The sequence below is a fragment of the Amblyraja radiata genome, chromosome 16, assembly GCF_010909765.2.
Source record: "Amblyraja radiata isolate CabotCenter1 chromosome 16, sAmbRad1.1.pri, whole genome shotgun sequence".
NCBI classification, from domain to species: domain Eukaryota; kingdom Metazoa; phylum Chordata; class Chondrichthyes; order Rajiformes; family Rajidae; genus Amblyraja; species Amblyraja radiata.
This window is the reverse complement of record NC_045971.1, coordinates 16,777,414-16,903,930: the sequence shown is the minus strand read 5'-3', so window position 1 is coordinate 16,903,930 and position 126,517 is coordinate 16,777,414. Positions and strand designations below refer to the sequence as shown.

Below are 126,517 nucleotides of genomic sequence, written 5' to 3'. Positions count from 1 at the left end.
GGGGATCTTATAGAAACTTATAAAATTCTTAAGGGGTTGGACAGGCTAGATGCAGGAAGATTGCTCCCGATGTTGGGGAATTCCAGGACAAGGGGTCACAGCTTAAGAATAAGGGGGAAATCCTTTAAAACCGAGATGAGAAGAACTTTTTTCACACAGAGAGTGGTGAATCTCTGGAACTCTCTGCCACAGAGGGTAGTCGAGGCCAGTTCATTGGCTATATTTAAGAGGGAGTTAGATGTGGCCCTTGTGGCTAAGGGGATCAGAGGGTATGGAGAGAAGGCAGGTACGGGATACTGAGTTGGATGATCAGCCATGATCATATTGAATGGCGGTGCAGGCTCGAAGGGCCGAATGGCCTACTCCTGCACCTAATTTCTATGTTTCTATAGTGGGATATTGTCAGAGGAAATGGTGTCTCAGCTATGCTCCCACGCTGATAGTAACCAGATGTCCAAATGTCAGCACAATCTAATTTTACACAGTCCCACTTCATGCTGGCCTCTTTGTTTCCAATTTTTTTACTTAACTCTTTCTGTCTTTTGACTGTTCTCGAAAATTGGAGATGCTGTTTTATTTTCTGAAATTTTGTTTAATGAACCACTTTCACAGAATGCAACATTTATAAATAGAAGATTATCTGTATTTGAAAGATCACACATGAGAATCAGACAATTTTGTACCCCTCATGCTCTGAGGTGGAATTATAAAGCCAAATCTGAACTACAGCTGACAGCTGCAAGGCTAAGAACATACATTGAAAGAATACAGACACTTGATCTCTGCTTCTCAACGGGATTGCATCTGTCGCAAGAATGCACCATTTTGCACCAGGGCCATGTGATACTATTTGTAATATTTATAAACTCTAAGTAAACCCTAAAAGAATGTAGCTATATATGAAACAAAGCCTCTTTATTTTGATGATGGGAAATTGGAAATTCCGTGATGATAATGTCGTCTGAAAGTTAGAGACAATTTTATATATTAATGTTTGTGCTTCTAACTGTTCTCCTGTTCCTCTTGCCATGGAAGAACTACGGACTGTATACAGTGTTAATATGGTTTGCCAATGTGAAGAGTGTCAGGAATGGTTGGATTCCATTGCTTTGTTTGCCTATTTGATTGCAAGGTGATTTGATTGCAGCACAGGTTGGGAGAGAGTTATTGCAAGACAGGGTGGAGTTTACAATTATACAGGGCATTATCGAGGCCATTCGTGGGGTGTTAAGCACAGTTTTGGTTCCCTTACTTAAGAAAGAATATCCTACAATGGAGGCAATCGAAAACCAGCAGCTAGAGAAATTATCTTCTTTGGCAAATTAAATTATATTCTTTGTATGTTATTGATAGAAATGGGGTCAAGGAAAGAGCGTTCATATCGCGGCTCTGTTTTCACCAATCTTTCCACCACCACGCACAAGAAGTGCAAGACAGACACCATTGTATGCAGATGCCGAGAAGTGTGTTCAGCTCTGGCTGAACAACTTCTAATCTTGTGTGTGAACTCGATAAGAAGAAGATTGATACAAATAAATTACATTAGTTGTATCAATAAGATTACCTCTCCATTAAAGATTGTGGGATATTCTCGTTTACACATAATGTATCCTAAGGACCTAAGGGAACATGACAGGATAGATGTGAAGATGTTTCCACTAACTGGAGAAACTCGAATGAAGAGGTCGTACTTAAAAGATTATGGATTCGCCATTTAAACCTGAGATACTTAGGAATTCCATCTCACAGAGGGTGATGAAACTCTGCAATTCTTTACCCTTGGGGCCTGTGGAATGGCCTATGTCTAAGGTAAAGGGAGAAAGATTTAATAGGAATCTACGGGGTAACTTTTTTTGCACAAAGGGTGGTGGGTGTATAGAAAGAGCTGCCAGATGAGGTAGTTAAGGCAGGGACTATTGCAATGTTTAAGAAAAATTAGACATGGATAGGGCAGGTTTAGAGGGATATGGGCCAAACGCAGGCAGGTGAGTCTAGTGTAGATGGGACATGTTGGTCGGTGTGGACAAGTTGGGCCAAGGGCCTGTTTCCACACTGTATGACTATGTCTAAGAAGTTGTTTTCAATTCCTCTAATCTGAAGCAAGAGACTCTGTGTGTCTACCTATCCTGATTTTATGTACAAATTATTCATATTAAATTAATGTACAGATTCAGCCAGCAGTTATGAAGGCAGCATGTTGGCCTTTATTGCAATAATTAAAATTTAAGGGTAGAAATATGTTTCTTCCACAGATGCTGCCTGCCTGAGTTCTTCCAGCACTTTGATTTATGCTCAAGTTTCAGCAACTGCTGTTTCTTGTAGCTCCATTTGGCTCCAATTAAGTGGGTGTCTGGAGAGATCGAATTTGGGATATTATGTGCAGGTCTGGTCTCCTGATATAATGAAGAATATACTTTGGATTGAGGCTTGCAGCAAAGATTTGTCAGATTGATCTTGTAATGGCAGTTTGTGGTGGAAGGAGACCAGGTCTGAATTCTCTTGAGTTTAGAAGAAAAAGAGGTGATCTCATTAAACCATACACATTTTCAGACTCAAATCCTAAGTCTATTCAAACAAGAGATGAATAAATCTTAAGGATAGACACAAAATGATGGAGTAACTCAGCAGGCTAGGAAGCATTTCTGGAGAAAATGGATAGATGTGGATACCCATCCAATTTCTCCATTTCCAGACCAACATCTGTAGTTCTTTTTTATTACATTAATAAATCCTATGTTATTAAAATAATCAAGAGATGTTGGGTTAGTGCAGGTAAATATTTAGGAGACCCAAACGGACCAGTAGCTAGAGTGTTAATTATTTTAACCATAGCCCCATACTGCCACCCAGTGTTTGAAAATAATTTGAAAATGAATCTTGCCCAACAGCAACTTCTGGTAGTACTAAAAGAAATACTTTTATTTGTGCAGCATCCTCTGTGATTTCAGGATTTCCTGAAGCATTTTATATTAGTGAAATACCTTTGAAGAATAGTGGCCATTATAGTGAAAGAAACATTAATATATAAAAATATTCCAGTTATTTGCAGAAACCTAATGTGATCATGTATTTGGCTAAAGATATCCATTTGATAGAAAATATCAAAGGGAGCTAAACTTTATCCTTGGCAGTATATTCATGACCTTTCGATATTATGATCCTTGTTGCTAATTAATTAAACAGGCCAAATATATGGTGACATTAACTTTTATTATGTCTAATTCCAGCCTCTATATTTTGAAAGCAGAACGCTTCTATGTTCTCCAGGGATGCTGCCTGAACCCGCCAAGTTACTCCAGCATTTTGTGTCTATTTTAGTGGAGTCGAGACGGTAGGTTGATTTCCAAAGAACTTTATTACGAAAGTTAAACGAAAACAACGACAGCTAAATAACAGTGTTGCTACTGCAACAGTGATGAACAGAATGGGTTTGCCCGGAAAAGCGAGCAAAAACCCCTCCCCATGGTCACGTGTCCGAGGTAGCCAGTCGAAGGGTTCGACTACCCCAAGGCACCAGCAGCTGTCGCTACAGGACCCCCCCAGAACCCGAGGTAGGGAACCGTGCAGGGACTCGGACGCAATGACCAGAACGCATGGTCAGCGTAGGCGAGGCGGGCGTAACACGGGGGACCAGCAAAACAAGGCCGGGATCAGGTAACGGGGCGGAAATAACAGGAACTACAGGGTTGGGGGAAACAGGCACACTCGGTGCAGGCGGAACGGCCGGCAGACGACCTCTACGTCGGGGCAAAGCGACCACCACTGGGCTGTCCACGTCCACGTGGGCAGGTTTGAGACGGCCGACGGAGACGAACTCCTCCACGTCCGCAGTGAAAGTGGGGACGCCGGAACGTAGCACCCAGAATGGCCCCTCGTAAACCGCTGCAACGGCGAGCGGTGGGCGTCCCTGTGGATAAAAACATAGGCACATTTTTTGCAAAACCACCAGCAATGCACCGCAGGCGAACCGTGCCGGGAAGTGGGAACAAGGGCCAATGTGCTCACCTGGTCCCGGAGGCTCGCCAGCAACGCCGGGGCGGAATCTGCCTGGCCGCAGGTGGGGGGGGGAGAAAATCCTCGGGCGCACGCAGGGCCGAACCATACACCAGCTTGGCGGAGGAAAATCTTCCTTAGGGGCGGTGCGGATGCCGAGGAGGACCCACGGCAGCTAGTCCACCCAGTCCCGGCCCGTGAGACGAACCTTCAGCGCCGATTTGAGGTGCCGATGGAAATGTTCGACCGGCCTGTTAGCCTGCGAGTGGTAGGCGGTTGTATGATACAACCGGGTGCCGTAGAGCTGGGCCAGGGAAGACCACAAGGCCGAGGTGAACTGGGCTCCCCGGTCGGTGGAAATGTCAGCCGGCACCCTGAACCGGGCAATCCAGTGGGTCGCTAGGGCCCGAGCGCAAGCCACGGCGGAGGTATCTGCGAGCGGGATCGCCTCCGGCCACCGCGTGAAACGGTCCACTATGGTGAGCAGGTGCGTAGCGCTGCGGGACGGCAGCAACGGGCCCACCAGGTCGACATGAACGTGCAGGAACTGGCCCGTGGGAACCTCGAACTCCTGCACCGGAGGATGAACGTGCCGCTGAACTTTGGAGGTCTGGCAAGAAACACAAGCGCGAGCCCAGGCTGCCACCTGTTTGCGGAGCCCGTGCCAAACTAACTTGGCCGGCGCCAGCGTGGAAGTCGCTCGTATGGACGGATGGGCCAGCCCGTGGACAGCGTCGAAAACCCGGCATCGCCAACTGACAGGAACGATGGGGCGGGCCCGACCCAAGGAGACCTTGCACAGGACCATGGAGCTCACAGCCCCGCATGACACTTCAGCCAGCTGAAGACCAGAAACAGCAGTGCGGTAGCCTTCCATGCCTGCATCTGCGCGCTGCGCCGCTGCCAGCTCGGCTTAGTCGACACTGTGGTCGATGGCCGAAATGGAGGGAAAAGTGGGGCGGGACAAGGCGTCGGCAACGATGTTCAGTTTACCCACGATATGTCGGATGACGGTATTAAACTCCGATATATATAGCAATGTTACAAAATTTTGATATTTTAAAAATCAAGCCTGTAATTTATCCCATCAGATAAAGCATAAAAAGAAGTTTAATTTGACATCTAATTCACTTTCATATCTTCAATATTAAAAATGTTATGGCCATTTTCATACTCGGAAATTAGCATCTTGTTCCCTATTGCTTTTTCATTGACAACACAAAAGCTGTGATCGAGAACAGTCAAAAGCCCATAACTTTCTTAAAAATTAAGAGAACTGAAAGAAATTTTCAGTTATTATAGATTGAAGCATTCTGAAACAAATATGAAACAATCTTACTTAGATGACTTGCAATTAAAGCATATAACTAGTTAGTTACCTAATTGTAGCTAATTACAAAATTCAATTACTAGATCTAAACATCTATCCATTTCTTAAGAATAGATTAACATTTTAAAATAGCCTAAGTGTCCAAATAACATTCACACAAGAGTTCACAATATAACATAATTTTTAAATCTCATTGTCATGGGTTTATAGGCCAAATGGAAGGAATTTAATGTTTAATACCTGTAAATTAATGGCCATTTAAATCAGCTTGCGAGTGGGTTTTTCTGGAACGCGACCATTTGGAACGTTGCGGTTGCGGTGATTTTAGACCCCACATCGGCAGCAAAAACACTGCCGGTTCGTTCGGGGGAAAAAATCACCATTTCGCAACTTAAAATGTGAATTAAATGCATCTTAAGAAACACTTTTATACATAAAAATAAACTATTTTCTTTTACCTGTCCCCTACGTAAAATCCGGCCCCGTTGTTGGCGTTGATGGCTTCAGAAGCTGATTTTAAAATCACTCCAGCGATTAACTTGTCGGGCGAATTTTTTTTTAAAACACACAGAAAGGCCGTCGGAACGATTCTTCGGCAAAAACTTGCACTCCAACAAAATATAATCCCAGACCAAGTCGGAGAAAACCGCGTTTTAACCCCGCCCCCCCCCCTCAAACGCGCCAAAATCGCGCACACGGCCAGTGGCAGAATTGCAGCGCCGCTGAAGGTAAGTATTGTAACATACCTAATATATAGGCGAGGTGCCGCTGTTGCCGGGCAGACCACGGATCGGAGATCTTGTCCATGGCTTGTGGTCCGTGAAAGCAGTAAACGCCCGGCACTCGAGAAAATACTGAAAATGCCTTACGGGGTTACGGAAATGGATGAATAAAAGGCCCATGTTCCGCCCCGTTGCGTACTACATGTCAGCCCATTGCATTTAGAAGGAGAGATCTATCTTGCTCCGCTATAGGATCTTTGATCTGCAGTTCTTTGTTATTACATTTTGACTCTTAACCTGAAACACAAACTATATTTCTCTCCACACAAATCTAAACATAATGATTGAAAGATACAGCGTGGAAACAGGCCTTTCGGCCAAGCGAGTCCATGGCGACCACCGATCACCCATTCACACTAGTTCAATGTTATCCCACTTTCTCAACCACTCCCTACACACTAGACAATTTTACAGAGGCCAATGAATCTACAAATCCACACGTTTGGGATGTGGGAGGAAACCCACGTGTTCACATGGAGAATGTGCAAACTCCACGCAGACAGCACCCAAGGTCAGGATTGAATCCATGTCTTTGTCATTGTGAGACAGTGGCTCATTCAGCTGCTGCCACTCTTTCGCCCTGTTTTTCTTTCTGAAGAAGGGTTTCGACCCGGAACGTTGCCTATTTCCTTCGCTCCATAGATGCTGCCTCACCCGCTGAGTTTCTCCAGCATTTTTGTCTACCTTTTCTTTCATTATATTCTCTTCCACAGTTACTAAAATTTGAAAATGTATTTTCCCGGTTTCTATGTTTATTTCACGCCCACAGCTGAATGTATTCTTCCCCTGGGCTAATTTCGAAGACTAAGCAATGGGAGGAACTCGCATTGTCGGTTTGACACACGCTCTCCAAGTTTCCGTAGTTGACCCTCCGCAAAGTAATCACGTTGGTGACCTAGAAAGATGGCGGAAACAAATTCACCGGGCGATGCGGAGTTTGCTAAACGCATAGACCCGAAGAAGGATAACCTGACCAATGAACAACTAAATTTTATGCGGAGAACAGAGCTGGCTCAGTGGCAAAAGCATTTCCAGAAGCGGCGCGGAAGGAACGTGATCACGGGTTTAACAATCGGAGCCATCGTCTTGGGCATTTGTATCCTTGTGTAAAGGTTCAATTCTGGGTTGCAAAGGCAAGAATGCATTTCTGTATTTAGCTTTGACTGCATACAGTTGTTGTTGTTGCCAGTGTTATTTGCTGATGACCAACATCTTTGTATAGAAGACCAAACCAAATTGTGACGTTGCCATTTGTACGGAAAAATCAAATGTGCGCATATGTCCGATTTATTATTACTCAATCCCGCAGCCAGTTGGGTCATGCGGTGAGGTCTGGGTTGATCTGTTTCATACTTCCATTCACCCGCCGTTGGCTCGCAAAGAAAAGTCTATATCAGGTTTAAGGTCATTAGTTTGATTTTACACATATAACGTTCAAGGCCTAACGATGATTGTCTTTTCAGATATTCGGTTATTTTAGTTTTGTATCTTTCAGATGCGTTCAGTTTTGCACGTTTCCTTTTCTGGAATTTGAGTTTTCTCTGAGTTACACCCGTTTCCTTCTTCAGGCATACTTTAACCATCTTCTTTCAGCTTCATCACTATCAAACTCACCTAAGTTTTTGTTTTCCATACTCCCTTTCTGAACAATTTAAAACAAATACAAGATTGGAACAGTGTTTAAACAAAGCTGTGTACATTATTTACAGAAATCTACAGAGATACGTAGCAGCAAGCAACTTTAATTGCATATTGTAAGTGACAAAGAACTAAAGGTGTTCCTATTGTGTCAGGACAACTTTCTGTTTTTTTTGTTTACATGGTGATAGTGCAGGGTCTGCTCAAAATGTTAAAAATGACAAGAAGCAAAATTAGGATATGGTGATGTTTAGGAATCCACAAATATACTGTAGATGAGCCTGATTAAACTTGAGAGGTGAATGTGACTTGGAATAAGGCATGTAAACAATAGGAAATTAATTAATCCAGGTACATTAGAAAGCATGAATTGCAGGCCATAGGCAAATAGGGGAGAATATGCAACAGGGGAGAATTTTAAATTGCAAGTTGGTATATAGTTGATGCACAGAAGGTTCTTGGGGTCCAGGTTAACAGGTCATTGAGAGTGGCAACACAAGTAGATAGAGTAGTAAAGAAGACATATGGTAGGCTTGTCTTCATCAGTTGAGGCATTGAGTATGAAAGTCATGATGCAACTTTGCAGCTTTATAAGACTTTGGATAGGCTGCATTTGGATTATTGTGTGCAGTTCTAGTCACCTCATTACAGGAAGGATGTGGAGGCTTTGGAGTGGGTGCAGAAGAGGTTTACCAGAATGCTGCCTGGATTATAAGGTAAGGACGGATTGTTTTCTCTGGAGAACTGTAGATTGAGGGGTGACCTGATAAAAGTGAATTACATTATGTGAAACATAAATAGGGTAGTCGGAACCTTTTTCCCCAAGGTAGAAATGTCAAAGACTAGAGGGCATAGCTTTAAGATGAGCGTTTGTCGACACTGGGCCTGTACTCTCCGGAGTTTAAAAGAATGAGGGGGGACCTCATTGAAACATACAGAATAGTGAAAGGCTTGGATAGAGTGGGTGTGGAGAGGATGTTTCCATTAGTGGGAGAGTCTATGACTAGAGGTCATAGCCTCAGAATTAAAGGACGTTCTTTTAAGAAGGAGATGAGGAGAAATTAATTTTGTCTGAGGGTGGTGAATCTGTGGAATTATTTGCCACAGAAGGCTGTGGAGGCCAAGTCAGTGGATATTTTTGAGGCAAAGATAGATAGATACTTGATTAGTACAAGATTCAGAGGTTATGGGGAGAAGGCAGGCAAATGGGGTGAGCAGGGAGAGACAGATCAGCCAGGATTGAATGGCGGAGTAGACTTGATGGGCTGCATGGCCTAATTCTTCTCCTGTCACTTATGACCTTATGAGAAAGCAAAGTTTAAAGGACACGAGCGGGCAAGTATTTTACAGAGAGAATGGTGAGTGCCTGGAACGAGCAGCCAGGTTTGATGGTGGAGACAGATGCGATAGTTGCATTTAAGGGGTTTTTCGATAGGCACACGAATATGCAGCGAATGGACGAATGTGGATTATGTGCAGACAATAACCTCTCCTTCAATGTCAACAAAGCAAAGGAGATTGTGATTGATTTCAGAAAGCAAAGCAGTTAACACCCCAGTATACTTTGATGGTGCCAAAGTAGAGATGGTTGAAAGCTTCAAATTCTTAGGAATAAATATCATCAGTAATTTGTCCTGGACCAGCTACATCAAAGCTATGGCCAAGAGAGCACACCAAAGCCTCTACTTCCTTAGAAGGGTTTGGAAGTTCAGCCTGTCTCCAACCCTCACCAACATCTACAGATGTGCCGTAGAAAGCATCTTATTGGGATGTTTCCCAGCCTGGTTTGGGAACAGCTCCATCCAGGACAACAAGAAATTGCAGTGAGTTGTGAATGTAGTCTAGACCATCTCGCAAACCAATCTTGTGTCCATTGGCTCCGTCTACACTTCACGTTGCCTCGGCAAGACCACCCGTATAATCAAGGACCATTCTCACCCGCGTCACCCCCTCTTCTCCCCTCTCCCATCAGGCAAGCGGCACAGATGTTTGAAAAACACATACCTCCAGTTTCAGGAACAATTTCTTCCCAGCTGTTAACAGGCAACTAAACTGTCCTCTCGCCAACTAGAGAACGGTCCTGACTTCCCATCTCCCTCATTGAAGATCTTTAATTGGACTTTATCTTGCACTATATATTGTACCCTTTATCCTTTAACTGTGTTCTGTGGATGGCTTAATTGTAATCATGAAGTCTTTGACTGGATAGTCAAGAGCTTTCACTACCTCAGTACATATGATAAATAATAATAAACTAAACTAAAAAATAATAAGAAGCTGAGGAGATTAGTTTAACTAGTTTAACATCATGTTCGCCGTGGACATTGCGGACTAATATTTAGTGAAAGCAATATTGGGCAGAGAGAAGTTGTATATTTCTCGCAGCTGGACCGCAATCTTCAAGGGTAATTGTTACATCATTGCTCTTTGTGCTTGCAGTGTGTTACAAATCATTTTGAAATGTATCTGACAAATGCTTGGTGCAAATGCTATGTGTGGCATGATTCTTGCTGTGGAGTCTCTTTTACAAAACAGTGCCTCTTGGCGAACTTCCATGTGATTTGGTGTAGATCATGGGTTTTGTCATTGCCAGAACATATCAAGTGATGTCCTCGTCCTCTTCACTTTATTTAGTGTCTACACTGCTTTGAGTTTAGAATTATTATTTTTTTAAATCAATCCATTTCATGTTTAGCTGATTGAAAATCTTATCATTTTGACATTAATAACAAAATTAATCAACTGCAGTATTTACTTTTGTCAAGGATTTCTTTTTAATTAGTGCAAAACTATTCATGTACAGAACTAGGAATAGGATGGTAGTATACTTCAGGATGAAGCAACGAGGTTGGTGGATTGAATGAGCAAGCGGGAGATTAAATTTAAACCAGAAAAATGGAAAATGCTACATTTTGATCAGAAGAACATGAGGCAATGTCAGAAGTGTCAAGGCAGGTTGAAAACAATTTTAAAAAGCTTGTGAGATCCTGGGCTTTTTTATTCCTGAATAAAACAAATGGATTCGTGAACATATAATGGGCTGGATTTTGTTGGTTAATTTGCCCCTACCACTTCCTCTTACTCACCCACTACCCCCTACATGGAAAACATTGTTCCACCCGGTCACCTTTAAATCTTTCTAGAGACTGCCTGTATCGAATCAGTCTCCATTGCTTCAAGCAAAACAAGCCACGTCTATCCAATCTCCTCAAAACCAAAAGGCAATATCCTGGTGAATCTTCTCTGCACTCATTCCATCCTTTGCATTGCGTGGTGACCAGGACTGCACATAATACTCCAAGTGGGGTCTAACTTGAGTTCTGCAAAGTAGCTACATAATTCACCAACTTTTATATTCTATTCCTCAATCCATGAAGATAAGCATATGATATTTGGATAGGTATGTCACTTTCTAATTGTTATTTGAACAATTATTTACATGTTTAAGCTTATATTTATTTTGAAAATATGTTTTATGTTTATAGTAAAGTTGAAATATTTGAATACCAGGAAACATTAAAATGTTGGGCTTTGACTGTTGGCTAAGCTAGGGGGGCATAGTCTTAGTCTGTGGCAGATATTTTTCCACAAGTGCAGCACCGCGGTGCAGCGGTAGAGTTGCTGCCTTACAGCGCCAGAGACCCAGGTTCTATCCTGACTCCGGGTGCTTGTCTGTAGTGTTAGCATGTTCTCCCCGTGACCTGCATGGGTTTTCTCCGAGAACTTTGTTTTCCTCCCACACTCCAGAGATGTACAGGTTTGTAAGTTAAATGGTTTGGTATAAATGTAAAAAATGTCACTAGCGTAGGATTGCTGATAATTGCAGACTCGTTGGGCCGAAAGGCCTGTTTCCACTCTGAATCTCTTAGCTAAAGTAAAAGTCTCATGGGCATACTCCGCCCCACATCACATTTCAGGATATATGCGTGGAAGGCCTTGATGCAAGATTGAGATGAAGCAAGCTTTATCACACTGCTGTTGAAAACTGTCTTGACAAGGAAATTAGGTAGAGTATATTCAAGTTATTTAATCATTCGTTTGTTATGTGACTCCATAGGAAGCTGGCTGCGAAAATCGAATTACACATTGAGGTGAGGCAGTTGGTAATACAGGTGCACAACCTTTTATCCGGAGTTCCGGAAACCGAAAAGCTTCGAAAACCGGACATTTTTTCCAGGATGTCGTCTGCACACCAAAGCTTGCGTTTGGCGCCAAACGTGACCCGAAACGACCCACGGTCAACCCAGGTCTGTACTACCGTAGCGGCTGCCTCCTCCCCGGAGACCGGGGAGACACTTAAACATCTGTAAATCATTGCTTAAATGTTAGTCAGTTAGTTTGGAGGGCTTTTATGTGAGGTGGGGGGGGGGTGAAGGGGGAAAACTTTAATTCTTAGTCCCCTACCTGGTCGGAGAGGCGGGGAGCGGGCAATGCCTTACCGTCCGGCCGCGGGCGGCGCCGGTTGTAACTTCGACCCCGGCAACTCTACCCCTGGCTGTGCGGCGCTCCAAATCCAGCGCAGCCCGTGGCCGGACGACCGCAGCCCCAGCTCCGCGATGTTGGGAGTCGGCGGTCACAGCGCTCCGGAGCTTACTGCACGGCGACCCGGTAAGGCATTGCCCGCTCCCCGCCTCTCCGACCAGGTAGGGGACTAAGAATTAAAGTTTCCCCCTTCAACCCCCCCACCACATAAAATCCCTTCAAATTAACTGACTAACATTTAAGCAATGATTTACAATGATTCCCCGGTCTCCGGGGAGGAGGCAGCCGCTCCAGACTTTTCAAGCCGCCCGCGCTACCTACCTAATCTACGCTAAAAATCTTCCATTCCGAAATCCGAAAAATTCCACAAACCGAGAAGTGTCTGGTCCCAAGGCTTTCGGATAAAAGGTTGTGCACCTGTAGAACAGTAGAGCATGGTGCTTAGTGAAGCACAAATGAAACTCAAATACCAAAGCCATTTAACCTACAGAAGAACCCTGGCGTCTGGCACTGTAAGGCAGTAACTCTACTGCTGCACCACTGTGCCACCCCTTGCAGTAACTTGTGTTTTGTTTTCTATTTCTGGTTAACTAACTAAATAGCTGAGAACTAATATTTGACTTTTTTAAGTCGCAGTGGTATTAAGACAGTAAAGTTTTAGATTCAGAACAATTCTGTTCAGATTTTCTATATTTCCTTAATAATATCTTAGATGGATACACATTTTATTCAGTATCTCAGGAACGATTTTTGGATGATTTGGAAGAAGAAGCAAAAGGTGTTCGAGCAAAAGATGGTTTCAAGACTTCAGCAAACTGAAACTGATCATTCATAGAATTTGTGTACAGCATTTCTCTGTTGTTTTGTGAATGATCAAACTGACCAAATACATGGCTATCAAGTGATTAAGAAATTAAATATGGTGAATCAAGAAGAATTGTATTTCCCCAACGTGACAGAGGCTTTTATTTTCAGTTTGGCCATTTATTTGGCCTTGATTTAGGATTTTTTTTTTGCATGTGATAATCTTTTAGCTAAGATAACTGAGCTACATCTACATTGAAGAAATAGCTGCTGATTGCTTTGATGGACTGTTTTGTTGGATGTCTGCACTGAAAATACTCAGTTTTCATGTGCATATTATATATATGTGACATTTAAAATTGTAGTTATATTTGTGTATATCTGATTTGCTCAATATGACGTGCCTTTTTTAAATACAAACCTACAAAACCATATAACCATATAACAATTACAGCACGGAAACAGGCCATCTCGACCCTTCTAGTCCGTGCCGAACACATAATCTCCCCTAGTCCCATATACCTGCGCTCAGACCATAACCCTCCATTCCTTTCCCATCCATATAACTATCCAATTTATTTTTAAATGATAAAAACGAACCTGCCTCCACCACCTTCACTGAAAGCTCATTCCACACAGCTACCACTCTCTGAGTAAAGAAGTTCCCCCTCATGTTACCCCTAAACTTCAGTCCCTTAATTCTCAAGTCATGTCCCCTTGTTTGAATCTTCCCTACTCTCAGTGGGAAAAGCTTTTCCACGTCAACTCTGTCTATCCCTCATCATTTTAAAAACCTCTATCAAGTCCCCCCTTAACCTTCTGCGCTCCAAAGAATAAAGCCCTAACTTGTTCAACCTTTCTCTGTAACTTAGTTGCTGAAACCCAGGCAACATTCTAGTAAATCTCCTCTGTACTCTCTCTATTTTGTTGACATCCTTCCTATAATTAGGCGACCAAAATTGTACACCATACTCCAGAATTGGCCTCACCAATGCCTTGTACAATTTTAACATTACATCCCAACTTCTATACTCAATGCTCTGATTTATAAAGGCCAGCACACCAAAAGCTTTCTTTACCACCCTATCTACATGAGATTCCACTTTCAGGGAACTGTGCACAGTTATTCCCATATCCCTTTAAGGGAAAGGTTTAATAAAGATTGGAGGTGACACATTTTCAGAGGTCAGTCCTTTAATATTAAAAGGAAATACTGGAAATACTCAGCAAGTCGGGCACATTCAGAGAGAAATGGATTTAGCAATTCATGTCAATTACTTTTAAATCAGAACCTGAAAAAATGCCATTTAAGATGCAGAGAAAAGGGAAGTGGTGAATGGGGTATAGGGAGGAGAAACGACTAGCCTGGTAATCATTGTAACCCTTTCTCTACCCCACATTTACATTTCACTCTTTATAGTTGCATGTTCTTACAATGGTGACTCAGCAATATTTTATTTTTTACAAGTATTACCTGGGAGGACTGGATATACGAGACTGCTGAGGATGTTATTTCTGAAACAGAAGGCAAACCTCAAGTTTAAACATTTTATGAAAACCAGCAGTGATATTAAGTCCATACTATTTCATGTCACTAATCCATAGAAGTTTGCACTTGTTTTGTGTCACTTGTTTTTCCAGATTTCCAAACTTTTTCTGATTTCAAGATATTGGTACAAGAACTTGTTATTAACATTCACGCTTGTGTGGCTTTCCTAAATTTGAATTGTTAAAATGAGTTTGATTTAAAATAAAGATGTGGTTTGGCTTCAGATCCGAAGAGAAACCAAGTTCAGTGTTTTTGTAGTTTTGTAAAAATGGTCTTTATAATCCTGAAATTGTTCGTACACAATTTATGTAAATTCTATTTCCATCATAAAGTGAAATAACGTATCCAGCTTCTCATTTCAAGTGTATACATTTAATGGTTTGAATCATAAGGATTTATACAAGATCAATTTTCTTAAGATAACCAATAATTGTCTGGAAATATACAATTCCTTTAAGATACACATTTACACCAAAGTCAGCGTTACAATTCAGACAGGCAAAATATTTTACAAAAAGAGAAAACGTCTCTGGTGAAATGACACCTTTGTGTTTAATAGAAGCAAATATCAAGTTTATTGTAAAGCAAAAGAAATCTTCCAAAGTTACTTTTATAGCTTATTTTAAAATTAGGGATCCAATTATCAATATAATCTGTATAATTTACTGTTTAAACTTTACACACTATACATATATACAAAGACAACCAGAATGAATAAATTCAATCCCAGCTTGTGACAGCGGAAAAACATTTTAATACAAAAATATAAAAAATGATTTTTATTGGCGGCTTAACATCCAGTGTTCTTATATTATGGAGTTGGCTAAACATTGTTTACAGGGTTAACAAACATTCTCTAAAATTAAGGCAACAATTATTACCCGGTTTATTTTCTTATTTGGTTTAAAATCTGATTTGATCAGATTTCCTTAAAGATTATCAAGAATAGTATTTTTAATGAAAGATTCTGTAGTGAGGGAAAATATTTATTATGATAAAAATATTGTTAAAATCTTTCACATGAGATAAAGTAATCTGATTTAAACAATGCTGATTCCTTAGTGTTTCTAAAAATATATTAGTGCTTGGAAGAAAAAAATTCAAAAGCAATATCTTTTCTGAGCAGTATAGAGAATTTCTGACGAGGATCATCATGCTATCTTCTGAACATCTGCTTCAGGTTCCTGTGTTCATATAAAACAAGATATTTTATATCAGAAAGCTGACTGTTCACTACTTGTATCACAGATCAGCCCATGTCCAAACTAGTTACAACAGTAACTGCTCAAGAAGCTATCAACAAATGCTGATTTCTACAGCTGAAGCCCTTGAGGTATTATCGTCCCAGATCCTAGTTGCAGTTCTTGGTTTCTTGGTATTCCAAAATATTCTAATGGAATTTAAACTGGAGGTGGTGAAGGGAGGGCTTAAGCCAGAAAGGGCTATTGGGAAGAAAGAGCTACTTTAAATTTAGTTGCATCTGGTTGGGTAACTATAGTTGGGTGGAGATTATTCCATGCTTTAATTGTGCGGGGGAAGAACGAATTGCTGTATACTGGGATGCTTTGTAGCTGGGATCACAAATTGGATCGAATGCCCTCGTCTGCTCCTAATTGGTTTGGGTTTGGTGTAGGTCTTGTAGTCTATGTCGAGCTGACCATTTAACATTTTGTAAAAACAGGTCAAACGGTGAGCTTCACGTCTGTCTTGGAGAGGGTTCCACCCCAGAGAATTCAGAAGTTTGGTGACACTCGCTTCTCTCTCATAGGTGTTCGTAACAAATCGAGCGGCCTGTCTTTGGACACGTTCGATGGAAGAAATGTTTTTATTTGTGTATGGGTCCCATGATGCAACAGTGTAGTCCAAATGAGGTCTAACGAGGGCTATATAGCTTCTCCTTGACAGAAGTTGAACAATGATGAAAGTTGCGCCTCAGAAAGTTTAGGACACCTGTTGCTTTCACCGTTGCATGATGAGTCTGTCCATTCCAACGCAGATCATTCTGCAATTTGATGCCAAGATACTTGGTTTGTTTGGATTCTTCAAGGGTGGCACCAAGTATATTGTAAGATGTTTCGCCTGGATTCCTCTTTCTGGTGACACGCATAGTTTCACATTTGGAAGGGTTGAACTGCATGCCCCATTGTTGTGACCACTCAACCATAGCATCGAGATCCTTTTGGAGAGCATCTTCATCATCAGCTGACTTAATTGGACGGTACAGCAAACAATCATCAGCGAAAAGTCTGGTCGTACTTGCGACTTTTTCATGGATGTCATTTATGTAAAGCAAAAATAGGTGTGGGCCAAGTACTGTGCCCTGAGGTGTACCACTCAACACTGGATGCCAATTGGAGCTCTTTCCGTTCACACACACACGCTGAAGACGTTTTGTCAGGAAACTGGAAATCCATCGTTTCGTGTTGGAACGAATACCATAGAAGTCAAGCTTCCGAAGCAGTCTCTGGTGTGGGATGACATCAAATGCTTTAGAAAAGTCCAGCACAACTAAACCCGTGATGACGTTACTATCAAGGTGCTTGGTAAAGTCATTTGTCGTCAGGATAAGCTGAGACTCGCATGATCTATGCCTCCTAAATGCATGTTGGTTGTCAGCAAGAATGTTATGTTTGCTCACGTGTCACATCAGATTACTATCAATTAAATGCTCCAGCAATTTGCAGCAAGTACTTGTTAATGAAACAGGACGATAATTCGCTGGGTTGGTGGTTGAACCCTTCTTAAAGAGAGGAGTGATGTTAGCCTTCCTCCAATCCAGCGGAACATCACCCGAGTCAAGCGATTGTTGGAAAATGAACTGCAAAACGAGCCAGTTCTTCGGCTGCGATCTTGAGGGCTTGATTCTGTATCTGATCTGGTCCAATTGCTTTTGTGGTATTGATGTTGAGCAATAACTTCTTTACACCTTCAACCTCAATTTTAATAGCAGGCATATCAGCATACGGGCTGGGCGGTAGGACTGGAAATGATGAAGGCTCCACATCTTCCCGGGTGAAAACGTGTTGAAATTGGTTTGCAAGAATTCTGCTTTCGCCTGGTTAGAAACGGAAATATTTCTGCTCCATTCACTTTAAATTTACCGTGTAAAGCCATAGCTTCTGAAGGCCAACTGTTTATAACCATTTAGAAGCCATTAGGAAAAGTAACCCCCACCAACAGTGGACTGGGTTTGGCGTTGATCTAGTGAGCTGCAGCTGCCAGTTAAGGAACTCCTTCTGCTGAAGCCTGCAGGAATACAAGATGAACATAACGTTAGCATAGGAATAATTACAGTAAATATAGAATAGTATTATCATTAACTACTATCATCATAACAAAGATGCGAGAAAAGGAAAATATGATAATTCCAATGGAGTATAAGATGTAGCTAAACTAAAAAAATCTCTAAATAGAAATGAGAAAACATTAGCAAAATTCACGACCCGTTTACATATGCTTTAATGCAACATTTGCAAATAAAAACCATTTTGCACTTGACAGTAATTATTATCCAATCTATCGGCGACTACTAGAAACTGGCTTGTTCGCTTCTGGCTGCAATTCCTCCGGGGAGCGGCTTACTTTTGGCCCGTGTCAGTTAGACATCTAATGACATGCCAGATTGCACAGAGCACATTTCCACCAATGCTGAGAGAAATGAGCCACTGGGAGAAATCTATGGCCATCATTATTAACTCCAGAGTTAAAAGCCAGAGCAAAAAGTTCAAAATTACAATTCTAGCAGTGCCATTTTTCATGTCCTGCTTACATCTGCCAACTTCACTTGTTAATAATTAACATTTTGTCAAGTAATTCGCTGGACCTTCCCTCAATGATGAGAGACTTTGTTTTGGATGTGATTTGTGACTTACATATCCACATGTGTTGACTGCCCTTTGATCACCCTGCAGCAATAAATGCTTGAGGCCACCCGCAGCTCAGTGGCCAACAAGTGCCTCACCATGACATTGGGGCTCATAACCATACAGGATGACATTTTGTTTCCCTCGGCTTTAACAACCTCCCTATTTTCCCCAACTGAGCTTCTTGGATGAATTGAGCTGAATGGCCTGTTTCAGTGCTGTATGACCTTATGCCAGCCTTGTAAGCTTCTGTGCTGTAGTTGCCATTAAAGAGAATATTTCAAGAGCAGACTTCCCGGCAGTTGTATCACATTGTTGCAGCACCTGCTGGGTCTAGCCAGCTGCCATATGGGAAGGAACAGATATAGTTTTTATGGTTCATTCACCGTGAAAACCAACCTAATACTTCAATATAAATTACTGAAGTAAGGTAAACTTATAGTCTGCTCACTGTAGGAGCGTATTATAGCTACCTGCTTGTTGTAAAGGTTCGAGACGTTGCAGGCTGTTACGGCGGGATTGGTTAAAATTGCCCTTGGACAAACGCCTTTGTCTTCCGTTCAGGATTGCTGCTGGTGAAACTATACCCGCAGGAGGCACTTTGCCCATCTTTTCATACAGCTGCTCAATCTCCTTTTTCTGCATTGCCTGCAATCTCTGAACTTCTGCCATGTGCCTGTTGGATTAACACAGATATTTCAGCCACTGACATCAAATGCAGGAAATATTTCAGCCACTGACATCAAATGCAGGAAATCAGAAATACAAATTGCAAGATTTTGTCAATATTCAGCAGGTTATGAAGTATTTGGCACATAGGGATTTAAAAAGTAAAAATATTGAAAAAAACAACAAAAATATTAAAAGTTAACTAATGAACTAAAATATGAATAATTTAAGACATTAAAATAAAAGCAAAATAGTTGTAAATTAAATCTTTTTCTATGCCCCCTAATCCTTTGCTGCACAATTTCCACCTTAATCGATTTAGGGTTCCAGATCTTGCAGCAAATCTGTTGTTGCAGGATTCAACAATCATTTTTTCAATGTAACACTGGAATCCAGTAGTGATGAGAACTGACAGACTGAACAAAAAACAAAAGGCTGGAGGAACTTAGTATGTCAGGCAGCATTATCGCAGTCGCTGCCTCAAAAAGGCTGGCAGTATCATCAAAGACCCACACCATCCTGGCCACACACTCATCTCCCTGCGACCTTCAGATAGAAGGTACAGGAGCCTGAAGACTGCAACAACCAGGTTCAGGAATAGCTACTTCCCCACAGCCATCAGGCTATTAAACCTGGCTCGGATAAAACTCTGATTATTAATAACCCATTATCTGTTATTTGCACTTTATCAGTTTATTTATTCATGTGTGTATATATTTATATTATGGTATATGGACACACTTATCTGTTTTGTAGTAACTGCCTACTATGTTCTGTGTGCTGAAGCAAAGCAAGAATTTCATTGTCCTATACAGGGACACATGACAATAAACTCACTTGAACTTGAACATTTATGGAGGGAATGGACAGATGAGGTTTCGGGTTGGAACTCTTCCTCATTCAGCCCGACCTGAAACGACTGTCCATTCCCCTCACAGACATTTGATTTTTGCTCAGGATACCTGCAATTTTGTGCATCTCCAACCGACAGGCCTTGTGAATCTAAATGTATCTTGCACATTCTGCATGCTTGGAGGGCTGGATTCTACTCCAGATCCTGCAACTCAATGCTTGTTGTTCTGAACAGAACTGCTGGCAATAACTCACATCATTGAGTGTGTTGTTTCAGATCTTTCTTTTAAAATCACAAACTGGTAGCTTAATTTTGAGAAATGGATCAGTCCATGTCAAGCATTGGGTCCACTCATCCAATTAAAAAATTGAGGAATTTGCATACGACTCATTTCAAGTTCAGACAAATGGTTACGAATCTAAAATGTTAACTGTCTAAAAATCATATACTCTCTACCCCATTAGATGTGAGCAATCTCATTATGCAGATTTATACTTGTAATTTTATTAGTATTTATCTACTGTTATTGCTGAGCCAATAATCAATGGATTATCTGAAATGTAGGAATCTTGTTGCTTTGGTGTACAATTGTGTCAACTGCATAGTTGTCTTGTTAAATAGCATGAATATGGATATAAAACCAGCATATATAATTGTGAATGCGTTACTGCAAAACGAATGAAGCCATAAATTAAATTTTAAAAGTTGATTTTTCATGTTACCTTCAAATGTTTGGAAGGATATGAAGACAATATTCTAATACTGCTTCTTGACTGGGTTTTGGAAATGTATTAAATTTACAAGCATTTTCTAAATTAAAAGTACTTCTTACCAAATAACAAATATTGGACCAATACTCCTGCCATCCTATGAGAGCTTATAATACAACTTCTTATTACAGCCATGGGAGAATAGCAATTGTGGTGCAATATGTCATTAGTATGTGTAGATAGGACTGGTCTCCCCTAATGGTATTTTTAAGCAAAAAATAATAATAATCAAGGCAATTGCAATATTTGGTGCAATACCTTTCAGCATAGATCTTGACTTATTTTTAACTGAGAAACAGGAAATAAAAAAAATGAAAACATTTTAGTATAAAATTGGAAATCGAATAGAAGAAAGTTTTCAAATAAAAAGATCTTTGAAATATGAATTCTGTTCATCTAGTCCATTAAATCACACGTTTCACAAAATAGCTATAAATAAAAACCAAAAGTGCTCGAAACACTCAGCAAGTCAGGTAACATCCGTAGAAAGTGATAGAGATGTGAAACATTAATTTTGTTGCTCTGCACAGATGTTGGCTGACTTGTTGAGTACTTCTAGTATTTTCTGATTTTATTTTTGATATCCCACATCTGCAGCGGTGTCTGATTTCCAAATTCTGGACATAACTCCATGCTTACTTTTCTCTCAGAGTTTGCAGCTCTTCAAAGATCTCATCGTCATCAGTTTCAGAGTCATCGCTGCTGACGTAGATTGAAGCCCGTGGATGCTGCATCCGTCCAGGCAATAGTACGGAGTAGCTGTGCTCATCTGACAACTTGCAATCGCTGTTTTGGTTTTCATCTCCTGAACTGTTTATGGAGACTGTTCTGTTATGCTCTGGAGAGTGAGTGATGGCAGCAGCAACAGGAATATCTGAAGAAGGCTGCGCCAACTGTATGAGTGAAATTGGCAAAGGGGCACAGCTGTTGCTGACGTCTTGATAACCTCCCGATGCAACACTTGATCCAACCTCCAACAATGAATCCTTGAGCGCAATCGTTGAGTGCAAAATGGTGTAGTTGCCTGGAACTAACTGGTCTTTTGTATGAGGGTCCCCTTGTTTTGTTAGCTGAGAATCCTTTCTAGCCAGATCATGAATTTTCAAACCCTCAAAGTGTCCCATTGGAAGGGACTGAAATGGTATAGGTTGTTGAAATTTTTTGAATTCTGTAGATATTAAAAATATTTGTTAAAGACTTCCAGAATCAAATAATTTTCATACATCTTATAAGAGAACCGCATAAAAAAAAAATTATACAATTTTGTGAGCAATTTATTCATCGATTTTTCTTACTGGATCATAAAATAAGGAAATTCCAATCACAACATTCACAGAAAATGAATTAAAGATATGTACTAAAATAATAAAAGTGAAGTTTCCCCGACACAAAATGTTGTCTTGTCAATTCCCTCCACAAATGCTGCTTGATCCGAGTTTCTCCAGCACTTTGTATTTTAATGAGAAGACTCAACCTTTAAGACATTTGGACAGAAATATCGATAGAAGAGGTTCAGAGGGCTATGGACCAAATACAGGCAAATGAGTTGTGTTTATTCTCTTAATTATTAATTTCTTAGTTATGAGTTACAATTTATTTTTTAAACAGCAATTTAAATACAAAGCTGGTGCTATGTCTGTTAACATCTTGTTATTTGATGAATACACATAACTGTTCTATTAATGCAAGACATAATTTAATTCAATTCAAATTATTACATAGACTATATTATTCAAAAACGAGGTTGAATAAATTTTATCCAAACGTCTCCCAGATGCGATAAATGTTTGTTTCAAAACGCTAATATAACACATTCATTTGTAGGATGTACAAAGTTGAATAAATTTTGGAGTGATATATTTGATATATTTACAAAGCTTTTCAAGTCAAGAATAGAACCCAAAATGGAATGGATTATATTTGGAATAATAGGAGAAGATACCAATTTAAATAAAGACCAAAATGTTTTTTTTAATTATGGGTTAATAATTGGAAAGAAATTGATACTTAAATTTTGGAAAAATATAACCATACCAACTGTTAAAATGTGGATTAGGAATATGATGGACATAGCACGCCTTGAAGAAATGAGACTCCGACTAATAGATAAATATGACCAATTCTTAAGGAGTTGGTCTCCTTTCATCGACTTTTTGGAATCATGCGATGCAGCGGTACCATAAGGATTGCTGATTTCAGTTTATGACGTGGATAGATCTACATCTCCGAATATAGATTTGAAAAATCCTCTTTTAAGGGGCCTTCTCTTCTATTTCTATTTTCCACTTTTTCTTTTTTTTTCTCTTTTTTTTTTTCTCTTTTTTTTTTTTATATACACACTTCATGTTTTTCTACTCTCTACCATCTATTTTTCCACTTTTTCCCCTTTCTATTGTTTTCTTTTTCTTGTCTTTCTTACTTCCTTCTCATAACATAAAACTAGAGGTTGTACATAGAATGGATTACGGTATGACATAGTTGGCACCTAAAATTAGGTGCCACTGTACTGTTTTGTACTGTATTAACTTCTAATAAAATTTAAAAAAAACAAAAAAAAAACATCTTGTTCTCATTTTACAGAAATATTCAGAAAAATGGCAAAACTAATCTTTAGGAGTATGGAAGTGGAACACAGAACTACAACACTCTCTCATATATTGCAATTGGTTTGCATGCTAGTCGAGCTCCACCTAGAATCAGCTGCCTCCTCCACACTCCACGACTAAATCACCTGCTCTTCTAACTCTGTATACATTCGTATAACTACCGAAAGCCCTGGGTCGTAGAATTTATTCATCCAGTGCCCTCCATCCTGCCACTCACCTCATCAAATATTCATGGAGTATAAGACAGAAAGAAGCCATTCAGCACACTGAGTCGTTGTCCGATCCTTGTAGGGTAGCCCAATTAATTCCCATGTTCTCGACTCAGACTTGCAAATTACTTCCCTCAGCCACCTTTGAAAAGTTCTGTTTCCTTTGAAGGAACTAGTTCTAGTTCACAGCTACTCTGCGTTAATACATTGTCCTTAATTTGGAAAGGGTGCTGAAGAGATTCGCCAGAATGTTACCTGGGCTTGAGTTATAGGGAGAGGTTGGATAGGCTGTGACTTTTTTCTTTGTAGCCTGGGAGGCTGCGGGGTCACCGTATTGAGGTGTACAATATCACGAAGGGCATGGATGAAGTAAACGCTCACAATCCTTTTTGCAGGGCAGAGAATTCTAAAACTAGAGGTCCGAGGGTTAAGATGAGTGGAGGGAGATTTAAGAGGGACATCAGGGCTATTCTTTCACTCAGAAGTTTGTATCTAGATGAACCACTAGAAAAAACAGTAGAAGCGGATAGAAATATTATTTTTTTTAAACTTGTACAGAAATATTGATAGAAGGGGTTTAATGGGCTGAGGACCTAATACAGGCCCCATTGGCATAGACATAGCAGACCAGAGATTGTTTCTATGCTGTATTGCTCATCTAAACACCAAACAAGAACCTAACAATTCAGGAAGGAGTTAATGCTTTCATTCTTGCAGTCAATCAAAATGAGTTTAGGAAGCAGAGAACTGTTACATTCAGCATGCCTAACACTAGCGACTGAAAGTAAATAGATAGCCCACTGTAATAAATAAACAAAACAATAACACTTGCAAATTGTGCGGAGCAACATTTTTTCTGCTGGATTTTATTGCTTGGTATTTAAGATGCACCTGGCTTAACTTATCCATGTCAATCAAGATGCTCCAGCAAAACTAGCCCTTTTTTCCTTGCTGGCCCATATTCCTCTAAACCTTTCCCATCCATGCACCAGTCCAAATGTCTGTTAAATGTCACCATTGTACCCACATCAACTGCTTCTCAAGCAGCTCCTTCCATATACCCACCACCCTTTGTAAGACACAGTTGTCCCTCAGGTTCCTTTTAAATCATTCCCCTCTCACCTTAAACCTATGTCCACATACTTTAGACTGTGGTTTTTCATCTTATCCATGTCCCTCATAAATGGACAAGAAGATTACAAGATGTATCACGAGAATTTCTAAATGTTCCACATTCAACCACCTGTATTATGCCTTGGCTGAACATTTTATAGAAAATGTATCTTGAGTGATCATTTAGATTCAAATAATTGTTTTGAAAATAGATTTCAGCATATAGATTAAAAGATGCCATATTTTATTATGCTTATTAAATTATGCTTATTAAATGTATAAGTGATCACTGGAACAAATATGCAACAGGTTTACACAAACATTAGAAATTACGTTATTTATGAATGGATGGAAGAATCAAATGGTTGCCGGTTGAAATAGTTCAATGCAGCAACTTTGTATAATTCTTTAATAGTAGTCATTACTTACCCTCAGTTATAGAAGGCAGTGATGATTTTCCCGACTGTGATGTTAAGGCCTCAGTTACAGTCATTGGTGGTATGTTGTTATTACTTATATCCAATAGCTGTTAAATTTACATTAAAAGTTCAGTTAGGTAGGTATTTTTCATTCTTTTAACCCAATTATTAAAAAATATTTTAAATAGCCCTTGAAACATATTGTTATTTGTTTATGTAGAATGTCTGAAAATTTCCATTTATTGAAATGTCGTTTTTCAACTTGATCCCATTAGTGTGTTGTAAATTAATTAAACTCCAAGAAATTACCGGAGATTTAGAGTTAATATTTCTAATCACAACAATGTACTTGACGGAGGAATTTTCCATTATGGGTGGAGAAATAATTGGCTCACAAGCCTTCTTTGGTTTTGAATACACAAGAAATTTTTCTTTAGTCCTGATGAGAGACTAAAATGCTATGAAATTGCTCTAGAAATTCTACTGCTGGTACCCTCTCCACAGATCTTACCTGACCTGCTATTTCTGTTTTTATTTCAGATTTCTGGGAACTGTAATATTTCAATTTTGTGCTAATAGTACCTGATTTTAATTGTACATTTCAGAAATTTAATTTACAGAAATACAGTATTTTAAATCGAGTGTTCTTAACCTACAAGCCAACTTACTGAGAACTGTCTGCTCTCAAGCTCTGTGGTTGAGCTGCCCACATGATCTGTAACAGACGTTTGAGGCACAGAATGCGAAGTTGATATTCTTCCATGGAAATCAGAGTTTCCATAATTTCCTAGATTGCCGTTCTGCTGTGGTGAAAGAGAAGCTGCAAGATCAAATGTAGGACTGGGATACGAGTGCATAGGAGAGGTTTCTGGTGCGATGGAGTTCCAGTAAGAAGTTGGTATTGGAATTGGCATGGCACGCAGAGGAGGAACTACTTTCTGCCGTGGGATATCTAGATACAATGGACTCAAGCCAGCATTACTATTTGATGATATCAAGTGATTGAATGCAGAGGGTGACGTTCCTGGCAAATGGCTGACGTTTCCAAGTACTGCATGAGAACTATTGCATTCAGAAAATGATCCAAGTTGCTTGTCTAAACATCTGATGCCATTACTTGGTTGTTGTCCAACATATGGTCCTGGAGATAATAGATGAGGTGAGCCGGGCAGGTTAACAGGTGAAAACGAAGGTGAGCCCGGGGATGAGTTGTTCCAGCTGGGTGATCTCAGAGGTGACTGCGAGGAGTTGCTGGGAATGATTGAATGGGCCAGATGACTCATGCACATCAAGGACAGCACGTCGGCCAGTACAAACAAGGGCTGGGTAGTCAGTGGCCAGGCCGTACTCTGTGGCTGCAGAAATGGTGGCTTTTGTGTATCAACATTCCCTGTTCCTATTATTGGAGATTCTCTTTGGGCGGAATGTTGCCTATTTCCCTGCTGATTCAGTGCTTGGTTTAGATACATATTTGAAGTAAAAGCAGCAGCAGGGAGAGATGCTGTAGGCATAAACGGGTCCATTTCACTGGGTACGTTTTCAGAGAACGATGCAGGGTCCTGACTGGAGGGTGCCACAGGGCTAGATGTTGTGGACGATGTGCGGCTGGTTGGAGTTGGTTGGGTTGTTGCTCTGGCTTGGTAGGTCACATTTGATGAAGCTGTTGAAAAAAAAATTAATACCAATTTAACCAATGCGCAATTTGGAACAGAATGATATTCAACATCACCATTATGGTAAATTACTCTTCCTGTGTGATCTGAAAACAGTAACTTCAGAAAAATAACATTGCAGTTACCACTGGGAAAATCAATGTGATGTTTTCAAGCAAGTGTGACTAAGACAATTAGGCAAACAATGATAACAAATATTCTGAAAACACTGGGCAGGGAATAGATAGGCGAGTGTTATAGATGGTCCAATAAAAATAGTTAACATGGGAAGTTTTATCTCCATATATATTCACTACCATTATATTTCTTGGTTTCAGATTCTATAGCCTCTAGTTACATCTCATCTGCATGCAATGGAAGTCATTTATTTCTGGGACCTGGAACTGAATCCAGGCCAATTTGAGAGGATGCATTTTGCTGCCCTTTCTGCAAGTCTGGGACAGCCTCGGGTCTATCATAAATCTTGCCTACACAAGCAAGGGCAGATTAACTATTAAAAAGCATACAGAACAAGCCTCAGGACCCACAAATATTGTTCACCACTACATAATTTAACATTGAAAATGAGATGAGTGGTGCATTTTGGTGGGACTAATATTGCAAGGATAAGATCACATTGAATGGTGGTGCTGGTTCGAAGGGCTAAATGGCCTACTCCTGCACCTATTTTCGATATGCACAATGAATAAACAATCCTCGGAGGTACTGTTGTAGAACAGTATGCATGTCCATGGATTTCTAAAGATGGCAGCACAAGTAGATGAGATGGTTAAGGAAGCTAATGGCATATTTACTTTCATTAGCTGGGCACAGAATACAAGAATGGGGTGATGGCACAAATATACAAATCATTCATTAGGCTACAAATGGATCTCTAACTGTTCTGGTTGCTGAGTGATTGCACTGGAGAAGATGCAGAGATTTACCAGGATATTGGTGGGATGGAGCATTCAGCCCTGACAAGGGTAGACTGGATTTGTTTTCCTTGGAGGGGGGGCCTGACTGAGGTACACAAAACGATGAGGGGCATAGAAAGGCAAACTTACTTTCAGGAACATGGCTGACCAGAAACGTCCTTGTCGGAGATTGTACCACATGGCTATGCGAGTTGCCCACACCTAGCAGGGAACAAACAGATCAAGTTATGGACTTGAATTCAATTACATGTAGAAAGGCTACGAAGAAAGGCTGCCAGAGTTATTCAAGAAAATTTGTTGATCCTGGTTAGACTAACATTGTTCTGCATTTCCTGTTTATTTTAAGTCCAAGAGAGGAATTACTACTTGAAGTGAATTAAGCAAAGTTTTATTTAATAATAGTCAACCTATTTCAACAACATAATTATTGCTAATTTGGATTAGATAAATTAAAAATATACATGCATTTTCTTTTGCTTTAGTCTGTGAATATGTTTCCTGGTATTCCAGCACTACTGACCTTTAAGCTCAGTGTTCCCATGAATTAAATGTGCTATTTTGCTTGTCCAGGTGAAAGAGCATTCATTTAAAACTTTCACAGTAAAAGATAAAGACTAATTATTTGAAGCAGACATTAATGTATATTTTACCTATTCCAACTGAAGACATTGATGAATGTTGCGGTGGCTGGTTTGACTTTTCTGCCCCCTATGAAACACATTCGTTATTACACATTTACAACACAGGTTATGAAAGTAGCAATTGCTATTCATTTGTTCAATTTACAATGTATACATTGTAACACGTGCGTCAATTTTGGTAATGATAATTATTAACTGAATAATTTAGGAACACAATATTAAACTATCAAACGAACAATCAGTAAAAAATAAATTGCCTCGGCAAACTAAAGAGGAACAAGGTGACTAGATTCCCACATTGATCTGTTAATAGATTTCAGACCCTGTTGTCACTATAGCATCTATGGCCTTTAGATGTCAAGTCCTTCATTGACATCTAAAGGCCATAGAGCACAGGGAGGGGAGTTGTTGCAGTGGTTTATCATTTCATGAGGCACGGTGACTCTTACTTGCAAATCGTACGAGCTCGCAGTACTTGGCTGCTTGGTTGCTGCATCTGCATTGTGAATATCCTTCTTCAACACGGCCTCTGCCTTGTGTATGATTTCTTGCAGCTTGCTGATGAAACCATCCTGCTCCGACTGTAGAATGAACTCCTGATTGACCTGAACAATTTACAACATAATCAGCCTATGATGATACAGTGAAGTCTTAACATTTATGGAGAATGGTGTATTAATTGGAGTAACAATAAGCTGCATATTCCTGGGGCAACTATGCTCACTGATAATCTAATTGACAGATATCACAGTTTAAGGGATAAGTTGATGCTTCAGTAGCATAGCCAATACATTTTGTCTTTGTTACAAGAGAATGATAGTAAGTTTTGCAGTGCATTTAAAATATTGATTCCTAATTCAGCACTTTAATTTAGTTGTGATAATTTAGGTCATCTGCTAATGCAAGTACTCTTCATTCCCTGGAGTTCCTGATCACAACACAATGCTGTGAAGAGACACAATGTGGAGGTCCAGGGCAGCAAGGCAGCAAACTGGAAGTGTTGTCTCCAGACACACATCACCTCCACTGTGAAAGGAGGATAACTAGCGCATTGATCATGTGTCCTCTTGGTCACAAGCAGCATTGAAGAAAACACAGGCTGAACAAAAAAAAAGTGTGGCATGGTGGTGCAGTGGTAGAGTTGCTGCCTTACAGCGCTTCCAGCACCGCAGACCTGAGTTCGATCCCGACTACGGATGCTGTCTGTACGGAGTTTTACGTTCTCCCCGTGACCGCGTGGGTTTTCTCTGAAATCGTATAGGTACGTAGGTAAATTGGCTTGGTAAATGTAAAACATTGTCCCTAGTGTGTGTATGATAATGTTAATATGCGGGGATCGCTGGTCAGCATGGACTTGGTGGGACGAAGGGCTGTATCTCTAAACTAAACCAAACACAAGAGTAAAAATCATATTAAAATACATTAAGGAACATAAGTAGGGATTTGCCATCTTTATCATTGTGCATTAATCTTGTATTATAGAGATATTATGTTATTTTACGTAATGCTGGGGGAAAGGCAGAAGCAGAAAACTGCAGCTGGTGAAAATCAGAAACCAAGACAGAAAATGCTAGAGACATCCAGTAGGTGGGGCTGTATCTGCAGAGAAATAACACACTATGTTTCAGGTCAATGACCCAAGTTAATTCATAATAGTTTGAATATTTTCTATTGTGCATTTGTACTACCGGTGAAGACCAAATTCACCCTTACAGAAGAGGACCTCCCTTAGGCTTTACGCACCATAACTGCAGCAATATCTTCTGGGCTGTCACCTTCCAGGTCAAACTTGAAGGTCACCATCTTGTTGTTGTGCGTCTGCAGTTGGCATTCTACAACTCGATCTCCTTTGTCGGAAACCTGCAGTGGGATTGGAAGATGACACAATCAGCGTTCGTCAACAGTTGACGTTCATAGCTGGTGTGATCTGTGCCAACGATGGGCATTTCCTCATCGAAATGCAGGAGAATTCCAGCTGCCAATCGCCACTGATAGGCCATTAGCCCAAGTTCTTTGAAGGCTAGAGCATCAGCTCAAATTCATCAGATAACGTGCAAGGGCCAGAACAGTGCTCCGATTCAACCTCTTGTTGGAGATAGCATGACACACAAAGTTCCAACATGAATCCATCCAACAATCTGGGCATAATAGAAGCAATACCACGAGGAGATGCAAACAAGAGTAGTTTGTCTATGCAATGTCAGCACCAACAGATAAAGCTTACTTCAAATTTGCATTTAAATCCTAGGTCTGGCAAAGGACTCCATTTTGATCATGCAGGTGGCTGCAGCCGACAACAGCAGGGACCCTGGATCAACCACTCGAACTAGATGACTAGAGCCCCTGTACAAAATGGGCCAATGCCACTTTCAGGTTTTAACCACCACAGTAAACCAAGCAGCACTGAATAGAAATCATCTACAACCACTCTCAGTCCTCACTTGAAGCAAGGATCCAAAGATTGACACCAGATAAGTTCCATGGGCAACATTTTAATATCTATGGTATGCCAGTACGCATGATTAATAAACATTCACAATAAAGCATTGCCTTAAAATGTCCAGATATTGTGGGAAGAAATGTATCCATGGTCGACAGACAATTCTATGTCAAATGATTCTCAACCGTCAGTTAAACTATGTAATTGGACAGCAATGTTTACTAAATTATGAAAAACATGCTGAATGACTGTGCAGTGAAGTGAAAGTTGGAGAAAAGATTGGCAACATCTGTATTTCCATGTAATGCGGGCACGGAGCCTGGCTGTATCAGATGGTGCTTACATTCAGGATCCGTAGCCTGGATCTGCCGCGCTTTCGGACGAGTTTACTCGAGATGCGTTTGACTGGCAGATTTGCTGAACCTTCTCCTGCCGATAGGCCTTCATAGCCATCACTCATTCCAGAAGCAGCATCCGAGGCATTGCTGCATAAAGAACAAAAGGGTACAAATGTCAAAGTGAAATAGGTGAAATGGGGCTAGCTGAGATGGGGCATATTGGGTGGCATGGATGAGATGGGCCGAAGGGCCTGTGTCCATGCTGTGTGACTGAGTTGCAAGTTATTCAGACAATAATCATGGGGGATTTTCCCAGGGATTCTTGTTTCCTGGGAACAGCTATCGGGAATGGAATTAATCTCCCTGATTGCTTGCGAGTGTACCAGTGGAAAATAACGATCCCGCGCACTCACAATAAACTCGGCACGGGGAACCAATTTCTATTGACTGCCTTACATGTGATACATTGTAAAACTAAAATATAATGTAACATGTTTTATGGGTCAATTTATGGTCAAGTTGTAAAATGCTAACATTTTTCTATAGATCATGATATTTACCCTTCACCGATAGTTACTGAGTCGTAAGCAAGCCTGGGGTCAGGTCCAAGTAGCTTTAGCTTTTACTCTCATTGTAATTATTTTATCTTCCTCAGAACAGTTTCTTTTTTGGCAAAACTTTATAATATTTTCAATTTTTCGTAATCTCTTTGTCAAATCTGAAATAATCTTTATTGTAAAACCAGCAAGCACAAAGCATTGCATAACATCATGTTATTTGACAAGATTTGACAATAAATTGTTTACGACTGTGCAATAATTTTCTTGTGACACCATAAACAGAATCATCTCTTTGATCAAATGATCCATTCTCCCCGATATGGATTTTTCTGTCCCTTTCAATACAAGCATGTTGTTGTCTTGATAGAATTTGTTAAAGTGAAAGATCAAAGCACATGCATTAAAATGAGACTGAGAGAAAAAACAACTGTAGCCTCATGGGTCACCAACATTGTGGGGTTCAGTTTTTAACTTGTTTGCTTCAACATGTTTAAGATAAGGGCTTCAGTGTACAAATCTTTGAAAGTGGATTGTCATTTGATTTTAGGTTTAAAATAAATCAGGTCGTGAATTACTCGGTTAAGTCAGTGTCATTTACCTGTCACCTGGTGAATTTAGTCCACTGGGAAGAGATGAATGTTGTTTCGAGGGAATGGTTACAGCAATGTTCTGTAATAGAAAGACACAATAGGCAGTCAGAACAATACAACTTTAACAACTAAACTAAAAACATCACGGTGAAGGGGAAAAGATTTAATAGGAATCTGAGGGGTAACTTTTTCACACAAAGGGTGGTGGTTGTATGGAACAAGCTGCCAGAGGAGGTAATTGAGGCCAGGACTATCCCAACTTTTAACAAACAGTTAGACAGGTACATGGATAGGACAAGTTTGGAGGGATATGGACCAAGCGCAGGCAGGTGGGACTAGTGTAGCTGGGACATGTTGGCTGGTCTGGGCAAGTTGGGCTGAAGGGCCTGTTTCCACACTGTATCACTCTATGACTTTATCTCAGCGACCAAAACAACAGGCAGTAACCATGTGGTGTGCAGCATATTACCAATCCCTTGTATAATTCACTTAACTTTCATTCCTTTCAATTATCAGTAAATAAAAAACGAGGTGAGCAGTACAACAGGGGAATGATTAGCTCTCTTTCACTTCATGGTTTTACAGCACAGTGGGTAAGGATGTTGAGTTACTTAACAGATGCTACTAGTTTCTTCAATATTTCAGTTGACTTGTAAAATATTAAAATCTGGTGCTGCAGAGTTCACCCCTATAAGACCATTACTTTAAGGATGTAAGTTATGGAAGTGTGAAGGGAAGAACTGCAGATGCCGGTTTGCAAAAATAGACACAAAAAGCTGGAGAACACAACGGGTCAGGCAGCATCTCTGGAGAAAAAGAAAGATGACGTCGAGACCCTTCATCAGACTGAGAGTCAGGGGAAAGGGGAATGAGAGAAATACAGTGGCTTGCAAAAGTATTCATACCCCTTGAACTTTTCCACATTTTGTCACGTTACAACCACAAACGTAAATGTATTTTATTGGGATTTTATGTGATAGACCAACACAAAGTGGCGCATAATTGTGAAGTGGAAGGAAAATGATACATGGTTTTCAAATTTTTTTACAAATAAAAAACTGAAAAGTGTGGCGTGCAAAAGTATTCAGCCCCCTTTACTCTGATACCCCTAAATAAAATCCAGTGCAACCAATTGCCTTCAGAAGTCACCTAATTAGTAAATAGAGTCCACTTGTGTGTAATCTAATCTCAGTATAAATACAGCTGTTCTGTGAAGGCCTCAGAGGTTTGTTAGAGAACACTAGTGAACAAACAGCATCATGAAGCCCAAGGAACACACCAGACAGGTCAGGGATAAAGTTGTGGAGAAGTTTAAAGCAGGGTTAGGTTATAAAAAAAATATCCCAAGCTTTGAACATCTCACGGAGCACTGTTCAATCCATCATCCGAAAATGGAAAGAGTATGGCACAACTGCAAACCTACCAAGACATGGCCCTCCACCTAAACTGACAGGCCGGGCAAGGAGAGCATTGATCAGAGAAGCAGCCAAGAGGCCCATGGTAACTCTGGAGGAGCTGCAGAGCTCAGGTGGGAGAATCTGTCCACAGGACAACTATTAGTCATGCACTCCACAAATCGGGCGTTTATGGAAGAGTGGCAAGAAGAAAGCCATTGTTGAAAAAAAGCCATAAGAAGTCCCGTTTGCAGTTTGCCACAAGCCATGTGGGGGACACAGCAAACATGTGGAGGAAGGTGCTCTGGTCAGATGAGACCAAAATTGAAGTTTTTGGCCTAAATGCAAAACGCTATGTGTGGTGGAAAACTAACACTGCACATCACCCTGAACACACCATCCCCACTGTGAAACATGGTGGTGGCAGCATCATGCTGTGGGGATGCTTTTCTTCAGCAGGGACAGGGAAGCTGGTCAGAGTTAATGGGAAGATGGATGGAGCCAAATACAGGGCAATCCTGGAAGAAAACCTGTTAGAGTCTGCAAAAGACTTGAGACTGGGGCGGAGGTTCACCTTCCAGCAGGACAACGACCCTAAACACACAGCCAGAGCTACAATGGAATGGTTTAGATCAAAGCATATTCATGTGTTAGAATAGCCCAGTCAAAGTCCAGACCTAAATCCAATTGAGAATCTCTGGCAAGACTTGAAAATTGCTGTTCACAGACACTCTCCATCCAATCTGACTGAGCTTGAGCTATTTTGCAAAGAAGAATGGGCAAAAATTTAAGTCTCTAGATGTGCAAAGCTGGTAGAGACATACCCCAAAAGACTTGCAGCTGTAATTGCAGCGAAAGGTGGTTCTACAAAGTATTGACTCAGGGGGGCTGAATACCTTTGCATGCCACGCTTTTCAGTTTTTTATTTGTAAAAAAATTTGAAAACCATGTATCATTTTCCTTCCACTTCACAATTTTGCACCACTTTGTGTTGGTCTATCACATAAAATCCCAATAAAATACATTTACGTTTGTGGTTGTAACGTGACAAAATGTGGAAAAGTTCAAGGGGTATGAATACTTTTGCAAGCCACTGTAGATGGTACTTATGAAAAATGAATGGAAGATAAGCAAAAAGCAATGATAATCAAGGAAATGTGGGGCACACTATAGGCCATTGTTGGCAGTGGGTTTGGTGACAATGAGTGTTCAGACAGAGAAAATCAACAGGACGATAGTAAAACAAGTACCGTTTACTATTCAGTTTCTCTTTGCTTGAAAAGTCTTAACCTAAACAATAGAATGCAGAGTATTTTCAATCAAGATCTTGCAGTTTGTATGTATATTTTCTACTTGAGGACATTAGCCTTGGGCACTTTACAAAACAATGCACATCACTGTCTTGTACATGGATAGGTGACTGTCCAAAGATCGGTCTGAAGTTGGGTCTCGACCTGAAACATCACCTATCCATGTTCTCCAGGGATTCTGCCTGGCCTGCTGAGTTACTCCAGCATTTCATGTCTTTTTTTTCAGCATCTGCAGTTCCTTGTTTAACTGTCTTTGATAAGGTCTACAATTGTACGCAGCGAAGTTATGGTCAAATGACTTCCCACCAACACAATGTTCACGAATGTTCAGACCTCTGCTGTGGTTGTGTGTGTGTTAAATTCTGTTTCTTTGTTCTTCAGCAGAGGCTCCCTGGGATTATGGAATGGAATGGAATGGAATGCTATTTATTGTCATTCAAACCCAGGTTTGAACGAAATTACATTTACTACAGTTTTTTACATTACAAAAAAACCCAAGACCACACTTAACACAGTTTACATAAACATCCATAACAGTGAGTCTCCAACACCTCCTCACTGTGATGGAAGGCAAAGTCTTATCTCTTCCCTTTGTTCTTCTCCCGCGGTCCAACTGCAGCATCGAGGCGAACTGGGACTCCGATGTTAAAGCCCCCCGCTTGGTAAGATGGTAAGTCCTGTGGCCATTTAGCTACACGCCGGGTGATGTTAGGCCCCAGCTCCGTGTCCTTTAAACCCTGCGGATCAAGCAGACCAACCAGCGGTCCAGCAGTCCAACTGCAGCATCTAGGCGAACTGGGGCTCCGATGTTAGAGCCCCCGGTGACGATGGTAAGTCTCCGTGGCCACTAACCCGCACCGGGCGATGTTAGGCCATGCTCCGTGTCCTTTCAACCCCGCTATTCCAGCGGGAGAAGCTGCCGTTGCGGGAGCTCCGAAAAGCCGTCTCCCACCAGGGACCTGCGAGCTCCCGATGTTCCTGTCCACCAGGCCTGCAGCTGGAGCTTCCGAAGCTCCAAAGCCGGGTCGCAGCCATATACCCTCTTGTACCCTCTTTCCTAACTTCAGGTAACCAACCTCATCAAGTCATTCAATTCCAACCACTTTGTATTTATTAATTTTCTTCAAACCATAGTCTCGGTCTTTACAACTTTAAAAGTCTGCTCGTTTCAAATGGTTTTTTTTCCCATTCTTTATGATTCTATGTACTCCAATTAATTTTTTGTACTAATCTTGAACGTATAAAAACAGTAGAATTCCTTATCTTCATTAGTCTCCTTTGAGTGATTTTTAAGCATTTGAAATAATTAAAAACTTGAAATTATTCAAGCACTAACTTTTCCATTTCAATATCTGAATAAAAAATTATTGATTTATTAAAGTTAACATTGCTTTGGAATGATGTGATTCAGTAACACTGCTGTATTATCATCCACTTTAGTTAGTTGTGTAGTTTATTATCTGATCTCTAATGAGAAACCAAATTGTAAGATTTTAAATTGTTCAATTAATGAAAATTAAGATGTACAAAATGAAAAATATAACTGAAATTTAAATTCATTTGCTTAGAGTTGATGCTCTTAACTTCAACTCTAAGTAAATGAATGTAAACTTCAGTTATATTTTTCATCATGCACATCTTAATTTTCATTCATTGAACAATTTTAAATCTTGTCTGTCCGAACATTTGAGTTAGAATTTGAGAATGGGCCCTTCTGGCTAAAGACAACTACACAGGTTGATTAAAGAAAACCTTTAGACACCACTGTTCTTAAATAAGGAGAAGACACAAGGAACCGTAGATGCAGGTTTACCAAAAAAAGACACAAAGTGCTGGAGTAATTGGGCAGGTCGTACATTACCAGTTTACATTCATACAACTTGACCGAGAAGGTGGAGGGGTTTGTGATTGCCTGGAATTTACTTACTGCAGGAAACTGGAGCCCAGTTCCAGATTTTGGAGCCAGCCGACCGGCCATGTGCAGATTGTCACTGGAATCCCGGAATCCAGAAGAACTCAGATAACCATCAGTCTCACAATCAGCTGAGAAGAAACACAGAGACAACAATGAACCTAATCTGTTCGAAAACTGTCTCGATAACATCAATGTTAATCTTCCTGTTACATTTTAATTGAGAACTCAGTAAAGCATCCAACAAATATTCCGGAGAACCTCACTGACCTGCCTATAAAACAATGATACTGCCAAATCCTTCAAATCTAATCAATCAGTTGATGTGGTTGTCCTAGCATCAGAAACAAAGTTCTGCAAACACTTGAACTTGGATGGGGGAAGCAATTCCTCTTTGGACTTTGGCACGAACGGTGTACAGAAGTACAGACTCCTCACCGCCCTTTCTCTCCCACCATTGGCGCTAATATTGAACGGAGAGTTCGCGCAGTGAATGACACTCTGACGTCTATTGAACTCTAGCGGCCTAAGGTGAATGCATGTAAATGTAATTATTTGGAAATGAGATGGGTAATGGACTGAAAATACAATGACAAAAGAATCCATGATACCCCTTTTATGATGACATGCCGTGCAATGTTATAAGTTTGAATGCAGTTTATCTTTGAATCTGCGATCTACCAGTGATCACCAGATAGATATCAGAAACCTCAGTGAGGAATTTGTCGTCACTGCATCTTTTTAAGGATTAAGGATTGAATTCTGTTCCAGTTTGAGATTTAAAAATCAATGTATTTTGCTTAATTTGTTCCTGTATTTTTACAACAGACTAATGGGGAAAACCCCACAAATAATTTGTTCTCTTGATGAATAGCAAAACAAAATAGAAGAACTCAGCAGGACAGGCAGCATCTGTGGAGAGAATGGACAAACGATGTTTCAGGTCAGGACCTGTCTTCTGCAGAACAGTCCCGACCCAAAACGTTGTCTGTCAACTCCCCTCCAGATGCTGCCTAACCTGCTGAGTGTTGCCAGCCTTTTGTGTTTTTGCTCAAAATTCTCGCATCTCCAGTTTCATGCATCACTTCTGTATTAATAGCTCTCCCATCTGGACAGCCAGAAGGGGGGCTACGTGAGGATGCTGTTCATAGACTACAGTTCAGCCTTCAACACGATAGTCCCCACCAGACTGGCCGGGAAGCTAATGGAATTGGGGCTCAACACCTCCCTGTGTGCCTGGGTCCTGGACTTTCCTCACCGCCAGGCCCCAGGTAGTCAAGATGGGAGGGAATACATCGAAGTCCCTCACCCTGAGCACAGGATCGCCCCAGGGTTGCGTCCTCAGCCCCCTATTGTACTCCCTGTACATACATGACTGTGTGGCTAGGTTCAGCTCCAACTCAATAATTAAGTTTGCTGATGACACTGTGGTGGTGGGCCTGATCTCAGACAACGACGAGAAGGCCTACCGGGAGGAGGTGGCTGGTCTAGCACTCTGGTGCCAGGACAACAGCCTCCTCTTGAACATCAAAAAAACGAAGGAGCTGATCATGGACTTCAGGAGGGCACATCATCCGAGGACGTACACTCCATTGAGGATAAATGGGGATCCTGTGGATAGGGTGAACTGTTTTAAATATCTGGGAGTCCACATCTCCGAGGATATGACATGGGCATCACACGCCTCAGCACTCGTGAGTAAGGCAAGGCAGCGCCTTTACTACCATTCAGAGTGTCTCCGAAGATCCTCCAGTGCTTCTACGCAGCGGCGGTGGAAAGCATCTTGTCCGGGAACATTACCATCTGGTTTGGGAATTGCTCTGCCAAGGACAAGAAGGCTCTGCAGAGAGTAGTGCGTTCGGCCGAACGCACTATGGGAACTTCACTTGCCCCCCTGCAGGAACTATACATCAGGAGGTGCAACTCCAGAGCCAACAATATCATGAGAGACCCCTTCCACCCCTGCAACGGACTGTTCCAGCTGCTGCGGTCAGGCAAACGCCTCCGTTGCCATGCGGTGAGAACGGAGAGGTTGAGAAGGAGTTTCTTCCCAGAGGCCATTCGGACTGTAAACGCCTATCTCACCAGGGACTAACTCTACTGAACGTTTTTCCTTCCATTATTTATTATGTAAAAGAATATGTGTGTTATGATTGTGTTTATAGTTTGTTTGGTTGTTTGTCTTTTGCACAAAAGTCCGCGAGCATTGCCACTTTCATTTCACTGCACATCTCATATGTGTATGTGACAAATAAACTTGACTTGACTTGACTTGACTTTGTTTGTGATTTCCCTGGCTAATACACCATTTCATTAAATCTGTACATCTCTGTGGTTTGGAAACTATTTTCAATGCCAGGAAATTTTTTTAATGCAATGATCCTTTGTTTCCTCCAAGAAGCAGAAGGAAGAGCAGCAGCAATTAAACAGTTTTGCATTCCTTCTTCATTTGGGCAATTTAATAAAGGCAGTGACATAACAGGAAATGAGGGTTGGTGAAACATCATGCAGTGTCTAAAATGATATTAATGCTGGTTGCAAACAAACATCATGTGAACGGGAAAGGTTAGAGAAATGATGTCAATGGGTCACATTATGGTCAGCAGAGATGATACGGCATGTTCTGTGTCTCAGTAAGAGTGAGCTTCATCCTCCAAATCTTTTCTAGATCAGGCCCATAAACTGTTGTCCATTTAGATTCACGAGACCAACCTCGGATTTAACCACAAACTGAGATTATTCCACTGACATCTCAAGGAAAAATCTGGAATTGAAACATTGATTCATCACCATCCAATCTTACATGTGGCTGAAGAGTAGTTTGTATTCCTGTATCGAAACGTCTGATGCTGATCAGCCTCTGGCTCCTCGGGTTCTGGGGGAAAGGGAGAGTTCAGCAACACCTCAGTGGGACGTGTGACGACAAGGGACGGCGTTGGCTGAGTAACTCCAGCTGCACTTTCCGTCGCGTCTGGAGGCAGCTTCAGTTCTTCCAAGAGCTCGCAAATCTTTTGCTTTTTCTCCTGCTCTTTTTTCTTCAGATCGTCCTGCACGCGTTGGTTGCGTTCACGTTTCCTCTTGACCTCAGTCACACGGTCTCTGACGGCCTTTGCAACTAATTTGTAGTCAGCCTCACAAACAAAACCCAAGGTCACCTAGCAAGGAGATACAAGGCATATTCAAGGGTGGGTGAACAATACTTAGCAGGAGTACCTTATTTCACATTTACACTTATCATCATGTGATAGGAGCAGAATTAGGCCATTTGGCCCATCAAGTCTACTCCACTATTCAATCATGGCTGATCTATCTCTCCCTCCTTACCCCATTCTCCTGCCTTCTCCCCATTATCCCTGACACCCGTATTAATCGCTTCTTAATCTTCTCTAACACACCATGAAACAGAAACTGTGGTTGCATCAACTTAACATGAATGCCATAAACCACTTCAAAAGTTCAGCTCCATTGAGTTCTATAAACAGACTACTATACAAGAAGCATTCACAACTGCATTTTGTGTTCTGCACAGGTGACTGCAGATTATTCTTTACCCAGGTCACAGTTTATGCAAATATTTAGTTGCATGATTTAGGTTTGCACCTTTATTGCGTCATGAATGGAGGACGAGAAATGTAAAAGAGCTAAAAACAAATTGCCTGGCCCATCATGGATACCGACTTCCCCGCCAGTGAAGGGATCTACAGGAGGTGCTGCCTCAGAGAGGCAGCTAATATCAACAAAGGCCCACAACACCCAGGCCATGCTCTCATCTCTCTGCTACCATTGGGAGAAAAAGTACAGGGATCTGTAAACCATGACCTCCAGGTTCAAGGATAGCTTCCCCACATCAACCACTGGGTTCTTAAACTGTACTCACCCCAACCACAACCATACCTCAGTTACTGAGACCCACTATGGATTTGCCTTTGGTCGCAGTACAGTCTTCAGTTTTGTACTATTATACTTAACTAGGACTACAGATATCAATTTATGGTATTGATTATTGTATATTTATCTGTGCGTTTTTATGCATTAATGGTCCCGTTAACCTGCTGGAAGTAATAATTTGTTGTTCTGTTGCCAATACAAATTATAATTAAACACTCTTGACTCTTGATCAAATGCGGATGTGTGCGAGCTGAATCTCCCTCAGGAACATAAATTTCAGGTGGCTTTCATAGAATTCAGGTAATGCTACACCTACACATATGGATGTGAAGCTATGATAATGAATGACAGTTGTGAACCCAGGAAGCTCTCAAGATCTAATGCATGGATGACAGAGCTAGGGCAATGAACAGCAGATGTATTGTGGTACTATAATCAAGGAAACGCGCGGCATGCCTCGATGTAAACAAGTAAATTAATTGACCTCACTGGAAATAAAAGGATACTGCACATGGAAATAGAAACTGGAGACTGGGAATTATCCACATTCACTGTTCTTTTCACATAATCACACCCAGTACTTTTTATATACTGGTACTTGCTGCTAACTATAACCATATAACCATATAACAATTACAGCACGGAAACAGGCCATCTCGGCCCTTCTAGTCCGTGCCGAACACTTACTCTCACCTAGTCCCATCTACCTACACTCAGACCATAACCCTCCATTCCTTTCCCGTCCATATAACTATCCAATTTATTTTTAAATGATAAAATCGAACCTGCCTTCACCACTTCCACTGGAAGCTCATTCCACACAGCTACCACTCTTTGAGTAAAGAAGTTCCCCCTCATGTTACCCCTAAATTTCTGTCCTTTAATTCTCAAATCATGTCCTCTTGTTTGAATCTTCCCTACTCTCAATGGAAAAAGCTTATCCGCGTCAACTCTGTCTATCCCTCTCATCATTTTAAAGACCTCTATCAAGTCCCCCCTTAACCTTCGGCGCTCCAAAGAATAAAGACCTAACTTGTTCAACCTTTCTCTGTAACTTAGGTGCTGAAACCCGGGCAACATTCTAGTAAATCTCCTATGTACTCTCTCTATTTTGTTGACATCTTTCCTATAATTTGGCGACCAAAATTGTACACCATACTCCAGAATTGGCCTCACCAATGCCTTGTACAATTTTAACATTACATCCCAACTTCTATACTCAATGCTCTGATTTATAAAGGCCAGCACACCATAAGCTTTCTTTACCACCCTATCTACATGAGATTCCACCTTCACCCTATAAAATAATTATTCCACCCTATAAAATAATTATTCAGAACAGTGGTTTGCATGACCTACTAAGATCAGCAGTAGAGACTCACTCACAACTTTATTTACAGTACTAATAGACACAAAATGCTGGATAACTCAGCGGGACAGGCAGCATCTCTGGAGAGAAGGTAAACGTGATGTCACCCATTCCCTCTCTCCAGAGATGCTGACTGTCCCGCTGAGTAACTCCAGCATTTTGTGTCTTTCTTTGGTGTCAACCAGTTCCATCCTACACTTTATTTACTAACATCTCCAATAAAATAAGACAATGGTTTAGTGACTATTATAAGTGTTGGTGTGGCAACAACACTTAGTCTATTACCTCAATAATTATGCATGAATCATTATATAATATGCACATAATAACTTTGAAAAGTTCCAGGAAATACAGTTTAGTTAAACAGTTCGTGCTTTTAAAGAGAAGGCCAGTGAAGGTCATAAGGAATAGGAGTAGAATTAGGCTATTTGGCCCAAAAAGTCTACTCCGCCATTCAATCATGGCCGATCTATCTCTCTCCCCTAACCCCATTCTCCTGCTTTCTCCCCAAAACCTTTCACACCTGTACTAATCAAGAATCTATCTAACTCTGCCTTAAAAATATCCACTGACTTGGCCTCTATAGCCTTCTGTGGCAAAGAATTCCACAGATTCACCACCCTCTGACTAAATACATTTCCCCTCATCTCCTTCCTAAGAGAACGTCCTTTAATTCTGAGGCTATGAGCTCCAGTCATAGACTCTCCCACTAGTGGAAACATCCTCTCCACGTCCACTCTTTCCATGCCTTTCACTATTCCAAAGTCACTAAGATCTTTAGAACATCCTCCCCGTAAGCATGTACATGTACGTACTGACACCGCTCTTGCCCAATGGCCTGTCCTCCAGCTTCCCCCCGTCACCCTTAGAGGCCCCTTAGGTAATCCCACAGCCCCCCCAGGGAGTGATACTGTTCACTTCGGGAACCACTGGTTTAGACTTAGAGTTCAGTTATTATACTGCAAGTTAAGGTGTCCCCAATGTTAGATAAATTGATTGAAAAGATTGTTAATTAATGTAGTTTATGTTTTTAATTGATAAGCGAGTTGACAGCTTTTTGTCCACCAATAAAAAAAACTGCGCGCACAGATTGGAACAATGACACAGATGCAAGAGAACACTGTCTCTTTCAAGGTCTTTTCCAATTCTTAACACTTCATCATTATCAAGACACAATCTGGCACCCCTGCTCAGTAATACAGGGTGCATTGATCTCACAATCTACAAGTGCATCAAGGAAGCCCACCGTCACTTCCTCAAGGGCAGCCAAGGATGGGTGATGATGCCAACATCAAAGATAAATCAGATCTGGCTTGATCCGAAAGTAATCGTTACTCATCTGTATCTGCTGAAACCCAATCAGATTACCCTGGTTTTGAGATTTTTTAATTGGACTGACGTCCACACCCTTTTGTGAATCAGAGTTCCAAATTTCTAGCGACCTTTGTACAGTAAGAAATTTCTTTGTGATTTCATGCTCAGGTAGCCTAGGTCAACATTTTAAGTCATGCCCTTAGTTTAGTTTAAAGATACAGCGGGGAAACACTGAGTCCGCACCGACCAGCAATCCCCGCGCATTAACACTGTCCTACACACACTAGGGACAATTTACACGTATACCAAGCCAATTAACCTGCAAACCTCTATACCTTTGGAGTGTGGGAGAAAACTGAAGATGTCAGAGCCAACCCATGAGGACACAGAGAGAACGTAAAACTCCGTACAGACAGCACCCGTAGTCAGGATCAAACCCGGGTCTCTGGCGCTGCATCTAAGGCCGCAACTCATGCACTGCGCCACCGTGCCGCCCTTTACTTGGATTCACCCGTCAAAGAAAATTTGAAGCTGGCTAGTGTTGCAGGGATGTGTACTGGGTTGAGGCAAGATATTTAAAATGATTTAGCAGATATCAACATTTAATAAAAAAGAACAGAGAGAATGATGGAATGAGTTTCGATATGGAGAGTACTATGGTCTGAAATAATGAGCAGAGGTGGTACAGCAAGAATTCGATGTTAAGGTGACGGAGGGCCTTTTTGCTTTTATCCTTATCCTTCCGTGATCCCTCCATTGAGAGCACCAACACCTTTCTAGGGAATGGATTCATAGGCACAGATTGCTGGGATCAGCTGGAATTTTGTGCAAGCTTTCATGTTGAAAATGTATATGGTTTTTGCCTTCCTGAATCCAAATGATATTGAAGCCAGATGCAGCAATGTAGCAGACCAGAGCTACGTAAGAATAGAATCTGGGACTTTCTGATCCAGATGGTAAGATAGAAAAAGGCTGCTTAGCTGACAAGAATTAATAGATTAACAACAAGAAGAGGCAAAACATGATTTAAATTCCACTAATGAATACCAATCACCAAGAATTGATTGAGTGAAGATTATTTTTTCTGATTGCCTGTTGAACTGTTATAAAAACAAGCCAGGTTTCAAAACCAGGTTTTCACAACAGGCAAGACGGTTCTCCAGTTACCCCTCAAAGGAAGATCAAGTTGGCTGAATATCCCTAGTGTTAGTGCATATTTAGGTGAGATAATCTTGTGCAAGAGACTGTCTGCATAAAACATGCAAGGAGAAAGTACTGAAGCACGCAACCCAGTGCGTGATCATAATTTTTCCAGATACTAAATCCTTGTATTTTCATGGAGGGTTATGAATAAAACAAAAGAGAAACTGTGGATGGTTAATGGACAGAAATGAGAAAGTAGGAGAAAAGTCATTTTTGGGTATGGAGGCAATGATGATTACCCCAAAGCCAAAGGGATCCCAGCTGTTCACATTCTAATCCAATGGCTTGCTAAGTATACCAAATGCAATATACCAATTTGTTGATGATACAAAACTGGGCTGCAGTGTGCCGAAGGTGTATATCGGCAAACTAAATGAATAAGGACATGAGAGATGGAATATAATGTGGAGAAATATGAGATCATCCACATCAATGGGGAAAAAATTGAAAAGTAGGTTACACATCCCTGCCATCACTCTCGTAAATGTCTACTGAAATCGCATTGCTATTTGCGAGTGCAGCCACTGTGCAAACAGGCCCTTTGACCCAACTCGTCCATGCTGATCAAGATGATACAATAATTATTTACGATGGTCACTTTCAAGCAGAGGAAACCAACGAAACATCAATTGGAAGGAACTGCAGATGGTGGTTTATGCCGAAGATAAGACACAAAATGCTGGAGTAACTCAGGGGGTCCAGCTGGTGAAAAAGAATAGGGAAGAAGGGTTCCGACCCGAAACATCATTTATTATTTTTACTCGAGAGATTCTAGGTCAAGGGTTCCCAACCTGGGGTAAATTTACCCCCTGGGGGTAACATTTGCCTACCCAAGGGGTAAATTTGTTGATTCTGGATTTGTACATGTTTTTTCTCATTGACTGACTGTGTTTGGTTCTGGTATACCGGTATCTGTTCAAAGTTTAATATTTGGGGGAATATTGAATATACCGGTATCTGTTCATCATTAGTTGTTCATAAATAAGTGAAGTAATATTGTTATGTGCTATTAAAGTTGCAAGGGGTAAACGGGACGAAAAAGGTTGGGAACCCGTGTTCTAGGTGAACCACTGAGTTACTCCAGCATATAGTGAAAATGTACAACGCTGTCAGTTCAAGGCAATACCATTGTATGGGCGAAAGTAGCAGTCATTTTACCATTTCCTGGGCCACCTCTTCTGAAACATCCTTGTATAATTCAAAGAGGAACTCTATGGCCTTGTTGTCTTTGTATTTGCCATGGAGTTTCTTGGATTCATCCATGCGGAGCCAGAGCTTCAGGGCAGATTTTGCTCCGTCATCCTCCTCTGCAAGCTCCACGTGGACTCCAGTGTCCTCTTGGAAGAATGAATGTTCGAGAAGGTCCTGAATGGTGTACCTGCTCAAAAATGGAATATGGCACTATGATTAAGCTAATCCGTGAATTTTGTACGGAATATTCCCCCAAATATTAAAATTTGAATATCATTTGCTTTCTCAAAGTTTGGAATAAATCTGGCTGCATGCACAGTGTGAAATATTTCCCACCATCTTCAGATTACATTCGGCAGCCAATATAAATAGCTAATAAAAACTAAAGTTGGAAAAAAATATAACTTATCTAAAGGTAAATTAATACCTGGCAGCTCCACTGAACAAGTCCTCAACTATAATCTTCTATGGACTGTGTCTTTGGTTGCACTACAGACTTCAATGTTGCACTATTTGGTTACCTAGTGTTATGGTTGTAATTTTATTGTGTGATCATATATTTATCTGTGTTACAGCATCCCCCCAGTCTGTTAAGTTGCAGCAAGCAAGAACTTAATTGTTGTGTTGCAGGTTTATATGACAATCAAACACTTTGGACTCTTGAACAATGGATTCAGGATGTGTACACTTTTATGGAGGCCTAACTTATCTTAAGAAAATATGATTTATATAGTGCAATGCCCAGCTTTAAACTTGCACATTTGATCGTTGAACTGGCAGTCCAGTGGGTTACTGGGGGAGTGCCGCTAGTGTAGGGATGTTTTTTAGTTGGATGGACCCTGGCCCTACCTATCCTTTCAGGAGTAATGTAAAAGATGCAAAGCGTCTAGTGTTTAAGATGAACGAGTTATCCCAGGAGCATGGCCAATATTTATCTTATGATGAATGTTCACTATCCAGGCCCAAAAAGCTTATTGCTGGCCTCAGTTTTCTAGTGCAGCAGCAGAAGCTAACTGGGTTCAAAAGGCTTATCGTGAATTAAGATAAGCTTCTGACCGTGATTTTAACGCTATCGAGAGGAACAATACTGACCATGACCACCTTCGGTCGAGTATGACCTTCCAGTTCCCATATACGATGTAAAAAGAATCACCAGGTCAATGGCAACCTTATCCAGATAGTGATAAGGTGCACGTTGACTTAGATAAATCACACTATCCACTAGGCAATGTAGTTGCAAAACATCACATACAGTTGATGCGAACAGGTAGAAAAACAGTATAAATGTTAGTATATAGTGAGGGTGATCAGATGCTACAAAGAACATATACAGAATCTACTCCTCAGCCTCTGTCTTCGAAGGACGACTAGTTTGTCTGCAACTCATTAGTATACTTTTCAGGTAGTGTAAATGTCATATTAGTGTTTTGGAAAATCTTTGTGAATTATAACCTCTGGAAATTACTCCTTGGAATCAAATGTACTTTACTTTCAACATCTATGTGTTTAAACAGCTGGAAGTATCTCCTCCTTGGTTGGGAGGGGGGACCCACAGCTCAAATCAGTGATTGTTGACAGCTAAACCCTTTTAAAAAGAGAGACTGTGATAAGGAAGTAAATCAGTTTTTGAAAAATAGGTTGATACGGTCTAAATGTAGAAATGAAGAATTGCATATGCTGGTTAATACAGGAAAGTACACAAAGTGCTGGAGTAACTCAGCAAGTCAGGCAGCAACCCCTGGAGAACATGGATAGGTGACATTTCTGGTCGAGTATGTAGAGTCTGAAGAAGTGTCTCGACACGAAACGTCACGAGGGATGCCGCCTGACATTCTGATTTACGCCAGCACTTTGTGTCCTTCTGATACATTCTAATGTAGTTTAGTTTAGAGATATAGCGCAGAAACAGGGCCTTCAGTCCACCGAGACCACGATGACCAGCCATCCCTCAAACTAACACTATTTTACACAGGCTAACAACAATTGTTACAATTTTACCAAGCCAATTAAACTACAAACATGTATGTCTTTCGAGTGAGGGAGGAAACCCGAGTACAAGGAGAAAACCCATGCGGTCACAGGCAAAACGTGCGAACTCCATGCAGACAGCACCCGTGGACACGATTGAACCCGGGCCTCTGGGGCCATAAAGCAGCAACTCTACCGTTGCGCCACTGCACAGGTAATCTTTGGACAATTAGGAGGAGGTTTTTCTTACGCATGTGCTTTCAATAAAATAAAGATTGAAGATTCATTATCTATTTATCATTGACAACAGGAGCAGGGGTGCAAATGACTGATGTGCAGGAAGGAACTGCAGATACCGGTGGTGGGGGTGGCTTTGATTTTTAGATTGCACAATATGCAAGTTATTTGCGCTTTGGACTATTTTATGCATTGAATTGCTGCCTCAGCCTCCAATGCGGCTGCAGGAAGGGCAAGCTCCTTACGAGGCAGAGTGCCCCACTCACAATAATAACGCAAGCAGATCAATAGCTGTCCAAAGTCCTTGACTTGGACTGGACCTTCCCCTTTACAAGGGGGTTAACACTGGAGCAAATCTCATGAGCAATGTTATGATGAGCAATGCCAGGGACAACATAAAGATTACCTACAAATGCTCCTTTTGAGGGCACAACTGGTGCAGAAGCAGCAGGGACAGGAATGCCCTTCCCACCCCTGATTATATATCTCTACCATGCTGCCACATTGTTCCCCTGCAATCCCTGCCACCGACCACCAACTCCTATCCCTCGATTGCCGCTGCCGTGCATTTGAACAGCCCCACAACCTGCCTGCTCTCCCGATCTCCACTATCTACATCATCTCTCCCCTCCCTATCTTCTCTGTCCACCGACCTCCTGCTCCAATTGCCTTACCTTCTCCCAAACAAAACTTCCTACCCATTCCTCTCCTAACGGTCTGGCATTCAGACAGCCTCTCCTGATTTGGTCTCACTTGTTAGATCATCACATCAGTTTGGTCTTCGCTGGCAGATGATAACCATGAGATGCTCACAGCTCAGTCAGAGTGAAGCCGAGGGCCCATTATCACAGGCCGTTTAAGCCTATCCATTTAGAGGTGAGGCTGGTCCCCCAACTTCATAAAAGATACACAAAATGCTGGAGTAACTCAGTGGGACAGGCAGCATCTCTGGAGAGAGGGAATGGGTGACATTTCGGGTCAAGGCCCTTCTTCCGACCAACTTCATGCGCTGTGACTGTCCTTTATGGAATACAAATCAATTGAGAGATCACACATTACAATCTAACACTCCCCTGAGTGTGTAATATAGAAAAATGACAACCCCTAACAAAGCAACCCTTTGAAAAACCTTCATATTAAGATCCCAAAATCTGCTTGGATTTATAAATGGTTTATCCTCGAATGTGTATGGTTAACAAGTTACATATCTGTGACAGAAACTGGAACTTTCACATACAATAATGTCTTTCCACTCAAAAGATGTGAGATTGCCCATATGCTGGCTGCCAGGTGAGAACGACGGACATGGTGTAAAGAGCAGAGATGAACACCATCCACTTGTGACATCAACTCGTGCCGTTAAACAAACAACGACCAGATCCTTACCTCTCATCTTTATTTTGGCGGATACATCCTTCAATGATCTCTTTGAGTTCTGGGACTTTTACCTTGTTATAACTGGCTGGTTTAACACCCTACAGAAAAAAAAAAAAAAAAGTACAGGGTAACTATACGAATGCAAGTGTTGCGTTTGACTCTAATTAACTCATTTAGTAATGACTCAGAATTACAAGTGAGTTATGTCCTATCCTGACAATCTTGCATTTCTGGCCCCTAGGGCGTTAAGTCGACGGCAAACAATTATTCCACACTGCAAGTATTTTGTTGCTTCCTGATGCAAATGACTTAGCCTCAAACAGGGAGGTAGATTCTGTGCCGGCCTGGGCCACTGCCAAGGAATTCATTAGAGACCATTCTCCGTGAGGGTTCTATCATTAATATTGCAATGTTAGTTGTTGCTCCTGCCCACCCCCTATCCCAACTGCCCCTGCCAGGTCAAGACCTCCAATCCTCTCCCATGTCAGTAATATCCCAAAGCCCACATCATCCACGTCAACACACCCATGCATCGTCACAGACCTCTCAAACACAATCACCACCTTCTCTCACTCGATCTTCCCCACCTCCCTTTCCCCAATTCAACAATTTTCCTCCACCATCTTTGTTATTGTGGAGGAAAGGCTTTGTGTAATTGTGAGGATTAGAGTGATGCCTTGGTCTTCTGCAATAGAATAGTGGAGCCAGAGGGGCTCACATTCAACTGCTGGGGTCCCATGCACAGCCCTCTTTCATGTACACTTTGTATGCTGCAGCATCTTTAGGCCCAAGTACTTACTCACACATGTTTTTTTCCATGCATTTACGTTATATATAATTCAGCAGGTTATCATCTAAACACACACCAACCTGATGAAGTTGCCAGGAAATAAACTACAAGAGTTGATTTTAAGACCTCACAACCTGCAGGTGTTGCACCTACTCTACTGGCAAAGGTTTTGACAGGTTTTGGACTCTTAATAATGTATATGTTCTACGTTCTTGAAAATGCCAGGTGTGGACTGCGGGCAAGTCTTTGCGCAGCCTCCGTTGAAGCAGTTCGATGGAAATGAGCTCATTGTATAACCTCCAAAATTTTCCAGCAAAGTATTCAAATCAGGGCGGAGTGTGAAATTGAATAACAGTCTTACTGTTTATTGCACTTCAACGTCAGTTTATTCTTGTACAAACTCGTATTGATGGCTTCTCAGAAAATTAAATCAGTCTTAACTACATTTTCTTCAGGCCATATAATGCAAATGCAACTTTCACAAAGGTCAAATACATATAATCAGATTGGCATCTAAACAGTTCAGCATCGTTAACTAAAGTTACTTAGATGTTGGCAGTTTACCAAGACTTGTGAAATATCCCAAAAGAAATATGTCAAACAACAGCTACAAAGATATTGGGGCAAACAACACTTCCCTGCTGGGCTAGTTTAAAAATATGTTCAGATTCACATGACCTCCCCTTCCATCAAAGAGCATGCTGTTCAGTTGAAAAAAAATAGTAGCCAGCAACCTTGAGATAGATTTCGGAGACAAAACAGACTGCAGATGCAAGAATCTGAAACAAACACTGTTGGAACTCAGCGGGTCAAGTAGCACCTGTTGAGACAAAAGGGGCAGGATGATTCCTGCAATAGGACGGCTACAGATGCTGCTTGACCCATCATGTTCTTCCAGGGTTCTGTTTTGTATTTAAGATAGACTTTCACTCATTTCCAAACTGACAACAGACGATACTGTCCTCAGCTGAGCTCCCTGGATGTGTGAGAGTTCCAAATGTTTAGTTTAGTTTAGAGATACATTGCGGAAACTGGCCCTTCAGCCAACCGAGTCCGTGCCGACCAGCGATCCCCGCACCCTAACACTATCCTACACACTCTAGGGACAAATTACAATGACACCAAGCCAATTAATCTACAAACCTGTACATCTTTGGAGTGTTGGAAGAAACCTGAGATCCCGGAGAAAACCCACGCAGATCACGGGGACAATGTACATACTCGTAGTCGGGTTCGAACCTGGGTCCCTGGCGCTGTAAGGCAGCAACTCTACCGCTGCACCACCGTGCCGCCTGTGATTGAGATTTCCACTGATTTTCTTCAGGTGTGTCAGTGTTTGGTGTTTTTAAGTTCTTTAAAATTTCTAAAGATACAGGGTTTGGCTGATACTAAAGGACTATACACTGATTCCAAGATTTTGGCACAAGCCACCAGCTCCCACACATGGAGGCATCAGTATCTGAACCTCAGATATAGGTGAGAAGTCATGCGTACTGAAATCTGTCATCAGCTGCGGCCACCCTGTACCATGTACCTCCCCTTGAAATTGATTTCGGAAATTCAATGGAAATTGAATTTAGGTTGGTGGGATATGAACCCACGCCATCAGGATCACTTCCCCCGGCCTCTAGATCGCAGTCTGGAAACATAGCCACCACACCACCATTTCATCCCACTGTAAAGCCAGTCACTGCCACACCAATTGCCCACTCGCTCGTAGTCCCATCCTCCCGCTGCTGCCGACCCCACGTCTCCGTGGCCAAGCTGGGGAAATTGAAACGGTCGCAAAATAACAACTGCACGCCTGATTTCCTAAATCAAAGCATCCAGATGACTAACTCTGCACTTAGAAACATGGAAAGTAGGTGCAGGAGTAGGTCATTCGGGCCTTCGAACCAGCACCGCTAATCAATGCGATCATGGCTGATCATCCAGAATCAGTACCCTGTTCCTGATTTCACCCCATATCCATTGATTCCGTTGGCCCTAAGAGCTATATCCAACTCTCTCTTGAATACATCCAGTGAATTAATCAAGCTAAACACCAATTCACTGTTATATTAAATATGCTTATTGTAGGGAAATATCACCGAGAGTTACACAAACTTGCAAATAATCTACCTACACCTAGTTAGCAGCAGCTCCAAAGGCCAACTCCATTGGTTACAGTGATCACCAATCTGCCCCAAATCGATCCACATTCACATTCCACCTGCAAACTCCATTCATTTCTCAATACAGCACAGGTAAATAATAACACCAGAGGCTTCAAACGTAAAAATATCTTCAGTGGAGATGCTTTCTAAAAGTTTTCTACGAGTATGGGTGCATAAAAGCTATCAAGATGAGTTCTTCTAACAGATCTGATGACTCTAGTGCAGCACCTGCCCTGTTTAGTGAGCAGCCATGTCTGTCATTCTCTCTTAATGCCGCTGTCCCACTTAGGAAACCTGAACGGAAACCTCTGGAGACTTTGCGCCCCGCCCAAGGTTTCCGTGCGGTTCCCGGAGGTTTTTGTCAGTCTCCCTACCTGCTTCAACTACCTGCAACCTCCGGCAACCACCTGCAACCTCCGAGAACCGCACAGAAACCTTGGGTGGGGCGCAAAGTCTCCAGAGGTTTCCGTTCAGGTTTCCTAAGTGGGACAGGGGCATAAGACATATACTGTGGGTCCTTTGTATTTGACATGAAGACAACGAACCGATGAATCCTTTTTAAAGATGCCTTTTGAAAGATCTTAGATCAAGTGCAAGATAACAATTTTAGACATCAGCAAACTATTAAAGGTATGAGGCAAGAACTGGCACAAGACCTATCTTAATGTTCTCAAATTTGTGTTTAATTTTCTTATGACATCAAAGGCCATGTGGCCCGCTGTCAATGCCAGGTCCTAGAGCATTCCCATCGGTCCCATTCCCCCACCCTCTGCTTTTCATGTAACTCTCAACAATCTCCCCAATTCGCTTGCCACGTGCCTAAACTAGGGATAATTTACAGCAGCCACTTAACCCACGAGCCCACCCACCTTTGGGACGAGAGCAGTAAACAGAAGCAGATGGAGGAAGCCCAAGCAATGACAGAGCAATGTGCAAACAGAGACAGAACCTCGAGGTCGGGATTAAATTCAATACTAACAGCTGCACTACAGTGCTGCTCACTTCCTTGAAAAACCACATACGTCGCCACTTGATAGACTGCCCTCCCTTACTCTTCCTGAAATGCACCATCTTGTTACACTTGCCTCAGAGTCACTTCATCCAGCCTGTTCTTTCAATCAGGATCTCAACGATTATCCAAACTCTTAGACAAAACGCCTTTCCTTTTCCTGAGCACTTCAAAGAGAGCAATTTGCGTTGGTTTAAGAAATGGTTTAATGCACAACTAATTGAGAAACATTTAGCTTCAAGGCATTACCATTTCAGCCACGGGTATATTTCCACAATGTTAACATTTAACTCTTGCACAATACAATGAGGCACTCTGACTTTCAGCGGGCAATGAAACATAACTGATTGTTCAGTCCTAATTCCAACCGGGACAATTAGCAATTTTATTGTGTAAGAATGCCCTTGTAAACCCTTAGTGTGTTCCAACATTGACATTACTGGGTTGGTGATACCAGAGGCTTTCAGTGACCGGGATGTGGGGTGGGGACAAGTCGGTCTGTGGTGATGGAGAGATGCAACTGGGAAATTGACCCCTCATTGAAAAGCAACAAAACGTTCCTGTTGTAAAAAATTAAAATTTGAAGACGGAATCTTTCGACTCGCTGAAAATTGGCCTCATGCTTCATCCATTCCTGGTGCAAGCCTCAGATTATAATGTTGGCCAGGGGTGGACATGAGAACAGGATGGTGAATTCAATCCAGTTTCCGCCAAAATGTGTCGATGCTGGGTTAAATCGAAGATTGACACAAAATGCTGGAGTAACTCAGCGGGACAGGAGAGAAGGAATGGGTGATGTTATGGGTCGAGACCCTTCTTCAGACAGATGTGGGCGCTACGGAGATAAACTGTAGTCGGAGACAGTAAGGCTGGTTGGAGAACTGGGAAGGAGGAGGGGATGGAGAAAGAGGGAAATCAAAGGCTACTTGAAGTTAGAGAAGTCAATGTTCATACCGCTGGGATGTCAACTACCCAAGCAAAATATGAGGTGCTGTGCCTCCAATTTGCTCTGGGCCTCACTCTGACAATGGAAGAGTCCCAGGACAGAAAGGTCAATGTGGGAATGGGAAGGGGAGTTAAAGTGTTGAGTCACCAGGAGATCAGGTCGTTCTAGGTGGACTGAGCGAAGGTGCTCAGAGAAATGATCGCCGAGCTTGCACTTGGTCTCCGCCAAATCTGGTCTGAACACGTGTTGAGGCTGGAGTACTCAACTGGCCTAAAGACAGACAGAGACAGACAGACAGAGACAGACAGAGACAGACAGAGACAGACAGAGACAGACAGAGACAGACACAGACAATCTGACAGACACACACACAGACACACACACACACGGCTTGCTTGGACCCCTTGATACAAGACTTAATCCGACATTACCTCAATGCCAAAGGCAGTCTCAACTCTGGAATTCACCTCTTCATTTTGAACGAAGCAGTACAATAGTACATTTGTGTTCTGACTCTGCTAATATAAGCCAACCATTTCATTCTCGGATTGTTCGTTTTGACCAGGCAGTGGCTTTAATTCTTAATATAATTCTTAATATCAAGAAAACTAAAATATGTTTCTACTCACACTGGTTACTTTGCGATATATCTGGGCTGCGTTATGGCACTCTGAGTATGGGTATTCGGAGGTGGCCATCTCCAATAGGCACATGCCAAATGCATAAACATCAACAGCTTCATCATACTTTTCCTCATACATCTCTGGGGCCATAAATTCGGGAGTACCTAAAACAAGTAAGTTTGAGTTACGCTGTTAAATGCTGTCATGTTTCACGTTTGGGATTTTGATTAAACACAACCATAATTAATCTGATTATTCACACAACATTATAAGGAACTCTTCCCTGTTAATTTTCACCAGAGAGATATTCAAGTAAATAGGTAAAAAAAAAAAAATCAGGTGTCAGAGGTTATGGGAGAAAAGGCAGGAGAATGGGGTTAGGAGGGAGAGATAGATCAGCCATGATTGAATGGCAGAGTAGACTTCATGGACCGAATGGTCTAATTCTACTCCTACTCCATAACACCTGAAAGTGAATATTACAAATATTGAATTAAAGCTAATTAAGGGAGCAATGCTGGTATGTGTTCTGTCCCTGTATTAACTATTATTTCTTAAGCACAAACTCTCTTGCTCTTTCATGACAGTATGTGTGGTGAAAGGCTTACTTTGATGACTTCCACTTTGTCTACAATCAAACGCTCTTGTTCCTATTTCCAGATACTCGCTATTCTCAGTACATCCAGAGATCTCACTATCCCAGTCGATCTGTGTAAGAAAGAACTGCAGATGCTGGTTTAAATCAAAGGTAGACACAAAATGCTGGAGTAACTCAGTGGGTGAGGCAGCATCTCTGGAGAGAAGGAATGGGTGACATTTCGTGTCGAGACCCTTCTTCAGACTGATGTCAGAGGAGTGGGCGGGACAAAGATAGAATGTAGTCGGAGACAGTAAGACTAGTGGGAGAATTGGGAAGGGGAAGGGGATGGAGAGAGAAAGCAAGGGCCATCTGAAGTTATCCCAGTCGATCTGTTGGCCAAATAAATGTGTCCGTGCAGTGCTTCCACTAGACTTTGCTGGTGATTTTCTACAAATATTTCATCAGAGAGACAGTGTTTCTTGCACACTTTCTTTTGAAACAGATTTGGCTTGTAGGCTACCATATGCATTTGTTGACCTATTCAGAGCATTGCGTTAAATAACCTTGAACACTTGGCTCAAGTACAGACTATCGCCAGCTGAATGTTTCATTGTCTCCACATTAAATCCGTTCTAGCCTTTGGCCAATAAAATAGGAGATTACGCTTTAATTCTAAGTGGCTTAATGCAATTTTAGAGTGGGGACAGAAAAGATCAAACGCAAAACATGGGCACCCCGTATTCTGCCCCAGCACGAGCCTTCATCCCAGCTTGGATAAGCTATTGTTAGCTACGTCACTCTGCAATTGATACTAGAATATTTTCCGCGGGTTGTGCATACTTTTTAAGACATAAATTGGATGCCATGGATTTTAAAGTGAGAGCACAAACCTATTCATTCGGGAACTGTGCCAATTTTGTACAGAGGAAATGTTTTTTCTACATCAATGCATGATGAATGCGGGTCACAGCCTGGGACCCTATTAGAACATCAATGCTACTTAGACAGAAATTAAATCTTAGAATGCTTGGACCCTTAAATTCACGCTCGAACCCATTAACTCTGGCACTGCTGGGTGCATGTATTCGTAAAGTCCATGTCTGATAGCTGTTATGTTGGTTGCAATGTTTCTTGCATTTGTTTTAACAGTTGCTCCAAGTTAGGTGGCCATGAAACAGTGCGGCGATCATTCAGAATAATTAAACTGCGTCATTGATGGGTACGGTGGGTTTCCGCTTGGCTGGGGAAGAGAGCCAATCTCAGCTGAACCACCAGTGAGGCAGAAATTGGTGAGGAGCATCCAGGTGGCAGATGAACGATCTTGGAAATGTAGACGCAAGGAACTGGAGATGTTGGAATCTGGAGGGCTGGAATAACTCATTGGGCCAGGTAGCATCTCTGGACATGCATTTGTAAAGTTTCAGGTCGGGACCCTTCTTCAGACTGATGGATCCATGAAATGGGGTTGGAATGAGTGATGGTAATGACTTGGAAGAGAGAGTAGAATGCCGAGGGAAAAGTCATCGCCATGGAACTTCATTACATTTCCAATTACAGGACATTCACCTTCCATCCGCTCTACCAATCACGTATCACTACATTCACTGACAGTGTTCACATTATGTCAACATTGCTTCACCTTTCCACCAGCAAAAGATCCGTGAGGCTCCAGGTAAATATATTGCTTGAGGAGGGCCTACCTAAGGCAAGCTCCAATCTCCACAGGCCCAGGAACATGCTCTCAAGCACCAGCAACACCCTTCAAGTCCCATCCCCTTTCCCCCCCCCCCCCCCCCCCCAATTCAAGCCCTTCCACCTGGAACCCTTCCCAACAAACCTCCTTCCCCATAAGCTTCCCCCCCCACACACCCTTCCCTTCCCCCTCACCTAGGATCAAAGCCCTAGAATAGCCAACCAGGCAATACACTATGCTGTCTTTTCCATGGTTCATTGCATGGAGGGAACCAAACAGAAGTTGTGGACTTTGCCCAAATCAGAATGGTCTCTTTAAATTTAAACATAAATTAATTTGTAATTTGTACCACTCATATCCGTGGTATTGCATGACATGATCTAGTTTCTGAGCAATATTTCATGGAGCCCGCTTGCATGTGAGATAAGGTAGCCTTCAACTGCTTTCTGCCCGGATGCCCTGCTAATTGGATTCACAAAGATGTACATGATCGTAATGCACTTACCTATCACACTCTTTGCAAATGAGGCACTTTTGAGAGTTGCAAGACCAAGGTCTCCGATCTTTACCGAGCCAGTGGGACCAGTGATGAAGATGTTGTCACATTTCAGGTCCCGATGGATAATGGGAGGAGATCGGGTGTGCAAGAATTGAAGACCCTTCAAGATCTGTCTGCTCCACCTCTGCAGAACCTTATTCTTCATTGCTCTGAAACGTTTTAGGTACCTGAAATAATAAAGAAGAAAGTAAGTCCAGCTAACTCTCCTATTGTTGGCAGAGTCGGCTTCTTCACTATTAATGTACTTTATACATTGAATAAAGTCATTGTTTCACCACATAAAGCTGTCAAGCGTTGAGAAAAGTACTTTGAGCATTATAGCATCCAAGGATCTTTTCCCAATTCTACATCACTGCAATGGGTATCGGAATATATAGGTTTGGTCTAACATGACTAGAGGGGATGCCGATGGCTGGGATTCTTGATAAAATGAAAGCACCTGGAAGAAATATTGTTTCATAAAGATCTAAAACATGAACACATCAAAGAGTTCACTGACTGTTATTTTCTTCCCATTTGTAACGGCAATTTTTGCAGGTTTCTGGTGATTTACATATATTTGACTTGGCCCTTTGTGCGATAATGTAATACAACTATTGTGAATCCTAAATTTTGTTCCCAATTAATTCAGTTTGAAGAGAAGAGAATTGGGGTGGCACAGTGGCAAGTTGCTGCCTTACAGTGCCAGATACCCGGGTTCGATCCCGACTACAGGTACTGCCTGTAACTTCTCCCTGTGACTGTGTGGGTTTTCTCCACGTGTTCCAGTTTCCTCCCACACTCCAAAGACATACAGGTTTGTAGGTTAATTGGCTTCGGTAAAATTGTAAATTGTCCCTAGTATGTAGGATAGTGCACAGGGTGATCACTGGCTGGCACGGACTTGGTGGGCCGAAGGGTCTGTTTCTGTACTGTATCTCCACAGACTAAATGCCTAAAGTCTAAAGATATGAAGAAAAGGGAGAAGGGTCAGGGAGGAAGGTGGAGTTATGGTACAGAATCAGCCATGATCTTATTGAAATGCCAAGGTGGCTTTGGAGTAATGTTTGGGGGACGGGTCGGGTGGTGGGGAGGTTTCGTGTTTGCAATCTACTCCTGTTCCTGCTTCTTATTCTTTCCATGTGCTTCTGATTACTGAATGGTTCAGTTTATTATATAAGTGTGGCACAACGACCGGGAGGAGGGAGGAGTGAGAGATTGCAACCTTCACGTGTTCCGCCATGTTTCGACGAATGCAATCAACCTGGCGTGCACAATCAAGTAAGATCAAATAGAACAAGTTGTCCCACAACTTTAGGCTGTGCACGCCATACGCAAGAAGAAGAAGGGAGGAGGGAGCTTCATTCCCGTTGCTAAAAGGGCTCAACTGGTGCATTTCAAATTGATCTGAGAGTTCCCAGCATTGGGGCAAAGGTTTGCCTATGGATCCAGCCACTGACTTGCATTAAATCATTCTGGCCTATAATGCCACTTCGGTTACAAGCCCAGTGAAGTTTCGTACCTATACTCCTCTAATGAATAAAGACAGAGATGGACACAAAAAGCTGGAGTAACTCAGTGGGACAGGCAGCATCTCTGGCGAGAAGGTATGGGTGATGTTTCGGGTCAAGACCCTTCTTCAGACCGCATAATATAGACAATAAAGACCGAATAAAGACAATAGGAATCTGCAAATGGAAGAGCCCATCAGCTGAGTGGAGATAATGCTAAAAAGCAAATCTAAAGAAGGAAGCAGTTTGCTACTTTTACTTTGCAATATCCACTTTTGGTGTTGGTCAGCTGTCATGGCTCTTCCTGCTTTTAGTTAATACTAGACCAAGGGCAGACCCGTTGGGTCTGCTCCCCCAACGCAGCCGTTCCCTACCCGTAGCCCCCACGGGAGACATGGTCCTCCAACTCAAGCGGCTCAGGAATGAGCAGTGCGGCTGGTTTTAAATGGCGTCTTTGAGGCGAGATGCGGGCGCCAGCAGCCGTTATGGTCGCTGGCCAGCAGGAGGCGACAAAATGAGTGAGTGGGGGGGGGGGGGGGGGGGGGAGAAGGATTTAATGAAAAATGTGGACATAAACATAACGAAATCTAATGAGTGGATAGTTGGAATGAAAAGTGAAATGTCTACCGAAATGGCTGCTTCTATGGGTGAGAAGCCGGTTTATTTTTGAAATATTGGGGTGGTGGGGGGGGGAAGAAGAAGGATTTGATTAAAAAGGTGTACTTAAACACAACGAAATGTAATGAGAAGCGGATACTTAGAAAGAAAAGTGAAATCTCTACCGAAATGGAAAAGATCTCGGCGATTGTGCGTCTGGATTCGGCGTGGCAAGGAATCAAAGGAAGAAATGCAGCCGGCAGCCGTACATGTAAATGGATCCATTCCGATTGGACATCTGCGAGCATCGGCCATTCCGATTGGACATCTGCGAGTATTGGGCATTGTGACATCACACGATGGAACGAATCGAAAGGCAGAAAGGCAGCCGGACGGCAGGCGGCAGCCACAGAGTTTTATATAATAATAGATAGATAGATAGATAGATATTACTTCCTGCTGATACAACTATTCACACCATCTAGGGAAACGCACCACTCAGAGAGTTGTGAAGTGTGAACAGAAAATGCCAGAATCACTGACTTGATTTCTCTTTCCACCATTGCCTGACCTGCTGAATTTTTCCAGCATTTTTGGTTGGTATTTTTGATTTGCAGTATCTGCAGTTCTTTTGATTTTCATGCTCTGAGATTTGATTGGGATTAACTTACGTTTTGAGTGTCCCTGATGTCATGAGCTCAGTCACCAGCACAATACACTTGTGGCCTTTCACAGAAGACTTGAAGGAGTCGTAGAATCGCACAATGTTGGGATGCTGTAGACCCTTCAGCATCTCCACCTCCTCACTGAAGCGCTGCCTCTCTGCCTTCGATAACTTCCGAGTCTAATGACAAGAGGGTATATCAATGAAAGTTCATCAATGCATGTTCAACTTGCACAGTAAATGAAGACGGTGAATTTAGTAGGTCCACATTGGATTACTGTCATCCACCACATCCATCAAATTCGTAGACTTCATAAGTTCAAGGAGCAGAAATAGGTATTTCTGTATAGTGTGATTTGATTTGACTGGATAGCCCACAACAAAATCTTTTCACTGCATCTCGCCACTCATTACAATAATAAACCAATAGCATTTTTTAACATCATGAAGACATTATCTATCCTTAGTGCATCTGCAGTTACATCACATATTTTAGCATTAATTATGTTATTCAATTCCAGACGGTTCTCCAATGGTTCTTCATCTATGAAGTAAAAACAATTGGAATTTGCTCTGTAGTACTACCTGTCTGCCCTGTATAATCCTTAATGCATTTGTGACAGGGCAGAAATAGATATGACAATCACTGTTTTTCACCAAAGACAAATTTTATGACTTAATTGCGAGACATTTTGCTATGTCCTTAAGTAAGACGCAAGGTTTAAATGTTCCTGATGCCTTATGTTTGCATTGCAGGGATGTACTTGTGCACACCACACATGTCAAATATCATTTATTGAAGGTACACAAAATTGCTGGGGAAACTCAGCGGGTGCAGCAGCATCTATGGAGCGAAGGAAATAGGCGACGTTTCGGGCCGAAACCCTTCTTCGGCCCGAAACGTCGCCTATTTCCTTCGCTCCATAGATGCTGCTGCACCCGCTGAGTTTCCCCAGCAATTTTGTGTACCTTCGATATTCCAGCATCTGCAGTTCCCTTTTGAACACATCATTTATTGAACGTTGGTCCATGTGGAAATAATAGAGGGGACCAGGCCAGCTGGTTTCACTTTCAGCTTTCCCCGTCACGGACGGACGGTGGATGTGCAGCGATCTCGAGTTTTTTCTTTGATTATGTTTAGTTCAGTTGAGTTCGGCAGCTTCGACCGCCCTGGGCCGCGGAGTTTGAACCAGCCCGTTCGCGGTGCTCGGATGCGGCCGCTGGACTTACCATCACCCGGCGGGGTCCCAACATCGGAAGCCTGGATCGCCTCAACGCAGAGGGAGAACAAGGAGGGAAGTGACAAGGACTTTAAGACTTTTGCTTTCCATCACAGTGAGGAGGTGTCTTGTAGACTCACTGTGGTGGATGTTAAACTGTGTTAACTGTGCGTTTTGTTATTTTATTCTATGTTATGACTGCAAGGTATATAATTTCGTTCAGACTGAAATGTCTGAATGACAATAAAGGATACTTTACTTCATCTTTTTCCATTGTGCAAATGTTCTTCTGAAGTCAGCTACACAGAGAAAATCAGCATTTATTTCGCCCAGTGATAACTGTTGGAATATTGGAGCTTGGGCGAGGCGAGAGAACCTGCTTGAATTTAGATACTCACACGACCAACTCTTGGAATATTTTTTATTTCAGTGTGAATATCAAATCCTCCACTTGTGGAACTGAACCTAAAGGTTTAGGGGTCGTATGTTTGTTGTTAACACGGTTTCTACAGTGGGATAATTAATTATTTCCGCAAAACTTTCTACACGATTGTAACAAACACAACAGTGAAAAGCTGACCTCTTAAAACAAGCTGTGGAATGGGATTCTAGCACGACATCTGGTCCCATTAAACACGTCAAAAGTAAAATTCTTGAACATGGAGTTGGTGATAAGTTCCTGGGCCTTGATTCTCACTCAAACCTGCCCACTCAATATCCATATTCTGTCAGTTTTATTAGGGAAGGTGTATCCATCCACTAGCATAGATGGGGCATCTTGGTTGGCATGGATAAGTGGGCTGAAGGGCCTGTTTACATGCTGTATGACAATGTCTAGAGCACAAGGTTCTAACCTTAGGTGCAAATATCCATGCTGGGCATTTGGGAGAGTGGGGGGGGGGGAAATGGTCAAAGATTAAGGAGTTGTTACTGATATCTTTGTTTTAACCTCTCATCAGAAGAACAGCAAATTCCAGAGTGCAGCACACCCTCAGAACTGGAGCCTCAGCCTAGATTTGTATGCTTCAAGTTTCAAACTCATTGAACTCGGAATCTTCTTGTTCAGAGTAATTATTGTTTAGTTTTGTTTATTGTCACGTGGTAGTGAAAAGGTTTTTGTGCGTGCTATCCAGGAGGGAGGGAGAGGGAGGAGGGGCGGGGGGAGAAGGAGGGGGGGGGGAGAGAAGGACGGAGGGGGGGAGAAGGAGGGGGGGGGAGAAGCGAGGGGGGGGGAAGAGAACGGAGGGGGGGGAGAGAAGGAGGGGGGGAAGAGAAGGAGGGGGCGGAGAAGCAGGAGGCGGGAGAGAGAGGAGGCGGTGGAGAGAGGAGGGGCCGGGAGAGAGGAGGGGGGAGAGAGGAGGGGGGAAGAGACGCGAGGGCGGGACGAGAGGAGGGGGGCGACAGAGAGGAGGGGCGGGAGAGAGGAGGGGGTGATGAGAGGAGGGGGGGAAGAGAGGATCGGGGGGACGAGATGAGGGGGGGAGAGAGGAGGGGGGAGAGAGGAGGGGGGAGAGAGGAGGTGGGGCGGGGGTGAGAGAGGAGGGGCGGAGAGAGGAGGGGGGGGCAGAGAGGAGGGGGGTGAGAGAGGAGGGGGGGCACCCGAGAGAGGAGGGGGGAGAGAGGAGGGGGGGACGAGAGGAGGGGGGGGGAGAGGAGGGGGGGGAGAAGAGCGGGGGGAGAGAGAGGAGGGGGGGGAGAGAGGAGGGGGGGGAGAAGGAGGGGGGGGAGAGAGGAGGGGGGGAGAAGGAGGGGGGAGAGAGGAGGGGGGAGAGAGGAGGGGGGGAGAGGAGGGGGGAGAGGAGGGGGGAGAGGAGGGGGGGAGAGGAGGGGGGGAGAGGAGGGGGGGAGAGGAGGGGGGGAGAGGAGGGGGGAGAGGAGGGGGGAGAGGAGGGGGGGAGAGGAGGGGGGGAGAGGAGGGGGGGAGAGGAGGGGGGGAGAGGAGGGGGGGAGAGGAGGGGGAAGAGGGGAGGGGGGGGGAGAGGAGGGGGGGGGAGAGGAGGGGGGGAGAGGAGAAAGAGGGAGGGGAAGAAAGAGGGAGGGGGAGAAAGAGGGAGGGGGAGAAAGAGGGAGGGGGAGAAGAAGGAGGGGGGAGAAGAAGGAGGGAGGGAAAGAAAAGGGGGGGAGAAGGAGTGGGGGGGGAGAGAGAGGAGGGGGGAGAGAGGAGGGGGGGAGAGAGGAGGGGGGGAGAGAGGAGGGGGGAAGGGGGAGGGGGGAAAGCGAGGGAAGGGAGGGGTAGGATGTGGTAGGGGAGATTTTGTCGACAGGCAGCAGAAAAGACATGATTACAATCAAGCCGTCCACAGTGTACAGAAATAAAGATTGGAGGGATTGTAATAATGAATGATAGCAGATCCCCTCTGGGACTAGCACGCAAAGAGTCGTCTGGCTTTGGTACCATTCACCGTTTACTTTCAAACTGAAGATGCCATGTGGAATTGAGCACAGTAACAAACAATCTCCCTAGGCTTCCTCAGCTGCCAGTTGACACCTCTGTCCATGGTCTCCTTCTCAACCTCCCAACATCAGTCCTTGATATATTTGTGGAGAAGGGCAGCACCGTGGTGCAGCAGTAGAGTTGCTGCCATATAGTGCCAGTGACCTGGGTTCGATCCTGGCTATGGGGTGCTGTCTGTACGGAGATTTTACATTGACCTGCACGGGTTTTCTCCAGGTGCTCCGGTTTCCTCCCACACTCCAAATAGGTACAGGTTTTGTAGGTTAAATGGCTTTGATAAAAATGTTAAAATTGTCCGTAGTGTGTGTGTTTTATAGTGTTAGTGCGCGGGGATCACTGGTTGGTGCGGACTCGATGGGCCGAAGGGCCTGTTTCCGCGCTGCGTCTTTAAATGAAACTAAAATTGGGCAAGCTCCAGCCAGCACCAGACACACAAGAGACATTGACTGAAGTGTACCAAAAGATTCTGCGGATTTGTCAAGCTGCCAGATTCCTTCAGAATCCCAGCGGTCTGCTCAGTGACGAAACCTAGTAACACTGTAACCTCACTGTATGTGTGCTCTGTTAATCTCTCACATCTGTTCAGACCATGGAAGCAATACCAAGTTACTTCATACTTCAAAATACTAATTAAAGAGGCTAAACATTAAAACTGACTTTTATGGAAAAATTCTCCTTATCTTGGAAAGGAGCTAAACTAATTGCTAAATTTGCAAGCTTTCGTGACCTTGTATGTAGATGTGAGAAAGAGCTCAGAGATCGCAGAAAAACTATTTTGAAAGGTAGGCACGAGGAAAAAGATCCCCCAAAAGGCTCCAAGGCAACTTCATCAATCAGTGGTGATGGAATGAACAGACTTGTCAGTTATAAACAGCGCGGAAACAGGCAAATGGAATATTGTAACTTTACTGGGCCAAATGGCACGTGGGTCTTTAAGTTAAACTATGAGATTGGGAGAACATTTTAATGTAACCGCTTCCATTAAGGGAATATAGGTTTAGCAAGCTTAAAATGTTAAATCTGTGGCTTGCCTGATTGTTAAAATACCACAGTTTTAATGGTTTGCAAAGTTAAATTGATTGTTAATGGATGAACACATGTTTAAAAATATCCTCTACAGTGTGAAATTTTTACCATACTCCACACTTGGACAGAATTTAAAAAGTTCCCAGTCAACTGTGGTGCAGCGGTAGAGTTGCTGCCTTACAGCGCCAGAGACCCAGGTTCAATCCTGACTCGGGGTGATGTCTGTCCAGAGTTTGTATGTTCCCCCATGGGTTTTCACCAGGTGATCTGGCTTCCTCCCACATTCCAGGTTTGTAGGTTAATTGGTTAATTGGCTTCTGTAAATTGTCCGTAGTGTGTAGAACTAGTGTACGGGTGATCGTGGTCAGTGCGGGTTTGGCAGGTCGCGTGGCCAGTTTCCACGCTGTATCTCTAAACTAAAAACTAAACTAGGCCACTGGGCTGAATTCCTAAAGGCGGATGGAGTAAGTGCCTGAAAAACAAGTGGGAATCTGAACATATCCATCAGAACCAGTTCTCATTTTGTGACCCTTCAGCGTATCTGCACCTGCAAAATGTTAAAAACCAGACTGTTGTACAGCAGCCAAAAAATAAAGCTGGTCAGAGCAATTACAGGCCAAGCTCCCAACCAATGCCAATGTACATTTATCATCATTTGGCTGGGTACCAGACTGTCATCAATTTCTCCAGCTAATTTAATTGGAAGGGTCCAGCATTGCTTTCCTGTGGCAAGTTTTAAAATAAAATGTCATTTTCTTACATAATATTAGTTTGAACTATTGATTCAGTTGAATCATTACTTTCAAGACCTGCTACCTCATAGCGCCAGAGACCCAGGTTTGATCCTGACCCTGGGTGCTGTCTATGTGGAGTTTACACGTTCTCGTGGGTTTCTTCTGGGTGATCCAGTTTCCTTCCACAGCCCAAAGACATGCAGGTTTGTAGGTTAATTGTCCTCCGCAAATTGCCCCTGGTGTGTAAGGAGTGAATAAGAAAATTGGGATAACAGAACTAATGTGAACAAGCGATCGATGGTTGGTGTGGACTCGGTGAGTCGAAGGGCATGTTTTCAAGCTGTATCTCTAAACTAAACTAAAATGGGGATTAATGTCTGTGAGGAGAGCAAAGAAAAGGAATTGTAAAATTAAGTGTTGAGGACTGGGTGGATCATTGAATGGTTCGGCAGCCTTGAATGGTCACGTTACCCACTGCTGCTCCCATAGTCTTGAGTCACACGGAGGAACGGTAGGACCTTTGGCCACAGGTAGAGAGATCCCTGGAAGATAACAGGACAGGTTGGGGCCAATAAAGGGAAGTATTTTGTGCACCTAAACGAGGTGGAGTGCAGGATTTTTGTTTTTATCGGCCAGAATAGGAGTGGAAGGTTATTGTGAAACAGTACAAGATGCAGGATAGCTCACAGCTCGAGTAGCACAAGTTGATATATTACCAGTAATGCAGTGTCAGGGCTGAAGGAGCTCAGTTCTGAACAGACTGGCTACACTGGGGTTGTTGTCTTTGGAACAAGCCAAGGGGAAATTAAATCAGCTTTAAAAAGTCATGAGTGTGAGCAGGAAGACGCCATTTCCCTCAGCAGGGAGGTCAATAACATGCAAATGTAGTTTTAGGTAATAGGATTAGAAGAAAAAGTTGTTTACCAAAGTGTGGTGGAAATCTAGAACTCAAAGGTGCTCGAAGCAGAAATCCAAACTTCATTTACATAGCAACTGGATAAGGAGTGGGAATAGCCAAAATAATTCTGTATTTGCCCATCAGGGCCATGATGGGATGCAAGGCCTCTTCCTCTGCACATATAGGGGGGTTGCACGAAAGGTCACTGGGTCATAGGTCTCGACGCACAGAGCCGTTAAATCCAACTGGAAGACATCCGTCACTTCCGGTATATGTTATTAATGCGAGAAACGCTTACTTTCCTACCTGTTAAAAGCCGCCAAAATGTTGAATTGTTGCGCTGAAAAAAATTGTGGGAGTCGGGGTAAGTGTGAGAGACATGTACCCAACTTTAGAATTCCAAACGTGAAGCGAAATAAAGGTATAGAGAAGCGAGAACTGAAGGGACTACAGCAGCTAAAGTGCTTGGTAAACATTGAAAATATTGGGGATTATCGCGTTTGCTTACTGCATTTCATCAAGTACGGCATTATTTGTGTTTTTTCTTGATTCCTTTGGTATCTAAAAATTCTCAGAAGTGATCAATCTCGCTGTAAATTTTTCTTCAGATGCGTTTTCACTTTGTATGTAAAAACCCACGAGAACCATGGGCGATTTAAAAAAAACAGCCAGATTTATCACTTCTGAAACTTTTTAGATGCCAAAGGAATCAAGAAAAAACACAAATAATGCCTTACTGTTGATGAAATGCAGTGAGCAAACGGCCAATGTTCGCTAAGCACTCTGGCTGTTGTTGTCTCTTCAGCTCTCGCTTCTATCTAACGTCATTTCTCCTCACGTTTGGAATTGTGAAGTAGGCTAAATGTCTCACACGCTTATCCCGATTTCCATAATTATTTACAGCGCAAAAATTGACAATTTCAGCGGGTTTTAACGGGCCCGCTACGCTGGAAACAATGGTAAGTGCCTACCTGCAGTTCATCGCGTGTAATCCATTTGGAGTAGCGTAGCAACAGTACGGGTCATGGGTCGTGACCCGACTGCCGTGAAACCTCCCTATATCTTAAGCCTACGATAACAATAATTTTATATGAACCAATTCACATGATTCTGTGACATTTTCTAGTGATTTACAGATGTTGATTTTGTCTGGAAATGATGATGTGGGGAATCAGCTTCAGTAATTGTAGATTTTATGCCAGCTCACAAATTATTACATGAACAAACGTCGCACACAGTTTACAGTTGTGTCCGGGCTGGTTACAGAAACACCTCTGTAATTCTGTTGGTAGACAAATATGCTGGAGGAACTCAGCGGGTGAGGCAGCATCTATGGAGAGAAGGAATAGGCGACGTTTCGGGTCGAGACCCTTCTTCAGACAATTCTGTTTGTGCCTTGGTTGCTGATTCCAAGTTGTTAATATAGCCATCAGCAAATATATGTTATCCACTGATTGAAAGTTTCCTGCATTTTAACAGGGACAATGCCTTTAAAGTACTTAATTGGCTGCAAGCTGCTTAGATTGCCACAATTGTGGAAGGCATAATGAATTGCAAACCAACTTTTCTATAATTAGAATGTTCAAGAAGGAACTGCAGATGCTGGAAAATCGAAGATAGACAAAAATGCTGGAGAAACTCAGCGGGTGAGGCAGCATTTATGGAGCGAAGGAAATAGGCAACGTTTCGGGTCAAACCCATTCTTCTGATTGATGTGAGGGTGGGGGGGGGGGGGAAGAAGAAAGGAAGAGGTGGAGTCAGTGGGCTGAGGGAGAGCTGAGAAGGGGAGGAGAAAGTAGGGACTAGCTGAAATTATAGAAATCAATGTTCATACCGCTGGGGTGCAAACTGCCCTAGCGAAATATGAGGTGCTGCTCCTCCAATTTACGGTGGTCCTCACTCTGGCCATGGAGGAGGCCCAGGACAGAAAAGTCGGATTCGGAATGGGAGGGGGAGTTGAAGTGCCGATCCACCGGGAGATCAGGTTGGTTGTTGCGAACCGAGCGGAGGTTCAATAGTTAGATATAAGTTTGGTGGAAAATGAATCGCTTTCTCAATTGAAGGAGTTGTTATAAAAATGTATTCAATATCTGTATTGCACCAAAAATCTATCCATCCCCACCCTCCATCACAATGGAAAGTGAAAGATTGAAATCTACCCCTGAATACACCACTGCAGAATGTCAGCGAGATCCTTCTCTGGAGTCAACAAAAGACTGCAGACGCTGGAATGTTGAGCAAAGGACAAAGTGCTGGATGAACCCAGTGGTTCAGGCAGCATCTGTGGAAGGAATGGACAAACAACGCCTGGGAAGAAGGGTCCCAACAGAAAACATCGTCAGTCCATTCCCTCCACTGGTGCTGCATAACCTGCTGAGTTCCTCCAGCACTTTGTTCTTTGCCCGAGGCCCCACTTTGTGTGGTCCAGCTATTTGTATACATTGTATATGCAAGCAAATAATTTCACTGTACCTAGTCGTATGTGACAATAAAGTATTCCTATCCCTGTTCCTACTTCCAAATATACAATATAGTCATCACTGCATATTGCCCCCTGATTTTGAAGTTTGGATCTGTCGACCACAAAGGCATTAAACTTGAAAAGGGGTTTGCAACATAGAAAATAGGTGCAGGAGGAGGTCATTCGGCCCTTCGAGCCAGCACCGCCATTCATTGTGATCATGGCTGATCATCCCCTATCAATAACCCGTGCCTGCCTTCTCCCCATATCCCTCGACTCCACTAGCCCCTAGAGCTCTATCTAACTCTCTCTTCAATCCATCCAGCGCCTTGGGCTCCACTGCCCTCTGTGGCAGGGAATTTCATAAATTCACACAAAGCTGCTATGATACAGTATCCAAGTGCAAGACACTGAAAATAGAATTCCAAGTATCACACAAGAGCAACAACCCCAAGTGCAATTTCTAAGATGTTGCATGTGTTGGTTATGGATTGAGGCGGAGTTTAGGTTGCACTAGTTAAATAAAGCAAGCCTCAATTGCATGAGATCCCTTCATTCTCTTGTCCCTCACCCACATGTTCAAGTGCCAGCCCTGAACTTAAGCACGTACTCCGTATGGTACACCAGGTGCACAGCATGTCAACAATGCCTTCCTTTTAGTGAGATATCAGCCTAGAGGTTGGGGCCATTTGTACACACATCTTTTAATTCTTAAATCGTGTATGGGGTAGATCATGTTGGCAATGACATTCAGCTAAAATGGTGCATAATAGGAAATTGGCCCAGACAACCATCTGCCCAGCAGTGCTGTGGGCACGGCGATTCCACGAGGCAGCAGTAAACATCTCCCCAAGGCCAGCGTAAAAGAACTGTCAGATCCCAACTTTCAAACCCTGATGTTCCTTCACAGAAACATATTGCTCAGAAATGGTTTGGCAATTTTAAAGTTTGTGCTGTGACATCGACGGGTACACAGCCAGAGTTTTCAATAGCCAGCATTATGAGAAATGAATCAATGGTGCTCTCTTCACTGAAGCTAATATGTGCACGATTCAGTGCTGGGCTGTGTGCGGTGATCACTGACCGCTTGATTAAGATGCACCTTGTCCCATGCTCAGTTCATCAAGAGGACCAAGTTCTATGCAAAGAAACATGATCCGCTGATGCAAATGGAATGTACTTGTCGCATTAGGTTTAATGAGCTTATAAACAGCATGTTACGCAACAAATTCTGACAAGAAACTGGCCCCAAAAGACTAATTCAAAGCATAATTTAACTTTCACAAATGGACTATTTAAGACGTTATTTTATGACACTTTAACATATACATGGTATACATTGATTTTATTTGTTGGAGCTCTGCAACTTGTTAAAAGATTAATTATACATTTCCTCTTCTGACTTTGTTACAGCAATCAGCTGCCCAAAGCCCACAGCTCCCAGAGACTCCACTGAGCCGATGCCTAACAGGGTTGGGCACTGTTTAAGAGAATGCCCAAGCCACAGAAATGTTTTGGGCAAGGGCTCCAAGCTCAGCAGTGAACGCTGATGCTACATTGCCGACCATAAAATCTGGGTCTATGTTTTATGGAAATAAATATAAAAGATAAACAGCCTGGGACTTGAGCACGGACAAATGCTTTCTCGAATATCTGAATGCAATGAGTTAGTTGGTTGATCAGAACCGCAGAGTAAACTACAATTGTACCATTTATTGTTCAAATCACAATGGCAACATTCAAACCCATTGGACTCATGGCCTCTGTATTTATTATTCTAACGAATTACATTTCAATTATCTTCCTGACTATGACTGGCTTCAGCACGTTTAAATTCCTTTTTAGTGGCAGAGCTATGGCTAACTCCCCCCCCCCCCTCCCCCCGAATCCCTCAGTAGTAGGCACAGACTCTGCAACGCCTACTCTGATCTCCCTAGCTTTAGTCTCCAGTCCTGCTCCAACAGGGGCCAATGTGTTTAAGAAGGAACTGCAGATGCTGGAAATCGAAAGTAGACAAAAGTGTTGGAGAAACTCAGCTGGTGCAGCAGCATCTATGGAGCGAAGGAAATGGGCAACGTTTCGGTCCGAAACCCTTCTTCAGCCAATATGACCTGCCTGAGGAGTTGCACTCCATCTCCCACTGAGGTAACTCACTGGCCTCGGGGCTCAATGGTGAATTGAATCCTTTCAGATAACCAGCTTTTCCTGTTTATGTCACAACTGGCCAGTGCTGACGCAATGCCATCTAACCGTGACATTAACGCAGGGCTCTTTTTTTCTCTGCAGACGTTACATGATCTGCTGAGAAATGTTCACTGCCTGACTGTTGTCTCCCCATTGCCAACAACTATCTCCAACTGTGAAATGGAGGCAGAGTTTCACATTCAACATCCCCCCCCACCCACAACACCTTTGTTCCATTCATACTTCCCTTCTTCATCTTTCTCCAACAACAACGACAGTCACCATGTTACACGCATTTCCTTTCTAACCTCCACCACAACTGAAAACACACATTGCTTTCACTTTTCCGGTTCTGTTGATACGTCTCGGACCTGAAACATTAACTCCGTTTCCCTTCCCGCTGATCTCGCCTGATCTGGTGAGTTTCTCCAGCAGTTTCTGCTTTGATTGCTCCTGACAGTTTACTTCCCCTGCCCGTGAGTTTGGAGAGTTTTGTGGAGACTGGAATCACAGTTAGCCATGAATCAGGCTTCACCTTATGACTTTCAAACACTCTTTTCCCTTGAGGCTTTTTGGAGACAACGTTCAGGGCCAATTCATGAAATATTGAGCAGCCTTGCATGACGACAGTCTGCACTGAGATTGGGTCTGTTGTGGACCTCTTGGTTACGATCACAGCTTGCATGCCATCGCATAGCAGACATTCAATGGCGACTGTACTCAGTCCAAGTTGAGAAGGATGCTTCACAGGCTCTCAACAAATGAGGCTATGGACAACTGTTACCGTTGCTCTCTGCATTTCTGGTCAGGTGGACCTGCGTGGTAAATATTATTATCTATTGTGTTCCAGATGGATGGAACCTTCACTGAGGCTGGGGGCAACTTCTCAACCATTGGGAGAAGCAGTTGCGAAGGACCCTGGTGATGATTATGACTGCAAGGTCATGGGAAACTATCTCTGTACTTGCTGGAGTCGGATTTTACAAAGATTGGATCTCTAATACGCCTGGCAGGTCCTCCTCATTGTTTTGTGAGCTGGTCACTTCTTGCCCATTGCATCTCAATCAGACCGATGATATCAATACACAAGTTTCTACATTCTAACAGTGGGGCTACACACACCCATAGTGTTGGGCTTCTCTCCAAGGTCCCACGATTTGCATTGAGGAGTGCAATTTGCATCTACGTGACATGGAAAGGCCATTGAGGTCCTCGTCCAGAGAGAGGTACAACTCTGCTGCTGGGACATTGACAATAACTCAAATCACTGCCAGAAAGGGCCATGTTTTTGCAAATGAATGTCCACCAGCAACTAAGTTCCACTTAATGCAAGAAGTTGCAGGAAATGCATTTGATCCCTTTCAGCAAATACATGCACATGCATATCCACATCCCCCTCACCATGAGCCTGGCTATCAATAGAACTAAATAACCAGCAGATTTCAAGCATCTGCAGTTTTATGCGTTTTCAATGGCATATAACCAAACGCTTTAATGACCACACCAGACCTTCTAAAGCAGGAATCTCACACAAAAGAGTCACATACAAAATGTAAATGATGCATTAATTTGGAATAAGATTCAATTTGTGGACCTCATTGGAAGCTTTACCCCACAGCTAATCTGCAGTATACTTAAACTAAGTGCTTTTGGCACAGGTACCACCTACGCAATTGGAAAAATGACTAATTCCTCAGCTCTGACATTGCTCACCTTGATGAATGTTAAATGGTCTTCTCACACCAAGAGGAAGTGAAAATAGAACAGTATTATTTATTTATCCCAGATTCTTTACTTTCCATTTACGCACGATCTTACAAAGTATTATTTGAAACGTAAATTAATTTTAACATGAACCACTCCAGAATAGTAAACATCCAGCATGAAAGTGATAGCTGATATTTAGCATGCAAATATTATAGTTTACTTCGTGCTAACCATCAATCACCCGTTCACGCCAGTTCTGTTCTGCCACTTTCACATCCACTCCATGCACACCAGGGGCAAATTATACAAAGGAAATTAACCTGAAAACCTGCACGTCTTTGGGAAGTGGGTGGAAATCAGCGCACCCGGAGTAAACCCACTGGGTCACAGGGAAAACGTGCAAACTCCACGCATACAGCACCCGAGGTCAGGATCAAACCCGGATCTCGGGTGCTGTAAGACAGCAATTCTATCAACTGTGCCGCCAATAATTATATTGTACACTATAATTACAATCATAGTTATTTTTTACTTAATATCCATCTTATGCAGACCAATGCTTGTAAACATCGTTAATTCTGATTAATACTCCAGCTGTCTGAATGCTGAAAGATAGTTGGCATCTTTAAGACAGATTTAGATTTACATCTTTCAGGTGGGATCTTGTTAAACTTTAAATTGCAGCACATTGTGCAACCTTTGGGAAGGTGCAGGAAGACAAGAACTGCTCCTCAAACTCACCAGGGACCTCAAAAGTGCAGAGTAAGTTACCATATGGATCTTTACCAGAATACGTCATGGAATATATATAAAAACCTGCTTATGTGGGACCCAGGGGCAATTTTAATCTTGCTGGCTTGGCAGGAAACCGAGTTGGAACGCTGGTTTAACAGAGAGTAACATTACACAGGTTACCAACCACCTCGACACCATGTCCTACAACATAGAACAGTGCAGCACAGGAACGGGCCCTTCAGCCAACAATGTTTGAGCCAAACACAAAGCCAAGATAAACTGATCTCATCTGTCTATACATGATCCATATCCCTCTATTCCCTGGACTTCTACATGGGTCGTATGAAATTTCTTTTTTCGATTCAGGACATATGACAATAAAACACTCTTGACTCTCCCACTCTACAGTTAAAACCCTCCCTGTCATTTTCCTTTGTACTGTTTGTACTCCAGTGTTCAGATTTTCATGTATTCTTCATGGTTGGAAAGCCAGGCAGGAGATGTCAATGCTGTAAATGGAGAAAAAAAACTCCAGAGATTTGGGCCGTCACGGTGGCCCAGCGGTAGAGTTGCAACCTTACAGCGAATGGAGCGCCGGGGACTCAGGTTCGATCCCGACTACGGGTGCTGTCTGTTCAGAGTTTGTACGTTCTCCCTGTGACCTGCGTGGGTTTTCTCGGAGATCTTCGGTTTCCTCCCTCACTCCAAAGACGTACAGGTTTGTAGTTTAATTGGCTTGGTAAATGTAAAAAAATTGTCCCTAGTGGGTGTAGGATAGTGTTAATATGCGGGGATCGCTGGTCGGTGTGGACCCGGTGGGCCGAAGGGCCTGTTTCCGCGCTATATTTCTAAACTAAACTATTAAGCACAACATAATTAAACACGGAATTTCCAAAGTGCCCGCACGGTGCTACTGTGTGACTTTCCATTCTATATCCTTTCGGTCCCTCCCTATGCCATGGTTACAAATTATTTCTGACAAGGTGACTTTATGCAAATTAATGTTGACCAGCGATTAAATTCTATTGCATGTAAGAAATTTTCCAAGAGGCAAGTAATGTACCAACATGGAAATGTACCCTACATGAGGATGCAGAAATGCCAGCACATGTCACTGATTTGTTACATTCACACTCCTCAGTGGTTGGTATTTAATTTTTAAATACAAAAGTTTGACCACAATAAGGAAGTATTTATCTAGAAGATGAACACAAACTTTTCTTGCATTATTCCTGTGCCGTTTTGGGTCGGAACCCTTCTTCCCATTCCCGCACTGACCTTTCTATCCTGGGCCTCCTCCACTGTCAGAGTGAGGCCCAATGCAAATTGGAGGAACACCACCTCATATTTTGCTTGGACAGCTTATAACCCAGCAGTATGAATATTGATTTCCCTAACTTCAAGTAACCCTTGCTTTCCCTCTCTCTCCATCCCCCCCTCATCCTAATACTCCGATTAGTTCCACTGTCCTCCTGATGGAATAATGCTGATTGGATGCCTTGTTGTCACATTCCCCTCAGCTAACAATGTACCATTCTACATTTCCTTGATCATCGTCCCCTTTGATTTGTATTTTCACACCATACCCTTCCATATCTCCACTACTCTGTCTGAAGAAGGGTGTCGACCTGAAACCTCACTATTCCTTCTCTCCGGAGTTGCTGCCTGCCCCTTCGAGTTACTCCAGCATCTCGTTAAAAAGTTATCAGTGTCCCACTGAAGGAAGGAATGTCTTATTTCCTTGATTGCAGAAGATGGGAACCAATTAAGAAGTACAAATTGAATAAAAAGAGACACATTTGAGCATGTGAAAACGAAGGTACAGGATACCTGTGGAAAAGTGATCAAAGCATTGAAAACAATGGGAGGGGAAAACAACTGCACTGGGAAGAACTTCAACTTGTGTTTATTTCCAGATGTAGTCTTTTGATATCTCAGCAGATGAACTTTAATGAAATGCATTTCCAGTAAGTCTCCGATTTGCAGAGTTGCCTGACTGAACAGAGCATCAGATGTGTCTCTAGATTTGGATGAATAGCACCAAATTAAGAGGATTTCACCACATCAAATCCACAGAACATGTTATCAATCGAGGATAGAACTAGGCTATGGAGGGATGGCTATCACTTGAAGCCATCGACCAAAAGATAATAAAACCGGAAAGTGCTGGTAATACCCAACAGATCAGGCAGAATCTGAGGAGGAAGAAGCAGTTAAAACAAGGTTATCGAGCTGAAACACCATTTTCCTTTCCAGCTGCATATTTCTAGCATGCTATGGAGTCGTGTTCTCTTTATATTTCTGATTTTCAGCATCTGCAGTATTTTACTTCTGAATGACCAAAAGGCAATGTTGCGACACACTTCTGCTTGCCACTGAAGGACAAAAGGATAAAAGAACCCAAGGTTGTCAGAAGTGGATAGATGGGAGAGATTGGGCCAGGGTTATTTTTAAACAGAGTTCGTACTTTTTTAAAGAATAGCCTCTGAACAATACGTATTACCACCCTGCAACTAACTGCTTGTTTCTTCACTTGAAATCCATTTCTATTCATCTCCATGATAGTTACGTCATAAAAATCAACAATGTTAATTTAATCACAAAATCAACAAGAAGAACATTTGTGTTTGCAACTTGCAAATGCACTCAACATAGACGTGTGTATCTTTCCAATTTTAGATAGCCTGCTGCTTTAGCATCAATCAAAACGAGCTTCAATTGACACAGACATTTGCAAGGCAAGGGGATTTCAAAGTTAAACGAAATCACATTTGGATGAGACTGGGGCGGTTCTAAATCCCATCTGAAATTACCTTTGGATGCAATGTCTTTAAAGGAGAGAACTGGCAAAGTTGGAGATGATTACTCATAGAGGAAATACTTGCGTTATTTTAGTGCTCCTGCCAGAAGATTATAGGTTACACTTTCCAACGCAAAGTTTCAAAGGCAATATGAATGCTCCTATTTTGTTTTTATTTTATTTATTTTTTTAATTTATTTTATTAGAAGCAATTGTACAAAGAGAAAGTAATCAACATAACAATTATACAATTTTCGTACAGCTTCAATTTTAACATTTTATAAACTAATAACTGAATCGGATAAAAAGAAAAAGGAAAAAAGGGAAAGAAAAAAAAGAAAAAGAAAAGAATTTTGAAAAAGACACAAAAGAGAAAAAAGGAAAACCCCTGAGCTAAAGAAGAAGTAACTGAAGCGGAGATATATCCCACTACCCTTCCCTACGCCCGCTCACCCGACCCTAGCGTCGGTTTTGAATTTGTGTTCAACCATTATGTTGTTGAAGAAATTCAATGAAAGGAGACCATATTTTAGAAAATTGATTAGGTTTGTCAGTCAAGACAAGCCTTATTTTTGCTAAATGTAGTGTCTCGGTCATTTCTGTGATCCACATCTTCACTGTGGGGACTGTTATCTTTTTCCAGAATTTAAGTATAAGTTTTTTCGCTGTGATTAAACCATAGTCAAGGAAGCGTCTTTGGGATATTGTTAAATTAGGGCAGCCCTCTGACATTCCTCCTATTTTGTTTTTAAAAGAAGTTTGTACTTGCATATTTTATTAGTATGAAATGATAATGAGAATGTCATGTTCCAAAGACTGTCAGTGTAACGTATCAGGTGCAAATCTGACAGGCAAACACATAGAGCCAAGGAACAGCACGGCTCCTCGCAAATTTTATCTCTCACGATGCCGCAAGGTAGCATTATTTTTTCCTTTAGGGTGCAAGAAAAAACGGACGCGGAAATTCATTTGGGTAACGTGGAGCCGCAGACAATCGAGTGATTTACTGTCAATGATCAAGCAATTTCTCTCCTTTTGAGTTGATATCAGCAGGAACATAACTCCAGTCCAACTTGAAAAACATAGCAATCGGCACTCAGTTGGATTTCTGGCAACTTTCAAGACTTGGATTGCAATGGTATTTTGATTTTGCAGAGGAGGGCTTGGAAACTCATGCACCACAGAGTCAGCTATCGCTGGTCAAGTCTGCACATTTTGTAACGGTACATGTTGATAAAGCTGGGCTGGATGAATGCAGCTCCGGTAGCATTCAGGAAGTCTGACAACATTAGTACCAGGAATGGAAAGAACTGTAGATGCAGGAAATCTGAAAGTTAAAAAAATGCTGGGAACACTCATCGGGCAAGGCCAGATCCGTGGAAGGAAATCTGGCCTTGTTAATATTTATAGCTCCTAAATCCTTTGTCTGAACAGTTAACACCGTTTCTCTTTCCTAAGCTGCTGTCTGACCAGCTGAGCGTTTCCAGCATTTTGTGATGGCCATCCAGTACAAAGCAGGTGAGTAAACTGGCATCTCACCTACAACAATAAACTCTCACGCCTTCATGACCAACAATTGGTATATGAACCGTCTGCAAGAGGCACTGCAGCAGTTCAAAGTTTTTTGACAACACTTCCTAAACCCTGGATCTCCCTGCTCTGAAACAGTGGGAGTCCCATCATCAAATGGGCTGAAGCAGTTCAAAAAGCAAGCTCCCTTCTTAGTTTAGTTAAGAGACGCAGTGTGGAAACATTCCCTTTGGCCCATCGAGTCTGTGCTGACCACTGATCACCCCGTACACTAGTTCTATCTCACACACTAGGGACAATTTAAGGAAGCCAATTAACCTACAAACCTGCACGCCTTTAGAAATGTGGGAGAAAACCAGAGCACCCGGAGAAAACCCACACGGTCACAGGGAGAATGTACAAACTCCGTACAGACAGCATCCATGGTCAGGATCGAACCCGGGTCTCTGGGGCTATAAGGCAGAAACTCTGCCTCTGCGCTACTGTGCTGCCCAGTCGAGGGTTAATGGCGATGGGCAATAAATGATGATCTTGCCATTCATTCCATTACTGCACCCAATACATAACTGACAAACCCAAGCAACTTGAAAATGATTTATATTTGCTGGTCTATCATTAGCCTTTGTTAACGTGTAAAATACCGTTAAAAAGTTCAATCGTTGTTGCCAATAAGTAATGGAAAATACGTTGGGAGGTACAATAGGCATTTTAGGTGCAAGATTAACAGAATAGTGGAAAAACAAAATAGACACAGTGCTATTTTCCACAAGAAAGCCTTGAACTTCCTTTCCATTCAAATCACAAAAGAGCCAATATTTGATTTGCATTCCATTGTAATCAAAAGCACCTTTGCCATCTTGTGGTGAGATTAATTGGCACTGAATGGACAGGACTGTTATCTGGTGCCTATTGTTTTTCAAGGCAGGTGGAGCAAGTCCAAATAACCAAATAAATACCACGTGTGCATTTTATAGGTTTCCTGCAGTACATCTAGTCAGCCTTTGTTTACTTCTACAGATCCCTGCACTTGATAGCACCCAATAATTTAGAAGTTAGTTTAGGGGCACAAAAACGAGCAGCTATAAGACCTGGAGCCTGCTAGGTAAGATCACTGCTGATCTGATCACTGTCCTCAAATGTGCTTTCATTACCAAAGCCTTTAAATCTTGCAGCCTGAACAAATCTTTAGAGCCTTCAGAGAACAGAGCCACAAATAACTTTTAACAATTCAGAACATAGACACAAAATGCTGGAGTAACTCAGCGGGACAGGCAGCATCTCTAGAGAGAAGGAATGAGTCACCCTTCGTGTCTGAAGACCCGAAACGTCGCTCATCCCTTCTCTCCAGAGATGCTGCCTGTCCCACTGAGTTACTCCAGCATTTTGTGTCTATCTCCGGTGCATGCCAGCATCTGCAGTTCCTTCCTACACATTTTAACAATTCAGCATCCATCAATCACTGAGGTGTGGGAATCCCCAAATTCCCGACACTCCAGGGGAAGATATTCCCTCACATAGCATTGTTAAATGGGTGACTTTTTAAAGGTTGGAAGTTTGGCAGGTAAACGATCTGTTTGCACGGACCCTGTGTGTGTGTCACAAGGGCGCTTGGCATCAGGTTATCCCAAAATGTTGCAGGAAGTGGAATTATTAGAAAACATAGTGACAGCGAAGTTCAATGATTAACAAAAAGGTCCAATCAATTTTTCTCATGATGGGCAGTACAATGGAGTCTGACCTTGGAAGCATAAATGGAGGAAGATTGTAGTGCTTGACTCATACATTAATCTCCCCTAAAACCTCAGTGGCAGGTCGTGAAATGCTCCAACGTTTTACACCCCAAACATCCAAGTGCTCCCTTGCACATTAACAGAGGGAGGAAAGCAACCTGCCAGGTCAGATGTACTGGGAAAGGACTCTTGCGTCATTAACAGTGAATTATTTACATGTGATTTCGCAATCTAATTAGGCCACTACAGTGATTAAGCTGTTACAAGGAGACCTTAGAACTGACATATAAAAGTACTACTATCCTCCTTAAGATTTGGCACCCGAGGTCGAAAGTAAATCAAATGAACATTGGGAGCATGTGTTCCATTTACCACCATGTGACCAGTAACCAACTGGCTTTGATATGTCCGGTTTGCTCACTGGCATGTGGGAGAACAGAGGACACAATACAGGCGATTAAAAACATGGAGGGGCCTGTTTCCATACTGTATGACTCTATGATAATCACCATCATGATATATAGATGAATTGTCTTGTAAAAGATGGCATGTTAGACAAGGAGCAAGCAAAACAAAATGCAACTTGTCTCGTCGATCGACAGACAGACTGCTCGACAAATGATTTCACTCTGTGATATGTGCAGTAATGAAACGATCTATTCATTCATGAGAAACTGTTATTTTTAAGCGACAAAAATTGAACTGAAGTTGCTCAGTCCTTTTCAGAAAAAAACTTTTTAAAAAAGCTAATTGAAATTGTCCCAGTTAAATAACATGGCAAGTTTCTGTACAGAGTACAATGTAAATGGTTGATCTGAATAAGACTTGGAGATTTTTTCACAGAGATGCCCTCTATATATAGAACCCAGTGAATGAATATCTGCATTGTCTTTATTTCCCTCTATTCTAAAGTGTGGTTGCTGATATAACACTGAGTAACGAGATGGGCTTTTCATGGATAAATAACACCAACTCTAGTTAACATCTTTAAAATACACTTATGATTTGCTATTTGTTCTTTAACTAAATTGGTTGTTTCACATCCAGAAACCGGAATACCAGCTGATAGCTCGATGCCACAGTTCTAAGACTAAACCAAGGGCAGTAAATAATAATTTCGTTAAGGTCAAGGAAACCACAAAGCGTGTACTGTTTTAGGACAAACACATTATTTGATATGGAGAATGGAAAGAGTCTACATTTTTTTTAAATTGGGACTGATTTGCTCATATCAGGAGTTTGCTAATTGGATTGACTCAACTGCATATTAGTAAAACACAAAGTGCTGGAGAAACTCAGCAGGCCAGGCAGCATCCGTGGTGTAGATACTGGTGATATAGAACAGTACGGTACAGGAATGGGCCCTTTGGCTCACAATGTTTGTGCCAAACACAACGCCATTAAACTGACCTCATCTACCTGTACGTGATACATTTCCTACCATTCACTGCAATTGCATATACTCATTCAAAAGCCTCTTAAATACTACTATCCTATCTGTCTCCACACACACACACACACACACACACCAATGTATTCCAGGCCCCACTACTCTGTATAAAAAAACTTGCCCCGCACATCTCCTTTAAGCTCTCCCACCTCTCACCTTATAACTAGGACTTCTGGTGTTGGACATTTCCATCCCAAGAAAAAGGTTCTGACTGTCAACGCTATTGAGGCCTCTCATAATTTTATATACTTCTATTAAGTCTCCCCTCAACCCTCAACATTCCAGATAGAAGTCCGAATCTATCCAACCTCTCCTTGTCGCCGAAACCCTTTTTGGGACTCTTTTTAGTAATGTTGTCTACCTATTTAATCCCAAATCCCTGCAAATACTGATTCGGTCATTGTAATAAATAAGTTAATCTCTCTTATTTAACTGAAACCAATTCACCTCAACTTTATAACTATTCCTGTGATAGGGACCAGCACCACCTTTAACTGGATTATCTCGACAGCACTCTTACTTCCTGAACAAGTAACCATCTCCCCCATGGACACAGCAATTGATTTTGCATTGATGGCATTTAGAGTTTTATGTTTTGGATTCTCAAAACTGCTGAAGAAGCACAATGAGAAAATAGGGAACATTAGTTCACTCAGAGTTGAAAATGTGAATCGGTTTATTGTATGCACGTAAAATCATGTGTTTACAATAAAATAATGCATGCTTAATTTATTACTAATGATCTTTTTACTTAAAAATCCTGCTTTATGTAGATACATGTCACTGCTTAACTCTGTCAAGATCACCACACTCAATCCACCACGTAAATTATTAAAGTTGTTGGTCTGTTTCAACTTTCAGAATAATTTTTATAACTGAGCCACGTGGATATATTTTCCAGGGCTCCATATGTGCTGAGCTTGGACGCTGGCCATGGATAGAATAGACACAGCAAACCAGAGCGTGGAACAAACAAGCACTGAAATAACGATACAACTCGGAGACATTCAATCCCAGGCTCCATTTAAACAATAACCAGTGATAGAATAACAAAATAAAGCTTCCTGTATTTACCCTTTCACAACTACCATATCACTCACACCAAGGCTCCTACCAAGTAAATAACTGCACAAAAACTCATCCTGTCAGTAGAGCTAACCAGTCCAGAGAAGAGTTGAGCAAATATTTTGCACATTATATTGTTGCAATTATGTATGTAGTGTTAACAACTTTAGATGAATGCCCACCCACCTTCTGATGGGGGTGACACTAATAAAATATCCTAACCCTTACATGTGTAATGTTATCAGTGCACATCTTGATCAGCCACATATTCATTCTCCCATGTGTCAGAGTTAAGGAGTCATACAGCGTGGAAACAGGTCATTATACGTTCATAAGTTATAGGAGCAGAATTAGGCCATTCGGCCCATCAAGTCAACCGCCATTCAATCATGGCTGCTCTACCTTTCCTTCTCAACCCCATTCTCCTGCCTTCTCCCCTTACTAATCAACCCCTGACACTAATCAAAAATACGCCTATTCAGCCCACCACGTCAGTGGGCATGCATCCATATTAATTCCATCTTCCAGCACCTGGCCTGAAGTCTTCTACTATCCCCGAGAGATTCAAGTGCACATCTACATGCTTCTTAAATGTTCTCTGAAATTCTGCTGCACTCCGCTCTTGATCTGTGCAACATCACCAGTTGCAGGTTATCTCATCATTGTTGGTGCTTATGGTAGACTGCTGTGGACAGACAGACTGGGCTCCTGCCTTCATCGCAACTGCGGCTACCTGCTTTAAACCCTCAGCTGCCTTTGTATAGCCTTTTTGTTGAAAGATGCATCATGGAAACAGTCCGTTCAGCCCACTGAGTCCATGCCAGCCATCGATCACCCACCCACAAAACACAGGAGACAATTAACAGAGGCCAACTAACTACCCTTTAGAGCTGCACATCTTTGGGATGTGGGAGGAAACCCAAGCACCCAGAGAAAACCTATGAAGTCACAGGGAGAGCACACAAACTCCACACAGATAGAACCTGAGGTCAGGATTAAATCCAGGTCTCTGGCGCTGAGAGGCAGCAGGTGTACCAGCTGCACCACTGTACCACCCACTCTGGGATCTCTTAACATGATGAAAGTTTTTGCTTTCAGTCGTGTGAAAATGAAGCTACGTGATGGTAAAAATTCCACTCTTGTTTATTGATCATTTGCCCCTGGAGCTGTGGTACAGCTCCAGGAGGAGGAAGTGGTGTGGAACCTCTTCCCGGGACAACACAGTAATACAGGTGACAGAGCAGCAGCTTCACAGCTCCAGCGACACGGGTTCAATCCTGACTTCATCTACTGTCTGAGCTCAGATTTAACATTCCCCTGGTAACCGTGTGTTATCCCTCTGGGTGCTCTAATGTCCTCCCACTTACATGCAGACCAGGTGATTAATAGCCAGTATGTCGGGCAAATGGTAGTTTTGTAGTTTGTAGTTTGTTTGGTTGTTTGTTTGTCTTTTTGCACAAAGTCCGCGAGCATTGCCACTTTTCATTTCACTGCACATCTCGTATGTGTATGTGACGAATAAACTTGACTTGACTTAACTTGGTAGAATGTAAGGCACATTGAGGGGAATGTAGGGAGAATGCAGTGGAATTGAAGCAGCATTAGTGTAGACAAACAGTCGGCATGAACTCAATGGGCTCTCCAGCCTGTTGCATGCTGTGATTCTACCAGAGCTTCAAGTGTTCCACATAGCTCCCCCTGCAATGTCCATCATCTATGACAATCATCTCACTGAATTCAATGGAATGATTTTCAGAGAAGAATACAAAACACATACACAAATAAGTGAAGGGAATTTCTGAGGCAGAGATGCTTGAATGTGACTACTTAGCATGTTGAGTGGATTAATTTCTGAAGTCAAACAGCAAACATGGATCACTCCAGCAGTTCTCTTTAAGCAAACCTCTCTTTCTTTCTCTCTCTCTTTCCAATACTCTCCTGACATTATTCTGAAGATGGTAAGTGAGTTTGGCCGTGCCAATATTTAGAATCATGTAGTCACAGGGCACAAAGGCCACCCGGCCCAACTCGCCTATGCCCCAGATGCCCCATCTCAGCAAGACCCATTGTCTGTGGGATCTGGCAGCGTATACATGGAATACAATTCTGACCAAACCACGAGTTTGGGGTGTGGGGAAGGGGTGTGAAAGGTTTGTAAATCAGCGCAAGTTTTTTCCTGCTTACCTGCAACTCACACCATGCCACCTCCATCGTGGTCTCTGTGTCCAAACCCTTGTAGACCGTCTTGAAGGAGCCTCTGCCCAGCTCAATGTTGAACTTGAGGAACCTGCCGTCGGGAGAAGTGTCGATCGCTTTCATCTCCAGCTCGTTCTCCTCGGGCTCCACGTCCTTGTGCGGGGCGCGGGGGCTGCCATCCTCGGTGTCCGAGCTGTTGGCCGGGGCTTTGGGCAGCGGCGCGGCGCTGGGGTCGGGGACTGGCCCGTCCACCCCCGAGACGTCCACAGCCGGCTCGGCGGCGGGGGCGGGCGGTTCGCAAAGGTGAGCCCAGGTCGGGTGGCGAAGCAGCAAGCCGTCGGCGCCCAGCTCGATGTCCACCGAGCTCTTCCTGTGGGTTCGGTGCGGGGGCCGGCGACCCTCTCTGCCCGACAGCCGCCGCCGCCGACCACCCATCCTGTTGAGCAGCGAGTCGAGCGCCCCGAAGCCGCTCAGGTCCACTTCTGCCTGGGACATGGTCCCGGACATGAACCAGCGACTCAACTCCCACTGAACCCACTCCCGGAGCGGGGTGAGAGCGGAGCTGCTGTGGAGTAGACTCCTCCCTCCCTCCTCCCCCCAAACAACAACAACAACAACTGTTGCAGGCTGCAGGCAGAGGGGATGGCTCAGGAGCAACACGCCGCTGACATCGTGTGTAGTGGAACCGGGACCTTATACAAACTGGGACCCTGCACTCACTGGCCCCTTACACTCTAGGGCACCCTGCACCAACGCAAAGAGACCCTACGTCCACCGGGATCTTCACCACTTCCAACTGAACTCAAACTGAGTTTCTTGTTCCGTACTCCTGTCAGCCTTTCCCTCTCTCAAACCCTTTGCAAACTTGTTCGCCGGGAGTTTCTCAAGTCACGCCAGACATTGGTCTCAATCAGCCCGTCCGCCGCCTCTTGGCTGTCGCCGTTAGGGAGGTGTCTTGGGGACTGGTCTTGCCAACGCCGCCTCCTCGCCAGACCTGCCCCGTGATCTAGGGGTGGGTGACAAGGGTCGATTAACTCCCTGCAGTCAGAGTGTTTGGGTTCGCCGGAGCCGAGCAGCTTCCGACTGCACGATGTTCCCTTATCAGGCACAACATTCACCACTCCCACGTCATGTTCTCACACACTGGGGTGGGTGGCTGTTCCTCAGAAGCAGAGTTCTCTGGAACCTCGTCCATGTCACAGTGAGGTGGGGTTCGCCGTGCTCATGTTTCCGAGCATGTAAACCCAGTGACTTTATTCCTTCGAGCGTAAGAAGAAGCTAACGGGTGGTCTTATAGAGGTGTATAAAATAATGAGGGGAATAGATAGGGTGAATGCACAGTTTTGTTCCCTCCCAAGGTAGAGGGCATTGACAGGCTTTCCTCCCAATCAAGAACCAAAGGGCATAGACAGGTTTAAGATCACAGAGGAAAACCTGATGTGCAACTTTTTCACTCAGATGGTGGTGGATGTATGGAACGAGGAAGTAGTTGAGGCAGGTGCAATAACAACATTTAAAGGGCATTTGGACAGGTACTTGGATAGGAAAGGATTAGAGGGATATGGGACTAGTGCGTGCAAAAAGCATGGGGCATGATGTCAGCATGAACAGATTGGGTTGAAGAGGCAGTTTCAGTGCGGTGTGACTAATTCACGATTCACAGGCTGATTCTCCGGAAAATTACATTTGCCTTTCAAGGCAGAACTACCTTAAACGGAAAAATACATCAAGCCACGTGTATAGATAAACACATATTTTGTTTCAGATTTCCAGCATCTGCAGTCTTGGTTTTATTCTCAGAACCATGTTTCCGTTTGGTTCTTTCTCCCTTTGGGCTCTTGTTAGCCCGACACTCATACCATTGGAGGCAGATCACCGGCACTAATAAAAGGCCGGGGTTGTGCAAATCACGTTATATTGTGAGAAGATAGCTCCCGTTTTGTTCTGATGAAAGTATCACATGGATCACAGTTTGACTGGCTCATTGGATAGAGTTTTGGGCAGAAATCCACAAAATGTCAAGCAAAATGAAAACTGATAGCAAATCTAATAAAAGTTAACAATGTCATAAATATTTAGCAGGCCAGATGGTATCAGATTTGGATATCCTGAATTGTAATTCGAGTATTTCTCTTGCTATTCTCACAACCCCACTTAATTATTGTGACTGATTGGCTGCCAGAGTTCTCAAGATCTCATTGTCATGGCCAACTTACAAATGTCCTGTGATCTGTGGTCCTTGAAGCATGCCCTGCCCTAGTAGATCAACATCATTGACATGAATGGTTGTCGTGCCAGTTTAAACGGAGGTGGCAAAGACTAAGTTTCATGCATCCACACTGTGCAGTAATTGTGTGAGGATCACATTGATGGTAGTTCAGAGGGGTATCGCAAGAACGGAAAAAAATGAGCAGGAGTAGGCCATAACCCCTCAAGGTTGCTCCACCATTCAATATGACCATGGCTGATCTGCCCCCTGCTTCATCTCTTCTGTGCCAATTCCCCGTTGCCATCAATTCCCCACTCCTTCAAAAAATGGTCTACTTCCTCTCTTTTAAATACCTCCAACAATCCAGCTGTCACAACCCTATGGAACACAGAATTACAGAGATTCACCACTGTGAGAAAGGTCAACATTTCCTGGCTAATTCCCAGGATGAGTGTGTTGTCCACTAAGAGATTAAATAGTTTGGGCCTATATTCTTTGGCATTTAGAGGAATGAGGGGCAACCTTATTAATGATTCGAAGGAGTCTTGACAGGGTAGATATCAGGATGTTTCCACTCATGGAAGAGTCCTGAACAAGGAGGCATGACTATAAGATAAAGGGCTGGTCTAAAACTGAGATAAATAGGTATCCCCTCTCACAGAAGGTGCTGAATCTCCTAAATTCTGTGCCCTGTTGGGGCGATGAAAGCCGGATCATTAGAAGTATTTAATGTGGAGGTGGGTAAATATTTGATAGAATGAGGTACGGAAAGGTATGGAGAAATTGGGCAGAGAGGAGTTGAGGCCAGCATAGACTAGCCATGCTCATACTAAACGTTGATGCAAGCTATTTCCATTCCTACTTTCTTGTCAGCTGTGATCTGTTGAACATACCTGGTCTTATCAATGATATTTTTAGACTTCTAACATTGTAATATTTTTCTTTTGTAATAAACTAAAATTAATTCATGCACCTTCTATTGGCCCTAACCATATTTTAATCTAGTCATATCATAAAGTAACAATAGTGGATCTCGGCAACACTAAACAAATTCCAGAGTGAGCAAATGCTGGAGTGCTGGAGGAACTCAGCAGGTCAGAATGCATCTGGGGAGGGAATATACAGACTACGTTTCAGGTTGGGCTCCTTCTTCACTCAAGAAGGGTTCAAACTGAAGAAGGGTCCCAATGCGAAATGTTGTCTGTCCATTCCCTCCACAGATGCCGCCTGACCCGCTGAGTTCCTCCAGCACTTTCCTGAGCATCTGCAGTTTCTTGTGCCTCCAAACTCCAGAGTGAAGTCGACAGATAAACCAGGAAGCAGAGTGGGTTTCAAGCTCCCTGTGGGACGTGGACCTGTTGCCATTAGAGGATAGTTTGATGCTTGGGCATCGAAATCGTCTCACAACACTGCCAAGCACCATTGACTGACTGGCTTTGTCACATTGCAATCCAACAAAACAGGTCAATCCAAAGAACATCAAAAATACATTAATTTGGAAGCAGTGACACTATTGTCTTGAACAGACAGACAGAGCCACTAATTTCAGTCAATAACATGACTCACTGGTGTTTTTTTTTGGTTGGTGGTGTTTCAGGGAGATTAACGTTTTGGACAGCAACACAGCTCACTGACTCTTTCTAAGGCTTGGATAGAGTGGATGTGGAGAGAATGTTTCCATTAGAGGGAGAGTCTAGGACTGGAGGTCAAGGTCTCAGAATTAAAGGATGTTCCTTCAGGAAGGATATGAGAATTTCTTTAGTCAAAGGCTGGTGAATCTGTGGAGGTTATTTGAGGTTATATGGACTGATAAGTTAGAAAACGACGAGTGGGAATTAACATGTTTCTCATGATGCTAGGATGCAACTAGCGAAGTATCACAGTATCTGTGATCAGACCCCAACTGTTCACCATCTATCTCAACAATTTGGCCAAGGCAACTAACTAATTGTCACATTTCAAAACTTTCTGAAGATAAAAAACTCAGTGCAATAGTGAACAGGAAAGAAAATGTGAAGAGGCTTCAAGGTGACATAGCGGCAGGGTTCGTGAGTGTGCAAGAATATTCTAGATTGATTGTAATGTGGAAAAATGTGGTGTATCCACTTTGGCACAGAACAGAATAGCAGAATATTTTTTAAAGGTAACAGGAAATGTGATGTTTAATGAGAACAGAGGTCCTTGAACACAAGTTACCGAAAGCTAACATGCAGGAGTAATTAGCAAAGCAAAAGATATGTTGGATTTTATTATGGGAAGATTTGAGTACAGGAGTGAAAATGTTAATGTGATCAGCCATGATCATATTGAATGGCGGTGCAGGCTCGAAGGGCCGAATGGCCTACTCCTGCCCCTATTTTCTATGTTTCTATGTTCAATTACAGTTACATAGGATTATGGTGAGATCGCACCTGAAATATTATGTTCAGATTTGGTTTCACTTCAAGAAGGAAGTACAAGCCACAAAGGGAGTGGATTTGGGATTCTGTGTCAGAAGCGATTGAGTAGATCAGGGTTTATTCTCAAGAATTTAGAAGACTGAGAGGTGATCTTATTTTTAAAAAAGAGAAAAAAAATCCAGAGAAACAGAGAAAACAAAACAGTGAAAGGAGTGGTACCATGACAACCACAGGTAGAATCGGCAATATATTACCCAATACATTTTCCAAACATTAAACTATATTGATCTAATGGAGACAAAAGATGCAATGTGCTGGAGTATCTCAGGGCATCAGGCAGCATCTCTGGAGAACGGATAAGCGACATTTCAGCTCAAGACCCTTCATTGTGGTGGGGGAAGAAAGCTGGAAGAGAGATGGGGCAGGACAAAGCCCGGTGAGTGATGGGCAGACACAGGGGAGGGAGGTTTTGGTGTCAGATAAGGATAGAAGAGGTGAAACTTGTGAAGCCTGGGGAAGGAATATCCCCTCTTCCCTCTTTCTCCCCCCCCCCCCCCCACCACCACAATCAGTCTGAAGAAGGGTCCTGACCCAAAACGTCACCTATCCATATTCTCCAATGCTGGAGATACTGCCTCATCCAGCACCTTGTGTCCTTTTTTGAAAACCAGCATCTGTAGTTCCTTATATCTCCTTAATCTAATGGAATATAGAATATAGAAATACAGAGTATAGATCGACTGATTGACCAAATGGTACCTGGCTCTCACTATCAGTAAAATCAATAAACTGATTGTGGGCTTTGGAAGAGGAAGGACCCACAATCCTGTTTATATCAACGGGACAATGGTGGAGAGTCAAAAACTTTAAATTACTGGGGTGCATATTTCCGAAGATCTTTCCTGGACCCACCACACTGATGCAATTATAAATAAAGCACATCAACACCTCTACTTCCTGAGAAGATTAAGGAGATTCGGTATGTCAAAGAGAATTCTCTTGGACTTCTATAGGTGTAGAGAGCATATTGACTGGCTGCGTCATGGCCTGGTTTGGCAACTTGAATGTCCAGGAGCGGAAAAGACTGCAAAGGGTTGTGAATACTGCCCAGTCTGACCTCCCCACCATCGAAGGGATTTATCCGAGTCGCTGCCTCAAAAAGACAGCCAGCATCATCAGAGACCCACACCCTCCTGGCCACACACACATTTCACCCCTGCCATCAGGAAGAAGGTACAGGAGCCTGAAAACTGTAACGTCCAGGTTCAGGAACAGCTTCTTCCCTACAGCCATCAGGCTATTAAACACTACAACCTCAAATAAGCTCTGAACTACAATAGACTATTATTATTATTATTATTATGTTTGTCAATTAATCATACGGGATGCAATAATTACAAATACTATTCCACATGTTGCTCAGTCTTCAATCCGCTTTCTGTAATAATTAAAGATACTCAATGATTTCATCTTCCACCCAAAATAAGTATGAACTCTTGTTATGAGAGTTGTAGACTTTGTTACACTATTATTTCTTGGAGACATGAGAAACTGCAGATGATAGAATCTTGAGCAAAACACAAAGTGCTGGAGTAACTCAGCGGGTCAGGCAACTATTATTATTCCTTTGTTTATTTCAGCACAGTAGTTAATTATAACGTTCACTGCTCCCACTCCCAACAACAAAAGCTTGATATATCGGTAGTTGTTTACTAGTTTTAATAACACTGACTTTGATGTGCTCAATAGCCTCACTGCTCAATTATTTTTCAATAATTTCACATGCTTTTAAAAGGATTCCCCACAATCACAATTGAAATATGATATAAAACGCACGTGAAGACCCTTTAATTGCTGGAGTAAAACAATTAAACAATTAAGGGTTATATGTTGAGCATCATCATTCTATTTAATCTACTTCATTCAATCATAGCAGATGTTTCGATATCATCTAAATTGATAAAGGGATTGAATTGATCATAATCTCTCATAACATAGATACAAATAATATAATATCACAATTGGTGAACTTCAGTGGTTCTGCTTACTGCCTGGGGAAGGAAATGTAGAATTAATTACATCATTGAGGCAAACACTGTTGATATGTGGGGGAGGGGGGGGGGGGTACATTAACGTAAAACTCTTGGACTGAACAACCTGCGCTGTAGTTGTAGATGCAGTTTTGTCACGTATTGACACCACGATCTTGAGATAACAAAGCTATTTAAGAAAAACAACTGATATCATGTTAAATAATTTCACCAAGACTGCATCAAAAATGTTTTAATCAGCATATGTAAAATTCTTAGATTAGTTATTTTCACAAATTTTCACCGATTTATGATCTTTGCACAACATAATTCTAAAGATGTCTGGAATACCTGGGTATTGGTCCATTATTGTCATGTGATCCGAGTTACAGTGAAAAGTTTTTGTTTGTGTGCTATCCAGTCAAATCAGAAACCCCCACGTACAAATACAATCGAGTCCCACACAGGTACAACAGGCTGAGCAAAGATAAAAATACCAGAGAGCGTAATATAGCATTGTATCATGACAGTTCCAGAGAAAAGGTCCAATGTCCACTGTGAGGTAGGTTGGTGAATCGGGACTGTACCCCGAGCTGATGGAAGGACTGTTCAAAAGTCTGATAACAGCGGGGAAGAAACTGTTCTAGAATTTGGTGGCACGTGCTGACAAGGAAGTTATCTGCAGCAGGGACATGGGTGTGGTCTACATCAGTTTAAAACATATTAACTGAGAGTGCCTCATTCTAATCATTCCAGGTTTTCTGATACAATACAATACAATATTTATTGTCATTTGAGCCTCAGTGAGGTTCAAACGAAATTCCGTTTCCACAGCCATACAAAGACAATTTCCTACAGACATACACACAATTTAATTCACACAAACATCCATCACAGTGAACCCACTGTGATGGAAGGCAAAGTCTTTTCTCTCCCCTGTTCTCCATTTCTCCATGATTAATATAAATGTATTATAGGACATTAATGGCACTAGTTTGGGGGAACTGGATGATGTGCTGTTTCTTAAAGACACTATGTTATACTATATGAGACACAATGTACTGTTCTGTTGTACTGCATCTTTTTAAGGGCACAACATTCAATGTCTGTTAAGTAAATAAAGTTTCCTTAACTATCTGGTGAATGACTGTTACCAATTGGAATGTGCTGCTCAGGTTTCGGTCCAGTTAGAAGCAAGCTGCCTTCTCAAACTATACAGATTTCAAAAGATGCAGTATAATACATGAATGCATTGGTCTTAAAAAAATAGCTGATCAAATTCCTGTGGCTTATGGTAAGACAAAAGATTGTATAATTTACATCGATATTATACCATTCTAAACCTGTGAACTTATGAAAATCCAAGTCACCATCTGTATCGAGCCATCAAGAGACTGACGGGGTGGAAGATTGCAACCTTCACGTGGTCCGCCCTGTTTCGACGAATGCAATCAACCTGGCATGCACAATCAAATAGAACAAGTTGTCCTGCAACTTTAGGCTGTGCACGCCACATGCAAGAAGAAGAAGAAGAAGAGACTGACGATGCTGGAATCTTGAGCAAAACAGAAACTGCTGGAGTTAACTGCGGGTCAGGCAGCATCTGTACTGAACACCTGCGCACAGTCCACCTTGGCCTATGCGATCTCCCGGTTGCCAAACATTTTAACTCCACTTCCCATTCCCATACTGACCTGGACCTCATCCACTGTCAGTGAGGCCACACGCAAAATGGAGGAACAGCAACTCACATTTCGCTTGGGTAGCTTATAACCCAACAGTATGAATATTGATTTCTCTAATTTTAAGTAATCCCCCCCACCACACCTCCCACCCCAATGGTCCTGCCAGTTCTACTATTCACATCCATATTTCATTTAGCATTTTTTTTGGAAGACTTTCTGATATCAGGGATTCAAGGATTAGTGCCGGAGAGTGACGTTGTAATAAAAGATCAGCAACATTTAATGAGTGAGAGGAGGCACGAGGGACAAAATGGCCCACTCCTGCTTTTGTTTCCCATGGTTTACCTCTGCGGTTATATGGATTACCGTTTAATATTAAATGAAGATAAAATTACAAACATTGGTGACCTTTCAACATATCCTTTTGCTCCTCACCTCTTGATCATGTGGCTGTTAGTATGTGTGTGAACAGCTGCTCAATCTGTAATGAGCCCGACTGTGGCATGACTTGCTGACTTTTACACAATGGGTGTTGATTTGTTTGCTCGAGTTCTGACGTATCTTTAGGTTTCTAGATTTCATTCAAGCACTTGCAACTTTGTTTTGTCAGGGCAATGCCCATTCTTGCAACACTGAGACTTTGGGCTGGCTTGAACTGTTAGCTAATTTATACCTTAATTAATTAATAATTAGATGGAAAGAAACAGAATAACACAGGGCGGCTGGGGACACAGTACAGAATATACACGTGAGGGTTAACCAAAGCATTTACATGCCCATGGTTGATTCTCTTTGTAGAAATTTTACAGTAATTACATTGTGGACAATCATGGGGCATTTCCCTTCTTTGGCCATTAAACAATTGTGGTAAGTTATACAACAAATAAATGCCACCTTTCCTTTACTGACAAAAGGAAAGACTTCCTCATGTATCACCAGTAGTTCAGTTTAATTTATTATTGTCACATGTAACAAAGTACAGTGAAAAGCTTTTGTTTACATGTTATTCAAAGAAAATGCTATACATGAATACAATTGTGCCTTCCACAGTGCAGACATAAAGGGTACAGCATTAGTGCAGGATATAACATTGAGGTCCAATAACATTTGAGTAAAGATAGTTCAATGGTCTCCAATGAAGTAGTTTGGAGGTCAGGACCACACTCTAGCTGAGAGGGCCGTTCAGTTGCCTGATAACAGCTAGGAAGAAACTGTTCCTGAATCTAGAGGTATCTGTTTACAAACATCTGTACATCTTGCCTGATGGGGAGAGGGGAGAAGAGGGAGTGACCGGTGCGAGACTGGTTCTTGATTATGCTGGCACCCCTGCCGAGGCAGCTTGGAGTGTAGGTGGAGTCAATGGAGAGCAGGCCGGTTTATGCGATGGTCTGAGCTGTGTCCACAACTCTGCAATTTCCTGCGGTCTTGGATGGAGCTGTTCCCAAACCAGGTTGTGATGCATCCCGATAAGATAGTTTTAACGGCGCATCTGTAGAAGTGGGTGTGGGTTGTTGGGGACATGCCAAACTTCCTAAGCCTTTTAATGAAGTAGTTGGAGGGGACAAAAATGGACATTCTGCAGGGAAATGGGAAGAGCATACACAGGCATCATGGACAAGGACCTGTTTCAGTCACCCTCAGTAAATGGTTGAAGATTGGTTCCTTTTAACACTTCTGCTGAAATTAATACTTGTGCGGTTAAGAATTTTGATTGTGCTTGACATAGGAAAGAGAGAAATTAAGTAGATTGGAGACACGGATCTGCAGATACTGGAATCTTGTACAAAAACATACTGTTGGATGAACTCAGCGGGCCAGGTAGCAATGAGATTTATTGACAAATAACTATTCAAATCAATATAACAAATTTAAACATATTAAAAATTAAAAAAACAATAATTTTAATTATACCTTATGCAGTTCCTTAGGATCCATTGCTGAAGAGACTTAAGAGTGATTTCTTAATATTGCACACACCAGGTATCATATGCACATGGTGAAGTGAAGTCTTCATGCAATGGCAGAGGGCTCCAGGGCAGTTGAACTTCCATACATGGACATAGGCAACTTCACGGCAAACAGGATTCAATGAAGTTTGACCGTATACCACACACTATGTCTGATCTTGCTGACTAATTGATACAGAGCTGTGAGCTTCCTATTGGATGAATGAGGTCTTCGACATCTAAGTTCTATTCTGGGAGGAAGGTTGCAGCAACGATGCCATGTTTGAAGTTACCTGCACATAACCTCCTTTATTTGAGATTATCAAAGCCATTCATATGGTTGGGGCAGCAGTTTTTCCATTCACCTTCACTAGTGTAAAGCTGAGGAGCTGGATGCAATTCACACCTGGCCCCGTTCTTCAGCAGCAATTTTACCGAATGTACCGAATAGTGAAAGGGCTGGATGGGATGAATGTTGAGAGGATGTTTCCACTAGTGGGAGAGTCTAGGACCAGAGACCATAGCCTCAGAATAGGACATACCTTTAGAAAGGAGATGAGGAATTTATTTAGTCAGACGGTGGTGAATTTGTGGAATTAATTGCCACAGACAGTTGTGGAAGCAGGGTTTTAAGGTGGAGATTGACAGATTCTTGATCAGTAAAGGTGTCAGGGGTTATGAGGAGATGCAGGAGTATGGGGTTGAGAGGGAAAGATCGATCAGCCACGATTCAATGGCGGAGTATACTTGATGGGCCAAATGGCCTAATTCTGCTCCTAGAACCCATGAATTTGTGAACAATTCACATCTGTCCCAGTTCTTCAGTACGTCTCTGCTCTGCATGAAATACATTATTCAGAAAATGACAGCACTAAAACATAGAACAGTACAGCACAGGAAAAGGCCCTTCGCTGCGCTGAACATGACACCAAATTAATCTAATCTCCCCTGCCAGCACGTAATCCATATCCCTCCATATCCATGTGCTTATCTAAATCATCTTCAACACCACTATCGTATCTGCCTCCACTATTAGTTTGCAGCACTAGTAAAGATATATTGAATAGTTGATGCAAAAAAGGGTGATGCACATCAAGTTTGAGGAACCCATGCTGCAGGGTGAACAACAGAGCACTTTGCCAAGTAGGAACCGATACAAAGCAATCCTAGAATGACCACATGTCATCATACACTGAGTCAGTTTTCTAAATAGGGATACTGATGGGCATCTGGAAAGATTCTCAAAAAGACAGGTGACGACTTTAGTCTAACATATTGGTTGTGATGTTGTTTAAACAACATCTTTACACCCAGGCTGAACAAGCCTCACACTTGCCTTTGCCAATGCAGGGAGTGTGAAGGAAATCAGGCAAGGCCAGGTCACCTCTGGGTTGGGCAGGTGGATCATGGATCAGTACACAGAGGAGGATGGGGAAGGGAATGGAGATTGTCAGCAGGGGGAGGTCTAATCCGGAGGGTTGGAGCTAATGGATTGGTTGTCAGTAAACCAAAAAAGAGTAATTTCATGTAAGGACACAAAGTGCTGGAGTAATCCAGCAGGTCAGACAGCATCTCTGAAAAACATGGAGGGGGGGGGGGGGGGGTATGTTTTGGGTTCAAACACTTCTGATTGTAGGAGGGAGAAGAAAGCTGGAAAGGATGAGAGGCAGGGCAGAACGTGGCAGATAATAGTTAGACACAGGCAAACGGGGGCTTGACAGGGAGATGGTTGGAATGAAGGCCAGAGATTATATCTGAAGATGTGAGACAAATTTGAAGAGTTGTAGATTGTGAATCTAGTGGGAGGAAAGTAGCGGATGGGGGGGGGGCGCGCAGAAAGAGCATGTTGGGGAGTAACAAGTGGGAGTCCAGGTGGGGTACAGGTGAGGGGGGGAGGGGGGAGGAAGGGGAAGGGGGTGGTTCACCTGCTGAGTTACTCCAGCACTGTTCTTTTGTGTATTAACAGGCATCTGCAGTTCCTTGTTTCTACATAATTTCATGTAAGTTTTGACAGTACTGCTTAAAACAAATTATTTTTTGTAGATATATTATTTATAAATATAATAGTTATTAATATCACGTAATAATGTGTTTCCTCAGTGATCTATGATCAGAACTGGTATGGATGGAATGCAGCTCTTACATAAAAGTTAATTAGAATTTGGTTGTAGAGGTGTAAGGATACATTAATTTAAACCGATTTAACAAGTCACATATATTCATGTAGAGGCAAGGAACTGCTGGTTTACCAAGGAAAGACACAAAATTCCAGAGTGACTCAGTATGTCAAGCAGCATCCCTGGATAACATAGATAGGTGACATTTCAAGTCAGGACCCATTTTCAGACTCAGTCCAAGGAAGAGCCCCAACCTGAAATGTTACCTATCCACGTTCTCCAGGGATGCTGCCTGATCCACTGACTTTTGTCTTTCCTACATCTTTCCATGCTCGTTTCAGTTTGGAAGGCTTGTGCCCTTGATGTGCTGTGACCTGCCAGGCTCCCAACCAGCAGCTGAAATGAGATAGTTCTGCTGTGGTGGCAATGTGCCGAATAGCCTATCCTTCCTTGATCCTCCCGCTGGCAACGATATGCCAACTGATGTCAATGTAACAGCAAAGCACTTTGCCAAGTAGGAACAGATGCAAAGCAATCCTGGAATGACCACTTATCAGCATACACCGAGTCATTTTTTTCTAAATAGGGATACTGATGGGTATCTGGAAAGATTCTTAAAAAGACAGGTGACGACTTTAGCCCAACATTTGGGTGATGGTGCTATTGAAACAAAATCTTTAAGCCTAAGTAGTGTCCTTTACATTTGCAGATTAGATATTTGCGTTCGAATGAGAATTCTAACTCCAACCTGTCCTGAGAACTCGCACTTGTCTTACCTCCAGGTTCGCGTGAAAACTCGGGGCTGTAAAGATCTCTTACGCCATCCGTCAATTTGAGGTCGTCCAAAACTCTCCTAGTTCTGTTCTAACTTCCACTATATCCCAGTCCCCTGTTGCCCCTGCACTTGAAGATTTAAATTGGCTCTTGGTTAAACAAAGTTTTAAAGTTCTGACATGTACTTTTAATTGTTCCCTGGCTCAGCCCCCCTCATTATCACTAACATCCTCCAACATTGATCTTTGCACTTCTTCTATTGTAACTCTATGGTTAGCCCCTGAATTCCCCAAACTCTGCCATTCCCTTCCCAAATCCATCTTCCTCTCTTTCCTTTCCTCGTTCAAGTCTCTTCTTAAGCCAAGTTTTTGATGACCTACAGTCATGTGTGTTTTTGCTTTCAAATTTTGTTACAAATGCCCAACCGAAACCGTGGGAATGTTTTGCTCTGTTAAAGACAATATGAAGGCCGGTTGTGCTGATGTTGAGGCCCTGAAAGACAAGTTTGTCACTTTCTTCATGGGATCATGTGGAATCGGAGTGCTCCATTTAGGACTGCATTTAAGCTTCTCTCTCACCCATCTCTCTTATAAGAGAAGCCCCAGGATCTCTCTTTCCCACACTGGTCGATAGCCATGAGCTTCACAAATTCTGCTCTCAGGCAGTCCACAAGCACATCAATGAGGCTGATGAGTTGAAAGTGTTCTTGGTTTTTTTTACTATAAAACTTGCTTCAACATCTGAAGAAATGTCATCCTATTATATAACTCTCATTCCTGTTTGCTACAAGATCCCCTTCATTCCATTTTCAGGAGTGGTTGTAAACTATCAGAATATAATGAGTTTATAAATGACTGACAATGAACCTGTGAAACAAGGTTCATTGATGTTACTTCCTGCATGTCTTTCCCTTTTGCCTTCTCTTCATTCCTGCTGTTCCTCCCCAATTTTTTATTTAACTCACCAACATTGACAAATCATCCAATCTGACTCAATGCAGCACAGATAGAGGAACAAACGGTTTATTTCAAAATAACTTTAAAATAACGAAACCAGAAGTGCAATATAACAAAGCCCTTAAGCAGGTAGAAGGAGTTTACAGGAAGAAAAAAAAGTACTTGAAACAAAATTCCAATATTATTTTAATCATTTTGAATTATTCAGAATTGCTGATTCATTTCTGTGAACTATAACAAACTGACATACTTTCTATTGAGCTCTAATTATTACATATTTCTAACTCTTTGTCATCATGTCAAAAAGCTTTCATTGAAATAAAAGGCAAAGCTTCACTGACGGCACCTTCCCAAGCCTGTACTACTGTCACCCAGAAAGACATCACCACCTGCGAGCTAAACCCGTGGGCACCCTCCACCCTGACCTGGAAATTTATCTCAATTCCTCTTCGTCGCTGGGTCAAAATTCTGAAACTCCGTCGCCAACAGCAACGGGTCAGGACTTTTACTCACAAGGACTGCAAAAATTCAGAAGGGAACTCACCAGCAACTTCACAAGGGCAATGAATGCTGGCCTCGTCAGCTATATCTATATTCCAAGGCCGAATAAACAAATCTCCCCAACCAAAAGAGATTAAAGTCTGACCTACTAAAAGGTACAAACAAACGCAAAATATTTTTACTATAAATTTAACTGACAGCAGGATAAGGAAAAGATCAACTCAGTAATTATCTCAGTACTGATTTTAAATGAAAACAAAGATTAAAGTTCATTGATTCTAAAAGATGGAGCGGCAACTCTGATATTAGAAACAGCTATCAGTGTGCCTCGTCATAAAATAACTGAGAATTGAAATTGATTTCTGAGGACAATAGTCAGAAGAAGGATCTCAATCTGAAATGTCATCTTTTCTCCAGAGATGCTGCCTGACCCACTGAGTTACTCCAGCTTTTTGTGTCTATCTTCGACAATAGTCATAATCTATTTTGATATTTGTAGTATTCTAGCGACCTGAAAAATTCTAGCTCTATTGAATTTGAGTAGGAACTGGACCCAAGATGGAAACTGAAAATCCTAGCACTATTAATTTTAACTTTACACTTAGTATTTTCATGAGGTTTGTGTTCCCTTGCCAGAGGTGTTGATATTTCACATTCATAGAATGTTTGCCCTTTATTCTGACTAATGAACTCTTTAATGTGGCAACAGCAAATAGAGTTCCCAGTATTGACAGCGGGGTTCCCCACTGTCTATTGCTTTAAGACAACGGCAGAAAATAAGAACAGTGCATTCAGAAGAAAGATCTGAGGACTAATGGAGAAATTGGCAAACTAATCTCTGAACATGCATTTTGGAGTTAAACCAAGAGAGTCCTCTCCCCACATGTTATCAATTTAATTTGAATTGTAAGCCAACAGAATCATAATTAAAAGGAAGTAAATAACATTATTGTGGATATGCAATATGCTGTAGACCCTTTTCTAACCACTTAACTCTGAGTCTGTACCGGCTGGCTATGTGCAAACCTTCTGCCTTTTGAGTCTTTCTTTCTCTGCAACACAGAGTAACAGTACAAACAATTGGTAATGTTATATTCAGTACTCGAAGCAATAATTGCTTTAAGCCGAGATGAAGAATTAGAAGGAGACTGCAGTTGCAGGCAGCCAGGCTGTGCGTTACAATCAAGTCAACAGTGTAACAGTGATAGCTGGAGATCTGAAGTTCAACATACTTTCCTTCAGGGACTTGAATTCATTTTCATTAATAATGCTTTTGATTTTCGTACGAGTCTCCAGCAGCTGCCTAGACCAGCATGGATGGCATCAGAAGAACTTGACCCCTTTACTGTCAGCAAGGGTGATAATCTCTGCCTTTCGCTCAGACTGTAGAGTCTGCAGTGCCCGCAGTAGAAGCCATTCTTCCAAACCATGGAACTCTAGCAAGGACAGAACACAGTCACTGCTTTTAAAACACCATTGTTTTGCAAATAATACAATCCTATGGGAATTTACCAGCTGTTCTGAGCATACACCGGGGAAGACAATGCAACAGGAATTCCATGGAAAGTGCATCAAATCTTCAATATTTGATGGAAAACGGTGTGAGACTTTTCCTCATCGTACTGCCCACTGTGTCCCACTTCAGAGCATACATAGAATAACTAACCAATCTCAGTCACTAAATGAGCTGTTGTGTTTATTCTTTATCTCCATCAGATTCTATTCATCACCATGATCTTAAAACTATCGTACATTTTGCTTCACAAAACCTGATTCTATTTTGCAGTACAATAGACTCAAACATTACCTTTCATGAATAGAGAAGGCTGAAAGCATGCTGGTGGATTGATTTTGAGATGTACTGGTGAAAGTTCACTCAACTTGATGATTTGATAAGTAAGTGGAAGAGTTGGGTAAGGCACAAAAAGCTTCTTCACACAATGGGTTAACAGTATGGGCAAAGATCAGCTACGTTATGCAATCCAACGTCATTTACAAAACACAATAGAGAATTGTGTGGAGGAAGATTGTAAAAAAGATACAAGGTTAGGGAGACAAATGTAGAACTAGTCAACTCCAGTCAATGTTGGCACAGATATAATGGGCCAAAGTCTCATCTTGCGCTGCATATTCTAGGTGGCACTAAATTAGGTACTGATTGAGGAATGGCTAGAAGCAATCCTTTGATTTTATTGTAGCAGGGGTTAAGAGTTAAGGCATGGGTTAAGAGTTGAACATAATAGTATGTATGTGTGTGTGTATAATGTGTGTGCATGTATATAGTGTGAGTGAGTGTGCGAGTAAAATCTGAATTCCATATTCAGAAGGAGCTCGTTCTTTGACCAGCATAACAGGAAGTTAGATGTTTACAAGATTTTCTTATCTTTACTTCATTGAAGTGAACCAGCCACATATAACTAATACCTTGTTATCACTGTAAAAACATTCCCAGTAAAATAATAAAGTTTAACACTGGAACTCTACATGAAAGTACAAGTGTATAAACAGAGATTAAAAATAAGAATAAACAAATGAACATGATGACAATAAGTCTCTTGTTTCTATTGCCAAATTTATAGGAGGTAGTTACAAATCCACCTTACCTTCACCTTCAGTGTCATCACCATTGGAGAGTTCATAAAATGTAAATACTGAGTTTGTCAAACCATTCTTTGAAACCTGCAAGATATCAATCAGACACTGACGCACAATGTAGGAAACTTCAAAATGAATGGTGCAATCCATCAATTTAGTCACAGCAAATTAAGATAATTAATTCTAACTTTAGAACCACATTACTGTTGGACTTTCATGAAATATCAGTAAATGAAACACTGATGAAGTCAGCACCTTAACAAAATGTATTAATACTCATTATCATCCAGTTATCAATGAGTATATGTTTGGTAAAGCAGCCCAAACATTCAGGCACATCATTAGGGTCAGGTGACATCAGTGACTAGTGAAAAACAAATATCCTAATTCGAGGAAATGGATGGATCATGTTTGACACAAAGATTGTGGGCCAAAGGGCTTGTTTCCATGCTGTACTGTACTGTTCTGTTATATTGTACATATGTTCTATATGAAAAGTTCTTCTGATTGCTGATTGTGAAATTATGCCATGCACCCCCTGCTTCCTTTAACAGAACCAGTGGTATTTCATTGAATTTTGGAACATCTACACGAGGTCAAACATCTTCTACTTCTTCCATTATCATAGGACAATGGTTCACTTCAATGAAGTAATGCTGGAAGTGATTAAAAGTCTAAGTGATATTAGATATTTTGGACAGGAAACTGTATAAATGCCATGATTATAACAGCTAAATCCTAACGCCCACCTATGAATCAAGATATATTGCTCATTTAATTGAATTATTAAAAAATGCAAAATACAATTGCTTTCAACTATACAAATATTTGTTGTGTCAAAGTTTTGGTAAGTATTAAAATTTTGAAGCAATTTTAGCAGAAAATGAATTGCTGGAAGAACTCAGTGGGTCAGGCAGCATCTGCAGAGGAAAATGGACAGACGGCGTTTTGGTTTCAAGTTCAAGTTCAAGTGAGTTTATTGTCATGTGTCCCTGTATAGGACAATGAAATTATTGCTTTGCTTCAGCACACAGAACATAGTAGGCATATTGCTACAAAACAGATAAATGTGTCCATATACCATAATATAAATATATACACACATGAATAAATAAACTGATAAAGTGCAAATAACAGAAAATGGGTTATTAATAATCAGAGTTTTGTCCGAGCCAGGTTTAATAGCCTGATGGCTGTGGGGAAGTAGCTATTCCTGAACCTGGTTGTTGCAGTCTTCAGGCTCCTGTACCTTCTACCTGAAGGTAGCAGGGAGATGAGTGTGTGGCCAGTATGGTGTGGGTCTTTGATGATACTGCCAGCCTTTTTGAGGCAGCGACTGCGATAAATCCCCTCGATGGAAGGAAGGTCAGAGGCGATGATGGACTGGGCAGTGTTTACTACTTTTTGTAGTCTTTTCCTCTCCAGGGCGCTCAAATTGCCGAACCAAGCCACGATGCAACCGGTCAGCATGCTCTCTACTGTGCACCTGTAGAAGTTAGAGAGATTCTTCCTCGACAAATCGACTCTCCGTAATCTTCGCAGGAAGTAGAGGCGCTGATGAGCTTTCTTGATAATTGCATTAGTGTTCTCGGACCAGGAAAGATCTTCAGAGATGTGCACGCCCAGGAATTTGAAGCTCTTGACCCTTTCAAACATCGACCCGTTGATATAAATGGGGCTGTGAGTCCCCCTCCTACTCCTTCCAAAGTCCACAATCAGTTCCTTGGTTTTGCTGGTGTTGAGGGCCAGGTTATTGTACTGGCACCATATGGACAGTTGCTCGATCTCTCTTCTATACTCTGACTCATCCCCATCAGTGATACGCCCCACAACAGCGGTGTCGTCAGCGAACTTGATGATGGAGTTCGCACTGTGACTGGCTACGCAGTCATGAGTATAGAGTGAGTACAGCAGGGGGCTGAGCGCGCAGCCTTCAGGTGCTCCCGTGCTGATTGTTATCGAAGAAGGCTCCCAAACTGAAAAGCCGTCTGACCATTTCCTTCCACAAATGCTGCCTCATCCGCTAAGTTCCTCCAGTAGCTTTTTTTTTTGCACGACTTAAAAAAAAACATTGGTCCCTCATCAAATTTTGCAATGTGTTTTTATAAACAAGAATGCACTGGATTCAGATATCAATTGGATATAGAATAAATCTCTGTCTCACTGCACCACAATAGTAACTCAATTGAACATCATCCATCTTTGTAACCACTTTACGATGTGTGCAGTAAGAGGCAATTTGACTACAGTTCAGTGACAATTTGACTACAGTACAGGTGATCTAATTACAGTTGGGCTCTTATGTCCTAAAGCATGGATTCTTTAATTGCATCATTCCCGCTTATCCAACTGAAAGATGAAGAAATAAGCCGCTTCCAAGATCTTTGAAATGTATACAAACCACAATTTGTTATATACCAATTGCTTTTTAAGGTACAAAATTTGTATTACTATTCTTTTGTTCCTCGTTTGTTTTCCAACATAGTCTCAAGAACAAAAATGAAAATCTGTTGAGCTTGGCTTTATTCTTAAAGATTGCTGCTGAGAAATATCTACCCTAACCAGGCTGCCAAAATAAATGCTGCAAATAAAAAAGGTCAATGTGATGAATTAATTTTAAAACCCTCCAGATATTTGCCAAGATTTTTACTGCACTGACTGGAAATTGTTACAAGGACATTTGTGGAAAGTAGATAGCAAAGGTCCTTCTTACCCACTGATACACCAGTTTCCCCCATTCTTCTGGTCTCCTCCACATTATGAGACAGCGAGTTTTATTTTTATCAATCCACTCTAAGTTTCCTAAAAGCCAAAACAAATGGAGATAAATTCCTTAAACGTTAACCCACATATTCCCTAATTATAAATTCAGTATCTCAGCAGGAAAAACACAAGTATGTACAAAAAGTGTCCTGATTTTCATCCATCTATCACTCATCATTTGGAAGTTTGAGCATTCAGCATCAGACTATTTCATCATGAAGGCTTACTTAACCAAAACAACCCAAGGGGAATCAGAAAATTAAAAAAAACTGCTGCCGTTGGATATCTGCAAGAGAAATAGAAAATGCTGGAAAAAAAACTCAGGTCAGGGAGATTCTGCCCCAGGGCACTGAGATTGTGATATCTTATTTCCATCTTTACTGAGATCAGCTGTCATAATACAAGCCTTACTTGTATGATCCAGTAACACATGTGATCGGTATACATCCTAAACCAGCAAGGCCAGTGGGCAGCTACGTAGGAGATTTATACATAAAGATTGCAACATAATGCAAAAAGAAACATTTAATCTTGTTCTCTTAAAACATTTTGTGGAAAATATCATGAAAACTGAGACGTTGTCTACTAACCTTTCTTCCGGAGTTCTTCTAATACAACTTGAATAGCTTCAACGGGAAACTTTCCTTTCAATCGAAGTTAGGGAAAATGCTTTGCTTTGAAATTCTTCTTGACTATACCCCATCTACGAAGGCATTTGTTAAACAACGAAGTACTTTTGAAGTCTTAGAATATGGAAAGTATGGCAACCAGCCAACTTGCACACGAGAAATGTAGAAGGGAACAATGACCAGATGTACTGAATAAAGGATGAACGTGGGCTACTTCACCAGGGTCAATATGGAACTCTTCCTTAAAAGATTCAATGGGACCTTTTACATCCTATGCACAACAAATCAAGGCCCTCATTTCCATAGGCCTTTTAGGACAGCATCTCCAGAGTGTAGCAGTACCACAACACAGAGTTAATATAGATTTTTGTGCTTGAGCCATTAGAAGGGAATTTGGATGGGCATAGGCCGGGGGGGGGGGGGGGTGATTCTCAGATGGGTGGACAAGGCCAGAGATGAAAAGAAGATAAAAGGTTGTGATGCAAGGCGAGAAGTGGAATGCGAGGCCAAAGCAAGGGATAAAGATGGAACGGGACAGAAAGGGGGTGAGACGGGTGGACTAGTGGGAGATATGAGTGCATATCTGGTTTGGGTACAGAGAAGAAGGGTAAAATGTGAGGGTAGGGGTTGTATTGTAATCTAAATTGGAGAATTCAATCTCATATTGTTGGGTTTGCTTCCCAAGAAGAATATGAGGCACCGTTTCTGCAGTTTGCATTTGGCCACTCTGGCAATGGAGGAGGTCCAAGAAATAAAGATCAATCTGGGAATGGGAAGAATTAAACAGGCTAGCAACCGGGAGATCCAGCAGGCCTAGGAGGACCAAATGCAAATGTTTGGTGAAACAATCGTCTAATCCACGACTGGTTTTGCTGAGTTACTCCAGCGCTGTGTCTTTTTTTGTAAACCAGCATCTGCAATTTCTCGTGTCTACGGATGATGCATAGTTTTTTTCAGAAAGATGTCACAATGTGGTGACCTAGTAGGTTTCTGTAATATCATAAAATTCCAAACATTTAATGTTGATTGCAGGTGAAATGCAACAAAGCACTAGTTATAAATCAGATTAACAAACTCAGACATAAGGATACTTTGAATCTTCTTGTTGTTGAACAGTGGGCTTTCCTGGGACTCCAATACATCGATGGTGTAAAGCTTGTGATAGCGTAGATAGGAAAGCACCAGTGAACACCATGCTGCCAGCTGCCTGCGCTGTGTGCTTACATTTGGCTGTAGTCTGGCAATAAAGAAAAAAGTACAAAATATTTTAGTTTAGTTTATTGTCACGTGTATCAAGATACAGAGAAAAGCTTTTGTTGCGTGCTAACCAGTCAGCGGAAAGACTATTCACGATTACAATCAAGCCATCCGCAGGAAGGCAAGCTCCGTCCTGGGGACAGAGTTGGATTCTTGAGAGGTGGTCTTGGAGGGGAGGATTCTCCTCAAACTGTGGAGCATCCTGGACAATACAGCTCACCCCCTCCATGACACACTGGACAACCTGAGGAGTGCCTTCAACAACAGACTGGTGCCACCATATGCAGAACAGAACCTTCTTCCCTGTGGCTATCAAACTTTACAACTCCTCCCCCTTCTGTTGTGGGGTAGACTGAGACTGTGACTGACCCTCCCCCCACCTCCTCAATCTTTGCACATCCCCAAAGCCTCACCACTCGTCATTTTATTTTCACGTTTCATGTACTTTGTGTTTTTTTAATGACTTGCCAAATTAATTTCCCTCCTGGGATAAATAGTTCTATCGTATTATATCGTGTAAAGATACACGATACAGGGAATAACGTCTAGTATGGGTAACGTTTAGTTTTGTATGAACATGTTTTTGGTTGATCCGTCATTTGAAATCCAGGCATTTTATTTGGCTTCTTAACGATATATGTATCATAAAACCAATACACTTGCTTGAAGTACTCTGACACTTTGACAATGTGATAAAATAATTGGAAATTCTCATGCGAGTTGACTTCTCAATGGAAGAATTAATCAATATCGGTGTGATTGCAATGCTGAAACATGCATAAGTGGGTACGTTTCAGGTTAATCCTTATCCCTTAAATTTAACCCAGGTTTATGTTGAGACCGATAGTTATCAGATTAATAATCTTTACAGACCAACGCACTGCTTATTAAATGAATGCTAGTTAGCTCATCAGAATTTCCATAGCTTCAATAAAACTAGTTATGAGTTTATTAGGCATGTTGTACCTATAGATGCTTATTTTGAAAGGCCAGAATGATGTTAGTGATATACATGCATTTAACAAACAAATGTATTGGATGAATGCACAGGGTCAAATACATAAACAAGCTAATGTTTGCACAAACTCTTCATCACAGGTTCTCAGTAGTAAAATAGTGTTAGAAAGAGATCCTGTCTGACCTACATAGCAAAATGTATTGATGACAGCAGTGTGGTTAATGTAACCTAAATGGGCAAAGAATGCAAGAGAAGGGAGGTTATGGTACACTTTATAAAACACTGGGTAGGCCATGGCTCTGGTTGCCACACTTTAGGAAGTTCACGACTGCATTGAGTGGATGAAGAGGCGAATCACTAGGACTTTGCACACAGCACGTCAGTAGCAAGAAAAGGCTGGATGGGCAGGATTTGTTTTGCTTGAAACGGAGAAGGCTAAGAGGAGACATGATATAATAGATGCCATTATGAGGGGCTTAGAGAGCCTAGACAGTTGAAAACTTTTTAAATTTTAACAACGGAAGTATCTAAAATGAAAGGATAGAGGTTTTAGATGATGGTGCAAGGTTTAGAGGGAACTTGAAAAAATGTTTCCATCCATAGGATTGTTGAAGTTTGCCTGAAAGGATGTTGTAAGCGGGTACTCTCACAACATTTAAGTAGACAAGTATTTGAACATCAAGGCATAGAAGACTCAGACCAAATGCAGATTGATCGTTGGCATGAACTCAGCAGGCCGAATGGCCTATTTCTGTACTTTATGAAAATCTTTTTATTGCTCCTCTGTTATTTTCCACACAGTAGCCCTTACTATGATTTGCACACAGAATCTTTGATTCATTGCTTTCTGGATATTGATTACAAGAGGACCTACTCTGCAATCACATTCCTGCACACCTCTTCATGCACAGCTGTCTGTCTGACAACTGAAATGTTATTCTCAATTCATCCCAGTGTTAGCTTCATGGTCCTCTGTCCTTGTGCATGCAGTGTGTAATTAAATCCAATTTTCCTGCATAAGCCTTTACATCAGAATCAGTTGTTTGAATCCCAGTACCTTTTCTACCTCATCGAATGATCTTGCCTCAGAGAATTGACTCAATGGAAAAAGACCGAACAACTCTTAATGGTATTTTTTGTTAGGACATAGTAGGTAAAATGTAATTACAACTTTATGGATGAATTGATGCAATCGTTTCTGCAAGACCCTGCCTCTGTCAACAGTCTGGATCATTGTGAAGGGGTGTCAACACCATAGATCTGTTCCTTGCTGCAAGCATGCCGATAAACACACAGAAACATACAGTGTGGAAACAGGCCCTACAGCCCAACTTGCCCATGCCGACCAAGATGCCCCATCTACACTAGTCCCACATTTGGCCCATATTCCTCTAAATCTTTTGTATCCTTGTATCTGTCCAAATGTCTTTTAAATGTCATTATAGTACCAGCCTCAACTACCCCCTCTGGCAGCTCGTTCCATATACCCACTCACTTGCCTCTCACGTTCCTATTAAATCTATCCTCTCTCACCTTAAACCTATGTCCTCTAATTCTTGATTCCACTATTCTGGGTCAAAAACTCTGTGCATCTACCTTATCTATTTCCTTCATGATCTATATGATCACCCCTTATCCTTCTGCACTCCAAGCCGTAAAGTCCTAGCCTGCTCAACTGCTCCCTATAGCTCAGACCCTCAAGTCCTGGCAACATACTCAGAAATCTTCTCGGCACCCTCTCCAGCTTAACAACATCCATCCTAGAGCAGGGTGACCCCGGAGGTACATTAATCTCACCATTTAGGTTGTCACCGAGAGACTGTCTACAAGTAAATTCACAAAAAGATTATTTAAAAGATATTATTGCAAAACCTCTCAGTAACTGAAAAAGTTCTTGGCTCGCCATTACATTGACTCGAATGCTGCATCAGCTTTAATGAATCGGAAAATGTTTGGTGACGTTTTCTGCTAATTTTTTACAGTATTGGTGAAATTCTGTGCAATATCTAGACAGGGGATGTATTTTTTGTTGTAATTGAGCTATATTTAGTAGCCCTACCCTAAGCAGCCGTCATTACTGATGACAGCAAATGGCAAAATTAACATCCATTGACGTTTGTGGTTAACCTTTGGATTTTTGTTTCTTTTTGTCTTTTTGGTTAAGCCATAAAAGTTTTGTTTCCCAATAACTGAGAGACAAACAGCAGGTGGGACTTTGTTATTCACATTCCTCCCCACAGCTCCCCTCTTGTCCCGTTCGAAGAGACTTGCCAAGTGTGGTTAACCAAACACGAGCTGCCTGATACAATGCATTATTGATGGATGTCTGCAGAGTTCTCTGTACGTCTTTCATTTTGCCTCATTTCTTATTTAAAAGAGGAGGAAAATACAAAGGGAAAGCACAGACCAGTGAAAAGGTTTCTATCACTATACCCTGCGGCCTTTGCAATTTCATTTTTTTCTGCAGGACAGTTCTAAGTGAGAGGCTAAACTACCAATGGCAGGTCATTTGGCTGCATAAATGCCTGATTCTGTGCTCATAGTCTTATAAGCAGTTTGGATATTAGATGGAAAGAACGGATTTTCACCTCTTTAACCAACCAATCCTAAGGCCATCAAAAGCCACACTACAGCTGCTTTGGCTGAATTTAGCCAATTCCTACTAAGAATCATGCACTCTTTATGAGGCTCAATCGTTTATTGTGTTGAATGACTGTTTGGGAAAGATGATGCGAGGCTTTGTGGAGTCAGGAGGCGAGTCAATATCCCATTGACATTGTCAACCCCATGTCCTGGAAATATCCGGTATTTGTCCAAATTTTTCCGAGTTGCTTCTTTAAAGATACCTTAGGATACTGTCCTACAAGCAAATACTCTAAAGAAACACAACAGCCTCCTAGTTGCTGGTAGGGTGCATCACGGGGTTGGTGACAAGTACAACTATATGTGCTCTCGCATCCTCCGATTGCCCCTTGCATTGTCTCCAGCTTATAATTACCCTTTCCCTCAAAAAAAACCCATTAAGACTTCTTTTAAAAACACTACATTGGCCTCGCCCATACCTTCAGCTGTGTCAACTCTAAGTTCTGAATTCTCTTACCAAATCCTTTTGTCTCACTCTCTTTCCTCTTCTGAGACACATCTCAAAACGTCACATTGACCACGATTTTATTCATTTGCACCTTGGGAAACAATAGTAGTAGTAGTTATAGGCCCCCCTCGGTCATGACTGACCATGGGTGATGCATCCTGGTCGGATGCAAGCCTGGGCGATGTCATATGGAGGACAGGCTGTTGCCCATGCAGCACGTCCCCCCCCTCTCCATGTCGCTGATCGATCCAAAGAAACAGCAGGACTCTTACAGTTTGGCACCAGCGCCGTCGCAGGAGCTGCCAGAGCGAGGTTGTGGACAACGACGAACTGCCTTAGGTAGGTATGTTGCAAAGCCTACCTGAAGCGTCGTTGAAAATCTGCCGTTGTGGGTGTGCGCGATTTTGGCGCCGTTTAGAGGGGGCGGGTTTAAAACGCGATTTTCTCTAAGCTGTTCCAATCGAAAATGTTCAGCCTAGTTAATTATTAACGAAAAATCGCTGGAAGACCCCGTCGCAAAAGCTATTATTAGTTTTAAAGGCCTTGAATAATAGTTATAGTAGTTTAAAAATCAATCTTTAAACCCGCGACAGCCAGCAACCGCAGGGTCCCATAAAGCAAACCACAGAAGTTAGGTTGTATATTTTTACATTAAAAAGGGCTTTTAAAGAACCCTTTATACAAAGTTTAATATTGCGAGTAGCTCAATTTGGCCCCATTATATCCCGCAGTATTTTTCTCGGCATTTGGGGCACAAATCTACCGCAATGTGAACGTTCTAAACCAGCGCGTTCCACAGGGACCCACTGGAAAGCTGATTTAAAATGGACTTTAATTTGCAGCAATTGAACACTAAATTCCTTCCATTTGGCCTATAAATTAATGTAAATGAGATTTAAAAATCATGTTTTATTGTGAATTATTTGTGAATATTATTTGGACATTTAGGCTATTTAAAAATGTTAATCATTTATTAAGAAATGGATAGATGTTTAGATCTAGTAATTGAAGTCTGAAATTAGCTACAATTAGGTAGCTAACTAATTATATGCTTTAATTTCAGGTCATCCAAGTAAGATTATTTTATATTTGTTTCAGAATGCTTCAATCTATGATAACTGAAAATTTCATTCAGTTCTCTTAATTTTTAAGAAAGTTATGGGCTTTTGACTGTTCACGATCACAGCTTTTTTGTTATGTCCATAGAAAATCAATAGGGAACAAGATGCTCATTTCCCAGTATGAAAATGGCCATAACCTTTTTAATACTTGAGATATGAAAGTGAATTAGGTGTCAAATTAAACTTATTTTTATGCTTTATCTGATGGGATAAATTACAGACTTGATTTTTAAAATCTCAAAATTTTGTAACATTGCTACCTTAGGGGCTCCGACTCCGGATTTTCTTGAGGGTTACTCCTGGAACCTTTTCCATGACTGGATATGGCCACAAGGCAGTGGAGGTTTTAAATCAGAGTTTTCCCTCTCCTAGATGGACTGCCTTCTCAGGCTGACGAGCCCCATCTGCCCAAGACTCGTGGGGGTGGGAGCGTCTACCTTCCCGTGCAATTCTATAGCACCTGCCCACTGCCCAGATACAATATAAATGCTCTAAATGAACACAAACTCCTTTAACCATTGTACAATTCCTTGATCATCGTCTGCTTTGATCCGTCCTTTTCACACCTTACATGCTCTTTTACCCTTCCCTCTAGTTTCCCTCTCCCCTGACTCTCAGTCAAAATGTCACCCATTCCTTTTCTCCAGAGATGCCATTGGATCCGCTGAGTTAATCCAGCATTTTGTGTCTGTCTTCGGTATAAACCAGCATCTGCAGTTCCTTGAGGGTCTCGACCAGGGTTCTTTGCTGGCTCGAAGGGCCGAATGGCCTCCTCCTGCACCTATTTTCTATGACCCGAAACATCACCCATTCCTTCTCTCCAGAGATGCTGCCTGTCCCGCAGAGTTACTCCAGATTTTTGTGTCTAGCTGCAGTTCCTTCCTGCACAAGCTCCTCCATGGCAAAACTTGAGAAGGTGACAGCAGGATCAATCATTATTTGCTCTCCGGCTTCAAGAAATGTTATTGACGGGCAACTATACTTACACCCAGCAATCAGTTTCAGGCTTGAATTCATATAGTAAATTTCACAACCTTAGCACGATGGCAACAGCCCCACACACCCAGTAAGTTTTCAACTGTAATCACTTGCCATGCAAGAAGCAGGGCCTGCAGTTTTGACATTTTCCAAAAGTCAATAGATCATGATTTGATAATTTTTATTACCCAATTGATTGATGTATAAATACTAACCAGGAAACTACCTATAACTACACGTGAGAGAGTGGGTTTGGGGTGTCAGCTCAGACTTTTGGGCTTAAGGTCTTGAGTTGTCCTGGAATCCACAAACCTCAGACTCAAAGGCGAGAGTTAAGAAAAACCACAGAAGGTAATGAGGTTTTATTTCAGTGAGAAGTACAACAAAGAACAATGTGATAAGTAAGGAACAGCTTAAAGGCAATTCTAGAATGAAGGATAGTCAATGAGATGTCATTGTTTTGGCTTCATGTTCGCTTATCTGGTGTAATATGGAGAAAGGGAAAGTGCATACAGTCCAGGATAGTGAATGGCAAGCCCAGGGCAGAAATACTGCTTCCTTTACACAGAATGTGATCACCTGGTGCAAATAATGGATTGCCAGCAAGTGAAGCTGGTGACCCAAATACTCAACTCAATGCTAGATACATCTGCAAGGGTACAACCAAATAGTCAGAAGGACATTCCTTATTTGCACCAGTTTGGTATGCTACGTTGTAGAGTTAGAGTTGGCAGCAAGTTTTACCGCTGTTGCAATACAGCGTTCTAAGATAGGCCACTGGAAATTTAGAAGATGTTTCATAACTCAGTGAGAATGCAAACTTAATACCACTGGAATCAGATAATATTGACATATTAAGATGATGTAGGATAAGCATATTGGAGAAAAGGAGAAAGAGTTATGCAAGGAAAAAATTAAGGATCATAAATATCAGTGTGTCCACCTCTGTGCTGTACGTGCCACACTGTCCGATGTAGGATTAATGATTTCCAATACTAACGTCAGCTTCTGTTAAAGGGCTTATGTATCCTGTCTTTAACCAAGGTTATAACATCTTTACATGCTTCTGCAACTTCTGAAACACAATACAAATTGATTAATCAACATCTCCATCCATCTGCTAACCCAGCCAGAGTGATTAAAGAGTAGAGAGAAACCTGTTCAAAATACCAACACACTAATTCAGTGTGATGGTAAATCATCTGGTCCCGAGCCTGATTTATACATTGGTGGCAGATTTGAATGTAAACTTGACTCATTCCCCGTAACCTTGCACCTTCTTGCTCAATAATGTATACAACTTCGCCCCAATAATATTCAAAGACTGCAGTGGGAGTGGCGGCGCTGTGATACGGCTGCGGCTCGCCTGCAGTCTGTCTGTTTTTACTTTTTTGTGTTGTTTTTTTTGTCTAGTTTAGTCAATCTTTTGGTTATTAGGTGGTGTTATGTGTGTGGGGGGAGGGTGAAACAGGGCTTTCTGTCTCTCCCTTCGGGGGAATGCGACTTTTTTGTCGTATCCCCCTTCTGCGCTGAGGCCTAATGGCGGCCTCCAACCTGCGACCGATCTCGAGGGTCCGGAGGTAGAGCCAGCCAGGACTCACCAACGCAAGGCTGGCTGTCTTCGAGCTGTGGCGACGACCGGGTAGCGGCACGACTCGGCACTCCGGTGAGGGCGGACGGCGCGTGGCTAAGACACTCCCGGCGGGCGGCACGGCTACCGGCTGGAAGGCGCTCCCGTGGGGGCAGCCCGGTGCGGGGCTGAGACGCTGCCGTGTGGGTGGCCTGGCTACCGGCTGGAAGGCGCTCCGGTGAGGGCGGCCTGGGTCCCGGCTGGAAGGTGCTCCCGTGTGGGCGGCCCGGTGCGGGGCTGAGACGCTGCCGTGTGGGCGGCCCGGTGCGGGGCTGAGACGCTGCCGTGTGGGCAGCGCGGTGCGGGGCTGAGACGCTCTCGTGTGGGCGGCCCGGTGCGTGGCTGAGACGCTGCCGTGTGGGCGGCCCGGTGCGGGGCGGAGACGGTGCTCCGGCAGCTGAGGCGGCGGCAACCTGAATCCGGGGCTCGGCTGCGGGCCAGTGGATGACAATGTCGGGAGCTCGCAGGTCACAGGTTGATGCCTGTTTTCCGGAGCACCCGTTGCAACAGCTGCGTCCGCTGGACTGGAGGGCGGCAGCTTCGACCACCCCCGGGCCGCGGAGCTTGAACCGCGGGACTGACTTACCATCGCCCGGTGGGGTATCGCCTCGGCGCAGAGGGAGAAGAGGAGGGAAGAGACAGTAACTCTAAGACTTTTGCCTCCATCACAGTGAGGAGGTGTTTGGTGAACTCACTGTGGTGGATGTTAATTTGTGTTTATTGTGTGTTGTTATTATTACATGTATGGCTGCAGGCAACAGCATTTCGTTCAGACCAAAAGGTCTGAATGACAAATAAAGGATTCAATTCAATTCAATTAATCTACCGTCCTTTCAGGAAAAGAATGCCAAATTATCAGAAAAAAAATTGCCTGTTCTTTCCATTCTAGATTCCTGTACATCACTCATCCTATGACTTTTAACAGCATCCACCTGTCAAGATTCAAATAAGCCATTTTCATTCTTCTAAAGCAAATATAAGCCTGACCTGTCCAATCTATCCTCATTAGGCTGCCTGTTCATTAAGGGATTCTGATCAGTCTGCAAAACCTTCCCTGAACTGCTTACAAAATATGTATTCCCATCCTGAAAGAACAATACAGTACAAAATACTCCTTATACAATCTCACCATTGCCTATAACTGGAGCTTAATCTCCCTGCTTTTGTATTCAGTTCTTATTGCAATAATATTTTGTTAGATTTCCAACTTACTTGCTACATCTGTTTGCTAGTTTTTCTTCCCCCAAATTATTCACAAATCCCTTTGAATGGTATTCTGTGCCAGAGATGATGAATTTTGTAAAAAAAAAACCCAATGGAACAAAAGTAGAAAGAAAATCATGTTCTATCAAATTCATTTGCAGCTCCTCAGATAATAAGACAATCCAGGTCTCACCAGATCTTAAACCGTCACAATATTCAGGTATAGGTTGATTAAGTAAGAAGTAACATTGAATTCACACCAAGTCATTGCCACTGATTACTTTAAACACAGCCCAAGGCACCTCCTCTCCCTGACCCCCTTATCCTATGACTTTTAACAGCATTGCAACGAGTGAAATTCTGCCATCAGCAACCTAGGGATCTCACCTGCACCAACCATGTAAATAGTCTGTGTGACACCCTAAAACATTCTTATTATTTTATAAAAGGCACACAAAGCTGATGTAACTCAGCGGGTCAGGCAGCATCTCTGGAGAAAAAAGGTAGGTGAGGTTTCAGGTCAGAACCCATCTTCAGACTGGAAATGTCAGAAACATGGAGTAATTCTTCATTCATCTCAGTATAGCTACAAGAGTCAAGAAGCGCAACACCATACAGATCGATGTATAAACAAGGTACTATAGAAGTCTGAAGAAGGGTCCCAACCCAAGACATCACCACGTTCTCCAGAGATGCTGCCTGACCCACTGAGTTACTCCAGCACTTTGTCTCCTTCACACAGATCAACAGAACATGATTGTGTTCAAAAGGGAACTGCAGATGCTGGAATATCGAAGGTACACAAAATTGCTGGGGGAACTCAGCGGGTGCAGCAGCATCTATGGAGCGAAGGAAATTTCCTTCGCTCCATAGATGCTGCTGCACCCGCTGAGTTCCCCCAGCAATTTTGTGTACCAACAGAACATGATTGATCGTTCTACCCGACACATTCACACTTAGAAATTAAATGACCACTACTCAGATGATACGTGGAACTGCACAACAAAAGACACAAAGTGCTGGAGTAACTCAGTGGATCAAGCAGCATCTCTGGAGAACATGGAAAAGTGATGTTTCGGGTCGGGTCCATCAGAAGAGATGCTTCCTGACCCGCAGAGTTACACCATCTCTCTGTGTCTTGTTTTTAACCAGTACCCATGTTTTCCTACTGCTATGTGATCCAATTTCTGTAAGAAATAAACTGTGAAGTCTAACATTTTGTTCCTCCGTTTGACTAATAAAGGATTTTGGGCATGTCCAGTGGCATCTACGGACCTTATTCTCTTTGTAATGGCCCTTGCTGCCTGCCTGTCAAGGTGCAGAAGCAGGCTTCCATCACACCTGTGTTTGCAGCTGCGAGTGGGATCACCCCATGCAAGGTCTACCTGGGCTTTTGGAACCCCACTCAAGCGAGATCTCGATTAAGTTATGTACTTATTAGTTTTCTTTCAGGCACCCACCCCTCAGTTAAATGATCACATGAATCACCACCTTCATCAACCCACCATTCACCCAATTTCCAACTTTCAACCCACGAATCAGACAAGATCCATCTCACTAATCAAATAACCAGACGATCACCACTTTGAAAACAGGTTCTGAACATCATCCATTCCCACCCAACTTCAGGTGGCTCTCTCTGTACCACGCCACAATCACTGACCTACCTCACTTTGGTTGGACACCTGGAAGGAATGTCCTTAACCTGTCTAAAGCCAATTCAGTAGCACCCAAAGGTTTCGATGTCTGAAGATAGACACAAAATGCTGGAGTAACTCAGCAGGACAGGCAGCATAGAGATCCTGCCTGTCCCACTGAGTTACTCCAGCATTTTGTGTCTACCTTCGGTGTATAGAAACATAGAAAATAGATGCAGGAGAAGGCCATTCGGCCCTTCGAGCCAGTACCACCATTCAACATGATCATGGCTGATCATCTAAAATCAGTACACCGTTCCAGCTTTTCCCCCATATCCCCTGATTCCCTGTGAATTGGCCTCCACTGCCTTCTGTGGCAGAGAATTCCACAGATTCACAACTCTCTGGGTTAAAAAGTTTTTCCTCATCTCAGTCCTAAATGGCCTACCCCTTATTCTTAAACTGTGACCCCTTGTTCTGGACTCCCCCCAACATCGGGAACATTTTTCCTGCTTCTACCCTGACCAATCCTCCAATTTTATATGTTTCTATAAGATCCCCTCTCATCCTAAATTCCAGCGAATACAAGCCCAGTCAACCCATTCTTTCATCATATGTCAGTCCTGCCATCCCAGGAATGAACCTGGTTAACCTACGCTGCACTTCCTCAATAGCAATAATGTCCTTCCTCAATTTAGAAGACGAAAATTGCACACAATACTCCAGGTGCGGTCTCACCAGAGCCTGGTACAACTGCAGTAGGACCTCCTTGCTCCTAAACTCAAATCCTCTCGCAATGAAGGCCAACATGCCATTGACTATTTTCACCGCCTGCTGTACCCACATGCTTACTTTCAAAGACAAACTGAAAGTAAGCAAATCCTCCTCCTCAGCACTGTTACCAATTTGGTTTGCCCAATCAATATGTAGATAAAAGTCAGCTACACACCTCCCTAATTTCCTGCTTGATGCTATCCCCAACCTCCCTACTGCTATTTGGTGGTCAGTAGGTCAGTTGGAGTACCACTCCAACAAGCGTTTTCTGCCCTTGGCTATTTCACAAGTCTACTCATACCGATTCTACAGCATCCAAGCTAATGTCTCTCCTTGCTGTTGTATTAATCTCCTCTTTAACCAACAATGCCACCCCACCCCCTCTTCCTTTCTGTCTATCCTTCCTGAATATCGAATACCCCTGCATGTTTAGCTCCCAGCTTTGGTCACCCTGGAGCCATGTCTCTGTAATTCCAACTACATATCCCTTCGCTACTAACGGCGCATTTAATTCATCCACCTTATTATGAATGCTCCTCACACTAAGGCACAAAGCTTTGAGGTTAGTTTATCTTATCTCCCTTCTATCTTTTCCTTCTGCCCTCCTTTTATGGCCTTCTGTCTCCATGCATTGGGTCCCATCGCCTTGCCCTTTTAGTTTAAAAGTGACCTTTCCTACACTCTCTTTCCCGTTAGCTGCACGGATACGCGTCCACGTTATTGACTCCACCCCCTCCACACTCTTTTTAGTTTAAACCCACACGTGTAGCACTAACCTGCCTGCCAGAATGTCGGTCCCCTTCCAATTAAGGTGCAACCCATCCCTTTTGTACACAACACCCCTGCCCCAGGGTGTAAACCAGCTTCTACAGTTCCTTCCTACTGGTTTGAATGTCTGATATGATTTAATTTCATAGGAGATCAAAATGGAAGTTTGTGGATGGATGAATACTGAATGCATCTCTGGAGGAAAGCGGGGAAGCTTGGGCTACTCATCACTGATCATGGTGGCAGTGTACGTCAAATACAAAATGCGCGTCAGCAGCTCCTGAAGGGTTTTTCCTCATCTGGAAAGACAACCGGCATGCAGAACACACAAAATACAATTGTCCCTTGAAAGCTTGCCATTTTCCAACTCAGAAATAAATCACCATTCTTGTTGGTTTTAAATAGTGACGCAGAATCATACAGCACAGACAGGCCCTTCGTCTCAACTTGTCCGTGCCAACCAAGATGCCATATCTAAGCTAGTCCCATTCACCCATGTTTGACTCATATCCTTCTAAACCATTCTTATCCAAGAACATGTCCAAATGTCCTTCTAATGTTGTTATTGTACCTGCCTCACTACTTCCTCTGGCAGCTTGTTCGGTAGTTTTCTGTAATAGGAAATAAATCACTTTCTCCATTACAGATTGGGGATTCAGGACGTTGGGTAGGTGGGATTTGTGGTCCAGGGATCTAGGAATGCCCATGTTTCAAAGGAGGAAACCGCTGACCCCTCTCGTATGGGTTTGACGGGGGTTGAATTTTGGAGAGATAGAGGCAAGTTGGTTACAGGTGCTGAAAATGTGTGTAGGGACACAGTGATACTTAGTCCCATAATGGGGAGGGGGGTGGGACTATAGACCAAAGGGGGGGGGGGGGGGGGGGTGGGTTTAGGGGGAGAAAGAGAAAAACTGGCGAGGGAGGGGAAGGATAGAAGAGGGGTGAGGCGGAAGGGTAAGTTGCAGGAGGTTGGGGAGAGGAGAGTAGGGGGAGAGGGGGGAGTAGGGGGAGAGAGGGAGAGAGGGGGGAGTAGGAAGAGAGGGGGGAGTAGGGAGAGAGGGGGGAGTAGAGGGAGGGGGGGAGTAGGGGAAGAGGGGAGAGTAGGGAAAGAGGGGAGAGTAGGGGAAGAGGGGGGAGTAGGGAAAGAGGGGGGAGTAGGGAAAGAGGGGGGAGTAGGGAAAGAGGGGGGAGTAGGGAAAGAGGGGGGGAGTAGGGAAAGAGGGGGGGAGTAGGGAAAGAGGGGGAGTAGGGAAAGAGGGGGGAGTAGGGAAAGAGGGGAGAGTAGGGGAAGAGGGGGGAGTAGGGAAAGAGGGGGGAGTAGGGAAAGAGGGGGGAGTAGGGGAAGAGGGGGGAGTAGGGGAAGAGGGGGGAGTAGGGAAAGAGGGGAGAGTAGGGGAAGAGGGGGGAGTAGGGAGTAGGGGAGAGGAGGGGGGGAGTAGGGGGAGAGGGGGGAGTAGGGGAAGAGGGGAGAGTAGGGGAAGAGGGGGGAGTAGGGGAAGAGGGGGGAGTAGGGAAGAGGGGGGAGTAGGGGAAGAGGGGGGAGTAGGGAGTAGGGGAGAGGAGGGGGGGAGTAGGGGGAGAGGGGAAGGTAAGGGGAGAGGGGAGTAGGGGGAGGGGAGAGTAGGGAAGGAGAGAGGGTGGAGTAGGGGAGAAGGGGTAGGGGGAGAGGGGGTAGGGGTAGAGGGAGGGGGGTGAAGATGGGGAGAGTGGGAGGGGTTAGGTGGGGGTGAGAGAGAAGGGGATGGAAGAAGGGGGGAGAGGCGGAAAGATGGGAGGGGGGGGGCAGAGAGGTGTTAGAGGGAAGGGTGCGAGTTGAAGGGGAGGACGGGAGGGGGAGGGGGGGGGGCAGGGTGGAGGTGACTCTCTTCCCCCTTTGGGCCGGCCACCACTCACGTGTAGAACGGCGGGAAGTTGTACTGCCAGGGCCACTCGAAGCTCATGGCGGCGGCGGCGGCGCCCGACGGTGCTGCTGCCTTCCCCGTCCCCCCGCACCCGCGCACCTCTCACACGGTCCCACGTCCAAAAGTTCCTACCCCGCACTCACTGTCATTGCACCAGCATGTTGCAGGGAATCAACACCGGGAATGTTCCTCGCAGCTCGTTCAAACACATGGACGTTTGATCTGCTGCATTTATGCAATCATTTTTAATATTGGCGTCACTGCATTCACAATTTTGATTTATTTAAATAAATTGTATATTTTACTTCGGGAATAATATACTTGCAAGTCCACTTACAGAATTTTGTTCAGAGTATTATGTCTGACAAGATGTATAAACTAACAATATGTTTATACTGTCTTAACTAGTCATGCTTTTTTAAACACAATTATCCTTGTCGCATTCTGTCAATTCTTGGCGAGTCACAGCTTGAGACTGGATGAGGGGCTTACAAACTTGCAACGAAATCTTGGACATATCTGTCACTTGGAAATGCTTTGCTGCTTAAACTTGTCCTTACATTGCAATGAAGATCTCGCATAAGGCTGCTCATAAATCCAATGAAGAAATCCAAAGTAAGGCCAATATTCAAAGAACAGTTATGCCCCTGTCCCACTTCGGAAACCTGAACGGAAACCTCTGGAGACTTTGCGCCCCACCCAAGGTTTCCGTGCGGTTGCCGGAGGTTGCAGGTGGTTGCAGGAGGTTGCAGGTAGTGGAAGCAGGTAGGGAAACTGACAAAAACCTCCGGGAACCGCACGGAAACCTTGGGTGGGGCGCAAAGTCTCCAGAGGTTTCCGTTCAGGGTTCCTAAGTGGGACAGGGGCAATTACAATATTGATTCCGCGACCCCATTAATAGGGAAGTGGCAAAGGTGCATTTGCCTTCAATGTGGAATTTGAGGAAGAAATTAGTAGAACCATGTGATAATAGGGGTAAATGGAGGGTGGGAGCTAGTTTGTGTGGAGAGTAAATGTCAGTGGCAATCAATTGGGAAGAAAGGCATGTTTCTGTGCTGCAAAAACTTTGTTATTTAAGGAACTGAACTGAACTGAATTTTATTTATAGAGCACTTTAAAAACAACCACTGTTGCAACAAAGTGCTGTACATGACTAATCATAAACATAAAACAAAACAATAAAAACATTAAAAGACAGTAAAAACAATAGAAACACTAAAACAGGAGCAAAGTCTCATGCAGGGTCGAAAGCCAAGGAATAGAAAAGGGTTTTAAGACTAGTTTTGAAATTGGACAGGGAAGGGGCCTGTCTAATGTGCAAAGGTAGAGTGTTCCATAATGTCGGAGCAGCAACAGAGAAGGCTCTATCCCCTCTGAATGGACTGAAACGTGTTTTGGACAGGACTGTACGAAGAGAAAACTATCAAGGTGAAGTTGAATTTGAAACATGCATGGAATAACAGAGATTGGCCACCAAAGGAGGGGATAAAAATTAAAGAATAATCTACAAATGGCTTCCTTTCATTTTGAACTAAGCAGAAATGATATATGATCGAGCTGCCTATTTTTTATTGCATTATCTTTTAAAATGTGAACAGCTTCATGAGTTTAAAGGATTTCTTATTTGACTTTATTATGATCACATTATGATAAATGTCTCAGGTACACAAAAAGGCTGGAGAAACTCAGCGGGTGCAGCAGCACCTATGGAGCAAAGGAAATAGGCAACGTTTCAGGCCGAAACCCTTCTTCAGACGTCTCATTGTGCTAGCTGTCTGTTCACTAGGGTTGCCAACTGACCCGTATTAGCCGGGACATCCCGTATATTGGGTTAAATTGGTTTGTCCCATATGGGATGGCCCATGTCCCGTATTTGACTGCTACTATTCTGTAATCACCAGAGGGCACACTTACAGGCAGATCCTAGATCTGATACAACAGTGTGCGTGCGTGTTACATGTGCTGTTGACGCCATGCACAAGTGATTCACCTGTTTTCCAATTACAGGCCCCCTTATGCGCATCAGTTGTACACTATATTTTTGCCTGTCTCTGTAACCACCTCCCGCCTCAATGTCCCCTCCCCTCCCGCTCAATGTCCCCTCCCCCTCAGTGTCCCCCCCCCCTTTCCCCCTCAATGTCCCGTCCCCCTCAGTAAAACTCAACAGGTGTATGCGAGATCAGACCTGATGCTCCTCATAGGTAGATCTGGGACAAGTTTCCATTATAATCCAGGAGGTGCTTTAAACCATAAGAAAGGAAGCAAGTGCAGGCCATTCTGTCCATCACTGCTACTCCAGCATTGGAAAGGATTATGGCTGATCACCTCATCACCACCCTCCTATACTAACTCTATATTGGAAAAAGGTCCCGACCCAAAAGTTGCCCCTCCATGTCCTCTAAAGATTCTGCCTGACCCGCTGAGTTACTCCAACACTTTCTGTTCTACGCCAGGTACCAGCATCTGCAGTTCCTTGTGTCTAACGCCATTCTCCTTGATTATGTGAGAAAGTTTATCTGATCATTTAGGTAGAAATGAAAGCAAGGGGCTGTAGTGGGCACTGGAGAAAAATGGTGTCCGTCAAGAGTTCTCTACTACTGATCTGAACTCACGAGTCCCACAGTGCCAACGGGGGCATTTAAATTCAAGTAAGCAAATCTGCAATAAAAGAAACACCAGATTATTATAAGGAAATGTATGGCTCACGAATATCTTTAATGGAGGGATATGTCCCATCCTTATCCAGTGTGGACAATATCCATCTCTTAGCCCACTGTAACATTGCTCACTCAGAATTGCCAGTCTAGAAAGGGATTCAGTCCAGTAAGAGATCGGGGACATACAAACAAATACTAGCCCTGTCAATAATGGTTTAGTCCCATGAATGAATATAACGAGCAAAGATCGTAGAGCTCTATGATCTTTGATAGCGAATGTTCCTTTGTTTTCTCATCCTGGGTAGTAGTAAACAGCAAAGGGCCCTTATGAGGGAGGAACCAAGCAGTAGGATGCACACTTAAGGGCGGCAACCTGACTGTCTGTATCCAGAATCCTTATCTTGGCTTACAGAGAACTTAGACAGTACAGCACAGGAACAGTCCCTGCGGCCCACAGAGTCTGTACAGAATGTGATGCCAAATTGAACTAATTTCTTCTGTCTGCGCATGGTCCATATCCCTCCATTCTCTGCATATCCATATGCCTATCTCAAAGCCTCTGAAATGTCACTATCCTCTCTGCCTTCACCACCCACCCATTTTAGAATTTTTAGTCTAAACCACTTGTTCATTCGAATATCTGCTTGCCTTCATTTTAAATCCTTGTTGCTTATTAGCCTGCAGTTCCGGCCATCTTTCCTGTTTGATCCTCTGTGCCTGGTGACTCCGGAATTTGGGACCCATATAAAGTCACTCGCTGAAATACACTGTCTTCCAAGAGGCTTGCAATAGACAGTGTCTTTACCCATGGCCTTGATATTTCTGGCCCTTCCACCTATATCCCTTCCCCTGCCCTCACATTTCACGGCACTTCTCTTCTTATCTCACAGCCATTTGCTCCTTCTCATCTCTGGCCTTTCTGCCAACCACCACCATTCTGCCACCTATCACATACCAGGGTTTGAGCCATACCACCTCTCTCTCTCTCACTTCCCATTTTCTTCCCCACTACTATTATCTGTCTGAAGAAGGGTCCTGACCCGAAACATCTCCAGTTCATGTCCTCCAGAGATGCCGCCTGACCTGCTGAGTTACTCCAGCACTTTGTGCCTTTGTTTTGTTGCAAATTAGCATCTGCAGTTCCTTGTGTCTCCATGATATTTTCTGAGGGCAGCACGTCTGTACTCAACCATGGATATGAAATGAAATTAGCCTTAAATCCAATCCACCTCAACTCACCTGCTTCAGAAACAAAATTATTTCAAAACCTCCTTGAAAATATAAACTTAGAAAAGTTTTGAAATAAATGATATCAGCCACAAGAGGGGGCATGGAGCCGGGAGGTGAAGAACGCTGATTTGTTAAGGTAACAAAACCAAAGTAGAAATCCCTATTGTAAATTAAAAAGTTTGACCATTTTAATGTGGTAGTCTTATTAACAAATGGTCATAATTACATTCTGTGAGATAAATAACAAATGAAATCATGCACAATTAAAACAATTCAGTGCTTTGACAGAATAGTCGCACTTTGTTGCTTGTCTTGGGTGGGTTGGTATAGCAATTTATTTCAACCGAATGTGTGAAAGTATTGACGTAGATTCCTGTTTATTTATTTATTTTTTACATTTATTTTTATTAGAAGCAATTATACAAAGATAAAACATTCAGCATCTAAGATTATACAATTATTGTACATCTTCATTTTTAACCTTATAACCTGAAAATGAAAAAAGAAAAGAGAAAGGGAAAAAGTGAAAAGATAGCTCGAAAAAGAACAAAGGAAAGACCCCTAAACTACCAAAGTAATGTGGTCGAAAAATATAGAAATAAGAAAAGAGAAAAAGAAAGGTGGAGATATACCTGCCCCTCGTACCCCCCCCCCCCCCCCGCCCACCTCACCCAGCCCGGCATCGGATTTAAATTTAAATTTGTGTTGCACCATGCTATTCTTGTAAGAATTCGGTGAAGGGTGTCCATGTCTTGAGAAATTGATCTAGTTTTTCCGCCAAGACAAGCCTAATGGTTTCCAAATGTCATGTCTCGGACATGTTTGCGATCCACATCTTCACTGTAGATTCCTGTTTATCATGGAGAACGTGACAGGAACACAAAATATATCTTCCATTGCTAAACCTCCAAGAATTGCTTGCAATTAAAATCCAATGGGTTATTAAACGCCATGAGCGGTCCTGAATATCACCCAGTACATTTTTAAACATTTTTGTTTCATCCAAGAATTTCAACAGGAAATATGTTACTCTGCCCCACAGCTCTGTGTGTGTTAAATAACGAGTTCAGAATTGTACCCCCAAATCCAAATGTCTTTCATTTTAATTGAGGGATTTGAGCAAATAAATAGTTTGATTCTGGATACAAGCTCAATAATGTAATCTTAATGTTAAATAAAGATGCAAAATGCTGGATTAACTCAACAGGCCAGGCAGCATTTCTGGAGAACACGAATGGGTGATGTTTCCAGTCGGGACAGTTCTTTAGGCTAATTGCAGGGAGGGTGGGTGGAGAAAGCTGGAAGACAGTGTGTAGGAAGGAACTGCAGATGTTGGTTTAAATCGAAGATAGACACAAAAAAACTGGAGCAATTCTGGAGAGAGGGAATGAGTGACATTTCGTGTCGAGACCCTTCTTCAGTGAAAGTAACGGGAAAGGGGAATGGGATAGCTGGAAGACAGGTTGGGGGCAGAATATAGCCTGGCAAATGATAGGTGGATGCGGATGAGGGGGATGGTTGATAGGCAGGTAGTTGGACAAAGGGCAGAGATAAAAAGACAAAAAGTGTGAGACGAGGATAGAAGAGGTCAGAATTATGAAGCTCGAAGAAGGAATATAAGTGGAAGGGGAAAAATGGTGCATTTTGAGAATAGGTGTTCAGAAACTCTCAGGAATCTCTTCATTGCCATCTTCTCTGTTTATAAATGAATCATTTTCACCCCTGTCCCCTCACACTGTCCCTTCTGGCTTCACGCTTCATGCCTCTTCCCTCCTTATCTGACAACCTTTTGTCTTTTCATCTCTGGCCTTTGTCCAAACATCTGCCAATTAACACCCCACCCTCACCTGTATCCACCTATCACTCACCAGGCTTTGGCCCCACCCCCACTTCCCTTCCAGTATTCCTACCCCGTCTCACAACATTCAGTCTGAAGAATGGTCCTGACCCAAAACGTCACCTATCCACGTCCTCCAGAGCTGCTGCCTGACCCACTGAGTCACTGCGG

The 126,517-nt window shown here is 42.6% G+C and overlaps 3 protein-coding genes across 4 annotated transcripts; 1 reads left to right on the top strand and 2 right to left on the bottom strand.

The window, feature by feature from the left end:
- Positions 1-6,961: 6,961 nt before the first annotated feature.
- Positions 6,962-14,923, top strand: LOC116981976 (cytochrome c oxidase assembly factor 3 homolog, mitochondrial). The gene is made up of 3 exons (XM_033035234.1): positions 6,962-7,201; positions 12,938-13,455; positions 14,176-14,923. Exons 1-2 carry the CDS (start codon positions 7,009-7,011, stop codon positions 13,042-13,044), a joined length of 300 nt encoding a protein of 99 aa, XP_032891125.1. The 5' UTR covers positions 6,962-7,008; the 3' UTR covers positions 13,045-13,455; positions 14,176-14,923.
- A 2,586-nt stretch (positions 14,924-17,509) lies between these two features.
- wnk4 (WNK lysine deficient protein kinase 4) lies at positions 17,510-85,712 on the bottom strand. Of its 2 annotated transcripts, none has more exons than XM_033035232.1 (19): positions 84,689-85,712; positions 60,517-60,689; positions 57,705-57,925; positions 54,933-55,090; positions 49,412-49,500; positions 45,788-46,010; positions 39,659-40,010; positions 36,871-36,986; positions 32,248-32,318; positions 31,095-31,236; positions 30,055-30,171; positions 28,761-28,916; positions 28,321-28,378; positions 27,800-27,871; positions 25,749-26,740; positions 25,091-25,187; positions 21,373-21,901; positions 18,915-19,117; positions 17,510-17,824 (listed from the first exon to the last, which is right to left on the bottom strand). In XM_033035232.1, the coding sequence occupies exons 1-19, from the start codon at positions 85,205-85,207 to the stop codon at positions 17,733-17,735; spliced, it is 4,380 nt and encodes a 1,459-aa protein (XP_032891123.1). In that variant the 5' UTR covers positions 85,208-85,712; the 3' UTR covers positions 17,510-17,732. The 2 variants fall into 2 exon arrangements, with proteins under 2 accessions (XP_032891123.1, XP_032891124.1); XM_033035233.1 differs by having other exon boundaries at positions 45,788-46,007.
- A 13,154-nt stretch (positions 85,713-98,866) lies between these two features.
- On the bottom strand, positions 98,867-120,752 carry vps25 (vacuolar protein sorting 25 homolog). Its single transcript, XM_033035231.1, has 6 exons — positions 120,615-120,752; positions 106,396-106,541; positions 105,266-105,319; positions 104,626-104,714; positions 101,921-101,996; positions 98,867-100,753 (listed from the first exon to the last, which is right to left on the bottom strand). Exons 1-6 carry the CDS (start codon positions 120,659-120,661, stop codon positions 100,641-100,643), a joined length of 525 nt encoding a protein of 174 aa, XP_032891122.1. The 5' UTR covers positions 120,662-120,752; the 3' UTR covers positions 98,867-100,640.
- Positions 120,753-126,517: the final 5,765 nt, after the last annotated feature.

What these genes read in the sequence shown, in the direction of transcription:
- LOC116981976 (XM_033035234.1), top strand. Translation starts at nt 7,009, where the DNA reads ATGGCGGAAACAAATTCACCGGGCGATGCGGAGTTTGCTAAACGCATA. An exon ending in AGCCATCGTCTTGGGCATTT is followed by an intron (nt 7,202 to 12,937) that starts GTATCCTTGTGT and finishes ATAATATCTTAG; the next exon opens with ATGGATACACATTTTATTCA.
- wnk4 (XM_033035232.1), bottom strand. Translation starts at nt 85,207, where the DNA reads ATGTCCGGGACCATGTCCCAGGCAGAAGTGGACCTGAGCGGCTTCGGG. An exon ending in ACATCAGGGACACTCAAAAC is followed by an intron (nt 57,926 to 60,516) that starts GTAAGTTAATCC and finishes TTATTATTTCAG; the next exon opens with GTACCTAAAACGTTTCAGAG. An exon ending in TATATCGCAAAGTAACCAGT is followed by an intron (nt 49,501 to 54,932) that starts GTGAGTAGAAAC and finishes TTTTTTCTGTAG; the next exon opens with GGTGTTAAACCAGCCAGTTA.
- vps25 (XM_033035231.1), bottom strand. Translation starts at nt 120,661, where the DNA reads ATGAGCTTCGAGTGGCCCTGGCAGTACAACTTCCCGCCGTTCTACAC. An exon ending in CAACAACAAGAAGATTCAAA is followed by an intron (nt 105,320 to 106,395) that starts GTATCCTTATGT and finishes TTCGATTGAAAG; the next exon opens with GAAAGTTTCCCGTTGAAGCT. An exon ending in AGAAGAACTCCGGAAGAAAG is followed by an intron (nt 104,715 to 105,265) that starts GTTAGTAGACAA and finishes TTTGGCTTTTAG; the next exon opens with GAAACTTAGAGTGGATTGAT.